This window comes from Lepidochelys kempii, chromosome 1 (assembly GCF_965140285.1).
Source record: "Lepidochelys kempii isolate rLepKem1 chromosome 1, rLepKem1.hap1, whole genome shotgun sequence".
In the NCBI taxonomy this organism is placed as follows: domain Eukaryota; kingdom Metazoa; phylum Chordata; order Testudines; family Cheloniidae; genus Lepidochelys; species Lepidochelys kempii.
The window spans coordinates 212,506,095-212,622,174 of NC_136380.1; the positions used below are offsets into that span (position 1 = coordinate 212,506,095).

The window sequence follows — 116,080 nt, forward strand, 5'->3', positions numbered from 1 at the left end:
AGGAAAGACTCCTTGCTGTCCGGTTGGCTCGCTGAAGTCTTTAAGCAGAATGGCCAAGATTGGAGTGGGTTGGTCAGAGGTCACAAATGCATGGGCAAATGGCAGTAAGACTATATATATTTTTATCTTTCAGATATTCATGTGTTTGTTTCTGAACCACTATCAGCAATTTCTATGAAGTTATAGTCTTAAAATATAAGATCGTCCACAGAGGGGGATTGTGGGCTGGGAGCAGGCTGATGAGCCACTCCCCTGCCTTCCCCTTTGCTAACACAGGAAGGCCCCTGTCTTTAAACACTGCTCTCTCCTGCTTCTCCAGGAGTGGGTACCTTCCACACATCTCTGCCAGTACAACTCAATTGTAACTTGCAGCACCCTTTGCTATTCCAGTTCCATCTTCACCTGTGTCCGGAGGAGAGACGCTGCAGCAGCTTGGTGCATGCATGTGACACTCTGACTCTGGGAGATGAGAGACTGCCAGGCTAACTCACTATCCCTGCCAGGTTTTCTCAGTACAATGGCAAAATTCAATGCTGTAGGGTCGGCAGATTTCCCCAGCCATTGTGCAGCTTTCTACTGTCAAATTTTTATAAAAGAAACCAGGAGCAGTCCCTGGGGCTCTGCCAGACACAATCCCACTCATCAGGCTGTGAGGAGAGGAGATCCCAGGCACTTTATGGTATGTCCTGATGCCTGGCCAGGTGCACCTCCACGAGCTGGCTGCCTGGAGACTATGACAAAGCCAGAGGCAGCACGTTTCGCAGTTCCTGCCCTGTTCCCTGTTCTGGGAGACATCTCAGAGACAACTGGGAGACATCAACTATGTTGGGTTTGCCAGGCTTATTTAAGCAGATGGTTCCCCTGCAGTGCTCCAGAGGCAGGTAAAATCCTGGGGCACCTGCCAATATACTAGTGAGAATTCTTCCTTGGCCTCAATTCTAGCAATTAGGCTTGTACATGTAAACAAAAATCCTTTCTAAAGCTGGGGGTCTCCATTGTGACCTGACCTGGCCTGTGTCCAGCTGGGGGCAGTTATATTGGGGAAGAAAGGGTTTGATTTAATTCCCTGGCAATCCCAGGGTCCCTGCCCAGCTCACCCTTCCCTCTGCATTGGAATCTCTGCGTTCTATGTCTGTCCCTCCCCTTTGGGGACAGATGCTTTCTCTCATACTCTTTTTTGAGCTGGTGTTTATTTTTTCCAGTTTTACGTAGAGGCAACATAATTTTAAGACTAACACAAGTAAATAGAAGGGGGGTGGCAGCCTCATGGCAGCAGCCCAATTCACAGAGACTGCCTCTCCCCCAGGCAGCAGTGCTCAGACAGGCCCTGTTTCCTCCCTGTCCCCATGGGGGGAGAACAGAGTAGCCACCCTTTTTTTCTCTTTATCTTAAAGTTTTAAAGCATGGGGAAGTGGGAAAGAAAGAAAACAATAAAGGCTTATCTTCTCGTAAAGTACCTGCAACTATCTGGTGTGTCATGCCCCATCAGCACTAGGGCTCTGTGAGCTGCCACCAAGCCTGAGTTCTTACCTCTCTGGGATGGCAAGGTCTGTGGCTTGGGCTGATGTTGAAGCTGGCTCTTTAAATCAAAAATCAGAGAAAGGGAGAAAGGTGTGTGCATGAGAGCAAGACAGAGACAGATACAGACAGAGAAGCGATAATTAAGTCCCAGGCAGACTGTGAAGAGCTACAAAAGGATCTCTCATTATGGGCAACAAAATGGCAGGTGAAATTCAATGTTGATAAATACTAAGTAATGCACATTGGAGAACATAATCCCAACTATACATATAAAATGAAGGGATCTAAATTACTTGTTGCCGCTCAAGAAAGAGATCGTGGAGTCATTGTGGATAGTTCTCTGAAAACATCCACTCAATGTGCAGCGGCAGTCAAAAAAGCAAACAGAATGTTGGGAATCATTAGGAAAGGGACAGATAATAGGACAGAAAATATTATATTGCCTCCATATAAATCCATAGTATGCCCACATCTTGAATGCAGATGTGCAGATGTGGTCACCCCATTTCAAAAAAGATATAGTGGAATTGGAAAAGGTTCAGAAAAGGGGTATGGAATGGCTTCTGTATGAGGAGCGATTAATAAGACTGGCACTTTTCAGCTTGGAAAAGAGATGACTAAGGGGGGGATATGACTGAGGTCTATAAAATCATGATTGGTGTGGAGAAAGTGAATAAGGAAGTGTTATTTACTCCTTGTCATAACACAAGAACTAGGGGTCACCAAATAAAATTAGTAGGCAGCAGATTTAAAACAAACAAATATTGTATTGCAAGTATTTCTTCACACAACGCAGTCAGTCTGTGGAACTCTTTGCCAGAGGATGTTGTGAAGGCCAAGACTATAACAGGGTTAAAAAAAGAAATAGATAAATGCGTAGAGGACAGATCATTAAAGTGGCTATTAGCCAGGATGGGCAGGGATGGTGTCCCTAGCCTCTATTTGCCAGAAGTTGGGAATGAGTGACAGGAAATGGATCACTTGATGATTACCTTTATCTTTTCATTCCCTCTGGGGCACCTAGCATTGGCCACTGTCAGAAGACAGGATACTGGGCTAGATGAACCTTTGGTCTGACCCAGTATCCATATCGTTCTTATGGTCTTAAGATGGGAACCGAGAAATACAAAGAGGGGGAATCTTGGGCTTGCACACAAAGGGCTGGGGCAGCTCAAAATATACCTCGTAAGGCCTCGTATACACTAAAGAGTTTTTGTCTGTGAGCTAGGAGTGTGAAAAACTCACGCCCTGAAATAGCTAACTGTCTAGATGGTAGTACTGCTGGAAAGGTCTGGGGGTTATATTGGATCACAAATTGAATACGAGTCAACAATGTGATGCAGTTGTGAAAATGGCTAATAGCATTCTGGGGTGTATTTACAGGAGTATTGTATGTAAGACACAAGAAGTAATTGTCATGCTCTGGTGAGGCCTCAACTGGAGTCTTGTGTCCATTTCTAGGCACCACACTTCTGAGGAAAGATTAGAAAACCTGGCCATGTCCTGTCTTAGAAAAGAAGCATGAGCAAGAATGTGCTAACTGCCTTCAAATGTGTAAAGGGCTGTTTTAAAGAGGATGGTGATCAGTTGTTCTCCATGTCCACTGAAGGTAGGCAAGTAGTAATGGGCTTAATCTGCAGCAAGGGAGATTTAAATTAGATGTTAGGATAAACTTTCTAACTATGAGGGGTAGTTTAAGATCTGGAACAGGCTTCCAAGGGAGGTTGTAGAATCCCCCACACTGGAGGTTTTAAGAATAGGCTGGACAAACACCTGTCAGGGATGGTCTAAGTATACTTGGCCCTGCCTCAGTGCAGGGGACTGGCCTAGTTGACCTACCGAGGTCCCTTACAGCCCTACATTTCTATGATAGCTATGCTACAAAAGCCCTGGTGTACATGCAGTTATATCAGCAAAAAGTGATTTTGCAGTATAGCTATATCAATACAGTAACCTATGATGCATTTGAACACCTGGAATAGACTTCCACTTCAACCGTTGGGCAAAAAAGTAGAACTGGTTGTGGATTCGTATACCCTAGGATACAGCATTGATAAGCCCATTACTGGAATACTGGCTCCAGTTCTATTATCCACTTTGAAAAGAATGTTGAAGAATTGGAAAGGACTCAGAAAAGACTTACAACAATAATTAGAGGTCTGGAAAGCCTGCCTTACAGTAAGAGCTATAAGAAGCTAACTGTTGAGTTAATCCAAGAGAAGGCCAAGAGGTGAGTTGATTGATTCACGGGGAAGAGATTTTTTGATCTTGCAGAAGGCATAACAAGATCCAGTGGTTGGAACCTGAAGCTAGACAAATTCAAGCTAGAACTAAGGCATACATTTTTAACTCTGAAGGTAACTTACCAATGGATTTGGTGAGTTTTCCATCACTTGGCGTTGTTAAATGAAGACTCGATGTCTTTCTAAAAGGTACATTCTAGCTCATCCAGAAGTTATGGGCTCGATGTAGAAACTATTGGGTGGGTTCTCTGGACTGTGTTATGCAGGAGCTCAGTCTAGATGATTATAATGGCTCCTTCTGGCCTTAAAAGTATAAGAAACCATTTCTAGGCCCTGTTGAAAAGGGGATTCATCATCTGGAAGTACTGAGGCCAGCAAATAGAACAAGGGAAGGAAGCTTGTGTCTGCTTGATCCTGGGGGCCAGTTCAGTCATTGAGCTAGTAAGATCAGACCCCAGATCTACCTCAATGTGTACCTCAGCTGATGAAGTGCCTAAAGGCCTTGTGGGAGCTGGGGAATAATCAGGTGTAGGAATCCTTTGTCCATGACTCCTCCTGCCCTTGGCCCAGAATGCCCCCAGCACTGGGCAAATCCTGCAGGGCATGTGCAGAGCTCTCATAGGGTACCTGGGTATTCCTCAAGAATTCTGAAGGCTGCTCTGCAGCCCCTTTGTGCCATGTAGCCAGCCCACAGATGCTGTAGAGCAGTGAAGGATTCCCCTGAGGGCTGGTCTCTGACTCTGCCCAGGCTTCCCGTTACACACAGTAAAGGCACCACACTCCCTTAGACCTGTTTTTTTCTGGATACCTTTCTCCATGCATAGAAGTGGTCCTGTGTGCTGTACAGGAAACCATAGATGCCAACTCCATGGGTGCTTTAGGGCTGGAGCACCCATGGGGAAAAAATGGTGGGTGCTGAACACACACCAGCAGCTAGCTCCCCCTTCCCTCCCAACGCCTCCTGCCCATCACAATCAGCTGTTCTGCAGCATGCAGAAGGCACTGGGGGGAGAGGGGGAGGGGGAGGAGCGGGGGCTGGGCAGCTTGGGGGAGGGAGCGGAATGTGGCGTGAGACAGGAAGAGGTGCGGTGAAGGTGGGGGCTTGGGGGGAGAGGTAGAGTGGGGGCAGGGCAGGAGCGGAGCAGGGGTGGGAAGAGGTGGAGCGGGAGTGGGAGCTTGGGATTAGGGTGAGGGTTAAGGTTAGGTACATGAGTTGACACCTCTGCAGGAAGCCTCAGAGTTTGACCTGGAAACCTTTGCTCCACAACATGAATCCCAAACCTTCAGGCCAGAACCTGAATCTCCAGCTTCTACCCCATAAAACACACACAGGGAGCTTTACTTTAAAATCAGAATCTTTTCCCAAAACCTGTAAACTTCATCCCACAATTGAACTATCACCAAAGCCTTGAACTTTCTCTACAAATTCAAACCCAGGTCTATATGCCCAACCTTCATCTGCAAAACTGAATTCTTCAAAGCCAAGAAGCACTGGAGCATACAGAATTGAAAGCAGATTGTATCACTCCCTAGCACCACCTTGCCCTGCCCAACTCCCCTAGCCTTTCTATACCTCTGTGCTTTTCCGTTTCCTCACTTGAAGAATGCAATATTCCACGTGCTCGGAATGGCCTGTTGCCACTGGATGTTGCTAGCCCAGTGCTTAGCCAGGGAGCACTGCAGTAAGGGGAGGGTGAGAGAAACTGATTCTGGGTGATTTCCTGAGCCCTTTTCTCTCCAGAGAAGACAGACAACCCCACCCAGACTTCTGGCTCCTGCTGGACCTGGTGGCTCTGAGAGCTAGTGGAGTACGTGTCCTGGGAGGGGATATTGTCAGTAACAAGGCAGTGTGGAGGGAGGCACTAAGGGAGGGAGGGAGCTGAGCAGCAGTACTTGCTGCAGCTGAAAGACAGATATAGCATGTGTTCCCCACAGGCCTGCACTTCCACAATGGCTGGTGTATGGGGTGGAAGGGAAGCCAGGCCTTCTCCACGTCCCCTTACTTCCCTATGTGCCCAGACACATCCCCCCGAGTTCACTCGGAGAGCACAGGCAGCAGTAGCATTTTGGCAGCCGCCTCCGGCCAAGGTGTGCTAAGGGGTAGACAATACTCCTGTGGCCTCCTTCTCCTTCCCAAACTCAACTCAGTGGATTCACACAGAGCAGCCATAACAGAACCAGTCTCCACTCCGTTCCTCAGTGTTCCCCACCTATACAATGGGGAGAATTATAATTACCAATGGTACCTTCACAGAGGCATTGTGAGGCTCAGTTCATTAATGTTAAGGCCTTAAAGTTCCTGAGCTGGAAGACGCTAAAGGAAGAACTTGGATACTACTGAGATGACTAATCTGTATAAATGCCTAGAAAGAGACAAACATGGAGAGAGAGGACATGAGAGAGCTATTACTGACTTAATTTTCCAATCAAGAACAAGTTTTAAAACAACCATAATGAAGACAGATTTTAAAATGTAAACTATTTATTTTTAAATAAATGTCTTAAAGCTGCCCAGTAATAAATGGCAAAGTCACCTGTGACTCTGAACAATGAAGGAAAATTAAAGAAAAAATCAAGGTAGAAAAAGGAAAATCACTAACATAAGGTCAGCATTTCAGCCACACAAGCTGAAGCTACAGTCTCCTCAAAGCCTAACCTTTAACCCCAAGTGCAACAGAACTGTGAGCAAAAGGCAGCACTGAGGATTTATGAAGAATAAGTTGACAACAAACTTGGCTGCCTTTTGCTCCTGAGATATACAATATAAGTGGTTACAGAGAAAGCAGGAGTTGTAACATACTTGGATGTTGGTCCAATATTTTATGAGATGTTTGTGTGTTTCACCAACCTAACCCCAGTGTAAACAATGCTATGTTGAGGGAAGGGCTTCTCCCATCAACATAGCTACCTCCTCTCGCAGAGGTGAATTAACTATGCCGATGGGAGAAGCTCTCCTGTCAGCATAGTAGCAGCTTCACTAAAGTGCTACAGCTTTATAAGTGTAGACCTGCAGCTTTATAAGTGTAGACTTGCCCTCACTCTCAGTCATAATTCAAAGTGACTGGGATATGAGAACTGCTATGTGCAGCTAAGAACTGTCTGAAGAACTGTAAAGAAATCATGCTGGCAAATGGCAAAGCTGAAGCTGGGGAGGTGTCAAGCAGGACTGTTCCACGTCCATCTTATTTAAAATCTTCATGAATAACTGGAAGAGGAAGTAAATGGCCTGGCTAATGAAATTCACAGACGATAACTTGGGAAGAGCAGTGAATACCAGACAGGACAGAGAATAAGAAAGAGACCTACAGAGAGCTGAGATTGGGACAGAAAATAACAGGATAAGAAAATAATGAGATAAGAAAATAACAAGAAAACACAGCTAACTTGTCTGGGCAAAAGAATCCAAAACATACTCAGTGGGAGGAGAACCCTAGGACAGAGAGATGCTTAAAAAGACCTTGAAAAGCTACAACATACAGCAAATTAAACATCTGTTTGTAGTGTAACAGGCAGTAAAAAGGCCCATACAGTTTTGGTATATGCAGAGGCATCACTTCAGGGGTCAGGGAAGTGATAGCCCTCTTCTGTGGCTCTGGTGCAAGCACACTTGGAGTATTTGAACTCCGAGCACCACATTTCAAGAACAACTATTGGCAAACTGGAGGCAATTCAGAGAAAAGCACCAGAAATGGTTAGAAGGCTAGGGACTCACCGACAAGGAAAGACTAGAGGTGTTAACAATGTATGTTTTGTGAAAGCAACATCTAAGGTAAAGGTGCACAATAGTATAGACATATCTGCAGGGTATTCACACCAAGGAAGAGAGAAATTATATTCGGTGGCAAAGGGGGTACAACTAGGAGTTTTGGGATGAAACTAAGGTAAAAAAACATTTAGAATGGACAGCAGCAAACTCTTGCTGACAGTGAAATGTATTAGGCCATTAGTCTTTCAAGTGTTGAAAGCTACATTGGTTGGCAGATGTAAACTAGACTGGAAAAGCTGCAAGGAGATGGCAGCAATGTTGGCGACTCCATAGGGGCATCTCCCCTCTGAGTCAACATTAAACCACTACTCCAATACACTAGTAGGGGGATCAGGCAGCTAGAATTGCAGTTTTTTGGATTAGATGTACAGCCAAAGTCTGGATTATTCAAGGTCATTATAGATCTCATCCTGTTTAAACCTTCCCTGTGGTTTCATCTGGCTCTGGATTTTTCTCCATGTCCTGTCCTAACCTGCTGTCTAGCACATTGTGTACCATCTGCTAGGCTCCATCTCAAAGATGGCAGCATTTCATTAGTGATTGAATGACTCTTATATGTATAGTCTGTAACATGCTTTGAGATGAAAGACTGGAGAAATATCAGTATGAAAATGCATACCACAGCTAAATGAAAAGAGAAGGGCAGGGGAGGGCAGCAGTGTCAGGCCAGACACTGTTGAGCTCACACAATGATCTCTGTTCTGTGACACAATGGCTGCAGATGAAGTGTCATCTTTTTATTGTGGAGTGCAAAAAGCTCTCTTGCCTGCTCGGCATGAGATACTGCCCCTATACTTGTATATGTCTCCAGCATGCTCTGGCTTTACTCCTATCAATGATTTTGTGCCTCCACTCCTGCTAGGATACTGTTTCCTCAGACGCAAGTCCCTTGGATCCTCCCCGCAGAAATAAAACACTTCCACCAGACAGAATGGCAAGACCACATTCTGTTTAATAATAACTCTATAAGGACTGTACATGCCATTTTGGCCTACATCGTCTCCTTTTTCAGTGGCTGCTGCCACACATAGGTATGGACGTGTGTAGTGCCATATAGTTTCCTATGTCTGTATGTATAGTTTATATCTATATCTCTATATATATATTTTTTCTCATAAGTCACATTATCAAAACATGCAAAGAATAACCAGCGAAAAAATTTCAGGCAAAGAAGTTTTGGACTGGGAAGACCGAAGGCAAATCAGTTTTGTTTTTGTTTATTTGGGGGTGGCAGGGGTAGGAGGGTTTCAATGACAGACCCCCTTCTCTTCCTGCTCTTTCTTTCCCCATGAAGAGCCATGGCCCTCCACAAAATGCATCCTTGAGGGATAAAAAGAATCTCTATTCAGTCCCGCACAAAATCACACACAGCTGGGGAAGAGGGTCTTTACATTGCCCAGCTACAACCCCTCCTTGTCCTGTCCCCTTATGCAATAGCAGTTTCATATGTTGAGAATACAAAATCTTAAGCCCCAAACCTTTGGTTGCTTTTAAACATGCTTCAAGATTCCACTCCCCATTCTCCCACCCACCAATAGACACCCACCCATACCACCCAGAGATCACTGTACCTCCCACTCCCCAGCCCTTACCCACCCAACCCCAAAAAGAGCTTTTTAAAAAAGTCCTGCTCATTGTAAAATGATTTTTGATGCTCATTCTGTAGTTTGGAGGATCCCAGGGACCCATTGGTGACTACCCCAATCATGGAAGACACCCACAAAACCAGAGAAGATAAACAGAAATCAACAAACAAAATACACCTGCAAAGCTGTTTCTGCTTTTCACACTGCTCATCTGTGCACCACACGGGAACTGGATGGAGGTGGAGTAGATGCCTGTGCTTGCCTGGAATGGACTGGGCACAGCATCTAGGTCAAGAACCTGAATGGGATTTATGACCTCTAGAAAGGGAGCAGGGCAACAAGGGAAAATGCTTCTACTGGTTTTCTATCCCTCCTGCAAAGGGCTTTGGGGTTCAGGTGAACCTGGACTGGATGCCTGTGTTATCCTGGAATTAACTGTCAATGCATGACTTTTCTCCTGGGTGGAGAAGAACTTTGCCTGACAGGATGGACACTAGTTGTACCCTTGGGAGGAGCAGAACCAAAACTAGATTTCTGAAGACACTGAGCATTGACTCAGTGCAAGGTGGAAATGGAGGCTGAATTCCCACCCACCCAGTGATAAGATAGCAACTCTCCCTTCTTAAGAGTACCACTTAGCCTAACCAGGAGCCCTTACCATCATTCTAGAACAGGCAGGTTCCTTGTTGACTGCCCTGAGGAGCAACATTCATGACTGAACAGATAACCTGTCAGTCCCTACATTTCCAGGAGAAATCCTATTGTCTGGGTGGAAATATTGTCCAAAACCGGGGCCTGGCCTGGTTACATTGCTTCCATTCGAATCCAGATCTGTCTGTGCTGGGGGAAATACAATACACAACCCCAGCTGGTCCATATTACTCTTGTACAGACCTGTTCATATCCATACAAGGGAAGGACAAAATGTCCAAAAAAGGTCTAACTGGTACACATCACACACACCTGTACATGTACTGTCTGTGCTAGGAAGAGCCAGATATATAACAAAAACCCAGATGGTCTCTATGCTCCAATGCAGATCCTGCCATATCTGTGCTGGTAACACAGTGACCATGTGGTCTGTATCACTTCCCAACAAACCTAGAGAGCTGTCTGTGCTGGCAGGGGCCTGTGATCTCCAGCAAGGGGCCAGACATTCTGCATAGTGAGAAACACTGTGCTGGGGAGAGAGGCAGAAAGATACTGATCTGGCACAGATGTCTGTCACTCTCCTACAGATCCAGCCCTATCCATCTCACCTGGGGAGCGACTGTGATATGAAAGAGGGCCCCAGCTGGCTCCATTCATAACAGACACTGCCTCTGCTGTGCTATCTAATGGGTGCACACCAAATCCATATTCTGCATATCGCTCTGTTTATCCTTCCCTTCCCTGAGTTAAGGCACAGCACATCCCTGTCAGACTTCCTCTTCTGTGCTCCAGCTAAACAGAGAATGTTAATTCCTCTCCACTTCTCTCCAGACAGCATTAAATATGCTGATTGCAGATCACTGGTGATTGCTGTATTTGGAAGGCTCTTTTGGTAACAGCAGTTTAAAATGACATTTCCCATTGTTTAGAAATGTCTGAAAATGAGGAAAATCCAAAGTGGGGTGAGATGGAGAAATTTTCCCTCATACCAGCTAGTGTGAGATAGTCTGAGCTGGCAGGAAGAAACAGTTCTAGGCTGTGAGAGAGCAAGAACCTTCTCCTTACATGGGAAGGCTGAGGTGATACCTTTCCAGATTATGCAGCTAAGCTTAATGCCAGCCTGCGCTACTCTCCAGAGTACTGAAGGGTGTTTACTTTTTACTTATCTTTTCCTCTGTCAGGACAATTAATCTGACATTTAAGTCAAATGGGACTGACTCTGGTGATTCAGGGCCTCACCCTGTTCCCATGAAAGGCAAAGTCCCAGCTAACTTCAGTTGGAGCAGAATTGGGCTCTTACTTGGGACAGTTGCTGGCTGGTGCCCACAGGAGGAGGAATATAGTATTCTGGCTGTTCAGGGGAGACAAGGAAAGAAGTAGGTAACTTCTTGAGTGTGGAGAAATCGCTCTCTTCCTCCTTGTCTTCCAGAGGGGAAAGCTAGATGGCCTATGCATAGGCTTGGAAGGATTAGATTTTTATTGGTAACGGTCAGTAAACGCTGATTTCACTGTACACACACACACAAAAACTAATGAAAAAATATTTCCATTGACAATAAATGAAATTTACAGCTAGGCAAGGTAAGAAAAATGCTGCTTGAGAACTTTGAGTTTGATCTAAAGATATTTACTTTGTATATTTTAACATGACATGTTGACAATTTGTGTTTTAACACTTATGAAGCTATATAACTTTTTGAATCTCAACATCTGTCATTAAATAATCATTGTCTGACCCACCCATAATTTCATGCAACTGTGAAAACTGAAATAGATAAAACTAGAAAAAATGCTTAAAAATAATATTGATATTATCCATCAAAATTATATATTAAAAATCTAATTCTGCCAAGCCTATTTATTCAGTACCAAGCTCTGTAACAGCACTTGAGCTACACCAGATTGGAAGAATCTCTTTCTTATTCTGTGATTAACCCCTCCCCCCAACACACACACCTTTTCAGATTTAGAAAATAGTTTCCTTTCCCCTGGCTGTCCTGCCGGCTCCACAGACAATTTCCATTTGCTGGACACAGTAAGGATGGTCCAGGCTTTAGCCACACATGTGGCCAGTCTATAAATCTCAGGGCCATTCCAACTCTCAAGTCACCTTGGAACTGGCATGAAAACAGGCATGTTCCCTGGCTGCAGAAGCTGTCTCACCCCAGGAGCCCACCACAGTCCCCAGTCCTTCTCACAGACTTGCTCCTGCCCTACAATCACAGGACAGGACTTATCAGTGGTGCTTACCTTTCCCTGTCCCAGCGTAGTCAAAGAAAAGGGGTGGAATTGGCAAGGGTGACTAGCCACTGCCTGAGATCTGTCAGTTCACATGGAAACTGAAGAGCTGCCAGATGGGAATGACTGTCAGTCACTACAAAGTAGGAACAGATTGGAACCAGTCACCTAGGAGTGGTAAGATCTGTGGCCTTTCCTTAACTCCCTGAGCCATTTCCCCAGACCGAAGGATGTATCAGAACTGATGCCCTACAGATGAATGGCCCCTTCCCCTTGTCTCATTCACCCAGCCAGTTCCCCCAGCCTGGAGCCAAATTGAAAATTGTGCTTTAGAGATGAAAGACCCTATATCTCACTTCATGATTCCCCTGAGCCAGGCACTGGAACTGGTGCCCTGGAGGTAAAGACTCCAAACCTGCAAACAACTTGTAGGTTTAACAACAGTAATGTGAACTGGACAGATGGTGACAGTAGAGGGCACAGGAGTGAGAAAGAGGTCTGTCTGTCTGAGAGCTGATTCAACTACTAGAGTCACCCATATTTAAAGAAACACTTCTCTGTTCAGCAAAGAACAGAAGTCATGGCTCCTACTAAAGACTTAATGGCTTTACGGCGGAAAGCAAACAAAGGCAGGGAGCCCTCTAGCTACACAGCTTCAAGCAATTTTAGAAATATTTCATGAGTGCAGCTCTGTTCACAAGTGACGACTCCAGATCAAACTTACTTGACAAATAAAAAGATATTTGTTTCTGTCAGCCCTGCAAACTCAGCCTGGGCTCTGAGAGTCAAGTTGGACTCTTTCCAGATCATCCCCTAGAATAAAGGATCTGCAATTCAAATTGTGCCCCCAATGACACCTGTGGCAACCCCATGGCCTTCAGGAGGTTTGCACAGGTGTGACTAATTAGAACATAGTAAACAATTCTGCAGATGCTGCACAAGAAGGAATAGGTTCCATTACCCTCTTTCTGAGCTAGGCTGGCTCTGCAGAGATAATTTGAATAAAAAGCAAGTCAAAATCTAGGGCCAAGATTTTCAAAAGGGACTAGTAACTTTGCATTCCTCTGTTTTTGGATACTTTCAGTAGACCTGATTTTCAGAAAGTGCCGAAAATCAGGGAGCCTTAAGGCATCTGAAATTGGGCCCCCAAAAACTGATGAATCCAGAACCATGTGTCACTTCTGAAAACCTTAGCAACGTGAGAAGATCTGATTCTGGATACAGGCAGGGTGCAGGCCTGTTGCATAAGGAAAGCCCATTTTTATACAGTCACTTTTTAAGGTAGAATAACATTTTGCAGGAGACTCAAAGTGACCTATCAGTTTGTTATTAATATTGTCCATTTGGGCCTCACTTAGGCAATAGTTGGAGGCCATGGGAATGCTGTGTCCAGTCAGGTTCCTGGCAACGAGAAAGGCATATGTGTTCTTGGATGGTGGGGACACCAGCGGAAAGTGCTGTTGTTTTTAAAAAAAGGTAAGATCTTTATTTGCAAAAAAGCAAGATCTTTATGAAAAATCTTATAGAATTTAATAACGTGAAAATAATACGTTTCTGTAGAAATTACTTTAAACACCTGTAGGATTTAATAGACAATGAGATCCCATCTATAAGCTTTTTGAAACTGTGCTATAGAATTCTGTAGCAGAAGTATAATTCTCCAGAGGTCAGAAAACTCTGTGGGAAGGTTTTCATTTGCTATTACATTCTGTGGGATTTTCATAAGGTACATTTCTTTTCTTTTTCTTTTTTAGTCTTTGTTTTCCATGTAATGTGTGTCCCTCTGTCACTTCTCTCCTATGGAGAAAATGCACCTCATACATTTGTCACACATCTTACCAAATGCACAACTTGTCTGCATTAAAAAAAATAGACCTAACCAAGATGACCCCCTTGTCCTGGTCCTGTGAATGACAAGGTGGGAGCAGGATACATTTGAAGATACACTGAAATATAATTACTGTAAACATCGGTTGGTCCTGGCTAGGACCTTGGAGGCAGAATGGTTGGGAAAAAATAAGAAGCAGGCTTATCAAACCTTCCCCCCGAAAGAAACACCCCAAAGAAACACACCTTCAGTTTTCCTGCCCATGCACTTTCCCAGTTTCTCTGTTCTTGCTAGTGAGATTTCCCCAATCCATGTAGCAGCCAAACCAAAGCAGTTCAGATAAACTCAGGATAATGAGTCCTCCCGGGATTTTGGGAGGTGCTTTAGCCAACCTTCTCAACCTTGGGAGGTTGGTACCAGAACGTGTAAACATATTTAAGTAGATATTGAAACCTCATCACCCATGAAAGGAGCAACCTCCCCTGGGAAAGACAGGGAAGCTCCAAAGAAATGGGGACAAAGAGGTGGTAACAAATGCTTTTGTCTCATATCCACCCCCAAGCGTCAGCCTCACATAATCCTCCCAAACACTCCTCCCAGTGGCGTTTCCATTAGAGGTGCAGTGGAGCGGGAAGACAGATCCTCTTGAAATGGAGCTTTGCCAGAGAGACTCAGAAGTTCTCTGTGGAGTTCCCTATAATCCCAATTGCTGGTAGGAAAGGTGTGTGAGCGGAAATACCATCTCCAAGGCTCCATAATTCACCCTCCTCTTGACTCCTGGACATGATCCACTTCTGTTTTCCTGTGGCTGTCTCAGCTCCTAGCCTCCTGGATAATATTCCTGCCACATTCTCCTCTCCTGATACATTCTCCTTCCCTGCTACATGGGTTGGGTTCCAAACCTGGATCAGGAGAGGAACATGCCTCACTCTCCCATCCTGCAAGCAGCAATATCAATTCTACCATCAGGGAGGAGAAGACAGAGAGGAGACAAACATCTGTATTGCAGTTGAAAAGAGTGGCTCTGGCTTGGAGCAAGTGGGGAAGAGATGCCTCCGGGGTAGTGCAGAAAGAGGGCAATCTCCAGCTTGGTTCATTTATCCAGTCCCCCACCCTTAACTCACCCTTTGGTGGGACTTCTTTGTTGGAGGGATGCAATTGCTCACACACTGCCCACATTTCAGTGAACACCCAACACTTCTACCATCCCCTGGTGGTCATGTTCTGCTATCTGAACATCTGAACAATGATTGCCCCCACACAATTTTTGTCTCCTGTTTATTCCCTAGCAAGAGCAGAGGGGAAACAATTGGTTAATACCTATTTAAAGTCCCTTCTCCTGTAGTATGTCTGCAGCAACAAGAAGGGGAATCACATGGAATCAAAACCCCATCAGTCCATGAATCATAAACTTTGTTAACAAAAATATAGAACCCGTACAAATGGGGAAAATTCCCCAAAACCCAGCCTTCCCCACCCCTGAAAGAGAGATGGGAGGAATGAGAAAAAAGAAAACAGTGCCAAGGAATATTTACATTGTCAAGAAAAAACAGAAAATGTAAAGCAGGAAAGAGAAATGAACAGGAGGGAGGAGAAAAGTTTCCCTCCCACCCCCTTTCCTCCATCCACATTTGGCACCACAGAAGGATCGGGGATACTGAGAATGGTATGGCAGTTATGGTCAGTGGTGGCCAGCCCATAGGCCATTCCCTTTGTTAACCACTGTGTTTAGAACCAGTACTCGGCAATATAAACCTGTAGAAAAAGAAACAGCAACAAAAATCCAATATAAACTGGAAAATGGTGATACTGTTTGTTCCTGCTGTTCCTGGCCTCCCTGCAGAGGAAAAGAGGGAAGGATTCAGGCAGCAGTACAGAGGTGGACAAACTCCCAAATCCTCCTGGAAAGTCAGCTTTATGTTACAATGTTTATATAGTAGAAAATGGCAGGTGACCCCCTCCCCGTGCATGTAGTGTCCAACACCACCTGGAAATATCCCCATGCCCACTCTCCCCCCACCCCCCGCCCCCTGGCCTGTTCTCCTGCAGCTCCCAGGCAGACAGACATGTCAGCGGGAGCAAAAGAAAAATGTTTCAAAGAGACCGAAGCACAGCTGTTGCTGTATGGATTGAGGTCTGTATCCACAGAGCCTCACCATCCGTACCAGAGCACAGCCCGTGTCCACAGAGCCACACCATCCGTACCAGCACACATCCTGTATCCACAGAGCCTCACCATCCGTACCAGAGCACAGCCCGTGTCCACAGAGCCACACCATCCGTACTAGAGCACAACCCTTGTCCACAGAGGTATGCCATCCTTACCAGAGCACATCCCGAATCCACAGAGCCACACCTTCCATACCACAGTACAGTCTGTATCCACAGAGCCTTGGTTCTGCATCAAAGAACTGTACAGTATTTATCCATATAGCTCATCCATCCTATTAGTGCAGTGGCTATATCCATACAGCCTTACCCTGTATATCAGCCACAATCCCTGTATCAGTGCAACCTATATCCGCACAGTCTTGTGCCCTGTTCAAAACAGACTCTGTATTCACATATCCCATGGATCAAAGCAGATTGTAGCCCCAAAACAACATCCATTCTGCCAAGATAGATCCTATCCATACAGCCACATCCTTGTATCAAGCCACTGTTTGTATCTTGGGAGCCACATCCCAGCATCTGAGCAGTCTGAATCCAGAGCCAAACCCTTGTATCAAAAAGATTTAAAGTCCAGAGTTCCCTGAGCCCCCAGCATGCTGTCCAGAGCAGTGGGGCCAGGGGATCAGCCCATGATGGTGGGCAAGGAGGGCTCCGCCCCTGTCAAACACCTCCAGTCCTTTACTTCCCTTTTGTTAAAAATTAAATGTCTGAATGAAAGATGTGTCCGCCTGGGAACCTGGGGAGAGGTTTTCCTGTCATTTCATTCCCCCCTCCCCTCCCATTTGGTAATGGTGAAAGATTCCTCACTGGCAGCATCAATTGTTTGCTTCCCCCTCCTCCTCATCAAAGGATTGCACCCCAGATGAGGTGACATCTGAGACCTTGCGGCTGAGTGCGGCATGTTCCAGCTCCTCCCGAGGTGACAGTGACTCCAGGTCCCGGCATACAGCATCGTCCTCCTCTGGAGATGTCTTCTTGTTTAGCAGCGGGGCCTTCTCCAGTAGTGGGTTCCCTTCCTCCTCTGTGTGCACCCCCATGTATGTGCTGGATTCAGCCCCACCACCACCCCCTGCAGCAGTCTGAGGGGGCCACATGTCAACGAGCCCTGGGTTCTGGAGCAAGGCCTGTGGTTGCTGCTGCTGCATCTGATGCTGCTGGATGAGGCTACTCTGAATCAATGTGCTCTCCTGCAGGTTGGACTGGGTCTCCTCAAAGTTCTGGCCTAGGTAGGAGCCAGTAGCCGGGGAAGCAATGAGGGATTGGTCACTGGTCTCCCAAGCATCAGAGGAGCCCAGGCAATACATGCCCTGAGAAACATAGGAGTGGGGCCAGCTGTCATACTGTGTCTGGGCCATGTGATCTGCAGAAAGAGAAGGGGGAGAGTGAAAGGGGAAAAGAAAGAGTGCAAAGGGAGGAATTGGAGAGAGAGAATGAGAAAGAGAGTGAGACAGAGCAACAGAAACAGGGAGAGACAGAGGGGGGAGATCAGAGAGAGGTGTCGGGGAGGTCAGGAAAAGAGAGGGAGGGCAAGATGGGAGCCATTGGAAATGGCAGACAGACAGATCTGCAGAACCTGGGTATACAGGTGATTGATTCCAGCAGATGCTGGCCTCCCCTGCTGTGCCCAGAGGCCTAGGAGAATGGGGTCTGGAGTTTGTCTGCTGGGCCCTGACTCTACGGGGAGCTCCACGAGTGGGGAATATTCCTCTCTCTGCCAGATCTCAGCTCAAGAGAAAGGGTAACAGTGACTCCCTCAGAGGATAAAGAAACTAGTAGGGATGGAAAGGAGCCTGGCAGCAAGGATGGGGGAGGGCAGGGACGTCCCAGGACCAGCAGGAAGGGGGTAGGGCTCACCCTGGTTCTCCATCAGCTCCTGGTAGTTCTCACTGTAGTTGCCTGCTGGGTTCTCCTGGTTGGAGTTGACACTCACATCCTCACCATCCATGGAGGACCAGGCCATGAGAGTGGCCTCAGAGATGGCGAACTGCTCCATCACCCCTACACCAGAGAGAGACAGGGAGAGGCAGTGGAGACATGAGGAGCTCCCCATGTACCCCCACCTCACTGACACCCCTGAAACACTGATCCTTCCTATTCCTGTCTCAATGATATCCCCTGCTCTGACCTGCCCCCCCTCATGCATATCCCCCAGCGAGTCCCTCCTGCCCCCATCTGAGCTGCACCTCCCCAGCCGATCTGTGTGCATTCCCCAGCAATTTTCTTCTCTGGATCTCTCAGGCTCCCCTTTCTCTCTCTCTGCTCTCAGACACCCCAGATCCCTGGTGTGGGGGAAGTCAGCACTACCTGCAAGGAATCGGGCCTCCTTCTCACCGTCGCTCAGGTCTGAGTAGGCATCAGCATCCTTGCGCACCGCCTCATGTGTGTGCTGTTGTTGCTGGCTGTTACCTTTGCCCCAGCCTTGCCACTCAATCATGTGAGCTACACGACCCTGTCCCATAGCCGTTGGCTTTGTGACGTGATCCTTCATGCTGCGGGATATCCCTAAGGGGCCAGACATCAGAAAACAAGGAGGGGCTATTACACAGCTCCACGGCTGTTTGTCACTCTATTCACCCTTCCCTGGAAAGGGGCTCCCCCCATCGTCCCCTGGACTCCTTCCCTTAGATGGTGCCCCCTCCCTCCCTTGCTGTGGGGCTCAAAAGGCCTATTAAGCAACTCCAGGAGTTGTAATTGCTCTGTATACCCCTCCCTGATATGGTTTGTCATCATTTCATGGATAGGGTCCCATTGGGGGTGCAGTAAGGAAAGGAGGAGAAACCCAGAAGTGAAAGACCCTGGAGAAAGAATTATTTTTTTTTTTGCCCAGCACAGAGTTCAGTGTTAGGGGAACAGTGGGTACAAGGGGAAAATCCCAGAACTGGATGAACTAGGAGACTGAAAAAGGGTCTCCTCCCAGGGCAGTCTTGAGGGAAAGTAGTTGAAGAGGTCTGAGCATGGGGGCACAGTGAGAAGAGCCTGAGGGGTATGAGACAAACTTGAAGTTTTAAGAGGCAACAACTGGGATAGGCTTGAGGCTAAGCAGTTGTGGATTAGAGAGGTCTTTAGTTGGGCAGAGCAGTGAGGAGAGGACAAGGATTAAGGGGCAGCAATAAGAATAACAGTGAGGAGAGGCCTCAGATTAGGGGGCAGCAGTTAGGAGATCAGCAAGTAGAAGAGGCCTCTGGTTACGGGGCAATGGTAAGGAGAAGTCTCAGGTTGAACAGAGAGTGGGAAGACACCAGGGAAACCCTGCTGCTGCCCCACAAACCCAGGTGTCTCCCCACTCTCTGTTCAACCTGAACAAATGGGGAGAGGCCCAAGGTCAAAGGGAGAGGAGCAGTGGCAAATAAACCCAAAACAATGGGGAGAGGCCCCAGGTCAAAGGGAGAGGAGCAGTGGCAAATAAACCCAGGTTTGAGGTTCTCACCAGAGAAAGACGACTTAGCCAGAGCCCCGATTCCATAAGCATTGGAGTTCCGCTTCAGCTTGGGGAGAATGGAGGTTGTGTCTTCCATGGAAAGCTGAAAAGAGAGAGAGCATGAAGGTGTGAAAGAGAGGGAAAGATGAAGGAAAAAGAAAACAAGAGAAGGAGAAGAAGGGGATGGAAATGAGAGATCAGTTGAAGAGTTCGGGAAGGATGGGAAGCAGAAGAAAATGACAAGAGAAGGAATACAAAGAGAAGGGGAAAAGGGGATGCAATATAATCTGCGACAAAGAATCTGCATGACTCCCTTTGCAGGGCTGCATGAGGTAAGAGCAGGGTTGAGGGGGAGGCCCCTCTCTGTGGGGATGTTGCCCTTCCTCCATCTCTCTTTTGATGACTGTGGTGAGTTTTTCTTTATGGTGACTGCTGGTTTGGGGTGCAAGGAGTAGGGGTTGAGGGTGAGGAGGTGTGACGTTATTGACATGAACTGTGACTGTATAGACCATTGTTGTAACCAAGGTCCTATAGTGGCACCAAATCTTGTACAAAGGAGGTCACATAAGGTGTCCATTAAAAGGTTATGATTTGCTGGTTATGATTTTGCTATCTGTATGAATGTATCATTTTTGTATTTCAAGTTATAAATATTGGATCTATACTGTCTGTATTTCAAACTTGTGCTATGATTCTGGGTGACACTCCAGACAATTTGGTGTCAGCACTGCCTAACTTGCTTGATGGCCCATTAAGGACCATCAGCTATACAACTGACCCATTGAGAGAAAGCAGATACACCTTGTAACTCAGCAAGGCATGCAGGGACATACCTATGGACAGAACTCTAAGGTTTTTCCATGCCATGGGCGGGGTGGCTTGTGGTTGGAACAAAGAAAGCACAAGTCACATGGCAAAAGGACTATAAAAGGCATCATCATCATCTCCATTTTGTCTTCAATCCTGCTTCTGACCTCTGGAAGAACTGTGCTTGAAACTGAAGCTCTGAACAAAGGACTGAATGACCCATCCCAGATGTGGATGTACTCCAGAGACTTGATTTGAGCCTGCAGTTTATTCCATCACTGCTACAAGCCTGAACCAAGAACTTTGCCATTATTGTATGTAATTGATTCCATTTAACTAATTTTAGCTCTCATCTATATTTCTTTCTTCTTATGGATAAACCTTTAGATTTTAGATTCTAAAGGATTGGCAACAGCATGATTTGTGGGTAAGATCTGACTTGTATATTGACCTGGGTTTGGGGCTTAGTCCTTTGGGATCGGGAGAATCTTTTTTCTTTTACTGGGGCATTGGTTTTCATAACCATTTGTCCCCATAACGAATGGCATTGGTGGTGATACTGGGAAACTGGAATGTCGAAGAGAATTGCTTATATGACTTATGGTTAGCCAGTGGGGTGATACCGAAGTCCTCTCTGTTTGGCTGGTTTGGTGTGCCTTAGATATGGAGAACCACCAGCCTGGGGCTGTGACTGCCCTGCTCTAAGCAATTTGTCCTGAATTGATACTCTCAGTTGTGTCCCGCCAGAGGCCGCGTCGTTACAGGAGGTGACAGCACAACAGGGCAGGAGGCAAGAAGAAGTAATAACAGGGGAAGAATATGCTTTTGGCCATTGTTTTCTCTCACATTTTAAATAATCTGTAATGAAAAAAACAAAATGAAGAAGCATGTGATGATTCGCTCTTTATTCTGTCCATTCACAGCTACAAAAAAAATACACAAACAAACAATAATAATGGCCTCATCCTTGTAACTCCCAGCCATTCCCCTCTCTATACTCAGCCTCAACTCTAGAGAGAGGGGGACACTAAACCACCACAGGAGAGAGGGGTTAATTGGTGTTTGTTTCTCCTAGGAGTGCATTCATCCCCTTCTTCCTTGAGAATGACAGGGTTTTGAACTCCACATGCTCCTCCACAAGGGCTAGTTTCTCCAGCTAAATCCATCAGGTTCCCTCATCTATTCCAGCCAAAATCATCAGACTTTGGGGTTGCTTATAAAATTGGGCACCTATGGGCTGATTTTCACAGGGGCTGAGCAACCACTGCTCCCACTCCCAACAATTACAGGTGAAGATATAGGTGAACAGCCCTTCTGAAAATCATAAGAGCATAAGAATGATACTGGGTCAGATTACTGGTCCATCTAGCACAGTATCCTGGCTCTGACAGTGGCTGATGCCATATGTTTCAGAGGGAATTAACAGAACAGGACAATCATCAAGTGATCCATCTGTCATCCACTTCCAGCATTTGACAGTCAGAGGCTTAGAGTTATAGTTTTTGCCTTCACAACATCCCCTGGCAATGAGTTCCACAGGTTGACTGTGCGTTGTGTGAAGAAGTACTTCATTTTTGTTTGTCTTAAGCCTGATGCCTATTAATTTCATTGGGTGATCCCTTGTTCTTGTGTTATGTGAAGGGGTAAATAATACTTCCTTATACACTTTCTCCACAGCATTCGTGATTTTATCATCTCTTCTCCAAGTTGAAAAGTTCCAGTTTTTTTAATCCCTTCTCATATGGAATCTGTTCCGTATCCCTGATATTTTTTGTTGCCCTTTTGTTTTCATTTCTAATACATCTAATAATCAGGCCCAGAGTGTTTCAAGCTGGGCAACCAAAAATGAAGGCACTCAAAATTAATGGCACTGTTTTGCTGGAAGGTGTTAATAGCTGCTATCAAGCAATTGTTTGATCTAGGGGCAATCACAGAACTTGCTAAGGCTGATGAGTGTGCCAGCTACCCTTCATTCAGGTTAAATGGAAGAAGCAATTAAGTGCCTTTATGGAATAAGATTTCTGGAGACAGTGGAAGCCACCGTCCAGGGCACTAAGCCACATGCAAGGCCAATCAGAAGCTAAGCAATATGGCCAAGGGATTTCCCTGGAGATTGATCTGGGCCACTGATTAGTTGGAGTTCTGTATGTGTCTGCATGTGTCAGAGGGAGAAAGCAACAAGAAAGCCAGAGAGCAGTTCTGAGTATGGCCATGAAAGGAAGCAGAGGGACAGAGCTCCTTGGGACAAAGGATTGGCTGAAAAGGCAGGCTTTGGAACTGTGAGCAAGGAAACTGCCTGTTGCTGTTTGTTTCTATTACAATCAGGGAAACAGGACTTTGTACATTCTTTGTAAATAAACAGGTTTGCACCAAAGAAATACCTGACTGTATCATCAATTTCTCCTTCTCACAGAAATAATCCAGCAAGGCCCCAAATATTGGATAACCGCTCAAGAAAGTGGTCAACAGGAATTTTTGAAACAATGGTCCTTGGAGTGTAAATAATTGTATACACAGGGAACGCATGCAGGTATTGTTTAGTGCAAGGATTTTATCAACAGGAATTTGGGATGGTTCCATTACTCACTAGTGACAAAGCCACAAATCATCCAAGTGCCAAAAAAACTTTTTCTTCCACCACACCACCATGGATTCTGTACATGTCACAGATTTTACAGGAATACTATGTTAGGAACATTTTAAAGAATTTTTACAAAATTTTATTGGAACTTTAATTAGTATATTTCTATACTTGTATCCAGTCGCCCGGGTTACCTACTGTACAGGGCTCAGATGAAGCCATGGAAACCCCAAATAACATCTTTATTAAATAGCATTTTGATATATGAACAAATAATGATTTTAAGATCTGATAATTCAGGCACTACCAGTCCTACTTGTTCACTGGAAGCTGGGAATTCCCTTTCAAGTGATATGAAGTTCCTATTTCTAGCTTAGCAGTGACATGAGATTTGAAATGTAAATCTGTCAGTGGCATGGGATTGAGTCTCATCTATCCTGGATCTCAGGCAGGTGCAGTTATGGGGATAAATTTATACTTGTAGGAAGGAAACAGCTCTGTGCCTGGCTGATTTTGGAAAATGGTGATTGAGTAAGTACAGAGTGCTGGAAGGAGTCCCAAGGGAGTGGGCACAATGAGGGCTGAAAGATAGGGAAGCACAAAAAAATGCGAGCCATCTGATACATGTATTTATCCCCTGGAGACCAGCTCCACGTACTATACATGGTGAGACACACAGAGTTATTGTTGGTACAGTTCTTCTGGGGCTTGTGGTAGAGATGAATCTTCATTAAGGACCTGAATGTGCAGAGGAGGTGGCCTGAAGAACAGGGATAAGGTCAAGGAAAGCATTTCACACATAGGGGTGGAGTGGAAAAGGGCAAAAATGGAAGTGGACAAAGGAGGGGAATATGATTTCAAGGCTGATTGTCACTGGTGGAATAGAGGGCAATGTGATAAGACTCAAGGCCTTTGACCATTATCTTTGAAAACTCATGGCGATCGGGGGAGGTCCCGGATGACTGGAAAAAGGCTAATTTAGTGCCCATCTTTAAAAAAGGGAAGAAGGAGGATCCGGGGAACTACAGGCCAGTCAGCCTCACCTCAGTCCCTGGAAAAATCATGGAGCAGGTCCTCAAGGAATCAATTCTGAAGCACTTAGAGGAGAGGAAAGTGATCAGGAACAGTCAGCATGGATCCACCAAGGGCAAGTCATGCCTGACTAATCTAATTGCCTTCTATGACGAGATAACTTGGCTCTGTGGATGAGGGGAAAGCAGTGGATGTGTTATTCCTTGACTTTAGCAAAGCTTTTGACATGGTCTCCCACAGTATTCTTGCCAGTAAGTTAAAGAAGTATGGGCTGGATGAATGGACTATAAGGTGGATAGAAAGCTGGCTAGATCGTCGGGCTCAACGGGTAGTGATCAATGGCTCCATGTCTAGTTGGCAGCTGGTATCAAGAGGAATGCCCCAAGGGTCGGTCCTGGGTCCGGTTTTGTTCAATATTTTCATTAATGATCTGGAGGATGGCATGGATTGCACCCTCATCGAGTTTTCAGATGACATTAAACTGGGAGGAGAGGTAGATATGCTGGAGGGTAGGGATAGGATACAGAGGTACCTAGACAAATTGGAGGATTGGGCCAGAAGAAATCTGATGAGGTTCAACAAGGACAAGTGCAGAGTCCTGCACTTAGGATGGAAGAATCCCATGCACTGCTACAGACGAGGGACTGAGTGGCTAGGCAGCAGTTCTGCAGAAAAGGACCTAGGGGTTACAGTGGACAAGAAGCTGGGTATGAGTCAGCAGTGTGCCCTTGTTGCCAAGAAGGCCAATGGCTTTTTGGGATGTATAAGTAGGGGCATTGCCAGCAGATCGAGGGACGTGATCGTTCCCCTCTATTTGACATTGGTGAGGCCTCTTCTGGAGTACTATGTCCAGTTTTGGGCCCCACACTACAAGAAGGATGTGAAAAAATTGGAAAACGTCCAGCGGAGGGCAACAAAAATGATTAGGGAACTGGAACACATGACTTATGAGGTTAGGCTGAGGGAACTGGGCTTGTTTAGTCTGCGGAAGAGAAGAATGAGGGGGGATTTGATAGCTGCTTTCAACTACCTGAAAGGGGGTTCCAAAGAGGATGGATCTAGACTGTTCTCAGTGGTGGCAGATGACAGAACGAGGAGTAATGGTCTCAAGTTGCAGTGGGGGAGGTTTAGGTTGGATATTAGGAAAAACGTTTTCACTAGGAGGGTGGTGAAACACTGGAATGCTTTACCTAGGGAGGTGGTGGATTTATTACAGCTGACCCACAAGAAAACATGTACTCTCTTTTTCATAAAAAAACCCCAAACCCAACTGTGGACAATCATATGAACAGACTTGTGAAGAGTAGAGAATAAAATTATGTGATGGATCTGCAAAGCAGGAAACGACAACTCCCATCAGCTCTCTCCACATTGTACATTCCCTTTCCCCTGGCTAGTGGCCATGTATGGGGAAAGGCCCTGAACCAGGAAGTGTCTGGGATCAGTTGACGAGGAGTAGAGGTTGTGGGAAGGGGAGCAGAAGCAGTGGCCACATGGCGGCAGCGGGGAGCTGGAGAGAAGCTAGAGGCAGGAACAGTTGCAGAGCTGTTTGTGGATTGGGCTGTGATTGCCTGGCATCACAGCTGGGTGCAGGGCTGTGCAGAGTTTATGGGGGAGCAGCAGCGGCTGGACAGGGAGCCAGTACAGAGGGGCCCCAGTGAGACACTAACTGAGCCTGTCCTGGAACCATGCAAACTCCTATTTGCATGAATAGAGACTGGGCTGGAGAGGACATCCTAGGCACTAGGCCTGAAGAGTCCTGACTCTCTATTGGACTGCCCCGTGGACCAAAACAGGAACCACTGTTGCTCCCTTTGAACTGTAACTGTTTAATCCTCTGTACCTAGGGTATCTGTAATCTTTCCCCTTCCTGCCAGCCCTAGGAAAATATCTTTTCCTTTAGCCATGTGTCTGAGCGGTTAGTGGGACCCATCAGGGTTAAGCCTACAAGGCCTAGTTGCTGAAGCACTTATAGTGCTTGCCTTGGAGTTGCAGTATACCTGGCACTAGGGTTGCCAGGTGTCCAGTTTTTGACTGGAACGCCCCGTCGAAAAGGGACTTTGGCAGCTCCGGTCACCACCACTGACCGGGCCATTAAAAGTCTGGTCGGTGGTGCAACAGGCTCCAGGGCTGTCCTTAGGCAATAGCAGCATATGTAGCTGCATAGGGCATCCGAAAATTTGGGGCATCCCTAGGTCTTAGTGTCCACCCTTCTGCCTCTTCCTATCCCTGTTCTGACCCTTTCTGCAGGTTCGCACCACAGCTGGCTGCTGCAGCCTGGTGAGTCTAGTACTTAAAAGCGAAAAAGCCTTCCAGCCTGCCAGACCTATTAGCACAACACTGAAACTGTTAAAGAGTCACTCAAGTGGTAATGAAGCCATTTAACAGGCATTTGCCAATATACTGTCAGTTTCTGAGTTTACTACAAAAACAGCTGTGCATTACTGTTTAAAATTTGCTTTAAAATATTTCATTAGTGTGTTGCTGAAGATTATAAAATCACATCTCTAAAAAATCCTTGCATAGATTTTTAGGTGCACAATCTGAGTATTCATCTTTAGCCTTAAATGCTCGGATCTTCAGACATATAGTTTTTTAAATAAATCCTTCAAAAGACCACCCTTATCTAAAATACATGTGTGAGCCCGGGCTGCCGTCGGTCATAGGGGCACCAGTTTAATAATACTGCATAGGACACCATAAATCCTAAGGATGGCCCTGGCAGGCTCCCTGCCTGCTCTGGCTCTGTGCGGCTCCGGGAAGCGGCCGGCATGAACCTGTGGCCCCTAGGTGCAGGGGCAATCAGGGAAGCTCTATGCACTGTCCCTGCCCTGAGCGCCACCTCCGCATCTCCCATTGGCCAGGAACTGCAACCAAAGGGATCTGCGGGGGTGGTGCCTGCTGGCATGGAGGTACCTGGCTGCCCCTGCACCAAGGAGCTGGGTTGGACATGCTGGCTGCTTATGGGAGCAGCGCGGAGCCAGGGCAGGCATCCCTGCCTTAGCCCCCCTGCGCCACTGCCCGGCTGGAGCCCACACACTGAACCCTCTGCCCCAGGTCAGAACCCCCTCCCACACCCTAACCCCCTCCCAGAGCCCACACCCCAAACTCCCTCCCCCTCCCTCAGGTTGGAACCCTGTCCCGTACCCTAACTCCCTCCCAGAGCCTGCATCCCAACCCCAGCCCTGAGCCCCCTCCCAGAGCCCACACCCCACGCCTCCTCCCACACCCCAAACCCCTACCCCAGCCCTGAGCCCACTTCCGCACTCAGAACCCCTCGGCTCCAGCCCAGAATCCCCTCCTGCACCCCAAGCCCATCATCTGCACCCTCAACTGGAGCCATCACCCCCTCCAGTACCCCAACCCTCTGCCCCAGCCCAGTGAAAGTGAGTGGTGGTGGGGGAAAGCGAGCAACAGAGGGAGGGGGGAATGGAGTGAGTGGGGGTGGGGACTTGGAGAAGGGGCGGAGCCTTGGGGAAAGGGCAGGGTAGGGGACAGGGCAAGAGTGTTTAGTTTTGTGCCATTAGAAAGTTGGCAACCCTACTGCACTGCTTGCACCTTTACGGTGTGGGTTACTCCATTTCTGAGCAGTCCCAATAATCACATGACATGAGCTCATATCTCATGAGCTGCCAGTGCTAGAAATACTTTTGGGGGAACCAGTACAAATGGCTTCAGCACCAGGAAACTTTCCTCTGCACTGATATTGCACTAGCGAGCAGAGAAAACAAACACAAATATGGTCATTGCAGGTTAAATATGACCTGCAAAAGGGGGAGAAGTGGGAGCAATGGCTTGTATCTTTTCTCTTTTCCTTACGGTGTATGGAAAAAGCTTTGCTTTTAATCTATGCCTTTGCCTGTTGTTTTTTCCCCTCCCTGTTGACAACAGTGGTCAGTGCTGGATACTCCAGAGAGAAGCATAAAACCCGAAACCTCATTGTATAATGCTGTCCTGTAAGGATACATTTCTTCCTAACCTCTGAAGGTGATATTATGCCCTGATCAAGAGTATTAATAGCCAGATATGCTACAGATATACCTCAATAATCCAGCCATACCCAGAAACCCCAGGAAAGCACCCGAAATAATCTAGCAGCCTCAGAGATCACACATAGGCACCCAAAGATGGCTAGAGATAGCTCAAGATCCAATGGCACCTACAGAGCCCACAGTTATCTCCACTAGCAAAACACCAGAGGACCTGGAGACAACCCAAATCCACCAACACACAGATACTCCCCAAAATATTACTGCAAGGTCTATCAACAGCCAGACACCCCATAAAGATGCCCAGAATTTCAGTGGCACTCCAGGTCCCCAGAGATATCTCCATAATTGTGTTCACTATTCATAGTGACAGAGTTAGACATATTCTGTTAATCCTGGGGTGCCATTCAGTGAAAACTTGAACATCCTCATCAGCTGTGCAAATGCTCCTTTGCTGCCTCTCATTAAAGGAGGAGGGCTTCAGGGTTTATACTCACATTAATACCATCCCAGGAGAAATCTGTCCGGGTTTGCTATGGAAGAAAGAGAACATGTTAATGTAACACATGGGTGTAGTGTGTGCGACCATGTATTTCTCTAGTGGCTGGTCCTAATGATTATAACAGCCTGCTACTTACTCACAGATAAAGGAGTTACTCCTTTAGCTCAAGTGGTATGGGCTTGTGCTTTTGGTTCTGAAGGTCCCCGTTTCATTCCCTCCTGATCACTGTGGTGTCTGTATGTATGCGGCCATGGTTTATGACATAAGGGAGTGGGAATATACAAAGAAACACAGAGGGAAAAAGAGAGAGAGACAGACAATATATAACCCTCTGATAGGAATCCCCTGCATTCACACTGCCTTCCTTCTCTGAACATTGTGCACTGGCAATGTCAGATATTTTCAAAGAGGATGAATTTGTCAGGTCCTTATTTCAGGGCAGTAACAAGTGCATAACCCTTTGTGGGAGCTGCACGGCCCTTGGACTCACTCAAAGAGGAACTAGAAAACTAGAATATTTCAGACGAAAATGGTTCTATAACAGGGTACAAAACCATTCACTCCTGAAGTGGTTAAATGCATCCACAGAAAACCAATCTTCCTTCTGCAAACCAGTTCCAAGTGTCCCCTTCTGCCACTATAGTGCTAGTTCATTGAGGATCTCCTTGAGTTACTTATCTCCTGTTCATGGTACAACTCCCTAAAACAGGAGCTTCTGGGAGTTACACTCCACAGTTGAAGAAATGCTGAATCAAGATGCAATTCTTATATATCGTTATTTTGTAATGTGTAAAATTGTATGTGCTTTGTAAATTAACATGGCATGGCTACTGAATAAAAAGATCCGTGATCTTTTTTGTTTAATGTGAAAGGTCTTGTGATTGCATGCACTGGACATTACAAAACAGAAAACTCATATGTGTTAAATTACAGAAGCTGCATCATTCAAAACATGAAATGAATCAGCACAGGAGATACTGCCCAATAATTTAAGAGCAGAGATTTAACTGTGAATACCCCCTAAAAAACGTAACGAGAGACTAAAATGCTCTTTGTGTGGAAGAAAAATCTAATAGGCCTAAACTAATAGGCCTAAAACTTTGGTCAAGCTAACTGTGTGTTTAAAGCATAAGAAGAGGGTGAGGAAAATTCTATTAAGACGCAGATAGCAACAGCTCAGCTTAAAAATGTAACCACAACCGCTAGAAGTTAGAAAAGACCGTTAACCACAAAGGAAGCACCTGTCAATAACAGGTAAAACTTGTTTTACTATATTCCAAATAAGGCAAAGCTACCATTGAAGCTTGCACTATATGCTAAATAAGGAAAATGCTGTTGAAGGAAATGTGCTTAACAGATTGTGGTTTTCAGCTATATAAGCTCCTGTATTTTCTGTTCATGTCAGAGCAGCTCCGGCTGACTCTCTCTGTATGCACATACTTAAATAAAGTGGGTCTCAGGCTTGGTTCTGATCCAAGCACAATGTGTGGTTAATTTTTCCACTACAATCTTGGTGCTAGAGTAACAGCCGTGTTAGTCTGTATTCGCAAAAAGAAAAGGAGGACTTGTGGCACCTTAGAGACTAACCAATTTATTAGAGCATAAGCTTTCGTGAGCTACAGCTCACTTCCTCAGATGCATATCGTGGAAACTGCAGCAGGCTTTATATATACACAGAGAATATGAAACAATACCTATTCCCACCCCACTGTCCTGCTGGTAATAGCTTAACTAAAGTGATTTCCAGCACAAATCCAGGTTTTCTCACCCTCCACCCCCCACACAAATTCACTCTCCTGCTGGTGATAGCCCATCCAAAGTGACAACTCTTTACACAATGTGCATGACAATCAAGCTGGGCTATTTCCTGCACAAATCCAGGTTCTCACATCCCCCCCACCCCCATACACACACAAACTCACTCTCCTGCTGGTAATAGCTCATCCAAACTGACCACTCTTCAAGTTAAAATCCAAGTTAAACCAGAACATCTGGGGGGGGGGGGGTAGGAAAAAACAAGAGGAAACAGGCTACCTTGCATAATGACTTAGCCACTCCAAGTCTCTATTTAAGCCTAAATTAATAGTATCCAATTTGCAAATGAATTCCAATTCAGCAGTTTCTCGCTGGAGTCTGGATTTGAAGTTTTTTTGTTTTAAGATAGCGACCTTCATGTCTGTGATCGCGTGACCAGAGAGATTGAAGTGTTCTCTAGCAAAGTGTGCGTTGTAAATGAACACTTCAATCTCTCTGGTCACGTGATCACAGACATGAAGGTCGCTATCTTAAAACAAAAAAACTTCAAATCCAGACTCCAGCGAGAAACTGCTGAATTGGAATTCATTTGCAAATTGGATACTATTAATTTAGGCTGGGGGATAGATCTGGATAGATAGATCTGGGTCCATGTGCCAGTGTGAAAGTGAAGGTTGGTAGACCGGTGTGAATGTGAGTCACAGGAAGACTCCCAGAGTGCCCTGCAAAGTCAGAGGTGTCTCTAAAGCAAGCCCTGTGACTCCATCTAGTGGGCATTGTGATAAATGCCCTGACCTCGGCAGTTTCTCTCTGCATGGCATGGCATGACCGGCGAGGGGCCTGTCTTGGTCTAGGAGTGTGTGATCCTATCCCTTCCGTCCTCGGACAGTCTGTTTCCGTACCCTCTTTCCTCCCCTGTCTCTAGCTCCTGCCCAGAAGGCGGCTTAACAAGCCACTGACTGGTCTGATCATCTCACCTGAAGCAACAGAGTATGTGGTGCCAGCCAATGCTCTTTGCTGAAGGCAGGCTGTAAGACAGTCGTGGAGACCCTAAACAAAACCTTCCCTGTGTGAGTGTGATGAGTGAATTGAGGTAAGTACTGGGGGCCGTGAAATCCAAAAAGGATTCCCCTCTCACCAGGTGAAGTACTGGGGACCAGAGGATCCAAGAGGATTCCCCTCTCGCTAGGTACAGATGGGGGCCGGTGAGTCAAAAAGGATCACCATCCAGCCAAAAGGCACACCGGCATGTACGCAAATTATAGCCCTTTCACTTGCAAGTTTTTAGAGAAATGGAATTGGTATACCATGGATGATCCGAAATTACAGTTTCCCCTAGAGGGAAGTTTCGACCTTGACAAGATTGTGCACCTCCGAGGCGCACTTCTTGCCAATAATGTCGGACAAGGTTAGTTTGATGCATATTTCGATTGGTATGGGAAAACAGAAAAATGGCGCCGTGAATCTCAAATGAGGAATCTGAAGGACTCCCAGGAGAAACTTAAAACACAATTAAAAGAGGCAAAGGAGAAATTAACTCTTTCCCAAACCCCAGCTGGCCAGCAAATACCCCTTTACCCTTCAAGGCCTCTTCAGAAAAACCCCTCGGCCCCATTCACTGATCTTATAGATTTATACTTAGAATGTAGACAGCTGACTGCCCCTACATCACCTAGACAGGCAAGTGCAGGTCCATCCACTCAGGGCAGAAGAAATGGAGAGGGCAGTGGACCCCACACACCTCCACCAGACTACAGTCTGGAGGCTGACTCCACTACCCAGGGACCCCTGCTCCAAGCAGTAACACCAATGTCAGCATCTACTTCACCCCCTTCCCCTGAGTTGCCCTCATATCCCACAGGGAGACCAACCACTACCCTAGCAGACTCGGTCCAATACAAAGACAAACTGCCGGAAAGTTCATCTGGACCGCCGGCAAGGAATACTAGACAACAGAAGTTACAATCCCAGGGGCCTCTCTCCCCGTCATGTAACAGTGTTCCCCTTGCACCAACTCCTAGGCCCAAGTGTTGATAATTCGGGTCACGCAATCCTGGTGACTATACACACCCCTTGGTCTCCCACAGATCTGTATAATTTGATTGAAAAATTTCCTAAAATAAGGGAAGACCCCATCAAATTTCAAGAAGAATTAAAAACAGTCATAAGCTGTTACAACCCTAACTGGGCAGATTTAAATCAAATCCTAAGAGGAGTCCTGTCCAGGGAAACATTAAATCACCTCCTACAAGAGGCCCAGTGGCCCAGCGATGACCAAGGCCATAATAGGAACTTAAACACAGACAGGAACAACCTGCTAGATGCAGTTCTCAAAATCTGCCCAAAAAGGCAGATTGGACTAAAATTAGTGCTTGTAAACAAAATAAAGGAGAAAACCCTGCTGATTATATGCAGCGCATTAAGCAGGTTTTCAAGAGATATTCTGGCATAAATAATGTAGAGGAAGATGCTAAACAAGACATAGTGGCCGCTTTTGTCCAAGGACTCAATCCACGATTGGGAGCCCAATTAAAAATTGGTACCATAGATTGGGAAGGAAAAAACCCAGATGAAATTCTAGCAGTTGCCCAGCATTACTACCGTCAGTTAGAAAAGAAAAAGGATGACATTGAAACTAAATTAATGACCCTCCAGATCCAGAATATACTGAAACCCCACAGCAACCGCCCGTTAAGGGGAAGAGGAGGGAGACCCAACAGAGGTCCCCACTGTCCCCCTACTCAGGGGCAAACCAATGATGCCTGTTACTGTTGCGGACAGGTGGGCCATTGGAAAAGTAATTGTCCCAATTGCTTTAACTGACCAATCGACCCTGCCCTTGCACTGCAATATTCTTCCACAGTTCCTTTGTGCCCTCAAAACCGTTAGGATAGCCAGGAGATGGGTAATTTCATTGCTCCGCTTGTCCCTTTAAACCAAACAGGACCATATGTAAACTGTATAATTAATGGCAGCCCTACCTCTTGCCTGCTAGATATCGGTGCCTTGTGGTCCACCCTCCGCACGGGCGACTTCCCTTCCCTTCCAGTAAGCTCCGAAATAGTAAATGCAGTAGGAGTGAGCAACACTCCTATTCCCCATCCCGTCTTCTCACCTCTGACTGTCTCTACCGGTCCTCTGTCTGAGCACCACGCTTTCCTCCTCAGCCCCTGCTCACCTGTTAACCTTTTGGGAAGAGACTTGCTGTGCAAATTAAATTGTACAATTTATTGTACCCCAGATGGTGTGTATTTGGATTGTTGGATCATATTAAAGAAGTTCTGTATTAAAATCACAAATGAGTTTGATTCCCCATAGTTTAAATTCCAGGGTATTACTAATTAAGAGGTCTCTTGGTTTTTGGTACTGTTTCTCTCCCTCTCTGTGTGAAACTTGCAAGCTGCTAATTGTGTTAGTACATTCTAAAACAGAGTTTGTTCTCAAAGCAATTCACACACAGAGAGAGACTCAAAGCAATACTCTGTAACAACAGAAACAGCACCCAGAGACTCCCCGCCCTTTTGTTGTATTAACAATTGTGATTAAAATAGAGATAGAGGATGTTTGTGGATGGATGCTTGGTGTGGATAATAACTGAATGATCAGGTAGGTGCCAGCCTAAGAATCCAGTGTCCATCGGCTGAAGAAGGCGTCAAGTCGAAATAACCAGAGGATCCCCGGAGGGCAGACTGGAATCCACCCAACAGCCTCAAGAATGGGAGAACCAAAGAACAAGATAATATCTGGCAGCACTGAGCCGTCAGGAATGTGCCGTCTGCTGATTGATTCAGCAATAACATGATGAAGCAATTCCCATAGACTGGCATAGGAAGAAATTCCTATAAAAATGGACTCTAGAAAGTGAGAACTTTGGGGTCTGATTCTGCAAACCAACTTCCAGGAGCATCAGATGAGCATCTGACAAGGCCCTGCTCCCTCCTCATGTCCAGGCCACCTGGCCAGTGGCTTGGCATGAGCAACTCTAAGGCTGGTAACTATGATAACAACTGTGCAGAACCTGTGTGTGTGTGTTTGTATGAATGAATGTGTGAATAAATATGAGATTGAATGGAATGTTATAGCTATAACTAACTGCTTACTATGATTCTTTCTGTATTCACAATAAATGTGGTATTTTGCCTTTTCCTCTTTAATAAGATCCTGCTGGTTTTTATTTTATTGGTATAACAGGATGTCCCTGACCCCCATCAAAATGAGGTCCTGGCAGTCCTGCAATTGGGTGCTCCAGAGGAGGAGACCGACCCCAGCCCTTCCTTGTTGCAACAGGAATTGCTGGCCAAGGTTCCTCCTTGTTTGTGGGCCGAGCATGCCAAACAGGTAGGGTGCATCAGGACTGCCCGACTGGTTCAAATTCGCCTAGATCCGACAAAACCCCTTCCTAGAGTTCAGCAATACCCTCTTTCAAGGGAGGCCAAAGAGGGAATCCGCCCAGTGATTACCTCCCTAATTTGGCAAGGAGTTATTATTCCTACAGTCAGTAAATGTAACACCCCCATTTTACCTGTAAGGAAACCTGGCAAGCAGACTTGGTGCTTTGTCCAGGATCTCCGGGCTGTCAATGCTGCTGTTCTCCCTACCTACCCAGTTGTCCAAAACCCTGCTATTATCCTCTCCTATATTCCTCCCTCTGCTGTTTATTTCACGGTTGTTGACCTCTGCTCGGCTTTCTTCTCTATCCCTGTCCACAGAGATAGTAAATATCTGTTTGCTTTCACCTACCAAGGGTGTCAGTACACTTGGACCAGGTTACCCCAGAGCTACACGGAATCGCCCACCTTGTTCTCGCAGATCCTCAAAAGGGATCTGGATGATATTGAATTCAAAATGGGGTCCACTCTAGTCCAGTACGTAGACGACCTGCTATTGGCATTGTCGTCTTTAGAGGCCTCTAAAACTGATTCCCTTACGCTATTGCAAGCTCTAGCGAGAAGGGTCATAAAGCCTCCAAGTCTAAACTGCAGCTCTGTCTGCCCAAAATCCACTATTTGGGACATGATATTTCAGCTGGAGAGAGATGCTTGTCCTCTGCGCAAATACAAGCCACCCTCCAGGTCCCTAAACCAACCACTAAGAAACAAATGTGCAGCTTCCTAGGTATGGCCGGGTATTGCCGACAGTGGATTCTTAGATATACAGCTATTGTTAGGCCCCTGCAAGAATTAACCCTTGACAAAGTCCCTGAACCCCTTCCGTGCACCCCAAAAGCTGAGGAAGCATTTACTAAGATTAAGGAGGCTCTTACCAGGTCCCCCGCCTTGGGCTTACCTGACTACCAGAAGCTTTTCACCCTCTACTGCCATAAGAAGGAGGGAATAGCCTTGGGGGTCCTTACTCAAACTCATGGTGACAAATGATGCCCCGTAGCATATTATAGCTCATCTTTGGACCCTGTAGCAGCTGGACTCCCTCCTTGTCTTCGGGCGGTAGCTGCAGCCACTTCCCTTGTGGAGGCTTCTGCTACTCTCGTTTTCGGTTCCCCCTTATGTGTTGCCGTCCCGCATGCTCTGACCACCCTACTTCTAAAAAGCAAAACCCAGCACCTCTCTAACTCCAGACTAAGTATGAAATGCTGCTTTTAAATGCCTCAAATGTAACTCTTACTCGCTGCCCTGTTCTTAACCCCACTTCCCTACTTCCCATGGCAGCTGAGGGAGAACCTCATGACTGTTTAGCCAAGACAGCAGAACTCTCCACCCCTAGAATTGATTTGAAGGATACCCCACTTCATAATCCTGATCTATTATTCTATGTAGACGGGTCCTGCCTCAGAAATTCTGCAGGCCTGCTCGTGGTTGGCTATGCTGTTTGTTCCTAACACAAGCCTGTTGAGGCCCACTCCCTTCCGGGAGCACACTCAGCCCAAGTCGCAGAGCTTGTCGCCCTTACCCATGCTTGTACTTTAGCCAAGGACAAGTCTGTTACCATCTACACCAGGGGTCAACAACCTTTGAGAAGTGGTGTCCCGAGTCTTCATTTATTCACTTTAATTTAAGGTTTTGTGTGCCAGTAATACATTTTAATGTTTTCTAGAAGGTCTCTCTCTATAAGTCTATATATTATATAACTAAACTATTGTTGTATGTAAAGTAAACAAGGTTTTCAAAATGTTTAAGAAGCTTCATTTAAAATTAAATTAAAATGCTGATCTTACGTCGCTGGCCTGCTCAGCCCGCTGCCAGCCTGGGGTTCCGTTCACCTAGGCCAGCAGCAGGCTGAGCGGGGCTGGCGGCCAGGACCCCAGACTGGCAGTGTGCTGAGTGGCTCAGCCCGCTGCTGGTTTGGGGTTCCGTCCGCTGGCTCCTGCCAGCCACAGCCCTGGGTGCTGACCCCACTCAGCCCGCTGCTGGTCTGGGATCCCGGCCCTGCCCACATAGAGTGGGTACCTTCCTTCTCCCTGATTCTAGCCGATTCTCTTCCTCTCTCTCTGCACTGAGCTGAGGGTGGGAGTGCACTGAGCACAGGGCTGGGAGTGAAGGAGCAGGCTGGGGGGTGGGGTGTAGGGTCTGGCCAGGAGCTAGAATGAGGGAGGGGACTCAGGGTTGGGGCAGGAGGTTTGGGGGTGGACTGCTTACTTGGGCAGCTCCCATTTGGTGGGAGGGGTGCAGATGGGAATGTGGGGGGTGCAGGAGTCAGAACACAGGGTGTGTGGGGGCTGGGTGTGTGTGAGGAGGGTGCAGGAGTCAGGGCAGAGGGCATGTGAGGAGGGTGCAGGAGTCAGGAAAGAGGTGTGGGGGGGCTGAGTATGTGTGGAGGGTGCTGGAGTCAGGGCTGAGTTCGTGGGGGGGTGTGGGCTGGGGTCATGGGGGTGCTCCCAGCCCCCTGCCCTGAGCAGCTCACGGCAGGGGGTTGGAGGGGATATGCCCTGATTCCACCCCCCTTCCCCAAGGTCTCGTCCCCTCCTCTTCTCTGCCTCCTCCCCAGAGCAGGAAGCACGCTAAGGCTCCGCTTCTCCCCCTCCCCCCTCCACAAGGGCCATCAGCTGATCGGAGGCAGGGAGGGAGAGGAGGAGGGGCAGGAACCCAGCATGCTGGGTGAAGAGGCGGGGGAGGGGGAAGCTTGCCTGCTCTGCAGCAGCAGCTGGCAGGACCAAGCTTCTTCACCCTGCCCCGGTGGGGGGGGAGCAGCGGCGGAGAAGAGCGAGCCGGGGCAGGAAGGAGTTTTAATGGCACGCTGCTGCCTGCCAGGGTCCTGGCCTGGGTTCGGCAGCGGGCTGAGCGAGGCCGGTGGCTGGGACTCGGCAGGCAGCAGTGTGCCATTAAAAATCGGCTTGCATGCCATCTTTGGCATGCGTGCCATAGGTTGACGTCCCCTGATCTACACAGACTCTCGATATGCCTTTGGGGTGGTTCATGATTATGGGCAACTATGGAAACACCAAGGATTTCTCACTTTGGGGGGGGAAGCGGGGGCAAAAATTAGTAATGGGCCCTTTGTTGGTGCCCTTCTCTCTGCCCTTCAACTCCCTTCTGCCATTGCCATTGTGAAATGTACTGCTCACCAAAAACCTTATGATGATGTTACCAGAGGAAATGTACTGGCAGATGCTACTGCCAGACAGGCAGCCCTTTTCGGGTCTCTGGCTCCACTTGATTTTATTTTCCTCAGTTCATAGTTCCCCCCCAGGCCTGCCTCTCTCCAAGATTTAGCTCTTATGCAAGATTCGTCCCCAGAACCAGAGAAGGACGGATGGAGGTGGGATGGATGTACTTTGCATCTGGATGCCTTGCTCCCCAGATGGCCGCTTGGTGGCGCCCAAGGCTGTGCTCCTCTATCTTGTCCGTGTGTCCCATGGATTGGCGCATGTGAGCAAAGGGGGGATGATCGCTTCAGTACTGCGTCATTGGTATGCCCCGAATTTCTCCATTATGGCACAGCAGTACTGCAATTCTTGTCCGACCTGCTGAGCCCACAATAGTGGCAGACCAGTTCAGAAAAAACCCGCTGCACACCCCACTCCATGGGGACCTTTTGTAAATATGCAAATCCATTTTATCAACATGCTGAAATGTTGTTCTTATGAATATGTTCTTGTTTGTGTCTGTGTGTATTCTGGTTGGATAGAGGCCTACCCTTGTGCCAAGGCTGATTCCCTCATCGTAGCAAAAAAATTGTTGAGGGATTTTATTCCTCGGTTTGGTCTACCTCTCTCTATTAACAGTGAATGAGGTACCCATTTCACAGGCCAAATCATGCAACAGATTTGCAAGGCTCTTAACATCACCCAATACTTTCATTGTGCTCATCACCCCCAGAGTGCAGGGGCGGTTGAGCGCAAAAATGGGGAACTAAAGAACAAAATCTCTAAGATCTGTGCCGAAACCAGCCTTAAATGGCTTGATGCCCTACCCCTTGCTCTCATGTATATGAGAAGCACACCTGCAAGCAAAAATGGCCTATCCCCATATGAAATCCTTATGGCCAGACCCATGCGTATGCTGGCATCCCCTCCCCCACTCCCTTGTCAGTTGGACTTGCAACTAAACGATGATACTGTTATAACATACTGTCAAACGCTAATTCATTGCATTAGGTCTATCCACTCACAGGTCCAAAGTGCCCTGGTGGAACCAGCTGACACACCGTGCCACCCCCTTCAGCCTGGAGATTGGGTTTATATTAAGGTATATCAAAGAAAGACTTCTTTGGAACCCTGTTGGAAGGGCCCCTACCAGATCCTATTGACCACCCATACAGCGGTCAAGTGTAAGGGACTCGTCAACTGGATACACACCTCCCACTGCAAGAAAATAAAGCCACCCTTGAACCCAGACGCTGAGGATTTCCAACCGCCAGACCCAGTTCCTGAAAGCAACGAGAGTGGCCGTGACGACAACCCCGCTTCAGGCCCCAAAAGGGAACCTAGGTATTACCTCAAGAAGAGACAGTGATACCTCTAGTGATTTGCCCTTATAGCCAGTTAAGGCTTCAGGCCTGCTGGTAAAGGGGACAACAGAGATCAAAGGTCAAAACAAAGCCTTTAGAAGTCCAGTGGAGAGCCTAGTACCCACTGGCACCCGACTGCCATGACTGACCCCGCGGTCAGAATAAAGGAATCAGCCATGATGCAAAAATGGCTGATGCCTTCTGTTTGGTTCGTATGTGGAACTATGTTCTTGCTACTATTGCTGAATTTTCATGATACTGTTATGTTCCTTTGGATGCACAAAGCCACCAGCAATTTACCAATAAACAACCCCTCCAAAGAACCGAATAAAGTGCCAGTAACCTCTCCCTTATATGATGCTAAACCACGGAGATTCCAAGAAAGGAAAAGGAACATCCGCTCTGCTGAAGCCAAGGTACAAGAATTTCTGACCACAAAAGACATTAAGAACTGGCCCTGGTGGAAAAGATGGAATGTTGTAAATTGGCAAGGAGGAACCTGTGGGTCCCATTCTTGGGAATGTGGTATTAATTGGGTATTGGGGTTTATTCCACAGGCTGCGCCCTGTGTTTTTGGACAAGTGCCTTCACCTTGCACTGCCCTCCCTAATTGGCTTCCAGACAATGAATATCAAAAATGCCTTGCTACCACAACCACCAAACCCACCATCCCTTCCTCCATTAACCTCACCACTGCCCCCACAACCTACCCAAATGTAGACGATACCATATATTCAAATGAAGCCCAATGGCCAAAACCTTCACATTTAAGTGATTTATGGAAATTTTGCTCAGAGAAATTATTTTTCAAGGTTCAGGACCGTTCATATAAGCGAATGATTGAGTGGAGAACAGATGGGGTGGTGGAAATAGAAATATATGATATCACCGCCACTGAGCCCCAAAAGTTGAAAATTGAAATTGATGGGGCCCATGGCGGGACAGATATGATGGCCATTCCCGGAGTTTGTAGCCTGATAAATCAAAAAGGCCCTTATTGTTATTTGGTTACCCAACTAGTAAATAATCAAACAAATACCCCAAAAGTTTGCTTCTCTGCTGAAAAAATTTCCTGTACTGAATATGTCCCAATAACTACTAATTTAAACTGCACTATATTGCAGTACACCCCGTCCTACGATATTGATGCTGAGGCCTCTCAAAAGTATATACAGGTGTTCAGCCATCAAATGTGGTATAATACTTCATCAAAAAGAGATGGGTTGCAGTTTCGATGGACTGTAATTAATGCTACATTAGGGACTGTAAAATTTACACTACCCTTATCTAGTTTTCAGATTACCTGTATATATCCTAATTGTTCAAAAGAAGCTGCCATTCGACTGGCACAGCAACGGACCTGGATTTCCGCTAGAAAAAGGAGGGACTTAGCCGGACACCTATGGGATGGGGCAAATAGCGTAGCTGCAGTCTGGAATATCTATAAAGGTCAGCAACATGAGGAAAAATTGGGACAGTTGGAAAAAGCCATGGGCCTTATTACTGGAGCACAGCTAGCCCAGGTTCAGGCCAGTGTTGGCGAATTACGTGTTATCTCCGCCCTTAGTTCAATGACTCAAAAGCTGTTAACAGAAATGGTACTGGGTATCACCAACGCTGGAAAGGTATTGCAGTGGGATCTGGCTTGTTTGGAGGTTCAGGATTTTCTGAATGACCAGCTTATGGCCATTCAAAGGGATCTTGAACATCAGGCATGGCCTACTGCCCTTACAAATACCTCAGGAGTTCCACCTAATCTGTGGCCGTGGAGACATACTTGGAGATTTTCTGCGTGGAACTGCAGATGTTCACAGTGCTCCTTCCAAGCCTACAGGCCAATCAAAGGGATATGGGCTCCCACCTACTGAATCCTGCTGGGTCCGTGGGGAGGATGCATGTGGGACTGGATAATTCATTTGGGAACTTAAACTACCTGGTCTGCCCAACCAATTCATAGTCAGTGCTCCTGGAGTAACACCCGACATTTGGCTAGGGGTTGGAAGCCAACGGACACTTTGGCCGTTAGAACCCCCTCAACTTCAGTGTGTACGTAAACTAAAATCAGGAGAGGTTGTTACCATTCGTGACAACATTTGTTGGGAGGGTATGGGACACAGAATTATCCTGACAGGACACTTACTTTTCCAAACTAATAATAGCTATGTGCATGTTGAGACCACCACCTTGAATGACGTACATTTTAATCTCACCACAGCCGCAGGCAATCATGTCATTTATTGGCCTGCGGATAACACTGTACAATTAGCCCTCAGGTTCCAGATACCCTTTAACTGGACTGCTTTAGTACCTGACCAATTCCAAAATTTGCTTTCAATTTTACCTAAGGTTCAGAAAATTTCCGAATTACAGGGACAAATTCACGTGCTCCAAAATATATATCAAGCTGAAAAAAATGCCTTTTATACTGCCTATAGAATGTCTACTTTTTGTACCAAAACTGATGTATTGTGTTTTGTAACTAAAGCTATTCGACAATCCCAACCACATCATATTATCGCCATGGGAATGTTGTTGCTTTTACTGCTGTTTAGCATAGGATTGTGTTATTGTTGTTATAAAAGATGTATTTACCATTGCCTGTCCAGCCCTAAACCTGACAGCCTCGGTGCAAGGAAGCAGGTGGCACTAATGATTGTAAATGAAATGTATGACACTGCTTGGGCAAAAGAACATGAGAACGAAAAGGAGGAAATTAACAGGCTGATGGCTATGGAAGTTTAGGCCCAATTAGTGGTGCCAAAAAAAAAAATGGCACCAAAGGGGGGAATGTGGAAGAAAAATCTAATGGGCCTAAACTAATAGGCCTAAAACTTTGGTCAAGTTAACTGTGTGTATAAAGCAAAATAAGAGGGTGAGGAAAATTCTATTAAGAGGCAGATAGCAACAGCTCAGCTTAAAAATGTAACCACAACCGCTTGAAGTTAGAAAAGACCGTTAACCACAAAGGAAGCACGTGTCAATAACAGGTAAAACTTGTTTTGCTTTTTTCCAAATAAGGCAAAGCTACCTTTGAAGCTTGCACTATATGCCAAATAAGGAAAATGCTGTTGAAGGAAATGTGCTTAACAGATTGTGGTTTTCAATCTGTGGTTATATAAACTCCTGTATTTTCTGTTCATGGCAGAGCAGCTCCGGCTGACTCTCTCTGTAGGCGCATACTTAAATAAAGCAGGTCTCAGGCTTGGTTCTGATCCAAACACAATGCGTGGTTAATTTTTCCACTGCATTTATTTCCCCACAACAGTGTAGATCTGTTCTATGCCAGGGCCTCCCATCTAAGCCAGCACTCAAGCAATTCAGACTGAAATGGTTTTCAGACTCACCCTGAGCTACTTTTAATGTTCTACTCTAGGAACTGAAAATCAAAGCTTTCACTTCTGAAAATTAACAAGGAGTCCAGTGGCACCTTAAAGACTAACAGATTTATTTGGGCATAAGATTTCATGGGTAAAAAACTCACTTCTTCTACCCACAAAAGCTTATGCCCAAATAAATCTGTTAGTCTTTAAGGTGCCACAGGACTCCTTGTTGTTTTTGTGGATACATACTAACACGGCTATCCCCTGATACTTCTGAAAATTGATGCCCCAAAGTCTTTAGTGCAAGTAAGACTTTTGTGCCTTTCCCAGCTGAGGTTGGTGACCCCAGACTCTTTATATGTATTCAGTGGGGTTGAGACTTTCTAGTCTTCTCCCCCTAAGCATAGGATGGGCACTCACCTCAGTGGAGGGTCGGTGGATGCTGCTGCCATGCAATGAGCTGGTGCTGTCCATATTGATCTGATCCACATCTTTCAATCCCTTCCAGTCCACTGCAATCACCTCATTCCCTGCGGGGACACAACATCCAGTCAGGATTCCTTGCTTCCATCACTTTAAACAGTGCTATAAGGGGTTTTACATGAGAGTTCAGCAAAGGAAGGAGTGTGTGTCATAGATTCATAAAGCTTAAAGCCGTAACAGGCCTTTAGATCATTTAGACTGACCTCTGTATAGAACAGACCATTCAGTTTCATCCACTGATCCCTGTATTGAGCCCAATAACCTGTGTTTGACTAAAGCATATCTTCTAGACAGGTATTCAGCACTGATATGGGATGGAGAATCCACCGCTGGTAGTTTATTCCAGTGGTTAATCACCCTCACTGTTACAATTTTGTGCCTTATTTCTAATTTGAGTTTGTCTGGCTTCAACTTCCAGTTCTTGTTCTGTCTTTCTCTAGATTAAAGAGCCCTTGAGTACCCAGCATTTTCTCCCACATGAAGGTTACTTATCCACCATAATCAAATCACCACTCAGTCTTCTTTTTGATAAGCTCTCTCACTGATAAATCTCTCACTGTAAGGCATTTTCTCCAGCTCTCAAATTTGTGGCTCTTCTCCACAGCCTTTCCAATTCTCCAACATCATTTTAAAAAATGTGGACACCAGAACTGGATATGGTATTCAAGTACTTATCTCAGCAATGCCATGTACAGAGGTAAAACCACCTCTCTACCAGGGTTGGCAATTTCCAGGGAAAAACTAGTTTAGGACAGGGTACATACTAGCTTAAACCTGGGTTAAACTGTGAAAAATAATGGCATCAGTGGCCAGCAAGTTCAGCAAGCACAGAACGAATCTTTTCAAACTTTGAATACATTCATTCAAAACTGAGGAATAGGTGCGGTCTATCCACTACCTCAAAGTTGGTCTTCTGCTACAGAATGCTGTATGGCCAAGTGGACCCGGACTAGTAGTTTGCAACTCTGCATGCTTCTGATTGCTTAATGCTTCAACTCTGCATTATTGTCATTTTCATATAATCAAATGTTTTTGACTTCTGTTTATATAATATTGAAAACTGAAATGAGTCATGACCTGTACAACTTCCTTGAGAAAATTCCGAACCAGAATGTATAGACAGTCAAATGTTCAGTATTATAATTATATATATTAGTATTACACTCACTGCAGGTTTACATTTTATTTGTACAACTCTAAATTAATCTACAAATCTACTGCTTTATGACACCACAACTTGAATATGGAACTAAAACAAAGTAGAATGTAGTGTGCATTAATGAAAACTTTTTTAAAATAGAAAATGCCTTAAACTGTGACTAACTAGTTTTTCCCATGATTTTACCAGGTAAAATGCACTTCTGGTAAATACCATGTCATCTCTGCTCCCTACTCCTACTCACTACTTCCCTGTTTATACATCCAAGAATTGCATTAGTCTTTTTTTCCCCCACAGCATTACTGAAAGTTCATGTTCAGTTGCTTGTCCACTGTGATCCCTAAATCCTTTTCAGAGTCTCTACTTTCGAGGATATGGTCCCCCATTCTGCAGGTGTGATCAGCATTCCTTGTTCCTAGATGTATAATTTTGCATTTGGCTGTATTAAAACACACATTGCTTGAATTGGCCCAGTCTACCAAGTGATCCAGATTATTCAGTATAACTGCCCTGCCCTCATCATTATTTACCACTCTGCTAATCATTGTATCATCTGCAAATTTTATCAGCAATGATTTTATATTTACTTCCAGATCATCAATGAAAATTTTGAAAAGTATTGGGCCTAGTACCTATGTCTGTGAAACCCCACTAAAAATACACACCAATTTGATGATGATTCCCCATTGACTACTACTTTTTGAGATCTGTCAGTTAGCCAGTTCTTAATCAATTTAACATGTGCTTTGTTGATATTGTATAGTGCTGATTTTTTAATCAAAATGTTGTGTGGTATTAAATCAAATGCCTTACAAAAGTCTAAGGGCTTGTCAACATGCAGAATAAAGCTAAGGTGTGAATTTAAAGTGCAATAGCTATTCCACACTAAGTTCCTGTGTGGACCTTCTTATTACACACTAAGAGTGTCTATTTATGGTTTAGGTTTATCCACTGCCAAAGTGGATCCAATTCCAAAGTGGATTAAGGTAAACCACACAAAGGCACTCTTAATGCAGAGTAAGTGTGTTCACACAGCAAACTATTGAGGAATAGCTATTCAGCAATACCTATTGTGCAATATATATTCTGGATTTTTCCCTGTATAGACAAGCCCTAAGTATATTACACCTATGCAGTTACGTTTATCAATGCAACTTGCAATCTCATCAAAAAATGAAATGAGGTTTGTTTGACAATACTTATTTTCCACCAAACCATGTTGACTGGCCTTAATTATATTCCTGTCCTTTAATTTATCAGTTAAATCCTATATCAGTTTTTCCCACTATTTTTCCCAACCTGCAGTTATTTGTGTCATCTTGCTTGCCCTCTTTGAATACAGGCATAACCAGCCTTCTGAAATTTTCCCCATATTCCAAACTGTATTAAAAATGAACATCAGTAGGCCAGAGATCTCATCAGCCAACTCTTTTAGGATTTTTGGCGGCAAGTTATCTGAGCCTGTTGATTTAAAAATGTTTAACATCCTCCTTAATTAATAATGGACTGGCAAGTACTTCATCATCCCCATGTGGTACAAGTCCATCATCTTGCTTCTTTTCAGGAAAGACAGGCAGGGCAGAAAAGGTGGGGGAGTTGCACTGTGTGTAAGGGAGCAGTATGACTGCTCAGAGCTCAAGTATGAAACTGCAGAAAAACCTGAGAGTCTCTGGATTAAGTTTAGAAGTGTGAGCAACAAGGGTGATGTCGTGGTGGGAGTCTGCTATAGACCACCAGACCAGGGGGATGAGCTGGATGAGGCTTTCTTCTGGCAACTCATGGAAGTTACTAGATCGCAGGCCCTGGTTCTCATGGGAGACTTCAATCACCCTGATATCTGCTGGGAGAGCAATATAACGGTGCACAGACAATCCAGGAAGTTTTTGGAAACTGTAGGGGACAATTTCCTGGTGCAAGTGCTGGAGGAACCAACGAGGGGCAGAACTCTTCTTGACCTGCTGCTCACAAACCGGGAAGAATTAGTAGGGGAAGCTAAAGTGGATGGGAACCTGGGAGGCAGTGACTATGAGATGGTCGAGTTCAGGATCCTGACACAGGGAAGAAAGAAGAGCAGCAGAATACGGACCCTGGACTTCAGAAAAGCAGACTTTGACTCCCTCAGAAAACTGATGGGAAAGATCCCCTGGGAAAATAACATGAGGGGGAAAGGAGTCCACAAGAGCTGGCTGTATTTTAAAGAATCCTTATTGAGGTTACAGGGACAAACCATCCAGATGTGTAAAAAGAATAGTAAATATGGCAGGCGACGAGCTTGGCTTAACGGTGAAATCCTTGCTGATCTTAAACACAAAAAAGAAGCTTACAAGAAGTGGAAGATTGGACAAATGACCAGGGAAGATAATAAAAATATTGCTTGGGCATGCAGGAGTGAAATCAGGAAGGCCAAATCACACCTGGAGTTGCAGCTAGCAAGAGATGTTAAGAGTAACAAGAAGGGTTTCTTCAGGTATGTTAGCAACAAGAAGAAAGTCAAGGAAAGTGTGGGCCCCTTACTGAATGAGGGAGGCAACCTAGTGACAGAGGATGTGGAAAAAGCTAATGTACTCAAGGCTTTTTTTGCCTCTGTCTTCACGAACAAGGTCAGCTCCCAGACTACTGCACTGGGCAGCACAGCATGGGGAGGAGGTGACCAGCCCTCAGTGGAAAAAGAAGTGGTTCAGGACTATTTAGAAAAGCTGGACGAGCACAAGTCCATGGGGCCGGATGCGCTGCATCCGAGAGTGCTAAAGGAGTTGGCGGATGTGATTGTAGAGCCATTGGCCATTATCTTTGAAAACTCATGGCGATCGGGGAAAGTCCCGGATGACTGGAAAAAGGCTAATGTAGTTCCCATCTTTAAAAAAGGGAAGAAGGAGGATTCTGGGAACTACAGGCCAGTCAGCCTCACCTCAGTCCCTGGAAAAATCATGGAGCAGGTTCTCAAGGAATCAATTCTGAAGCACTTAGAGGAGAGGAAAGTGATCAGGAACAGTCAGCATGGATTCACCAAGGGCAAGTCATGCCTGACTAATCTAATTGCTTTCTATGACGAGATAACTTGGCTCTGTGGATGAGGGGAAAGCAGTGGACGTGTTGTTCCTTGACTTTAGCAAAGCTTTTGATACGGTCTCCCACAGTATTCTTGCCAGCAAGTTAAAGAAGTATGGGCTGGATGAATGCATTATAAGGTGGATAGAAAGTTGGCTAGATTGTCGGGTTCAACGGGTAGCGATCAATGGCTCCATGTCTAGTTGGCAGCCAGTATCAAGTGGAGTGCCCCAAGGGTCAGTCCTGGGGCCGGTTTTGTTCAATATCTTCATAAATGATCTGGAGGATGGTGTGGATTGCACCCTCAGCAAGTTTGCAGATGACACTAAACTGGGAGGAGAGGTAGATACACTGGAGGGTAGGGATAGGATACAGAGGGCCTTAGACAAATTAGAGGATTGGGCCAAAAGAAATCTGATGAGGTTCAACAAGGACAAGTGCAGAGTCCTGCACTTAGGACGGAAGAATCCTATGTACTGCTACAGACTAGGGACCGAATGGCTCGGCATCAGTTCTGCAGAAAAGGACCTAGGGGTTACAGTGGACGAGAAGCTGGATAGGAGTTAACAGTGTGCCCTTGTTGCCAAGAAGGCCAATGGCATTTTGGGACGTATAAGTAGGAGCATTGCCAGCAGATTGAGGGATGTGATCGTTCCCCTCTATTTGACATTGGGGAGGCCTCATCTGGAGTACTGTGTCCAGTTTTGGGCCCCACACTACAAGAAGGATGTGGAAAAATTGGAAAATGTCCAGCGGAGGGCAACAAAAATGATTAGGGAACTGGAACACATGACTTATGAGTAAAGGCAAGGGAACTGGGATTGTTTAGTCTGCAGAAGAGAAGAATGAGGGGGGATTTGATAGCAGCTTTCCACTACCTGAAATGGGGTTCCAAAGAGGATGGATCTAGACTGTTCTCAGTGGTAGCAGATGATAGAACGAGGAATAATGGTCTCAAGTTGCAGTGGGGGAGGTTTAGGTTGGATATTAGGAAAAACGTTTCACTAGGAGGGTGGTGAAACACTGGAATGCATTACCTAGGGAGGTGGTGGAATCTCCTTCCTTAGAAGTTTTTAAGGTCAGGCTTGACAAAGCCCTGGCTGGGATGATTTAGTTGGGGATTGGTCCTGCTTTGAGCAGGGGGTTGGACTAGATGACCTCCTGAGGTCCCTTCCAACCCTGATATTCTATGATTCTATGAAATACAAAATAGAAATATTTATTGAACACTTCTGCCATTTCTGCATCTTTATTAACATTTTTACCATCTCTGCATAGTAATGGATTTATTTTTATGGTTTCTAGGAGTTTGTTGGTTCCTAATGTACTTTAAAAACTCTGTCTTGTTATTCTTAGCCCTGTCAGCCATGGATTTTTCCCTGATGTCTTTATCTTTCCTTACACATTTTCTCCACTTTATAGCTTCTAATTTATACTGATTACTTTCTAATTCCCCTTTTTTCCATTTGTAATATATTGTTCTTTTTTTTCTAAATGCTGCCATCAGTTCACCACTGAACCCACCTGGGCTTTTAGCCAAAGTTGTCCTCTTCCTTGATTGTGGAATCATGTCTTTTTGGCCAGCTAAAAAAACTCTTCTTAAAAGCTTCCAATTTACAGGCATATTTTTCTGCCTAAATTTTTCCTCACAATCAGTTTTGTTCATGAAGGCAGCAAATGTAATTATATATATCACAATCAAGAAAGATATATATACTGATTGGGACTGTCCTCTATTTTTCATAGGTTCATAGATTCTAAGGCTGGAAGGGACCATTGTGATAATTTAGTCTGACCTCCTGTGTTACACAGGCTATAGAACTTCCTATGATGAGGTGTGTAGCCCATACAGGTGCTGACAGGGTTAATGTGGGCCTAGGAGGCCAATAATGGTACCTGGCTGCACCTGGAAGGGGAGCCAGGCTTAACGGAGCCCACCTAGGCAGGAGCAGGCTGGTTAGTATAAAGGCAGGAAGTTGACAGCAGCAGAGGGCTGCAGAGAGGGAGTCTGCAGTCACTCTCTGGGAACAGAGAGGTGGTGAGGAGGAGGAAACCCAGGGGAGAGGATCAGTCCTAGGATCCTAGCCCTGAAAGAAGGGTCAACCCAGAGAAGTTGCGGGGAAGAAAGGCTGGGTAGGAAGAAGCCCAAGGAAACAGCATCATGGAATGGAACTGGCAGAACTTGGCTGCTGGCTCAAGGGTGGGAACCCACTGTAGAGGGAGAGCCTGGGTTCTCCAGTCAGCCACTGGGGGAAAGTGGCACAGGACCTGGAGATCTGGAATGGAAGACCATCTAAGACAGTGTATGGTGGGACTTTGTTACTTCAGAAGAGGAGGACTATATAGTGACCTGGACAGATGGCTGAGTCATGAAGATGGAGCATTCTGAATCACAAAGAGAGACGGGCCACAGTCTGAGCAACCAGCAAAAGGGGGTGCCAGACAGGGCGAGTGCTCATTCCCAGATGTACCCAAAAGGAGGTGCACCTGCAGTGAAAGAACTCCTTTACACTTCCCCAGAATAATTCCTAGAGCAGATCTTTTTAAAAAAATCCAATCCTGATTTAAAAACTGTCAGTGATGGAGATCCACCACAACCCTTAGTAAATTGTTCAATGGTTAATTACACTCACTAATTAAAAATTTACATCTTATTTCCAGTCTGAATTTGTCTAGCTTCAACTTCCAGCTATTGACTCTGCTTATACCTTCCTCTGCTTGATTGAGCTCCTTGCCTCTATCACTGTAAGGCAGGTTTTCTAATCCTTTAATCATTCTTGTGGCTCTTCTCTGAACCCTCTAAAATTTACCAACATTCTTTTTGAATTGTGGACACCAGAACTGTACACAGTATTCCAGCAGTGATTGCACCAGTGCCCATTTTGAATGTAATCAGGTCATGATCACTGGTCCCCATGGCAACCACCAACTTCCAGTCCAGTGAGTAATTCATCTTTATCCATCATAATGAGACCCAGAATAGTTACCTCATGTTGGGTGCAATACCTTTTGTGTTAGACAATTATCTATAACTTACAAAAGTACCCCCTGCTTGTTAGCACATTGATCCCTGTGCATTCGAGATACTGTGCCTCTGACTTATCAATATCTCTAAAACAGGTAAGGGTGTCTTTAATGTAGAGTGTCACTCCTCACCTTTTTCACCTACCCTGTCTTTCCTGAACGGGTTGTTGTTATGTTCATGGCATGCACACAGCAAAGTTAAATAGAAACATAAAATACTCTTGCCAGATGGTTGCAAAGTAACACTACTTTATTGCTTAACATTCAGAATGATAACACAAAAGAACCACATAACTGAAGAGACAAAGCAGGCTGCTCCCTAAGGCAGAGAGGCACAACTCATCCCAACTTACTGGCTCTTCGCAGTGTTGCCAACTCCACATACCATGAAGTCACCAGACAAACCCTGAAAAGTCACTAGATGTAGCTATTTAAGCACTCAAAAGGTGTAAAAAATGTCACTAAAAAAAAAATGTCCAGAGAATTCAACAGAGAATTATATATTAGGGCTGTCAAGCAATTAAAAAAATTAATTGTGATTAATCACGCTATTAAAAAAATAATAGAGTACCATTTATTTGCATATTTTTGGATGTTCTCTACTTTTTCAAATATATTGATTTCAGTTACAGCGCACAATACAAAGCATACAGTGTTCACTTTATGCTTATTATTATTGCAAATATTTGCACTGTAAAAAACAAAATAAATAGTATTTTTCAATTCACCTCATACAAGTACTGTAGTGCAATCTCTTTATCATGAAAATTGAATTTACCAATGTAGTATTATGTACAAAAAAAACTTCATTCAAAAATAAAACAATGTAAAACTTTAAAGCCTACAAGTCCATTCAGTCCTACTTCTTGTTCAGCCAGTTGCTCAGACAAACAAGTTTGTTTACATTTGCAGGAGATAATGCTGCCCGCTTCTTGTTTACAATGTCACCAGAAAGTGAGAACAGGCATGGCACTGTTGTAGCCGCGTCACAAAATATTTACACGTCAGATGCGCTAAAGATTCATATGTCCCTTCATGCTTCAACCACCATTCCAGGGGACATGCGTCCATGCTGATGACCGGTTCTGCTTGATAACAATTCAAAGCAGTGTGGACTGACACATGTTCATTTTCGTCATCTGAGTCAGATGCCACAAGCAGAAGGTTGATTTTCTTTTTTGGTGGTTCAGGTTCTGTAGTTTCTGCGTAAGAGTGTTGCTCTTTTAAGACTTCTGAAAGCATGCTCCATATCTCTCCCGCTGAGATTTTGGAAGGCACTTCAGATTCTTAAACCTTGGGTCGAGTGCTGTAGCTATCTTTAGAAATCTCATATTGGTACTTTCTTTGTGTTTTGTCACACCTGCAGTGAAAGTATTCTTAAAATGAACAACATGTGCTGGGTCATCATCTGAGACTGCTATAACACGAAATATATGGCATAATGAGGATAAAACAGAGCAGCAGACATACAATTCTCCCCCAAGGAGTTCAGTCACAAATTTAATTAACACATTATTTTTTTAATGAGAGTCATCAATACGAAAGCATGTCCTCTGGAATGGTGGCCAAAGCATGAAGGGGCATATGAATGTTTAGCATATCTGGCACGTAAATACCTTGCAGTGCCAACAAAAAAGTGCCATGCGAATGCCTGTTCTCACTTTCAGGTGACATTGTAAATAAGAAGCGGGCAGCATTATCTCCCATAAATGTAAACAAACTTGTTTCTCTTCATGATTGGCTGAAGAAGTAGGACTGAATAGACTTGGAGGCTCTAAAGTTTTACATTGTGTTGTTTTTGAGTGCAGTTATATAACAAAAAAATTTACATTTTTAAGTTGCACTTTCATGACAAAGAGATTGCACTAGTGTGCTTGTATGAGGTGAACTGAAAAATACTATTTATTTTGTTTATCATTTTTTACAGTGCAAATATTTGTAATAAAAATAATAATATAAATGTACACTTTGTATTCTGTGTTGTAATTGAAACCAATATATTTGAAAATGTAGGAAAACATCCAAAAATATTTAATAAATTTCAATTGGTATTCTATTGTTTAACAATGTGATTAATTAATCACTGTTAATTTTTGAGGTAATCACATGAATTAACTGCGATTAATCGACAGCCCTAATACACACACACACACACGTGCGCACAGGCAAGTATAGTAACAAAATCATTCAGAAGCAGCTCAATAGTGTTAATAAAATCATAGAATCATAGAATCATAGAATATCAGGGTTGGAAGGGACCCCAGAAGGTCATCTAGTCCAACCCCCTGCTCAAAGCAGGACCAATTCCCAGTTAAATCATCCCAGCCAGGGCTTTGTCAAGCCTGAACTTAAAAACCTCTAAGGAAGGAGATTCTACCACCTCCCTAGGTAACGCATTCCAGTGTTTCACCACCCTCTTAGTGAAAAAGTTTTTCCTAATATCCAATCTAAACCTCCCCCACTGCAACTTGAGACCATTACTCCTCGTTCTGTCATCTGCTACCATTGAGAACAGTCTAGAGCCATCCTCTTTGGAACCCCCTTTCAGGTAGTTGAAAGCAGCTATCAAATCCCCCCTCATTCTTCTCTTCTGCAGGCTAAACAATCCCAGCTCCCTCAGCCTCTCCTCATAAGTCATGTGTTCCAGACCCCTAATCATTTTTGTTGCCCTTCGCTGGACTCTCTCCAATTTATCCACATCCTTCTTGTAGTGTGGGGCCCAAAACTGGACACAGTACTCCAGATGAGGCCTCACCAATGTCGAATAGAGGGGAACGATCACGTCCCTCGATCTGCTCGCTATGCCCCTACTTATACATCCCAAAATGCCATTGGCCTTCTTGGCAACAAGGGCACACTGCTGACTCATATCCAGCTTCTCGTCCACTGTCACCCCTAGGTCCTTTTCCGCAGAACTGCTGCCTAGCCATTCGGTCCCTAGTCTGTAGCTGTGCATTGGGTTCTTCCGTCCTAAGTGCAGGACCCTGCACTTATCCTTATTGAACCTCATCAGATTTCTTTTGGCCCAATCCTCCAATTTGTCTAGGTCCTTCTGTATCCTATCCCTCCCCTCCAGCGTATCTACCACTCCTCCCAGTTTAGTATCATCCGCAAATTTGCTGAGAGAGTGCAATCCACACCATCCTCCAGATCATTTATGAAGATATTGAACAAAACTGGCCCCAGGACCGACCCTTGGGGCACTCCACTTGATACTGGCTGCCAACTAGATATGGAGCCATTGATCACTAGCCGTTGAGCCCGACAATCTAGCCAGCTTTCTACCCACCTTATAGTGCATTCATCCAGCCCATACTTCCTTAACTTGCTGACAAGAATACTGTGGGAGACCATGTCAAAAGCTTTGCTAAAGTCAAGAAACAATACATCCACTGCTTTCCCTTCATCCACAGAACCAGTAATCTCATCATAAAAGGCGATTAGATTAGTCAGGCATGACCTTCCCTTGGTGAATCCATGCTGGCTGTTCCTGATCACTTTCCTCTCCTCTAAGTGCTTCAGGATTGATTCTTTGAGGACCTGCTCCATGATTTTTCCAGGGACTGAAGTGAGGCTGACTGGCCTGTAGTTCCCAGGATCCTCCTTCTTCCCTTTTTTAAAGATTGGCACTACATTAGCCTTTTTCCAGTCATCCGAGACTTCCCCGGTTCGCCACGAGTTTTCAAAGATAATGGCCAATGGCTCTGCAATCACAGCCGCCAATTCCTTCAGCACTCTCGGATGCAACTCGTCCGGCCCCATGGACTTGTGCACGTCCAGCTTTTCTAAATAGTCCCTAACCACCTCTATCTCCACAGAGGGCTGGCCATCTCTTCCCCATTTTGTGATGCCCAGCGCAGCAGTCTGGGAGCTGACCTTGTTAGTGAAAACAGAGGCAAAAAAAGCATTGAGTACATTAGCTTTTTCCACATCCTCTGTCACTAGGTTGCCTCCCTCATTCAGTAAGGGGCCCACACATTCCTTGGCTTTCTTCTTGTTGCCAACATACCTGAAGAAACCCTTCTTGTTACTCTTGACATCTCTGGCTAGCTGCAGCTCCAGGTGCGATTTGGCCCTCCTGATATCATTCCTACATGCCCGAGCAATATTTTTATACTCTTCCCTGGTCATATGTCCAACCTTCCACTTCTTGTAAGCTTCTTTTTTATGTTTAAGATCCGCTAGGATTTCACCATTAAGCCAAGCTGGTCGCCTGCCATATTTACTATTCTTTCGACTCATCGGGATGGTTTGTCCCTGTAACCTCAACAGGGATTCCTTGAAATACAGCCAGCTCTCCTGGACTCCTTTCCCCTTCAAGTTAGTCCCCCAGGGGATCCTGGCCATCCGTTCCCTGAGGGAGTCGACGTCTGCTTTCCTGAAGTCCAGGGTCCGTATCCTGCTGCTTACCTTTCTTCCCTGCGTCAGGATCCTGAACTCAACCAACTCATGGTCACTGCCTCCCAGATTCCATTCCATGCTCTTCTTACTACATTCTGTTGCACACCAGAAGCAACTACAACAAACTACAACAGTACACTGTCATTATCAGGAGGGTGCCCTCTGCTCATTGAGAAGGAAATGGCAGCCCTCTGCTTATTGGGAAGGGCGCTTTGTACACTGCAGCTCTTGCCATTCTGGATTTGAGTCAACAGGTTAGTGAAAGGGAGAGCCCAGAGCCAGGGGGAAGAGGGCATTCGCCTCACCTGAGCTCGTTGCTGCAGGGAGCCAAGAAAGTAGATTTAAAAACAAAAATCTGCTAGCCAGCACCCTTCCCCACCCCTGAGTTTGATTTCTGAAAACAGGTGGGCAGCTAACCCCAGGCCAAGGCAGGAGAAGGAGTAAAGGGGAGCCGAAATCAAGCTAGCTCCACCTTTGATCCTGGAGTAAGGGCTTCATCCCTGGAGGCATGGTGCCCCTGCCCCATTGGGGCACATGGCCCTGTCTCATCCCACCCCATCTTCCATCTGTGCAGCTCTCCTCACTGGCTAACTTGCCTCTCCCACTCTGCCTACTTCATTAGCCATCTTTCTTTGCATCACAAAGAACATATCTGGATAAAACAAGCCCTGGCTAATGTGCAGCTCTCTCCGAAGTGTATCTGGCTTTAGCAAAGTATTTAATTAGCCTCCAGAAATTACTTTTCTTCACCTGCAGATTATAGTGATCTTAGCCCAAGAAGCCCTGGAGTGTGATTCCTTCCAAGGACATGCTCAGTTGAGACATAATGACATTGACTTGGTGTGCAAAAGAATGTAGTAAGAAGAACATGGAATGGATTTTATTAATAGTATTGAGCTGCTTCTGAATGATTTTGTGATTATATATATTGGTGACTTCTTTCTCTGAATGTCACTGTAATTTGCAGTGAAAGTCGCTAGATTTGTCACTGGTCAGTTTGACACTTATTTTTTCACTAGGGAAACCAAAAAGTCACTAAACCTAATGACAAAGTAGCTACACACTTCCCTACCGGGCCCCATAGCCCACAAGCAGGACCAGGAAAAACCCTGAGCATTTAAAGTGATAGCTTACAATTTCAATTCAGTTTTCAATGCACTACAGTTGTAACTAGGGTGACCAGGTGTCTGGTTTTCAACCAGAACACCCAGTAGAAAAGGGACCCTGGTGGTTCCGGTCAGCACCATGGACTGGGCACATACAAGTCTGGTCGGCAGTGCTGCGGCACTAAGGCAGGCTAGTCTCTACCTGTCCTGGCTCTGCGCTGCGCCCCGGAAGGGGCCAGGAGGTCTGGCTCCTAGGCAGGGGTGCTACCCAAGCACCAGCTGCGCACTCCCACTGGCTGGGAACCTGTGGACGAGAGCCTGCCACGCCTCCGATTAGGAGCCAGACCTGCTGGCCACTTCTGGGGCACACTGCGGAGCCAGGACAGGCAGAAAGCCTGCCTTAGCACCCCCCACTGAGTTGCTGACCAGGAGCCACCGGAGGTAAGTCTGTGCCCCAACCCCAAGCTCCAACCCCCTGCCCCAGCCCTGAGCCCCCCCAAACCCATGGCCCCCTCCTGCACCCCAGAGCCTGCAGCCCCAGATGGAGCCCTCACCCCCCTTCACCCCAACTCCTTGCCACAGCCCAGAGCTACCTCCCACACCCTGAACCCCGCTGCCACATCCCACAGCCTGGAGCCCCCTCCTGCATCCCAAACCCCTCATCTCTGGCCCTACCCCAGAGCCTGCACCCCCAGACAGAGCCCTCACCCCCTCAGGCACCTAACTCCCTGCCCCAGTCTGGAGCTCCCTCACGCACCCTGAACTCCTCATTTCTGGCCCCACCCTGGAGGCCGCACTCCCAATTAGAGCCTTCACCTCCTCACGCACCCCAACCCCCTGCCCCAGTCCAGTGAAAGTGAGTGAGGGTCGGGGAGAGCGAGCCACCAAGGGAGGAGGAATGTAGTCAGCGGGGGGCAGGGTCTTGGGGAAGGGCCAGTGCAGGGGGCGTGGCCTCGGGGAAGGGGCAACCCTAGTTGTAACTAGTGATTTTAATACTTTAATCATGTGAATTGTCCCAGCAGGTTTCAGCAATGCCAATTATATAAAATTTCTTCTAATCAATAAGAGTTTGCATTTCCTCTTGCCTGTTACCCAGACTCTTAGCACTGATGGGAGCCTGGGGTGGCTGGCTGTGACACATAGAGGAGTCTGAGGAAACTCCTCCAGGAGGAAATATGTGACAACGAAGGGAACCAGGGGGCACTCACTGGCTGACATTCACAGTAGAAAAAAATAATTCATTCCTTTTAGAAAGCTAAACTTTACTTAAGCTAAAACTAAAAGGAATCAAATGCCATCTGATGTAGAGCACATGTCATCCAGCAAACCACTGCTCTTCAGGTGGGAGGTAGAGACCCAGTAACTGTGCAGATATTCCATCTCACATTCAAAACATGCTTCCATCCAATAGCGTAATTGGGACCTGTTGTTTTAACAATGTCCCCAAACCATGTTATTGCCTTGGATAGAGTAGAGCAGAAGCAGGTTAGGGCACATGATTAAAAGACAAGTGAGGTTTCAGTATTGTATGATAACATGAACAGGCACATTAGAGCTTAGACACAGACACATTTCCAAAGAGAAGAGTCAGGACGAGAGTATGATGAGTATAAGGAGGATTCTCTCTTGAGGCAGTGGTCCTCACTGTCTGCTATAGACCACCGGACCAGGGGGATGAGGTGGATGAGGCTTTCTTCCGGCAGCTTGCGGAAGCTACTAGATCGCACGCCCTGGTTCTCATGGGTGACTTTAATTTTCCTGATATCTGCTGGGAGAGCAATACAGCGGTCCATAGACAATCCAGGAAGTTTTTGGAAAGCGTAGGGGACAATTTCCTGGTGCAAGTGCTAGAGGAGCCAACTAGGGGGGGGAGCTATTCTTGACCTGCTGCTCACAAACCGGGAAGAATTAGTAGGGGAAGCAAAAGTGGATGGGAATCTGGGAGGCAGTGACCATGAGTTGGTTGAGTTCAGGATCCTGACACAGGGAAGAAAGGTAAGCAGCAGGATACGGACCGGGGACTTCAGGCAAGCAGACTTCGACTCCCTCAGGGAACAGATGGGTAGGATCCCCTGGGGGACTAACATGAAGGGGAAAGGAGTCCAGGAGAGCTGGCTGTATTTCAAGGAATCCCTGTTGAGGTTACAGGGACAAACCATCCCGATGTGTCGAAAGAATAGTAAATATGGCAGGCGACCAGCTTGGCTTAACGGTGAAATCCTAGCGGATCTTAAACATAAAAAAGAAGCTTACAAGAAGTGGAAGGTTGGACATATGACTAGGGAAGAGTATAAAAATATTGCTCGGGCATGTAGGAATGAAATCAGGAGGGCCAAATCGCACCTGGAGCTGCAGCTAGCGAGAGACGTTAAGAGTAACAAGAAGGGTTTCTTCAGGTATGTTGGCAACAAGAAGAAAGCCAAGGAAAGTGTGGGCCCCTTACTGAATGAGGGAGGCAACCTAGTGACAGAGGATGTGGAAAAAGCTAATGTACTCAATGCTTTTTTTGCCTCTGTCTTCACTAACAAGGTCAGCTCCCAGACTGCTGCGCTGGGCATCACAACATGGGGAATAGATGGCCAGCCCTCTGTGGAGAAAGAGGTGGTTAGGGACTATATAGAAAAGCTGGACGTGCACAAGTCCATGGGGCCGGATGAGTTGCATCCGAGAGTGCTAAAGGAACTGGCGGCTGTGATTGCAGAGCCATTGGCCATTATCTTTGAAAACTTGTGGCAAACGGGGGAAGTCCCGGACGACTGGAAAAAGGCTAATGTAGTGCCAATCTTTAAAAAAGGGAAGAAGGAGGATCCTGGGAACTACAGGCCATTCAGCCTCACTTCAGTCCCCGGAAAAATCATGGAGCAGGTCCTCAAAGAATCAATCCTAAAGCACTTACACAAGAGGAAAGTGATCAGGAACAGTCAGCATGGATTCACCAAGGGAAGGTCATGCCTGACTAATCTAATCACCTTCTATGATGAGATTACTGGTTCTGTGGATGAAGGGAAAGCAGTGGATGTATTGTATCTTCACTTTAGCAAAGCTTTTGACATGGTCTCCCACAGTATTCTTGTCAGCAAGTTAAAGAAGTATGGGCTGGATGAATGCACTATAAGGTGGGTAGAAAGTTGGCTAGATTGTCTGGCTCAACGGGTAATGATCAATGGCTCCATGTCTAGTTGGCAGCCGGTGTCAAGTGGAGTGCCCCAGGGGTCGGTCCTGGGGCTGGTTTTGTTCAATATCTTCATAAATGATCTGGAGGATGGTGTGGATTGCACTCTCAGCAAATTTGCGGATGATACTAAACTGGGAGGAGTGGTAGATACGCTGGAGGGGAGGGATAGGATACAGAAGGACCTAGACAAATTGGAGGATTGGGCCAAAAGAAATCTGATGAGGTTCAATAAGGATAAGTGCAGGGTCCTGCACTTAGGACGGAAGAACCTAATGCACAGCTACAGACTAGGGACCGAATGGCTAGGCAGCAGTTCTGCGGAAAAGGACCTAGGGGTGACAGTGGACGAGAAGCTGGATATGAGTCAGCAGTGTGCCCTTGTTGCCAAGAAGGCCAATGGCATTTTGGGATGTATAAGTAGGGGCATAGCGAGCAGATCGAGGGACGTGATCGTTCCCCTCTATTCGACATTGGTGAGGCCTCATCTGGAGTACTGTGTCCAGTTTTGGGCCCCACACTACAAGAAGGATGTGGATAAATTGGAAGGAGTCCAGAGAAGGGCAACAAAAATGATTAGGGGTCTGGAACACATGACTTATGAGGAGAGGCTGAGGGAACTGGGATTGTTGAATCTGCAGAAGAGAAGAATGAGGGGGGATTTGATAGCTGCTTTCAACTACCTGAGAGGTGGATCCAGAGAGGATGGTTCTAGACTATTCTCAGTGGTGGAAGAGGACAGGACAAGGTTTAATGGTCTCAAGTTGCAGTGGGGGAGGTTTAGGTTGGATATTAGGAAAAACTTTTTCACTAGGAGGGTGGTGAAACACTGGAATGCGTTGCCTAGGGAGGTGGTGGAATCTCCTTCCTTAGAAGTTTTTAAGGTCAGGCTTGACAAAGCCCTGGCTGGGCTGATTTATTTGGGGATTAGTCCTGCTCTTGAGCAGGGGGTTGGACTAGATGACCTCCTGAGGTCCCTTCCAACCCTGATATTCTATGATTCTATGATTCCTCTCTGGCCCAGAATTTCTAACAGAACCTGGGAATTGCTTAGTGTTAACACAGGGTCTCCCTAAATCCTGGCCTGGCAACCACAGTTCATCGAAGGGTCTGCCGGCTACACTACATCTGTCAGTGCGCATATTGATTAAATAAAAACCTCAAAACAAAAAAACAAAAGCCACAGTTCCAAAGGAGACAAATCACAGAAACACAAAAACATTCAAACCCTCCACACCCCAGATTCCCTTCCCTCCCTCTACTCCTCTGGGTTATTTTCTAACAAGAATGCACCTCCCCAAGCAAACACAAACGTTTATTGCTGAGTTCTCCAACTGGGGGTTGGGACCCATCAGGGGGTCATGAAGTTATTACATGAGGGGTCACGAGCTGTCAGTCGCCACTGCCAAACCCCACTTTGCCTCCAGCATTTATAATAGTGTTAAATATAAAAAATGTGTTTTTAATTTATAAGGGGTTGTCACACTCAGAAGCTTGCTGTGTGAAAGGGGTCACCAATACAAAAGTTTGAGAACCACCGCTTTATCGCTATGTAAAGCCTGCCATATCATCCCAGGCCCCTTCCCAGCTTCCTCCCATTCTTTGCTTCTCCCATATCAATTGAAGCAAGTACTTTTATATAGCCCTGTGTGGGGTAGGGCAGCCACCTGTCCAGGATTTCCCAGGATCGTCCCTTTTTTGAGGTAGCTGCTCTGGGACATCTGCAAAAGGGTGCTCCAGACACTGCCAACTGGCTAGTTTTATGGAATCAGGCTCACCCCAAACGTCCCAGTTTTTTGAACCTCAGATGTGGTAAACCTAGTGTGGGGTGGAGCGGGAATAACATGGTAATGGGAGGTTGAGGACACTATTATTTAATTGGGGCAACAGAGCAGTCTGTTGGAAATCTCCCTATGAGTGGGGAAAGCTGCAGCTTACTACAGAGCAGATTGTGTCCATTAAAGTTGTTGCCATCTCTTGCAATTATATTTTAAGTCTCATGAATTTGGTGTTTTCCTTAAATCTTTAGCTCCTGGAGTCCTGAGAACACACAAGAATTTCAGCTTTCATTTAAAAAAAGGTTTTCTTTTCTCATAGTTGCAAAGAAGGGCTTGAAAATGTGAACCCGAAAGGCTCAAACACCCAAAGAATCAGAATAAATTTCTTATATATAAAACCTCATGGTTTTTTAATCCACTTGGGAGCCTAACTTATGCTTTATTTGACAATACTGTTATTAGGCTCTGGTTCTCTTTGAAGGTGGTACAGACTCTACCATGCTCAGAGGAAGCTCTAGGAGGCACAATGTCTCTCAGAGGTCAGTTGTGCAGCACAGGGGAAACATGCCTGTTGTAAAGTTTTTTGGATGCAACAGTGTGCTCCTTTTCAGTGGTTGCCCTGTTTTCTCCATTAGGGGGTACTATCAGGGAGCAGTTGCTGCATTCAAAAGAGTGCAATAACTGCAAACATGCATGGCACCTGCATAAGCGGGTAAGAGAGGGAAAGACTCCATGCACCTTCCTCCATTTGTACAATAGTCATGAACAATCTGGTCCTGTGATGGCAGCAGCTGTAAATGGGAAGGGGTGCAATCAGTCTAGGTAAAGCCTCTGCTCTCACTTCATCATGATGGCTTCAAATAGTCTCCTCTAAGGCTGAAACTTCCTATGTTTTGTCTCAGTCCAAAGGTTAATTTTAATTGTTTTTTTTTTGTTTTTGTTTTTTTAGGTTTGAGCTTAATTCATTTTCAGATCAGACATGCAGGAAACAAGCAAACTTTCTTCACTAGGAAAAAAATGACTTTGCATGCAGAAAAACGTAGAAGTGACTAAACCATAAGATGGTGAGTTGTCCTCCTCGGGGAGGATAATGGCACATTAAAATCTGCTTATATATAATAGTGAATAATTGAATTTCAATCAGAGTTGGGTTCCTACATACTTTCGGCTCCTTTAAAACTTGTTGCCTTAAAAACCACACAAGTTACAAGGAATTAAAATTTTGTTTCACAAACAATTTGTACAAAATATTAATGTTAGATTGCTAGGTATCTGCAAAAATTTTTGGAAATCCCAAAAAGAAAAGGAGTACTTGTGGCACCTTAGAGACTAATCAATTTATTTGAGCATGAGCTTTCGTGATCTACAGCTCACTTCATCGGATGCAATGAAGTGAGCTGTAGCTCACGAAAGCTTAAGCTCAAATAAATTGGTTAGTCTCTAAGGTGCCACAAGTACTCCTTTTCTTTTTGCGAATACAGACTAACACGGCTGTTACTCTGAAACCTAGAAATCCCAAAAGCTTCATGAATTTTAACATAATTATTTATCTGCAAATTCACACTAAAAAGTGCCTTATTTATCATTCATCATTCTCCTAATGAAATATTTCAGTCATGCAATCATGGAACAGAAACAATAATATGTGACCAATTGCAAACTAGAAATAGTGAATAGTCAAAGTGAAAAATTCATGAATGACCCACAAGCTGAAAATTATCTGTCCAAATTATTCAGTGAACACTTGGGAAAAATGAACACATTTGAAGGAAATCAGAAACAGTTTGTGAACATTTAACACACAGAAATTAAATGCAAAAAATAGGGGTTGCCAATTTTGGTTGGACATATTCTTGGAGGTTTCATTACATGACATAATCATAGATTATCTTTAATTCCTGGAGACTCCAGGACAATCCTGGAGGGTTGGCAACCCTAAAATCTGTATTAACAGTCAATGCTAGGGAGGAAGCGAAGGTAACTTTTGTATCTAAATATGATCAGGCCTGGGAGGTACCCCTCCTGTCCAAAGTCAGGAATAGTTTCAGATTTGCTTTTGTGAGAAACAGTCAAAACAGCATTAATTCATAGACAAAGAGCCAACTTCTGATCTCAATCATTGAACATAATGGGGTTGCACCAAGGTAAATGGGAGGTACATTTATCACATGATGTTGGATAAAGTGAATTTTCTATAAAAAGAAATTAGTGTTTGCCTTACAGTTGTGTTTTTCTAACTTCTTTCCCTTTCCCCCTCAGTCTTCACATTTCCTTCTATATTTTCAGGAATCTTTTCTTTCATCTTTTCCACCCTCAGTGTTAATTTTTTAAGTACGTGATCTTTAACTTTTCCCTCTAAAACATTCTTCTCCTTCAAAATGTTTTTCTTTTCTGATTTTACCTTTTTTCAGATGTTCCCTCTCTGCCCTCCTTACCCACCTTTATCCCAATCTCTACTAATGATTATCTCTCTAACCCATTGCTCCTTCCAGCACCGGTCTTCTATTCTCTCCCAGAGCACAGGTCTTGCTCAACCTACATATAAAGCTGATGAGAGCGTATTAAAGGGTGAATGGGTGACATAGCTAATTTGAGGGTGTCACCTTCCAAATGTGAGCAAGTTAATTGCCCTGTTAAAATGATGAGCAACCAGAAAATGAAAAGAAAATTGAGTTTTTTGTTTTTGTATAATGTATAAGGAAGGGCTGAAAGGGGTTGTCTTTTTGTTTTGGGGTTGTTTGTTTTTTGTTGTAGCTGTTGTTCTTTTTAGAGTCTTCTTGGGTTTTTTTTTATAGTAGTTTTTTACATTAGAAATTCCGATCTTCTCTTGGAACACCCTACAGATGACTGGCTAACTAGTAGGATGTAGCATCACAGGAAAGGAAAGGAAACCTGAGCAACTGAGATAGCAAAGTATTTTTAGTCAGAATGTTTATTTAAAGCTTTTTTTTGGAGGGAAGGGTGGGTTCTGTTTTTGTTTAACACAAATTTAACTCAAACATCTGCCAAACAGTTTGGTAAAAAGATCTCTTTGTTAACAATTTAACACTACCATCCCTTCAACAACTAAAGGGCAGGAAAGCTTCAATTCAAGTTCTCTGGTCCATCAGATCAGGAAAAGCCAAAGTGGTTATCCCTAGTATTTCTAAGGTAAAGATCAAAGAGATTTAAAAATAAATCAGACACCATAAAAAAGCAAAACATACAACAAAATAAAAATGGAGGTGGGGCATCACAAACACTTGTTTCCCTTTTCAACCCACTTTTAAAGTAAAAGTTAAAGTTCTCAAAGCAATGTGAACTCACCCACATTGTGAAAAATGTCATGGAACATCCAAGGGCTAGACTGAATGAATCTATCTCATTGTGTTCATTTTATATTACTGCCCATTTCTATTTCAGTGGCTCAGGCTGTCACATTCTGTCCCATATGTCCTGCATGTCTTTCAGTTCTCCCAGACACATACAGGGATTTTCTTCGTGGGTCATTTTTTTCTTTTTCGAGTGACTTTCTTCTATTTCTGTCTCTTTCTTGTACCTTTTGTATTTTGTAGGAAGAGTGTCTTGTTTTAAATTTCTCTTCTGTCATAATGTTTACAAGTCCATTCTCCTTGGGTTTCCAATGGGCCGTATGTTTTCTCAGTTCCTATTTCCAATCTGTAATCACTGATACTATATTTCATAAGTTTGCCTGTGTTTTGTTCATTTGACTATAATAAGGTCATCTGTACTGGGCCCGCTAACAATCTACTTTGTTGTAATCTTTCAACTGCTCATACAATAGGCCTGATGCTGTCTTTTTTCTTATTTGGTTTAGTGTGAAGTACAATTTTTAAATGTTGTTTTGTCTCTTGGTCCTGATTGTAAATGTCACTGGGAGCTGGAAGTGATGCTACTGTATACAGGTATGGAGTGTGTACCTATCACATTTTTAGGTGTTTTGTGATTAAAGCTGGTCAAATAATACAAGAAGTGATTTGTAAATAAACATAGTGATTTCCCTCCACTGCTACTGGTGGGGTCATATTATTAATTCTTTACAAATAATCTCCTGTTTCTAAAGTGTCCATCATTTCATCAGGGAACAAAAACACTATAATGTAATTTAGCTGACCAATCACACCCCCTGAATAATGAAGTTCATTCATTTCTCCTCATAAACTATTAGGCAAACAATAAATACAGTCATGGAAGTTCAGATCAGTCGTTGAGTGATTAATGAATAGAAAAAAGTTAAAAAGATAAGATACTCTTGCGGTGACCGAGGAAATGTATGTTGTTTTGACTGCAATGACACCAGAAACAGAATATTCTCTTTTAAAGAGTAACTAGTGGAGACAATCATCTCAGTGCGACGTTTCAGCCATTGTTGGAAACAATACTGTATTAAAAATGGGCCTGATTTTCCTCACTTATATTGGTAGAGCTGCATTTATTTCAGTGGTAATATTCCTGATCAAATATCAGGTCTGTAGCATTTATTTGCAGATCTTCAGATGCAGGTTTACTGGGTTTGGTCCCATATGTTATAATCTTTGGTAAGTACAGGGCCCTGGGTATTTCAAACATATATAAAGTAAAATTGATTGAATGACATTATCTATTCACTTATAATCCTGTACTTCTCTGAAGAGTGAGTGTAAAAATGGCACCTTTGTTCCCTGGTAGTTATTCACTCCTCTGCAGAGGATCAGCACAAGCACTATTTAGTGACTATTTAGGGATTTAGTGAAACTGAAGTAGTACATACACACTTTGTGCTTACCTTCCTAACAGAGATGAATTTCAAGCCCTGTGTCTATTTAGAGTCTTAATTCATGTCTTGAATGACAAAAATAAGTTTTAACAGCTCTTTTCCACATTTTAGCCCTGCAGAGATAGCACAGCTCTGAAAGTGCAAGCTAGGTACTTTTCCATTTTGGGCCTCATCAACAGAATTGTTTACCAAATGCCAATCAATGACCCCTGTGCAAACCCACTGAGGAAAAAAGAGACTGAACAGGAGTTACAGAGGCATCAAGTGAAGGCAATGAGGTTGCAGAGGAGTCAACACAGGCCTAATTTGGCCTGCATAACCTTGTTTACCTGTGATGATGTGGGAGGAGGAAAGAGCCCAGCTTGCCACTTAGCGCCTAGGCTGAGTCTGTTGGGCTGGTGGTTGGAGAGTATATCTGTGTAAACTGAATAGGACTTGTTGGAAAATATAATTAATTAACAGTAACAATACATTTCCATTCCAACAACAAAATTTACCATTTTCTGTTCACAGATTCTAGATTTTGTTCATAGATTCTAAGGCCAGAAGGGACCATTAGATCATTTAGCCTGACCTCCTGTATAACATTCAGCCTGGCAGCTGAATCAGGAGCATGCAATGGAAATATTGTGGGGGGGCTGATCTAGGTTTCTGCCCCCAGCACATCATTCTGTGTGCATTTGTGAGGAGGGGCCAGAGGAGGAAGTGGAGGCAAGAGTGGGATCCTCAGGGGCTGGAGAGGCCACTGCAGTGCCCAGGATCAGTCTGAGGATAGAGTGACCAGGTGTCTGGTTTTGGATCGGAACACCCGGTCAGAAAGGGATCCTGACAGCTCTGGTCAGCACTGCTGACTGGGCCATTGACTGTCCGGTTTGCGGTGGCATATCCGGCTCCTAGCCTTAGGGGTGGCCAGGGAGGGCCACGTGCTGCCCCGCCCGCTGCCTGCAAGGGCAGCTCCCTTTGGCTAGGTCAGGGCAGTGGAGGAACTAGCATGAGCGTGACTCGTGAGCGTTCAGCAGGCAGCTGTTGAGGGGTCGCATGGTGTGCACCTCTTCTGCTGCTGCTTGGTCCTCTTCTCACGCTCTTCATGTGGCTGGGCTCGAGCTCTGGCACGTGCCCTGCAGTGAACCGTGGTCTGTCGCCCCATCACCAGCACCCAGGAGTTTGAGGTATGTATATCCCCATCTCCAAATGCTGGGAATGGGGCTGCACCCCCATCCCCCTCACTGCATCTCTCCCCCGTCCCATGCTGTCCTTCACCCCACACCTTCCCATCCCAGCCCTGTACCCCTTATAGCGTTCTCCCACCCATCCTCTCCACCTTCCAGAGCCACCACCCCCATGTCCCTCACCCCCCACAGCCCTGCACCCCATTTACCTCCATACACTGCTGCACTCCCATTATGTCCCTATACACTCCTGTGCCCCCACATCCTCAAGCACCTGTAGCCTTCTGCCTCTCCCTGCATCCCCATCCACCCCACATACCCCTGACACCCATTCCTCTCTCCTTCACTGCTCCCTCTCATCCCCACCCTGCTCTCGTTCTTGCCCACTTTCCCTCCCCATCCTCTGTCCTCCACCGCCACCCATCTTTTCCCCCCCAGGACCACCCTCCTCCTTTCTGGCTGGGTGATTTAGGCAAAAGTGGAATGAGAATTGTGGCACTGGAAAAGTGTATGAAAAAGTGTCTCTGTGTAGGCAAGAGTGTGCATGCATACTTTGTATGTGTTTAAGAGACTGTGTGTCTTTGTGTAGGGAGGTGTGTGTATTGCCGCATGTGTGTATACCTATATGAATAAAATTAGCATCCTAACTCTTTGACTTTTATTAATTTTGCTGTCTTGCACACAAAAAAATTGATGATGTAAAATATGTGTGTATTCATTTCATAATAAGTTTTTAAACGAGAAGGGAACTCTAAAAGAAATGTATTATTTCTTAAAAAGTGAACGTCGTTGACTAGTAATTGAAGAAGAGCCAATGTATCATAGATTTCTCCCCACCTTTGTTTAGCTACATTATGAACTCTTTGTTGCAGACTCTCTCTTTTTATGTGTAAGTCCAGCACCTACCACCCTGGAGTCCTGATCCTAGTTGGGGTTTCTAAACACTAAACGACAATTGTAATATTAAATAATGTGGAAGTATACGCGTTGGTGCATGCTAGATGTGTACACATGAATACATATGTGTATCTGCATGTAGGTGTGGGAGTCAGTTTCTACAGATTTATTTATCTGGGTATCTGAACAGGTGTGCATTTCTGTGGTTGTGCTCTATGGATTTGTATTTGGGCTCAGGAGTGGGCCTTTAATGGACCCAGTGCAGTTGTGATAATGTGTGGTCCTAATTCCACACATAAAATTACAATAACTTTAGTGAACAAAAAAGATGGAACTGGTTACGAAAAATGGGAAGAGGGGAGGCAAAGAATCATGAAAACCTTTGTGAAATTTAATTTTTTTTAAAATTACCCTTTTTGACTATTTTGCTGCCAGCTCTAGCATCCTGTAACAAATAAAACCTGAACTTAGCATAGTACATCCATCAAAACTATAAATATGCCTGTTAGGACCTAGCAGTGAAAATGAGCACATGAGAGAGGACAGGGAAAAGCAAGCGATGGAGGGAGGGGAGAATGGAGTGAATGGAGGCGGGGCCTTGGGAAGGGGCGGGTCAGGGTCTCAGGGAAGGGGTGGGGCAGTGGGCAGGGCAAGAGTGTTTTCTGGAATTAGAAAGTTGGCAACCCTAGCTGAGGAGCAGGTAAGAAACACACTCCCCACTGCCAAGTCTCACTAGCTCCCATCACTCCCCTTGCAGAGCACCCACCCTGCTCCCCCTCCTATCTCTGAGACCCTGATCCCTCACCTCAACCTGCTGCCCTGATTCTACCCGCTGCCCATTCAGAGCACCTCCACTCCATCCACCCCCCCATTCAAAGCGAGTTTCTGCCACCTCTGCTGCATAACACCGGCTATAACACTTCTCCAAAATAAATTCTTCCAACCAGCTATAAAACTGAGCACATCTGATATTCTGTCACTAAGAAAGGTCAAACACAGTCAGAGCCCAAGAGCAGAGTGCAGACACACACTTTATTGGGAAGCAAAACACGTCTAGTGGACACAATTACTTTTTGAATTTAATCTTTTAATCTGGTGTTGATGAAAGGTGCCAGGGTGACAGTCTGAGACACTAAAGTCCTCCATTGGCCACAAGACAGATATTGGCTCAGCATAGACAGCAGCAGTGAGCTAATCATCATGCTGTCCCTGCGTCGGCTCGGATTAACCACTTGAACGTGTACCCACAGAATCAGGCGGTCTTAAATTTGGGCATCTAGCCCAAGCCGTGCCCTGGGCCAGTGTGGCCACACTGCTATTTTTAGTGTTAGCTTGAGCAGAGCTAGCGTGTTTCTGTTCATCAGTACTGAGAAGCACCATCCCAGCTGGAATGTAGACATACCCTTTGATGCAACTACAACTACAGACTTCAGCCTTCTCCACTTAAATTAGTAGAAGTTTTGCCATTTAATCTTTCCCCAGAAGCCATCTCGCCTCCCCATACCACCTCCTTCCCAGACATTCAGGCCACAATCTAGGTGTTACCTTCGACTCAGCCCTCTCTGTAGACTAGACCAGTCATCCAAGCTGTGTCTAAATCTTGCCACTACTTTCTACACAACATCGCTAATATCTGACCTTTTCTTTTCGTCCACACAGCTAAACTCTGGTTCAGGCCCCTATCATCTTCCATCTTGACTACTGCAACATTCTCCCATTCTGCCCCTTATCCATGGGAGGTATGACCCATAAACATCCACAAAGCCTCCTTTGTCCATGGTCCTCCTTCAAATTCACCTCTCATGTGATGCCTACAAAACTCTTGATAATGGCCCCGCAGTTAGTGTAACCACTGCTTACTATATTGAATATGACCATTCCCACTGTTACCTGTCTCCTCCCTTTCTTGGTCTGTTATATGCCAAGATCATAAGCACATGAGGACAGGGTCTATCTGTATGACATGTGTACATGGCCTAGAACAATGGTGCCTACTTTCCTGACTAGGGCTGCAATACAAACAATCAACAAACAATCATAATGATTACAGTAGGAGTGGAATCACACCCTAAGTGGCCCATTTGTGCCAGACGTGGAGATGGTCTTTGATGAAGATATCATTTCTTACATTCCACATCATGGTAAGCTGTGTCAAAAGCAAACAGATCTGGCATTTTCTAGAGGGTGCTAGGTTCCTGGTCCAAGTTCTGATGGATCATACAAAACTGCAGTAACTAAAACAGCTAGGCACCTAAACCAGTGACAGGCACCCTGATCCTTCCACTTGATGTGATTCAAGTTTGTGGTCACCTATGAGCCAGGGACAAGGAATGGGAAGGAGGATGCATTGTCACAAAAGGATGAGTACTACAAATTGGGTGAGGAGACTATGTCCATGATTCTCAAGCCCTCCAAGGTCATTTCTGGCACTCTATCCTTCAGGATAGGTTGTAGATCCTTGATGAAGCATTCTTACAACTACTATACCCACCTGCTGAAGTGAAGAAACAGATTGACAGAGCCAGAAGAGTACCCAGAAGTCACCTACTACAGGACAGGCCCAACAAAGAAAATAACAGAACGCCACTAGCCATCACCTTCAGCCCCCAACTAAAACCTCTCCAATGCATCATCAAGGCTCTACAACCTATCCTGAAGGACGACCCATCACTCTCACAGATCTTGGGAGACAGGCCAGTCCTTGCTTACAGACAGCCCCCCAACCTGAAGCAAATACTCACCAGCAACCACACACCACACAACAGAACCACTAACCCAGGAACCTATCCTTGCAACAAAGCCTGTTGCCAACTGTGTCCACATATCTATTCAGGGGACACCATCATAGGGCCTAATCACATCAGCCACACTATCAGAGGCTCGTTCACCTGCACATCTACCAATGTGATATATGCCATCATGTGCCAGCAATGCCCCTCTGCCATGTACATTGGTCAGACTGGACAGTCTCTACGTAAAAGAATAAATGGACACAAATCAGACGTCAAGAATTGTAACATTCAAAAACCAGTTGGAGAACACTTCAATCTCTTTGGTCACTCAATTACAGACCTAAAAGTGGCAATTCTTCAACAAAAAAACTTCAAAAACGGACTCTAACGAGAGACTGCTGAATTGGAATTAATTTGCAAACTGGATACAATTAACTTAGGCTTGAATAGAGACTGGGAGTGGATGGGTCATTACACAAAGTAAAACTATTTCCCCATGTTTATTTCCCCACCCCCCATCATTCCTCAGACATTCTTGTCAACTGCTGGAAATGGCCCACCTTGATTATCACTAGGGAAGGTTCCCTTCCCCCCCCCCCCCCCCCCCGCTGGTAATAGCTCACCTTAAGTGATCACTCTCCTTACAGTGTGTATGGTAACACCCATTGTTTCATGTTCTCTGTGTATATAAATCTCCCCACTGTATTTTCCACTGAATGCATCCGATGAAGTGAGCTGTAGCTCACGAAAGCTTGTGCTCAAATAAATTTGTTATTGTCTAAGGTGCCACAAGTACTCCTTTTCTTTTTGCGAATACAGACTAACACGACTGCTACTCTGAAACTTAACCAAGATAGTGTATTTTGTTCCATTGCAGGTGCCTCCTCCCTCTGGTCAGGAGACAGCCTGTTTATTTGTAAAAAGAAAAGGAGGACTTGTGGCACCTTAGAGACTAACCAATTTATTTGAGCATGAGCTTTCGTGAGCTACAGCTCACTTCATCAGATGCATGCTGTGGAAACTGCAGCAGACTTTATTTATACACAGAGAATATGAAAAAATACCTCCTCCCACCCCACTGTCCTGCTGGTAATAGCTTATCTAAAGTGATCATCAGGTGGGCTATTTCCAGCACAAATCCAGGTTTTCTCACCCTCCACCCCCCCACACAAATTCACTCTCCTGGTGGTGATAGCCCATCCAAAGTGACAACTCTTTACACAATGTGCATGATAATAAAGTTGGGCCATTTCCTGCACAAATCCAGGTTCTCTCACCCCCTCACCCCCCTCCCAAAAACCACACACACAAACTCACTATCCTGCTGGTAATAGCTCATCCAAAGTGACCATTCTCCCTACAATGTGCATAATTAAGATGGGCCATTTCCAGCACAAATCCAGGTTTTCTCACACACACCCCCACCCCCATACACATACATCCTGCTATTACCAGCAGGAGAGTGAGTTTGTGTGTGTATGGGGGTGGGGGGGATGTGAGAAAACCTGGATTTGTGCTGGAAATGGCCCATTATTTTATAAATAAAATCTGCTGCAGTTTCCACGGCATGCATCCGATGAAGTGAGCTGTAGCTCACGAAAGCTCATGCTCAAATAAATTGGTTAGTCTCTAAGGTGCCACAAGTACTCCTTTTCTTTTTGCGAATACAGACTAACACGGCTGTTACTCTGAAACCTGTTTATTTGTGAGCAACATCTTTCGTCTCCACTGCATGCCTGCAGGATAATGTCTGACTGAGGATCCCAATTTATCTCCTACTTCTGGTGAGAATTTCTATGCTGTCTGAGTGTCAATGCCCTAATCTCAGTGGCCTATCACCCAAGCACCAATGGGCAGGCAGAGCAGGTCAGTCAAGCCCTTGAGCTACATGGCTTCCTAAATCTATCACCAATATTACTGACTGTCCCTGATCCCTCATGCTGAGTTTGCTTATAGAAACCACCAAGCACACTCCCTTCTTTGCTCACTATGGTTTCTATCTTTGTGCTCATCCAGTAATCCCCTCTGAATCATCAATGCCCACTGCTACCAAACTCACAACTCACATCCAGCAAACTCTCCAAGAACTCCAGAGGCAATTAGAAGTCACCAGGGCAACTTACAAATGGCATGCTGACCTATCCCTCCAGTTGACACCTGGCTTTGGGGTAGAGAGCCAAGAAGAACATGTGCTTCAGCAGATTCTAGACTCTCATTGGGTCCAAGGGAAACTACAATATGTAATTGACTGGAATGGGTACATCCCAGACAAACATTCATGGGAATGTACAGAACACTTCCGTGCCCCAGCTCTCCTGCGTTCCTTTCACCATGCTTATCCTTAGAAACCAGACCCCAGGGCCTGGATGGTGCCCTCCAGAGGAGAGTATTGTCTAGAATCAGGACCTGCAGCAGACTTAATCTCCAAGCAGTTTCATCACAACAGCTGGCCTGCAGCATGTTGCCTGATTCACCATGCCACCTGATTGGCTGCAGGGGCAGCAGGCCGGCTCTTAAGACGGCAGCAGTAGCTCTCTGGCTGCTCAGTGCTCATGCTCACCAGTGTGCATGCTCCTGTGTTACCTTGTTTCTGCTGTCTCTGCCTTGCACCCAGCCTTGCCTCTGTATTGTCCTCTCCTTGAGTGCTACCCTGCTCGCTCCAGTTCCTGGCCTCCGGCTTGACCCTTGGCTCTGGTATCCAGTTCCTGACCTCTGGTTTGACCCTTGACTTTGGCTTCTGACTGCTGACTTCAGCTCTGATCCTTGTCCTTGGTTCTTGATGCCTGCTCCAACCACTAGACTAAATCACCCTCATCCTGGTTGGCTGAAAACAGTGTAAACAGGGTCTGAATGAGCTCTCCCCTGACATCTAGTGATGAACTGTGGAAGAACAGTTCAGGAGCTGACCTCATTTGCATCGGCACACCCACTCTGTCTCGGTGCTCAGCAGGATGGGATTGCTTGTCCAAATGATCACTTTTGGCTTGTGTTGGATCCCCAGTCTCCTTGTTATTGGGGCAGCAGTAATAAAGGGTTGTTATCCTTGGTATGTGCATCAAAGGCAGCAGAACTATGCTTGGCATACCCTGATTGAGGGACTTACCCTCGATGAAACAGCATTCACTAGGCAGGGGACATGGGTTCCAAACCCCCAGTGAGGGGAGAGAGGGTGGGGACAGGTAACTGTACCTGGTGGTGTGGGTACTGCTTAAGGGCTTTAGGTACCATTTGACCCTTTCTCTCTCCACTGTGTAATAAAAGAGATAATTTAGGATCAATTGAGAATCTTCTTACACACCACAGAGCTGAAATCATTGATATGTAGGTCTCAGCATTAGACCTGCTTTGGGACAGTATCTCTGATGCAAGGGACTACTCAGTGTGCACCAGCAGTAAGGATCCCCCACTAACAGCTGTGATCCCTACGAGCTGTGTTAAATGGTGGGAAGACATCCTGACAAGTGGCCAGCAAGGTGGCTGGCGATGAGGAGAGGTGAGCGAATGCCTGGACAGTGGAGTGAGCATGGTGTCTTCTTACACCCCTCTTCCACCTAGGGTGGGAGGTGAACTCTGCAGATGCACTCTGAACTCTGGGCCTGCACTGATCCAGGACAAGAACTGTGAGTGGGGTGCAGAGATGGGATGGGCATGTTAAAGGGACTTTTGGTTGCTTAACTTAAGAACCTGAGGGAAAAGGACACTGCCCAACCTACTTAGGCAGGGTAGGGTGGGTCTTTTGCTCATGGTTTATGTTTATGAACTCTGATTGCGGCATTTTCCCAAATTAATGCCCAGTTACTTCCCTCCTTTTATTAAAAGTTTCTTTGCTACACTCAGACTCTGTACTTGCGAGAAGGGAAGTATTGCCTCTTAAGAGGTGCCCAGTGAGTAGTATGTATTTGTTCCAGGTCACTGGGTGGGGGCTCTAACTGGTTTTGTGTTGTATTCATAGAATCATAGAATATCAGGGTTGGAAGGGACCTCAGGAGATCATCTAGTCCAACCCCCTGCTCAAAGCAGGACCAATCCCCAATTTTTGCCCCAGATCCCTAAATGGCCCGCTCAAGGATTGAACTCACAACCCTGGGTTTAGCAGGCCAATGCTCAAACCACTGAGCTATCCCTCCCCCCATTGTTGAAAAGGAACCCCTAGATACTGAACCCAGCCCTTGTTGCTGCCAACTCTGAATGGCAGAAGGGTTACAACTGCACAGATAACTTGAATGTTACCCCTAACTTGACTCATGTCCACACCCAAAAATCGTCGTGCTTTTAACTCAGGCTAGCTGGCCTATCATGGTGGTGAGCTGAATCTTGAGAGATGCTGATGCTCAAGCTAGTGATGCAGAAGAAATGCAACATCTTGAGATACAATTCATCAGTAGCTAATCCAGTCACTCCATTCTGCTAATCATATTAGTTTGTACAAACTTTCGAGCCACAAAGAGCTCTTCTTCAGAAGAACTCTGTGTGGCTCGAAAGCGTGTCTCTCTCACCAACAGAAGTGAGCCTAATAAAATATATTACCTCACCCGCCTTGTCTCTCTAATATCCTGGGACCAACATGGCTATGAATACATGGCATATAACTCCAGTGTTGTTTTGCAGTGTGGTCACTCTCACCCAAGCAAAGCTAGTGTGAGTTCATTCGTTAAGACTCCCCTTTATATTCATTACAGCTGAGGCCAGTCTACACTATGGGGACTATAGCAGCATAGATACAGCACTGCAGCTCTGCCAAGATAACCCCATAATGTAGATGCCACCTACAGTGATGGCAAGGGGTTTTTCCATTGCTGTAGGAACTCCACCTCTCTGAGTGATAGTAACAGAAGCATTCTTCTGTTGACCTAGCTGTGTCAGCATATTTATGTCACTCAGGGATGTGGATTTTTTACATCCCTAAGCATTGTAGCTATGTCAACTTAAATATTAAGTGTAGACTAGACCTGAGTCCTGTCTCTTCTCTATCATGGGGGGGCACTACATATCTTTCAGGAAATTATGGTCCTACTCAGAGGTGGGCAAAATGTTTCAACTGAAACTTTTTTCTGTGAAAATTATAGTTCAGGCCACACCAAAAAAATTCATGAATTCCTGTCAATTTCACTGAATTGTTTCAATAAAAAAATCAAAATGTTTTGTTTAGACATTTTTGAAACAAAACAATTCAAATTTTTATTCAAAATAAATGTGTGAAATTTTCTTCAATTTTATCAAAACATAATTAAAAAGTGTTATGCTAGAAAAAAGGGAAGAAGGAAGATCCTGGGAACTACAGGCCAGTCAGCCTCACCTCAGTCCCTGGAAAAATCATGGAGCAGGTCCTCAAAGAATCAATCCTGAAGCACTTGCATGAGAGGAAAGTGATCAGGAACAGCCAGCATGGATTCACCAAGGGAAGGTCATGCCTGACTAATCTAATCGCCTTTTATGATGAGATTACTGGTTCTGTGGATGAAGGGAAAGCAGTGGATGTATTGTTTCTTGACTTTAGCAAAGCTTTTGACACGGTCTCCCATAGTATTCTTGTCAGCAAGTTAAGGAAGTATGGGCTGGATGAATGCACCATAAGGTGGGTAGAAAGCTGGCTAAATTGTCGGGCTCAACGGGTAGTGATCAATGGCTCCATGTCTAGTTGGCAGCCGGTATCAAGTGGAGTGCCCCAGGGGTCGGTCCTGGGGCCGGTTTTATTCAATATCTTCATAAATGATCTGGAGGATGGTGTGGATTGCACTCTCAGCAAATTTGCGGATGATACTAAACTGGGAGGAGTGGTAGATACGCTGGAGGGGAGGGATAGGATACAGAAGGACCTAGACCAATTGGAAGATTGGGCCAAAAGGAATCTGATGAGGTTCAATAAGGATAAGTGCAGGGTCCTGCACTTAGGACGGAAGAACCCAATGCACAGCTACAGACTAGGGACCGAATGGCTAGGCAGCAGTTCTGCAGAAAAGGACCTAGGGGTGACAGTGGACGAGAAGCTGGATATGAGTCAGCAGTGTGCCCTTGTTGCCAAGAAGGCCAATGGCATTTTGGGATGTATAAGTAGGGGCATAGCGAGCAGATCGAGGGACGTGATCGTTCCCCTCTATTCGACATTGGTGAGGCCTCATCTGGAGTACTGTGTCCAGTTTTGGGCCCCACACTTCAAGAAGGATGTGGATAAATTGGAGAGAGTCCAGCGAAGGGCAACAAAAATGATTAGGGGACTGGAACACATGAGTTATGAGGAGAGGCTGAGGGAGCTGGGATTGTTTAGCCTGCAGAAGAGAAGAATGAGGGGGGATTTGATAGCTGCTTTCAACTACCTGAAAGGGGGTTCCAAAGAGGATGGCTCTAGACTGTTCTCAATGGTAGCAGATGACAGAACGAGGAGTAATGGTCTCAAGTTGCAGTGGGGGAGGTTTAGATTGGATATTAGGAAAAACTTTTTCACTAAGAGGGTGGTGAAACACTGGAATGCGTTACCTAGGGAGGTGGTAGAATCTCCTTCCTTAGAGGTTTTTAAGGTCAGGCTTGACAAAGCCCTGGCTGGGATGATTTAACTGGGAATTGGTCCTGCTTTGAGCAGGGGGTTGGATTAGATGACCTTCTGGGGTCCCTTCCAACCCTGAGATTCTATGATTCTATGAAATATAAATGAAACATTTCAATAATTTTGGAAATTTTTTAGTATTTTTTTTAATTTTGAAAATGAAATTTCTCGTATTCTTCCATTTCCTAAAAAAAAGAAAAATTAAAATCATCTTCAATTCAACCTGAAACCACACACACACTTTATTGTTAGGAATTGGCAGCAAATCAAAAAGTTCATTATTTGCCCAGCTCTAGTCCTGACTAGCAATATGCAGAACTGTCTTCCTTCCATCACTGTACATGGAACGGCTCAGAGATAACAGTAGCATGTCCTCATATAAGGTTGCAAGGTGTCTGTAGAGGGGTGAGCACCAGCTCCAGCCCTGAAGGGGTTGGAAAAGCCCTGCAGAGGGCTGGGGCTGGGGAAGGGAGCAAAATCCTGGCTGACTGGGGGAAGTGGCAGCAACTGAGGGCCACGCTCCAATCAGGGCCCAGCTGGCTCTAGAAAGGCTTTAAGCCAGAAGTTTCAGTAGAGACTCTCTGTAGCTTGCAGAGAGGGGGACCTGGCTGAGAAAGTACCTAGATTGGGAGCCGGGGAGCTTGGGCCTACAAAAGCCCCAGGCTGCAGACCTGGAAAGGCCTGTTAGGTACAGCGGTTGCAGGGGCAGCCACGGGTAGGCAGAGGCAGCAGGTCCAAACCCCCTTGCCTGTGATGAGTGGCTCATACTGCAGTCTGCCCCAGGGAGCAGGGGCTAGTTGGTGACTGGCAGTAGCTTAAGACTGAGGTGAGGTGGGGATAGTGGGTGGGGGTTCCCCTGGGAGGGGGAGACCCAGAACTGTGGGGGTACTGCCGGGGGCCTGAAGAGGGTGCTTCGGAGGCTGGAATGCTAATTCCCTGAGACGACCAGCAGGAGGCACCGCCGGTGAGTCTGTGTCCGGTTACAGTGTCATAAAATCCCATTTCATTTATATTCTTACTGAGCTGCTCAGTCATGAAGCTGCTCAATCACTCTCCCTAGGGAAAGGGAACGTGTCACTCTGTGTAATAACTGGAAAGAACCACTCAGCATGCTTCAGCCAGGATGGCACCTCACCTTCCACCCAGAAGAGACTGGTTATACACCTCAGTCAATGGGAGATTGCATTGCCATTAGTTTTTACAAAACACATCATGCAGAGTAATTAACTACTTCCAAGATCTTATTGAGAAATCTTTACCTTCAACAAGGAGAGTGATCCAACTGGCTCAAGAGAGATTGGCTTTAACATGACTGAACTGACTTCCTAGTGAACTGTCAGGAATCGGGGCCTGCCGCAGAGCCAATCTCTGGACACCCTAACCAGCACAGCTGGCCTGTTTGCTGCCTGATTGGCTACACTGCCAGCTTGGTGGGAAGAGCCATCGGACCAGCTGTTAAGCCCAGCAGCAGCAGCAGCAGTTTGGTGGCTGTTCAAAGCATTCACCCACAGCTGTGATAGCTCCTGCCTTCTTCCCAGCCCTGCTCTCACTGGGGCTTATTCCAGGTAACCCAGTTCTGATCCATGGTTCTGATTGGTGGCTCTGCTCTGACCTTGGGCTCCTGTTCCTGGTGACTGACTCCTACTCCAACCAGCAGGCCTGACCATCCACATCATGGTCTCTGACATGAAGAAGCTGGAAAACTGATCACCAACAAGTCTGCTTCACAGGAGCGGGAGTCTGGATGAACACAGGGAAATGCTCTGCCACATCTAATCAAGGCAACTAACTTCTTTCATTGTCTGTACTATAGATCCAGTACAGGGTTCCTTGTACAATGTGATTATGCAGCTGCATAATAACCTTTTTTTCTTGAAGTTGGTACATAACTGTGCTCCAGACTCCATGTTTTCATTTTAAAAAACTGAAATCTCTTGCAGCTGGCTGGCAACAGTCTGGGAGACACTCTGTGGTCCATGTGTGTTGTGTCCTACCATTACAACCAATCCATACAGCATCTGAGTCTGTTACAGCCCCTCCTATGGAACCTGGTACTTTAGCTTAAGTTGGCTTTCTGTTCTGGGTCCCTAATGTCAGCCACGATAGAAGCCGTCACACCGGCACAGCCACTGTCCATGAGGTACCAGATCAGTACAGATCTTCAGTTCCTAATGCTGTAAACGTGGCAGCTTTCACAGCCAATAAGTCAATTTAATCTTTTGTTCAAAGTTTAAAAACAATGTGCTAGTGTTACCAGACTAAGGGCTTTTCTACATAGCAAGTTAGTGTGCAGTAAGCTCGGGTGTGAATTTAAAGTGCACTAGCTACTCTGCACTAACTCCCTATTTGGGCATTCTTACTGAGCACTAAGGGTATATCTACACAGGGATAAAAGACCGCAGCTGGCTCAGGTCAGCTGACTTGGGCTAGGGGTCTTGGGCTGTGGGGCTAAAAATTGCTGTGTAGATGCCCGGGCTCTAGGCCCTTCTCCCTCACAGGAGTCCAGAGCTTGAATTCCAACCCAGGCCCAAACATCTACAAAACAATTTTTCAGCCTCAAAGCCTGAGTCCCATGAGCCAGCTGACCCAGGCCAGCCAAGGCTTTTTTATCCCTGTGTAGACATACCCTAAGTGTGCCATCAGGCAGTTTGACTTAGTACACTTCCAAAGAGCATTAAACTAATGTACACAAGGTTACTTTCCATGGTCAGTAAGCGTGTCCACATAGGCAGTTAGTGTAGAGGAGCTGCTGTGCACCAGCTCCTGTTGGCTTTTTCCCCATGTAGACAAGCCCTAATGCATTAAGATGGTCTGGAGAAAGATACTCTGATCATAGAATATCAGGGTTGGAAGGGACCTCAGGAGGTCATCTAGTCCAACGCCCCGCTCAAAGCAGGACCAATCCCCAACTAAATCAGGGCTTTGTCAAGCCTGACCTTAAAAACCTCTAAGGAAGGAGATTCCATCACCTCCCATTTCCCTAGCTACCCCATTCCAGTGCTTCACCACCCTCCTAGGGAACAAGTTTTTCCTAATATCCAACCTAAACCTCCCCCACTGCAACTTGAGACCATTACTCCTCGTTCTATCATCTGCTACCACTGAGAACAGTCTAGATCCATCCTCTTTGGAACCCCATTTCAGGTAGTTGAAAGCAGCTATCAAATCCTCCCTCATTCTTCTTTTCTGCAGACTGACTAATCCCAGTTCCCTCAGCATCTCCTCATAAATCATGTGCTCCAGACCCCTAATCATTTTTGTTACCCTTCGCTGAACTCTTTCCAATTTTTCCACATCCTTCTTGTAGTGTGGGGCCCAAAACTGGACACAGTACTCCAGATGAGGCTGCACCAATGTCGAATAGAGGGGAACGATCACGTCCCTCGATCTGCTGGCAATGCTCCTACTTATACAGCCCAAAATGCCGTTAGCCTTCTTGGCAACAAGGGCACACTGTTGACTCATATCCAGCTTCTCGTCCACTGTAACCCCTAGGTCCTTTTCTGCAGAACTGCTGCCTAGCCATTCGGTCCCTAGTCTGTAGCGGTGCATGGGATTCTTCCGTCCTAAGTGCAGGACTCTGCACTTGTCCTTGTTGAACCTCACCAGATTTCTTTTGGCCCAATCCTCTAATTTGTCTAGGTCCCTCTGTATCCTATCCCTACCTTCCAGTATATCTACAACTTCTCCTAGTTTAGTGTAATCTGCAAGCTTGCTGAGGGTGCAATCCACGCCATCCTCCAGATCATTAATGGAGATATTGAACAAAACCGGCTCTAGGACCGACCCTTGGGGCACTCTGCTTGATATCGGCTGCCAACTTGACATGGAGCCATTGATCACTACCCGTTGAGCCCGACAATCTAGCCTGCTTTTTATCCACCTTATAGTCCATTCATCCAGCCCATACTCCTTTAACTTGCTGACAAGAATACTGTGGGAGACCGAATCAAAAGCTTTGCTAAAGTCAAGGAATAGCATGTTCGCTGCTTTCCCCTCATTCGCAAAGCCAGTTATCTCATCATAGAAGGCAATTAGATTAGTCAGGTATGACTTGCCCTCGGTGAATCCATGCTGACTGTTCCTGATCACTTTCCTCTCCTCAAAGTGCTTCAGAATTGATTCCTTGAGGACCTGCTCCATGATTTTTCCAGGGACTGAGGTGAGGCTGACTGGTCTGTAGTTCCCCGGATCCTCCTTCTTCCCTTTTTTAAAGATAGGCACTACATTAGCCTTTTTCCAGTCATCCGGGACCTCGCCCAATCGCCATGAGTTTTCAAAGATAATGGCCAATGGCTCTACAATCACATCTGCCAACTCCTTTAGCACCCTCGGATGCAGCGCCGAAATTCAGATTCATTAAAAAGAGCAAGAGCTCCAACAGGACAATATTTTTGTTCTGTGTCTATACAGTGCCTAGCACAATAGGATCTTGGCCCATGACTGGGGCGCCTGGGCACTACCACAGTACACATAAATATTATCACCATTATGTCTACTTGGCTGCAGAGCCTGAAAGAGAGAGAGAGAGAGAGAGACTCTCTAAATGACCAAATAGTGGATGCCATTATATCTGCAAAATCTCTGACAAACAAACAGAAGTTGTCCTCAGTATAGTGGCTGATACCCTCACAGCACCAAGGAATTCAAAAAGCAGGGAAGAGAGGTAGCTTAGTTAGCTCAAAGAAAAGGAGTACTTGTGGCACCTTAGAGACTAACCAATTTATTTGAGCATGAGCTTTCGTGAGCTACAGCTCACTTCATCAGATGTTTACCGTGGAAACTGCAGCAGACTGATGAAGTGAGCTGTAGCTCACGAAAGCTCATGCTCAAATAAATTGGTTAGTCTCTAAGGTGCCACAAGTACTCCTTTTCTTTTTGCGAATACAGACTAACACGGCTGTTCCTCTGAAACCTGTCATTAGTTAGCTCAGAGGTACCTGGCTACTGAGGCAGATGGCCCACCAAGAGGATTTTCAAAGAAGGTCTTTCCTGAGAGTAATAAATTGGGGCAAGGGGATATAACTAGGAGTCGTGAAATGAAATTCAATAAAGGAATATTTCAGGCTGCATATCAGCAAATATTTGCTAATGGTGAGATCTAATAGACCGTGGAATATTCTCCACGAGGGAGATTGTAAACCTCCTAGGACAGGAACCAGGGTGGATAAAAATCAATGATTTAAAAAATAAAATCTGATTTTTTAAAAAATTTAAATTGGATTTTGATAAAATAGTTTTAGTGAAGACACACTGTAGCTCAAAGATATCTCATCATGGAACAGGGATTATAAATTCTAATTCTATAGTATGACACAATATATTCATGTAATGTTTAAGAAAAGGTTTGTAAATGAGTTCCAGTAGTTCATGGATTAGGGACCCAAATTTATGGGATTCCAGGGGCTTCTGTATAGATTATTTAGGTTAATCTTTCTATCTACGCAATGGGACTCAGTGCTCAGTCTAGAAGATACCATCAGAGATGCTGAGTTTTGCAGTTCTCAAACTGGATTTGTGTCTCCAGAGATAACATGCTTGTTGACAGCAAAAATGTTTTTAAATAAATAAATATCGAGGTGAGAAATAACAGACCTCAATCCTACTGTCCCTCTGCAAATTTGTGTACAAAGAGTCAATCCCTTACCTCTCTCTAAAAGTGCAAAGTTTCAAAAACAAAATCAGTGAATAGGAGATTGTTGGGGGGGGGGGGGAAATAAATCTGGACGGGGGAAGAAGCTTGGAGATAAATGTGAGAAGGGAGGGACAGGCAGTAGAAACAAAAGTGAAACTGTTTGAGCAGCATATTCCAGAAGTCTTGAGGTCTTTGAGTGTAGCCTTCATTGATTTGAGATCTACTATACCATTCTCTCACTAGAAGGGAAAACCTATAATGGCAGCAGGCCCTAAAAGAGACCCAGTTTGGGAATATTTTAATGAAATTCCTCTACCTGTGGGTAAGACAGGCATGTGTGCAAAATGCAAACAGTGCAACAAAGAAATGCAAGAATGAAACAACATCATGAGAAATGTTCCCTCTCAGGAGGAAGCTGTGTTGAAGATGATGAAAGGAACATGTCTGAACATGCAGGATCTTCAGGTTGGTAAACTTTTTTATTTCATATTTCTTTCTTAAGGACTGCCTGTGTTCCTTCTGGACTATTCTTGAATTCTCATGTTTGAGCAAAAAAATACAGTTATTCTATGGTAGGGGTTCCCAAACTTGGTTCTCGGCTTGTTCAGGGTAAGTCCCTGGCAGGTTGTGAGACTTTGTTTATCTGAGCGTCCACAGGTATGGCGTTCGCAGCTCCCAGTGGCCGCGATTTGCCGTTTCTGGCCAATGGGAGCTGCAGGAAGTGGTGGCCCAGCCCGCGCTGGTTCCCGCAGCTCCCATTGGCTGGGAACGGCAAACCACAGCCACTGGGAGCTCCGAGTGGCTGTACCTGCAGATGCTCAGGTAAACAAAGCATCTCGCAGCCTGCCAGGGGCTTACCCTGAACAAGCCTTGAACCAAGTTTGGGAACCCCTGCTCTATGGTACTATCATTTTAGATGCAGTTGTGATAAAAAAATAAATAGTTGTAATAGGCAGATCATCCTTTCACAATTTCACCTTTAAAGTAGTACTGAGTGTCAGTAAATGCAATGAGTAATACTAAATGAGCGGTATGGTAATAATAATTAAATAACTGCATTGATTTATTTTGTTTAGGAAAATCCATCCCCAACATATAGGATTCTGAAGACTATCCACCTTCAAGATCACTATTGTTTTCTATAGTTTCAGAGTTATCTGCCAATGATAGTGTTTCAGTCACATCATGTATGTCACATAGCCACAGTATATCACCTGTAGCAAAAAAAAAAAAAAAAAACAAATAAAAAATCTCCATCATCCAGAAACAACCATAAATTTGTGATAAGAACCAGCAGATTACAAAAAGAGGTAATTGATGAAAAAATTGCCTGGTTTGTTTATGCAACAAACTCTCCTTTCCGTACCATTGAGAACTCACACTTCATTAACATGGTTCAGTCATTAAGACCAGGATAGAGTCCACCCAAGAGAGCAGATGTTGCAGGCAAATTGCTGGATAAAGTGTATGAAAGAGAAACTGAACAGTGTGCAAAAGGTCTAGAGGGCAAAATTATTAACCTGAGTCTTGATGGATGGAGCAATGTCCACAATGATCCTGGTGTATGTGCTTGTGTGACAACAGAAGAAGGGAATGTCTTCCTTACAGAAATAATTGATACATCAGGAAATGCACACAAAGCAGAATACTTATAAGAAGTAGCAGTAAAAACTATAACAAACTGTGGGGGGAAAAAATTCAAATGTCTATTACGCAGCTTGGTCACAGACAATACACAGCTTGCAAATGTATCCAAGATGAGAAGAAATTATTTAGAAGAGAGTCCCAAGCTAATAACATATGGTTGCAGTGCTCATTTGATGCACCTCCTAGTCAAAGACTTCAGTGTTCCATAAATAAAGGCTAATGTTGTTGAAATTGCTAAATTCTTCTGTAACAACCACTTTGCAGCAGCTGCTCTGGAAAAAAACAGTGGGAGGAGCCAAGCTAACTCTCCCACAAGACGTGTGATGGAACTCAGCAGTGGACTGTTTTGAGCACTATATCAAGAACTGGCGTAATCTGACAGTTTGTGAACAAAATCATGAAAAAATAGATGGCACTGTCACAGCCAAAGTTCTCAACACTGGGCTTAAGAGAAATGTTGACCACATGCTGAATATCCTGAAGCCTATTTCTGTAGCCTTGAACAAAATGCAGGGAAATAGCTGTTTTATTGCTGATGCTGTTGGAATTTGGAAGGAACTGAGTGAGATCTTAAAAAGAGAAATATGCAATGACAGAGTTACATTACAAGCATTAAAAAAACAAATGGGACAAGCACTATCCCCAGCTCATTTTTCTTGCAAATATTCTCAATACTCGGTACCAGGGTCAAACCTTAACTGCTGAAGAAGAGGAGTTGGCTATGACATGGCCATCCAGCAATCATCCCTCCATAATGCCACCTATAATACCCTTCAGAGCTAAGGGTGAACCATTCAAGAAATATATGTTTGCTGATGATGTTTTAAAGAAAGTCACACCAGTGAACTGGTGGAAGCCATTTAAGCACTTGGATTCAGAGATTGTTGAAGTGATCATCTCACTTTTAACAGCAGTAGCTTCTTCTACCGGTGTAGAAAGAATATTTTCTTCCTTTGGACTAATTCATTCCAAACTGAGAAATCGTGGTTTTTCTTTTTCAAATTATGAACAAACAGGAAAATGAAGGTGAAGATAACTGAGTTAGCTGCAGAAGCCAATATTTTAAGTTTCTCATATTGACCTGGCTGACATAGTCTAATTTTTTTAAAAAAATTTCATTTAACTGTTTTAGTTAAAAACAATTTTAATAAAAACAAACCTGATTTTAAAAAACTTGAATGTTTAACTAAATAAAAAAAATCATGTTTGTTTTGTTATGTGATACAGCATGGTCAGAAGGCATCAGGATAGTGATATAGGAGAGAGATGTAAGTCCCAGGATGAGGAATCATAGAATCATAGAATATCAGGGTTGGAAGGGACCTCAGGAGGTCATCTAGTCCAACCCCCTGCTCAAAGCAGGACCAATCCCCAATTAAATCATCCCAGCCAGGGCTTTGTCAAGCCTGACCTTAAAAACTTCTAAGGAAGGAGATTCTACCACCTCCCTAGGTAACGCATTCCAGTGTTTCACCACCTTCTTAGTGAAAAAGTTTTTCCTAATATCCAACCTAAACCTCCCCCACTGCAACTTGAGACCATTACTCCTTGTTCTGTCCTCTTCTACCACTGAGAATAGTCTAGAACCACCTCTCAGGTAGTTGAAAGCAGCTATCAAATCCCCCCTCATTCTTCTCTTCTGCAGATTAAACAATCCCAGTTCCCTCAGCCTCTCCTCATAAGTCATGTGTTCCTGATCCCTAATCATTTTTGTTACCCTTCGCTGGTCTCTCTCCAGTTTATCCACATCCTTCTTGTAGTGTGGGGCCCAAAACTGGACACAGTACTCCAGGTGAGGCCTCACCAATGTCAAATAGAGGGGAACGATCACGTCCCTCAATCTGCTCGCTATGCCCCTACTTATACATCCCAAAATGCCATTGGCCTTCTTGGCAACAAGGGCACACTGCTGACTCATATCCAGCTTCTCGTCCACTGTCACCCCTAGGTCCTTTTCCGCAGAACTGCTGCCTAGCCATTCGGTCCCTAGTCTGTAGCTGTGCATTGGGTTCTTCCGTCCTAAGTGCAGGACCCTGCACTTATCCTTATTGAACCTCATCAGATTTCTTTTGGCCCAATCCTCCAATTTGTCTAGGTCCCTCTGTATCCTATCCCTGCCCTCCAGCGTATCTACCACTCCTCCTAGTTTAGTATCATCCACAAATTTGCTGAGAGTGCAATCCACACCATCCTCCAGATCATTTATGAAGATATTGAACAAAACCGGCCCCAGGACCGACCCCTGGGGCACTCCACTTGACACCGGCTGCCAACTAGACATGGAGCCATTGATCACTGCCCGTTGAGCCCGGCAATCTAGCCAACTTTCTACCCACCTTATAGTGCATTCATCCAGCCCATACTTCTTTAACTTGCTGACAAGAATACTGTGGGAGACCGTGTCAAAAGCTTTGCTAAAGTCAAGAAACAATACATCCACTGCTTTCCCTTCATCTACAGAACCAGTAATCTCATCATAGAAGGTGATTAGATTAGTCAGGCATGACCTTCCCTTGGTGAATCCATGCTGGGAGAAGCCTTATTCCCTGTAGAGGGAAGAAAGGTTTCTATAGATTAATTAAAAGCACCTGAAGCCAATTAGAGCACCTGAAGCTAGTCACCTGATAAAACCCCCCTGCTTCAATCAGCCAGGGAAAGGAGTTGGAGCAGAGTGCAGTTTGGAGGAGTTGGAGTAGAGGAGAGTTTGGAGAAGTGCTGTGGCTGGCTAGAAGATCAAGACCCTAGGTAAAGAGACACCCAGCTTGTGCAGAGAGAGAGAGAGAGCGAGAGAGAGAGCAGGAAGCCCGACAAGCTGAAGAGCAGGAAAGGGAAGTAGCACAGGGGAAGGAAGCACTAGTTCAAGTGGCTTACCACTATCCCGAGGGCCCCTGGGCTGGGACACGGAGTAGAGGGTGGACCCGGGTCCCTCCCTCTACTGTCCCACTAGTAACCCAGAGAAGGGTAGTGGAAATACCCTAGTTTAGGGGCAGGAAACTGTGCCCGAACCCCCCCACCCCCAAGAAGAGGAAGTGCGGGACCCATCATAATTGTACTGGCAATTTGCCACATGTGGTGTTAGGAGTGGGATCTGCACGCTGGGGACTTAAACCAAAGTTAACCAAAACCATCCTGTCCCCAAGATGGACAACGTGGTCAAGGCTCTAATACAAGCCACTGCGGCCCAGCAGGAGGCTACCCAAATCCAAGCAACCGCCCAACTGGAGGCGACTCGGGTGCAGCAGGAGATTAATCAGCTGTTGATGAATCAGGCTGCCCAGGACCGAGCTCTGCTACAGGAGCTGGCAAACCAGATGAAGGCCCTTATGGAGCAGAACCACAATTGTGACGGAACCCGGACTGTATGGGCCAGCCACTGCCTACAGAAAATGACATGGGAGGATGATGTAGAGGCATACTTCCTGGCATTTGAGAGAACAGCCCTGCGGGAGGCCTGGCCCTGAGATCAGTGGTCTGGTATCCTCTCCCTGTTCCTGTGTGGAGAGGCCCAGAAGGTCTACTACGATATGGCTGCAGAGACTGCGGAGGATTACCCCCAGCTGAAGGCAGAGACCCTGGCCAGAGTAACCACGGCGTTGCGAGCCCAGAGGTTTCATGAATGGCAGTGTACAGAGGACAAGACACCCCGATCGCAATTGTTTGACCTGATCCACCTGACCCGGAAATGGCTGCGCCCTGACGCCCTCAGCTCTGGGAAGATGATGGAGCTCCTGGTACTGGACCGGTATATGAGGGGGCCTTTGGGCTTGGGTTGGCCAGAATGACCCCTCTACCTATGATGAGTTGGTCTCCCTTGTGGAAAGACAGCTGGCAGCCTGTGAACTGTTCCAGACCCCAGGGGGTGAAACACGGCAAACCAGGAAGACACCCAAACCCAAGGCCCTGGATTGTTGAAAACTACAGAAGAACCATAACTGGGTGGAAAGACACTGAGGAAGGGCCCGAGGCCAAGAAGGGACCTGGGGGTTTGGGAAGAGAGGGCTGGGGGGGCCAACCAAATAGCCCCAGGCAGAGGGCGGCAACTGGGATAAGGGGTCGGTGTTACGAGTGTGGGGAATTGGGGCATATAGCAGCACAATGCCCCAACATGGAAGAACCTATGCAGTGCAATCTGGGGGATCCTGGGGAACAATGTGACCCCTACCCGGCTGATTAGGCCACAATGACCTCACATGGGTATACAAGGTCAGTAAAGATGAATGGTATTGTGACCATAGCATTAGTAGATCCGGGAGTGCTGTCACGCTGGTCTTGGGGAAGTTGGTGGGGCAAGACCAACTAACCCGGGCTAAAACCACAGGGGTAAGGTGCGTTCATGGCACCGTAAATTTCTACCCCACAATCCCAGTACGGATTGAGATCCAGGGAAACACTACCAGGGTAACTGCAGGAGTGGTCCGTATGCTCCCCTACCCGGTCTTAATTGGTAGGGACTTCCCTGGGTTTGAGAGCTTACTCCCCACAGTAGAGCCAGGGGAGGGTAGCAACCCCTGGGCTGAGACGGAGGCACCTACAGATAGCCTCACCCCAATTTTTGCCGAATTTGCCCCAGAGCTATTTTCATCCCCCGGGAAACCCTGAAAGTCTAGGCGGGAAAAGAGGGCAGATAAAAGGCTAGGGACCAGGATTCTAGCAGAGAACCAGAAAGCCTCCCTTGTTGGTAAGCAAACCCGTTCAGGAGGCCAGGAGACAATTCAGGCCAGTGAGGACTCAGAGGCAGTTCCTAGCCTAAGTAGGGCAACCCAAGGGGCGGAGAAGAAATAGGTCCCATGGAGTTAGGTCAAATTGGTACCGCAAGTGAGAATTTCGGGCAGGACGAAGCCAATGACCCACTATATGCGAATATGAGCGAGGAGGTAGTGGAAGTAAATGGCATACCCGTGGAAGGAAAGACCAAAGGCCCAAGGCCGTATTATGTAATCAAACGTGATCTGTTGTACCTAATAGTGCAAATTCGAGGGGAAGTAGTAGAGCAGCTCTTAGTCCCACGGAAACACACAAGGGCAGTACTAGAGTTAGCTCACAGTCATTTATTTGGGGGACATTTAGGAGTAGACAAGACACTTGATAGAGTCCTAAGAAGATTTTATTGGCCAGGAATACATGCGGAGGTCCAGTGCTATTGTACCTCCTGCCCAGAATGCCAGTTGCATAGCCCCCGACCTCACTTGCAGGCCCCATTAGTACCTTTGCCTATTATTGAAGTCCCTTTCGAAAGGATAGCCATAGACCTTGTGGGCCCGCTGGAAAGATCAGCACGGGGCCACCGAAATGTATTAGTCATCCTTGACTACGCCACACGGTATCCAGAAGCCATTCCTTTAAGAAACCCCACATACAAGGCAATAGCAAAAGAACTACTTCAGATTTTTGCCAGAGTGGGCATCCCTAAGGTCCTGACTGAGCAAGGAACCCCTTTCATGTCAAAATTAATGAAGGACTTATGTACCCTGCTCTGCATCCATGCCATATGGACCTCAGTCTACCATCCACAGATGGACTGGTAGAGCGGTTTAACCGCACCCTTCATGGTATGATCCGGAAGGTGGTAGCACAGGACGGAAAAGACTGGGATACCCTTCTACCGTATCTAATGTTTGCAATACGGGAAGTCCCGGTTTCTCTCCCTTTGAGCTACTATACGGACATCACCCACGCGGAATATTAGATATCGCCAAGGAGGACTGGGAAGAACCCAACCCAGGAAAGAATGCCATTGAGCATGTGACACAGATGAAAGAGCGTATAGTTCGAGTAACCCCTGTAGTATAAGAACATTTGGAAAAAGCACAAGAGACCCAGCGGACATATAACTGCCGGGCGAACGTATGGAAATTTCAGCCGGGAGAACAGGTGATGGTGCTAGTGCCGACAGCAGAAAGCAAACTCCTGGACAGCTGGCATGAGCCGTATGAGATAGTGGAAGCCATTGGGGAAGTGGACTATAAGGTCAGACAACCAGACCTCCAAAGACCGGAGCAGATCTACCACGTAAACTTACTGAAGCCCTGGCCTGACCGAGGCACATGCCTGGTCATTCGGAGAGCTCCACCTCAGATGGACGACCCACAGGAGCAGGTGAAGATATCTCACGAGTTAGTCCCAGAACAACGAACAGAGGTCATTGATAAGATCCAACAGAACCAAGATGTGTTCTGTACACAGCCGGGCCATACAACACTGGTCCAACATCATATTGTCACCAGGCCCAGAATAAGGGTGATGATAAGACTACCAGATACCGGAAGCTAAAAGAGAGAAAATTAGGACAGAAGTGAAGATGATGTTGGAACTTGGGGTTATTGAAGAATCCCACAGCCAGTGGTCCAGCCCTATCGTCCTAGTACCCAAGCCTGACGGCACCCTGAGATTTTGCAACGACTTCCGGAAGTTGAATGAAGTATCCCAATTCGATGCCTATCCGATACCACGTGTCGATGAGCTAGTTGATCAGTTAGGCAAGGCTTGATACCTAACCACTCTGGACCTGACCAAAGGATATTGGCAAATTCCCCTGGCCAAGAACGCCAAGGAGAAGACTGCTTTCTCTACACCTGATGGCCTGTTCCAATACACTGTCCATCCTTTCGGACTCCATGAGGCCCCTGCAACATTCTAACGAGTTACGGATAAATTGCTGCGACCCCATGCCAGGTATGCCGCCACCTATTTAGACGATATAGTCATCCATAGCCCTGACTGGGAAATGCACCTAGGGAAAGTAGAAGCGGTACTAGACACCCTGTGGAAGGCCGGCCTCGCTGCCAACCCTCTCAAGTGCGTGATAGGACTAGCTTAGGCGAGATACCTCGGGTATGTAGTAGGGAGAGGCTTGGTAAAACCCCAATGGAACAAAGTGGAGGCAATACAAGATTGGCCTCGGCCAGTCCGTAAAAGACAGGTCAGAGCGTTTCTTGGGTTAGTAGGATACTATTGGAGATTCATCCCTCTTTTCGCCACAAGAGCAGGGCCATTGATGCACCTGATAAAGGCTCGGGGCCCCAAGATAGTAAAATGGTCTGATGCAGCAGAAGGAGCATTCACAGATTTAAGGACAGCCCTTTGCTGCCATCCAGTACTCATAGCCCCAGACTTCAAGAAAGAATTTGTCCTACAAACAGATGCCTTGGAAGTAGGGCTAGGAGCCGTCCTTTTGCAGATGGTAGGGGAGGATTCATAGATTCATAGATATTTAGGTCAGAAGGGACCATTATGATCATCTAGTCTGACCTCCTGCACAATGCAGGCCACAGAATTTCACCCACCACTCCTAAAAAAGACCTCACACCTATATCTGTGCTATTGAAGTCCTCAAATTGTAGTTTGAAGACCTCAAGGAGCAGAGAATCCTCCAGCAAGTGACCCGTGCCCCATGCTACAGAGGAAGGCGAAAAACCTCCAGGGCCTTCCAATCTGCCCTGGAGGAAAATTCCTTCCCGACCCCAAATATGGCTATCAGCTAAACCCTGAGCATATGGGCAAGATTCATCAGCCAGATACTACAGAAAATTCTTTCCCGGGTAACTTGGATCTTACCCCATCTAAAAACCCATCACAGTCCATTGGGCCTATTTACCATGAATATTTAATTACCAAAACCATGTTATCCCATCATACCATCTCCTCCATAAACTTATAGAGTTTAATCTTAAAGCAAGATAGATCTTTTGCCCCCACTGCTTCCCTCGGAAGGCTATTCCAAAACTTCACTCCTCTGATGGTTAGAAACCTTCGTCTAATTTCTAATCTAAATTTCCTAGTGGCCAGTTTATATCCATTTGTTCTTGTGTCCACATTGGTACTAAGTTTAAATAATTCCTCTCCCTCTCTGGTATTTATCCCTCTGATATATTTATAGAGAGCAATCATATCTCCCCTCAACCTTCTTTTAGTTAGGCTAAACAAGCCAAGCTCCCTGAGTCTCCTTTCATAAGACAAGTTTTCCATTCCTCGGATCATCCTAGTAGCCCTTCTCTGTACCTGTTCCAGTTTGAATTCATCCTTCTTAAACATGGGAGACCAGAACTGCACACAGTATTCCAGGTGAGGTCTCACCAGTGCCTTATATAACGGTACTAAAACCTCCTTATCCCTACTGGAAATACCTCTCCTGATGCATCCCAAGACGACATTAGCTTTTTTCACAGCCATATCACATTGGCAGCTCATAGTCATCCTATGATCAACCAATACTCCAAGGTCCTTTTCCTCCTCCGTTACTTCTAGTTGATGCGTCCCTAGCTTATAACTAAAATTCTTGTTATTAATCCCTAAATGCATAACCTTACACTTCTCACTATTAAATTTCATCCTATTCCTATTACTCCAGTTTACAAGGTCATCCAGATCCTCCTGTAGGGTATCCCTGTCCTTCTCTAAATTAGCAATACCTCCCAGCTTTGTATCATCTGCAAACTTTATTAGCACACTCCCACTTTTTGTGCCCAGGTCAGTAATAAAAAGATTAAATAAGATTGGTCCCAAAACTGATCCTTGAGGAACTCCACTGGTAACCTCCCTCCAACTTGACAGTTCACCTTTCAGTAGGACCCGTTGTAGTCTCCCCTTTAACCAATTCCCTATCCACCTTTCAATTTTCCTATTGATGCCCATCTTATCCAATTTAACTAATAATTCCCCATGTGGCACAGTATCAAACGCCTTACTAAAATCTAAGTAAATTAGATCCACTGCATTTCCTTTATCTAAAAAATCTGTTACTCTCTCAAAGAAGGAGATCAGGTTGGTTTGGCACGATCTACCTTTTGTAAAACCATGTTGTATTTTGTCCCATTTACCATTGACTTCAATGTCCTTAACTACCTTCTCCTTCAAAATTTTTTCCAAGACCTTGCATACTACAGATGTCAAACTAACAGGCCTATAATTACTTGGATCACTTTTTTTCCCTTTCTTAAAAATGGGAACTATGTTAGCAATTCTCCAATCATACGGTACAACCCCTGAGTTTACAGATTCATTAAAAATTCTTGCTAATGGGCTTGCAATTTCTTGTGCCAATTCTTTTAATATTCTTGGATGAAGATTATCTGGGCCCCCCGATTTAGTCCCATTAAGCTGTTTGAGTTTCGCTTCTACCTCAGATATGGTGATGTCTACCTCCATATCCTCATTCCCATTTATCATGCTACCATTATCCCTAAGATCCTCTTTAGTCTTATTAAAGACTGAGGCAAAGTATTTGTTTAGATATTGGGCCATCCCTAGATTATCCTTGACCTCCACTCCATCCTCAGTTTTTAGCGGTCCCACTTCTTCTTTCTTTGTTTTCTTCCTATTTATATGACTATAGAACCTTTTACTATTGGTTTTAATTCCCTTTGCAAGGTCCAACTCTACTTGACTTTTAGCCTGTCTCACTTTATCCCTACATATTCTGACCTCAATAAGGTAGCTTTCCTTACTGATCCCTCCCTTCTTCCACTCCCTATATGCTTTCTGCTTTTTCTTAATTACCTCTCTAAGATGCTTGCTCATCCAGCTTGGTCTACAACTCCTGCCTATGAATTTTTTCCCCTTTCTTGGGATGCAGGCTTCCGATAGCTTCTGCAGCTTTAATTTAAAATAATCCCAGGCCTCCTCTACCTTTAAACCCATAAATTCTTCAGTCCAATCCACTTCCCTAACTAATTTCCTTAATTTTTGAAAGTCAGCCCTTTTGAAATCAAAAACCCTAGTTGCAGATTTATTTTTGTTAATCCTTCCATTCAATTTGAACTGAATTAGCTCATGATCACTTGAGCCAAGATTATCCCCTACAACCATTTCCTCTATGAGATCCTCATTACTCACCAAGACCAAATCTAAAATGGCATCCCCTCTAGTCGGTTCAGCAACTACTTGTTGAAGGAGGAACACCCAATCCTGTACCTCAGCCAGAAGCTCCTCCCCAGGGAACGAAAGTATGCCGTTGTTGAAAACGAATGTCTGGTGATAAAATGGGCCATGGAAATGCTCCGCTACTACCTACTGGGGCAGCGATTTACCCTGATGGCAGACCACGCCCCGCTCCACTGGATGCACAGAAACAAGAAGAATGAAGAGTGACTAGATGGTTCCTATCTCTGCAACTCTTTCATTTCTGAGTACAGCATAGGGCTGGAAGCCAACACGGCAATGCAGATGGCTTGTCACAAAAGCATTGCCTCTCATCCCAAGTAGCCCAACCCCATGGTGTTGAGCTGGGGGGGAGGATATGTGATACAGCATGGCCAGAAGGCATCAGGATAGTAATATAGGAGAGATATGTAAGTCCCAGGATGAGGAGAAGCCTTATTCCCTGTAGAGGGAAGAAAGGTTTCGATAGATTAATTAAAAGCACCTGAAGCCAATTAGAGCACCTGAAGCTAGTCATCTGATACCCCCCCCCTGCTTCAATCAGCCAGGGAAAGGAGTTGGAGCAGAGTGCAGTTTGGAGGAGTTGGAGTAGAGGAGAGTTTGGAGAAGTGCCGTGGCTGGCTAGAAGACCAAGACCCTAGGTAAAGAGACACCCAGCTTGTGCAGAGAGAGAGGGCAGGAAGCCCCACAAGCTGAAGAGCAGGAGAGGGAAGTAGCACAGGGGAAGGAAGCACTAGTTCAAGTGGTTTACCACTATCCCTAGGGCTCCTGGGCTGGGACCCGGAGTAGAAGGCGGGCCCGGGTCCCTCCCTCTCCACTACCCTTCTCTGGGTTACTAGTGGGACAGTAAATACCCTAGTTCAGGAGCAGGAAACTGCACCCTGAACCCCCACCCTGAAGAAGAGGAAGCGTGGGACCCATCATAATCGTACCGGCAGTTTGCCACTGTTAAAATATTATATGTTTGCTGTTCGAAGAAAAAAAATCCAGAATACATAATGTTGTTGTTTTAGTTAAATAAAATAATTTAAATGTCTGTCTGGTGATGTTCTCCTCCTAATACAGCATGGCAAGAAAATCTTCCAAATACTAATGATGAATCTGTTGAATTGGAGATAGTTCACCTCCCAATGACTTCATAAATATCTGCTTCAGTTACCTTTGGTAAATAAAATAACCAAACAATCATTCATTTTCTGATATACCTGTAAAACTAATCTGAAAAGTTTTCAAAATAAGTCACTTTTAAAATGTATAGTGTGTACCTTCTAAAAATGAAACTTACATCTCTGGGTTGTGAAGAATATGTATTAAGGTTATAACAATCAACAAGAATGCACTTTAATGTAGAAATCCATGATTAAATTGAGTCTTCCTGACTAGTGATTTAACTCATGATTTAAATCAAATTGATTTAAATCAAATCCACCCTGACAGGAACTTTTTTTTTATTCAGGATTTGTACAGCACCTAGCACAAGGGGGCTCCTGATCCATGACTAAGGCTCTTGGGTGCTATGGTAATATAAATAAGAAATAATTAGGTGGGAGAAACCACTTGGATTGCTTAAAATTGGAATGGACAAAGCCCTGGAGCAATCCTAAGGAAAAATCCAGCAGTAGTGTATGAGGGACTAAATGTGATTTACTAGGTCTTTTCTATCACTAACTGCCATAATCCAAAATCCTGAGTTGAAAACTATTCCGATTCAGAGATACAACTAGTACAATATCATTGCTCCCTCTCTAGCCCCACAACCACTTGATCTGAGTGATGGAACATGTAGACCCCATATTAAATCAATTCTGCAAGAAACAGGGCAGCAAGATTCATAGATTCCAAGGCCAGAAGGGACCATTGGGATCATCTAGTCTGACCTCTGGTATAACATAGGTCATAGAACTTCCCTGAAAAAATTCCTAGAGGAGATCTTTTAGACAAACAATCTAATCCTGATTTAAAAATTCTAAGTCATGGAGAACCCACCATCACTCTTGTTAAATTGTTCCACTTGATAATTGCTCTCACTTTTAAAAATGTATACCTTTTTTCGAGTCTGAATATTTCTAGTTTCAACTTCCAACCACTGGATCATGTTATATCTTTCTATACTAGATTGAAGAGCCTATTATCAAATATTTATTCCGCATATATATACTTGTAGATGGTAATCAATCCATCCCTTAACCTTCCCTTTGATAAGCTAAATAGATTGAGCTCCTTGAGTCTGTCACTTGAAGGGATGTTGTCCAATCCTTTAATCATTCTCGTGGCTCTTCTCTGAACCCTCTACAATTTATCAACATTTTTCTTGAATTGTGGACACCAGAACTGGAGACAATAGTCCAGCAACAGTCACTTCAGTGCCAAGTACGGAGGAAATATAACATCTCTACTCCTACTTGAGATTCCCCTGTTTATGCACTCCAGGATTGCATTAGCTCTTTTGACCATAGAGTAGCATTGAGAATGTATGTTTAGCTGATTATCCAACAGGACCCCCAAATCCTTTTCAGAGTCAATGCTTCCCAAATTAGAGTCCTGAAACTATGGTTGACATATTTTGTTCCTCAATGTATACATTTATATTTAGCCATATCAAAATGCATATTGTTTGCTTGCAGGCAGCGTACCAAGTGAGCTAGTACCACTTCCGCAATTTTTGTGTCATCTGCAAACTTTTTCTGTGACAGTTTTCTATGTTTTCTTCCAGGTCATTGATAAAAATGTTAAATAGCGTAGAAGTGAGAACTGTTCCCAGTAGCGTAGAACTGAGAACTGTTCTTAGTGGGACCTCACTAGAAACACACACACACACACACACACTGAGTTCACATTTGAGTCCTAACAGTAAACCAGCTTTTAATCCATTTAATGTATGCCATGCTAATTTTATATAGTTCTAGTTTTTTTATCATGTCATGAACTAAGTTCACAACCATGTCTTGGAGCTCAGAGGCCTATACCTGTCTGACCTGGTATTTAAAGGCATTAATTTCCTACACTGGCCATCTTCACAGTCCTGAGGAAGCCTCATAATGGGAGCCTATAAGATTGGATAACACAGATTCTCCACTCCCAGCAGAATTCCTCCAGACAAACTTCCCCACTTTTCCCACCACTTCTGTGCAGTCTTTAGCTCCCTGACCCAGCACTCCAGAGAGATATGGTCACTGATGAGCCAGAGCTGGGAACAGTGGGCACAGGTGGTAGGCATCAGACACAATTACTAGGCAGATCTCTCTCTCTCACACACACGGTTCTACAGCTCCCAAAACACAGGTCTCTATCATATGAACTAAAGGCAAATTCCTTCAGCTAACTCTATTAGTAGATCTCTTATTTTCTTTGTGGGCCCAGCAACTATGGGACAATGCCCCTCATAAATATACAAAGCCAGTTTATTACAACAGGTCCAACAACACCTTGGGATATTATGGACCATATTTTTAAAAGTTATGGTATAGGTGCACTTGCACATGCAAGTTGCAATTAGTTATCATCAACAGGTGACCAGATGGACATTTAGTCACCTAAACAACCATGTCCACACATTGTTACCTGCAAATGCAGGTGACCAGTTACACAGACTTTTTGCAATGCAGAATTCAGGCCTCCAGTCATAAAAACATAGTCCTATGTTTAAAAAAAAAATGTGTGGGTAAAGATGAGCAGCTCAGTACAGTTCTAGCCAACTGGGAGTGGGTGTCACTGAAGATGTTTGTTATTTTCTGATGGGGGGGCAAAATGAGGGGGTGGAAGGGGATCAAATATGTTTAGTTCAGAGACCACACGGATATGGCAACATGGCAGGATAGATAAATAATGTCCTTGGCACAGTGCTCACTCAGCCTGGGGGGAAGAGGAGTAGGGAGGGCAGTGTTGTTGACTTGCTACAGGGAAAGGGTCCAGGTGCCATCATGTTGGGTAAGAAGTATCCTAGAAAGTGTTTGGTGTTCTCTGATGTTGTGAGGTATTAGAGAAGAGAGTACCTTCTTGGTGGATGTGGGGTAGAAACCTTTCTGTCATGGTGTACGCTTGTTACTCTGAGGGTACATTGGTGACACAGTGAGAAGATGTTCCCAGGAGTGTTCTCTTGATGTGTAGAGGGAGGGTGAGGTGCTCAGCAGCAGGGGAAAACTGGGTTTCTCGTCCTCTGATCAGGCACAGGTGTCACAGGATAGGAACACATCTTTTGAAAAGTCTTCCCTGGGTTTGCTTTTGGGGGAAGTGGTTCAATGACCCCCACAGCCCTAGTTGATTGGTTCTGGTCTCAGGGGGTTGTACAGGGTTTATGTAGTTTGGAAAGGTCTTGGGGTGGGAGATACTGGTGAGCTGGATGAGGTGGGTGTGTAACATATACCCCTTGGGGTGTGTTGTGTGAGAGTGTGGGCTGCAGAGGTAGATGTGTGGATAGTGTCCCCGGGGACCTGTGAGAAACAAGGTGCGTGAGGTCGTATCTGTTAATAGACCCCCTTCTGTTGGTGAAAGAGACCAGCGTTTGAGCTACACAGAGCTCTTCTTCAGGTCGTGTGAGGATGTGTTATTCTGAGGCATTGTGCCTAAGCGTGCGTTTAGTGGCGGGGGGGGGTCCCTTGGCAGGATGGGGGTTGTCACAGAGGCTGCGAAGTGGGTGCACAGCAAAAGGGGGTGCCTTGGTATGCCTCTTGTGCGGTGGGAGGGACTCTCTGGGTGTTGTTATTCTCCGATGAGGCGTGGGTAGCAGAGGGGCGGGGGGGGGGAAGATGTGCAGCTCTCACTGCAGTGATATGGATAGTCCGATCATAACAATAACCCCCCCCCCCCCAGTAGGAGGAGAAGGTGCGGCTGGCCCCTAATCCAGGTCTCCCGCCTCTCAGGAGCATACCCGCACCTCGGGATCCACTGAGCCGCACCGCGGGGGCTCGCCCCGCAGCAGGGAAAGCACGGCAAAGAACAGCAAAGAACAGGGAGCTGTAAAGCACCGTGCACACCCAATGGCGTTGAGAGACTGGGGGCAGGGATAGAGGGAGAGAAAGACCGGGGGAGAAAAGTCCTTACCTGTCCATCCCCCTTCAGCCACGGAAGGATCGCTACATGCAAAGGGAAGGGCAGCCGGAGAGCTGAACAGCAGCAGCTCCCTGGAGCCTCCTTCCCCCCACCCTCCCCGGCTTCTTACCTACAGTCCTGGATCCTATGCAGCCCATCAGTCTAGCAGGTCCCCGCGGAGGAGGCAGCAGCCGCAGCAGGGAGGAGGAGGGAAGTGGGCGAAGGTGTCGGAGGAGAGGGTGGGGTGGGGGAGCTCCAGTTATGGTGAATGTCCAGTGTGGCCCAGCCTGTGCCAGCGGAGGGGCATGGTCCGCAGTGAGCTCGCCTTACCCGCCCCGGACAGACAGCCCGGAGAAGAGGCAGGGAGGGAGGCAGGAGATGCTCCGGGCCAGGCTCTCCGACCAAGATGCTCTAACCAGCCACACCTCGCCTGCCACAGCGCTGCCTCCTCTCCCTCTGCGTCCCTGTCTCTTTCCCTCGCTCCTCTCTCCCCCCTCGCTCGCTCTTCCAGGCTTGGATGCTACAAGGATCTTCAGAGGAGGAGGCGCAGGAGGAGGGCTGAGATTGGGTAAACAGCTCAGGTCCTGAGCGCGGGGCTACCATTGGCTGAGCCCGCGCCGCGGCTGCAGGAGGCAGGGAAGAGGGAGCAAGGAGCCCGCACGATGCTGGACGCGCCGTCCGTACACACCCACCCGCTGGCAGCCGGGCTGGAGAGGCTGCCTGGCCCTGGGACCGGGGGAGGGCGGGAAGCAGGCGAGGAGGTGATAAGCGCTGGAAGGAGCAATTCGCGTTCCCAACAGAAGACAAAGGGAGCAATGGAGAGGGAGAGCTCCCAGGGACGGGGCCATTTTGAGGCTGTCAGAGAGGGACAGACGGACAGAGGCAGGGAGGGGAGCAGGGCAGCTGGCCGGAGAGGCCAAGACGTCACGCATCAGGAGTAAATGTGGAGCGAGCAGTTACACTGAGAACATCCTGACAAGCTCAGTTCACAAGGGGCTAAGAGGCGGTGGAGGAAGGGGAGAGAGGCAGAGGCCAGGGAAAGGAAAAGCAGGGGGAAAGGAAAAGAGAACAAGTGACACAGGGCGGGGCAAGTGGCCAGAGGTCAGAACCTGGACAATGCAGTCCCGTCCATACACACATAGTCACAAACAGCACACCAAGGGGAAGAGGGGGGCAGAGAAACGATCGCTGGGAGGGGGCCCAAGCTCCCGCACCGCCGGCCCCCTGCGGGAGGGAGGGAGATGCTCTTTGTCACACGCTTCCATCTGTCCAGAGCATCCCATCTCCAAAGCTCATTTGCTAATCTAGCTGCAGCACTGTGAGGGCTGGGCCCAGCCAACGCCGAGAGCTGCACCGCACAGCCGTGGTATGAATCACCAACGGGGGCAGGGAGAGAGGAGGAAAGAGATGAGGTGAGAAGGCAGCAAAATGTGTGTGTGTGTGGGGGGGGAACAGAACAGGTGAGAAGGTCAGGGGAGACAGTGAAGAGGAAGGAGGAGGGCTGGAGTGAAAACTGAGAAAGAAGTACAACCAGAGGAAAGGGATGGCCAAGGAGGAAGGAAAGAGGACGATCACTCGGGTGACTGAAGGAGGATGGAGACTGGAGAGAGAGAGAGAATCAGAGAGCAGGGACAGGCAAGTGGATGGCATGGCAGTTGTCAGAAAACTGTCTCAGTAACTATACTTCTAAACTGGATCCAATTAAAAGGAAAGACCCTCTGGTGGCCAGAGGTGGCAGCAGCAGCTGGATCCCATGGGGTGGGTCTGGCTCACTCACAGGTACTGGCTCTTAATTGAGCTACAGGTCCAGGAGCAGTTATTCCACGCAGAGAAAGGACAATCCCAAGTATCCCTGGCCCTGCACTGCACTGCCTCACACACTGTACAGCCCAAACATCCCCCTGATGCTCATGAACCAGGAGACCGCTTGCAACATTGGGCTTTTGCAGTGTGGTTTTACTCTAAAAAGAGACTAAAATATTGGTTGTTTTATGCTCACAGACCTGTCCCCTGTGTTATCCAGGGTCCTAGCTGCTGGTCTTGAGTTACAGCTTTACTATATTCTACATCTATTAGTTCAGCAGAGCCAATACTGCTCAGAGAAGGGAACCTCGTTCTTCTTATGCATCAAGAGAATTGTTTACCAAGTTCTTCTAATCAGTTACTACTGTATAGGCCTTTTGAAGACAAATGGAGCTGCACAGTAGTCACTGAGAAATGAATTTGGCCTGTAGAACCATTATTACCAATCACAGTGGGTTAGAGGGAAAGGTCCCAGCTTGACTCTCAGATCCCCCGCTGAGCCTGCAGGACTGGAGCACTCCCTCCTTCCCCAATCATTTTTTTTTTTTTAGATAGAATACATGTGAACCTGAACATGAAATCTGGCCTCCTTGAGGAGTTTCCTTGCATACTCCTTGAAACAGCATTTGTGCCTTACCTTAGTCATGGTAGAGGTGTTGCAGGCACAGCTAAGATTGAATTTCAGTTTTACACTCTCTTCTCTGAGTCCATTTCTTCTTTCAGACTTCTCATGCTCTCTAATCTCAAACTCTTTGTGGTTTATGTCTTCACACCTCAAATCTGACCCCTTTTCTCTCCCTGACTGGTGTCTTCTCTGGTTTTCTCTTCAAGTGATTTTAGAGCATGGGCTGATGAGGCCACTGAACCCCTTTGCTCCATCTTCTTATTCTCCATCCTTGCCTCCCTCAGTCTTAGTTTATCATCTCACCCAACCCAACTCATGGCCATATTCTTGTTCTCATCATAAGCAACTTTCTCTTTCCGCTTTCATATTCCATCTGCAGTATAACTTGTACCAGTCTCTCCTTGGTTATGACAAAGCCTCTACCCTTCAACCTTCAGAGGATTATTTTCCTGCCTCATCACTATCTCAAATGTCTTGATACTATCAGGCCTTTCCATCTTTATCTGTAATAATGATCTCTTATTTCCTTCACTTCCAACAGTTCCTTGTTTTGTTATATACAACCCTGTCTTGTCCACTTCCCTTAACCTAATTAACTTAATCACAGAATCCGTACTCTTCTCTTTACCTGTAGTTCTTCCTGATGGTCCATAACCAATTAATCTCTCACATACATAAATTTAAGTTTAAAAAATCATCTCTGTAGTCATGAAAAGTTCTGGAGATCTCATCATATTCTCAGGGTTTCTCAAACTGTGGATTGGGCCCTATAGGTGGCGCATGATGAGTCTTTAGGTACCTCATGATATGTAACTGATTAAAATTTTAAAATGTGGAAACTTTCCATTTTTCTAATAAATTGAAAGCTAACAGATAATTCAACAGGACTGAAAATGGTTTCCAATATCAAGCAAGGATTTACCAACAGTTATACGCATTGGCATCAGAAATACAACACTTAATCTAGCTGCATCTCAGACAGTAGCATGATAACTGCTAGTAAATACCGACTTAAAATGGCTACCACTATATCTCTTGTTTTCTGGAAGACAAAGGCCAACCATAATTGCATAATGACTTTGTAAAAGAAAGAGGGATCCCTGATTGTCAAACTGATAGTCAAACTAAATGCGGAATGTGGCCACATGAACACCATTAGGACTCTGCTAGGTTTATAACCACGACTTCTACTGCTACACTCCCAGCACCATATCTAATTTTCATTGTGTGCTTTTTCCTTCTGCTTTTTTCTCATCTGAAAATCCTACGACTTTCTAACCTGATAAATCTAGATTTGCCCTGTTTTGTTTTGTTCCAGAAGAAAAATAAACCAGGGAAATTAATATATAAGAACTTCAGTTAATATTATGTTAAGGACTATGAATTTAAATAAGCCCTCAACATTCAGGAAATACCAAAGTGAAGATTCAGCCAATAACCTTAAATCTTCACCCCTCTACAAATGCAATACAATTTTTTATTACATGATCATGTTATAGTTCTCAAATAATACATTATACCATAGTTTTTTCTACAGCTTTAGATACATTGGTGAGAGCTTTTTCATGTTTGAATATTTACATTAAATTTAGAACATTTTATATGATCAATTTTCTCAATCACAGAAGTTAGAGATGGAAAAAGCAAAATAGCTCATCAAATTCATCACACAACTAAAGCAGGATTAGAGAAATTTACAGACTGACAGATGTACTTTTTGCTTTGTAAACAAATACAATCAGAAAAGTTACTTGTTTTAGTAACTCACAAACTGGTTCTTAGTAAATTCATTTATAATGTAGTAACTTTGTGTATTTTAAAATATTTTTTGTATTATATCTTTTAAGCCGTATAGTTATTTGCATTCATCATACAACCTATCCTCAAACTTTCTTAATATTGTTAAAGTATTATTTGTAGGGCTTATTGAATATTTTTCTTCAAACCTGTTTTTCAACAAAAATTGGGGTTTTGATTAAAAAAATTTCACGAAAAGGAAGTGCTTTCTATGGAAAATTTCAAGTTTTCATCAAAAAATGTTCAATCAAAAATTTAAAAATTTTTTAAGTTGAACTCTGCAGATAATTTCACCATTTTTTTCTTCATTTTCATCAAACCTGTCTAAGAAAAAAAATACACTTTCTGACCAACTCGAAATATTTGCTTTAAGTATTGGAAATACTCTTTAAAACCACTCTGAAGCTGTTTTTTCACATAAGCATGTATACACAAAATGTATATTTGTACACAACTGATCTGAAAGTTATCCTGAAATTTCTTGACAAGTATAAGAGTGCTCAGATACTACCATGATGGGAGGATATAAATACATAAAGAGACAGGAATACAGATACTGTACATAGATTTATAGATAGATACTGCAGAGTGAAGGATTGATGGGGCCCAATTCTCCGTTCTACTGCAGCATGATAAAGGAAATGTATAGGGGGAAGAACTGTCCCTTGGGGAATATCCTCTGTGTTGGGGGGTTCCTTGCTTGATGTAGAACTCTATGTCACCCTCTTCCCAGACCATGATGTAGGAGGTGTGCTGGGTGTGTGAGAATCATAGAATATCAGGGTTGGAAGGGACCTCAGGAGGTCATCTAGTCCAACCCCCGCCTCAAAGCAGGACCAATCCCCAACTAGAATCATAGAATATCAGGGTTGGAAGGGACCCCAGAAGGTCATCTAGTCCAACCCCCTGCTCAAAGCAGGACCAATTCCCAGTTAAATCATCCCAGCCAGGGCTTTGTCAAGCCTGACCTTAAAAACCTCTAAGGAAGGAGATTCTACCACCTCCCTAGGTAACGCATTCCAGTGTTTCACCACCCTCCTAGTGAAAAAGTTTTTTCTAATATCCAACCTAAACCTCCCCCACTGCAACTTGAGACCATTACTCCTTGTTCTGTCATCAGCTACCACTGAGAACAGTCTAGATCCATCCTCTTTGGAACCCCCTTTTAGGTAGTTGAAAGCAGCTATCAAATCCCCCTCATTCTTCTCTTCCGCAGACTAAACAATCCCATTTCCCTCAGCCTCTCCTCATAACTCATGTGTTCCAGTCCCCTAATCATTTTTGTTGCCCTCCGCTGGACTCTTTCCAATTTTTCCACATCCTTCTTGTAGTGTGGGGCCCAAAACTGGACCCAGTACTCTAGATGAGGCCTCACCAATGTCGAATAGAGGGGAACGATCACGTCTCTTGATCTGCTGGCAATGCCCCTACGTATACATCCCAAAATGCCATTGGCCTTCTTGGCAACAAGGGCACACTGTTGACTCATATCCAGCTGGAGCATGCTGAATTCTGGCTATCCTTGTTGCCACTGCCCAAAGGGGGCTTTTGCAGCAGAGTGTGAATTAGAACAGCTTCAGGTCTGCTCTAATTTATATACCAGCAGGGTCAGGAATGCAGGAAATGAAAAGGTAGCATAAAGCCCCCTTGTCTCCTCCACTATTCCTGTACCTATCTGAGGAACACAGCAACAGGGAACTGGGCTCAGAAGCTGTAGTTAGATAGCATTATACTGCAGGTAAATACTGCAAACTGATAAAGTTTAAAAAAAACCAAAACAATCAGACATGTTTCACATGATGTACATTTTTCAAACCATTGTTGAATCATATCTATTAAACTGTATTCTTCCAAATGTTCCCTCAATCTATCCATAAATATCACGTCAAGATATTTTCCTAATATAGATGTTAGATGTACAGGGCTGTAATTTTTCAGCCTCCTTCCTAGAGCCTATCCTTGTAACAAACGGGGCTATAGTCACTGTTTCCCAGCAACCTGATACCTATATACATTTATGTAATTAATTCATTTATTTAAATGTATACCAATTATATCACAATAATTAAAGAGCTCCAGTCCTGTGCCCTCGGTGCCCTTAATGACCACTTAAAAATACAAATATAAACCCAGCAGCATGATCTCCCACTCTCAGCTAAAAATATCCAGCCAGAAAGATAATTTACAATGTCATTATAACACCCACCCAAATCCTTGGCTTGGATGCCAGCCTCTCACAGCCTTCACTAGAACCCCTGCCCAAAAGCCCACAAAAAGACTTGCTAAGAAATAATTAAAAGGAGTACTTGTGGCACCTTAGAGCCACAAGTACTCCTTTTCTTTTTAGAGTAGCAGCCGTGTTAGTCTGTATTCGCAAAAAGAAAAGGAAAGGAGTACTAGTGGCACCTTAGAGACGAACCAATTTATTTGAGCATAAGCTTTCGCGAGCTAAGTGAGCTGTAACTCACGAAAGCTTATGCTCAAATAAATTGGTTGGTCTCTCAGGTGCCACTAGTACTTCTTTCCTTTTCTTTTTGTGGATACAAACTAACACGGCTGCTACTCTGAAACTTAAGAAATAATTGTTCACCTCTTTGCTCCTTGATCTCCTCTGCATTACTACCGGCTCCTTTGTGCACTTTAATTTTATCTAAATTCTTATGGCCAGATCACCTCCTCCCATGGAAAAACCTACAGGAGGAAGGTCCCCTTGCAGAGTTTCCTGAGAGGCATATATTCAGGTTTGGGAGACTTACAGAGGGCTGGGAGTTGAGGCCTCCTAACCTCATGCAGGAAAAAGAGCCTCCAGATCTGTGGAGCTAGGAACTAATTCTTCAAGGACTGTTGCTCCTCTGTGCAGTTCTGGTGGCCTTCTGCCATTGACAGTATAGCTTCTTCAGTAAGTGTCTGAGTCCCCTATGATTGCTATAGCAGTCATGGAGGAGACACCACAGGAGTTAATGATACATCAAGCAGAATTAGCACCTGATAGGCATTCTGCAGTACCATCTCCTTTCAAGTCCACAGGAAAAACCTAATGCCTGTTCTCTACTCTTTCCTGTCTGGAGCTCCTTCTGTGCAGAGGTTACACAGAGAACCTTTTGTGAGGACCCAAGGAATAGAGGAAAGTATCCTTAATATAATATTGTACCTTCTTTCGCTTTGTAATGGGGATTCCCTCCCATGTTAAGTTCCCTCTGCTCAGGTAAGGAACAGGGTCTATTTTAGGCTTGCTCAACACATTTTCAGTAATCTCAGTCTCTTCCAATTTGACCTCATTGGAACCCACAAACCTATCTGCCACAGGATACGTTGTTAATTCTTGATTTCTCCCACATCCCATTAATAACACCACTGCTTCTCTCCCTTTTAGTCCTCTACTATTATACGTGAACTGCAAAGCATTACCTATAAATTTGTCCAAGTGTTTCCATTATAAGTGTGAGGAGGCAGATTTAATTATAGCATTTCCTCTCTTTTGAGTACTTCACTTGTCCAAGATACTATTTTCATTTGGACTATTTAAAGGATCTCCAGTTTTTATCTCAATACCTTTATCTATGTATACTTAATTTCCCATTTGTTCTGGTACCCTTTTCATTCCCTCTGTCTTCTTCATAATCCTCTGTAGCTGTATTGCAGTCTTGAGCTCCCTCTAATTTTTAGATCTCACTTTTTACTCACAATTAATATTAACAGTATATCTTTCACTCACACTGGCTTTAAAATTTGATGTTTAGTTTAATATAGTAATACACACTCCCTTTGAACCAGCTCTGTGACTTCTGTAATCTTTAGCTAATTGTTGCTTGCAGTATTTCTTTTCTAAGAAACATTGTCAATATTTCTCTCTTCATTTGATCAAACTGGCCATTTACTAGGGTGAGCATATGTCCCGTTTTGGCTGGGACAGTCCCTTTTTTAAGCCGTCCCAACTTTTTTTTCCAAAAGGAGGCATTTGTCCCGTTTACTCTTGCTGACTTGATCAGTTGACAAGAGGAAACAGGACAAATGTCCACTTTTGTCAAAAAAGTGGGGTGCAGTGCAGATGGTGCAGGCAGAAATGCCAGCCCCCCACAGGTTGGAGGCAGGGCTGGGGGGTGGGAGGGAAAGCAGGGTTCCAGCATGCAGGGCTCCCGCAGGGTTCCTGCGACCGGACAATAGCCTCCTGAGGGGGCCCTGCAGGGTCCCAGCGACCAGGCAACAGCTTGGCATGGGGTGGGGTGGGGGGATAGAGTTCCAGAAACCGGCAACAGCATGTTGGGGGAGCCCTCGGGAAAGCGTTTAGGGTTGTTCCATTTTCTCTTTGGGAAATATGGTCACCCTACTATTTACTTATATTTGAATCCAAAACATCTCCAATAGTTAAAATTTGGACCTTATTAAATGGAAATCACTATTTCCAAAACTATCCTTTATAGTCACTTTATTTACCATTTCTTCAACATTCACTAACATCTCTAGTTATCAGAGACAGTATAGGTGCAGTGGTTCCCAAACTTGTTCCGTTGCTTGTGCATGGAAAGCCCCTGGCTGCGGTTCGCTGCTCCAGGCCAATGGGAGCCACGATCGGCTGAATCTGCGGATGCAGGAGTTAAACAAACCGGCTCGGCCCGCCAGGGGCTTTCCCTTCACAAGTGGCAGAACAACTTTGGGAACCACTGGTCTAGTGCATAAGGCAATGAGATCAGTTTTTTACTTGATTCTGCCATAGACGTCTCATGTAATCTTAGGCAAATCCCCTAGACTAAAATTTTCAAAACTAGCCACTAATTTGGGGTACTTCAATTTTTGGGTGTCCAATTTCGGGCACTTTGGGCCTGATTATGAGAGATGTTGATCATTCACAGCTCCTATTTATTTTAGCTGGAGTTCTGAGTTCTCATAAGTCCTGAAAATCAGGCCCTAGGTGTCCCAAATTGGGCACCCAAAAATGGAAGCACCCAAAATTAATGGACAATAATGAAAATACGGTCTTAATCTTTCTATGGTTCAGCTGCCCACCTACATGATAGGGATAATGATACTTGCCATTTTTGTAAAACCCTTTGAGGTCTACAGATGATCACTAAGAATTATTATTATTAACTTTTATTTAGTTTCAAGTGCTTTTTTGCCATTCCTGTGACTGTACCCAATTTTAACTTTTTGTAACTATTAGTAAACAGTTTTGTCAGAGATGACAAGCATGAAAATTATTATTTTTTTATTTATTATAGTTGAGAACTAATGGTTTACTAATGCCACAAAACCTCACAGCTCAGTAATATTGGATGGGAACGCTAAAGCACCATTATTTGCCCTTTAACTGGGAGACTCCTTCTGCCTCAACTATGTTGTGACGGGTTGGACCCCCCCTTCCGGGGTGCCACTTGATGCGCTGGGATCCCACTGAGCCCGCCCGTTCCACCAGCCTGGGCTCCCTCACCCTGTTCCTCTGTGCCAGGCCCTCAAGCCTTCTCCAGCACACACACACTGGTAGGGACACACTCAGCTGCAAATGGACACAGTGACACTGGGATCAGCTCTGTGTGGAAGGATTCAGCTTGGGGATTGCCCAGCACTGAAGTGAACACCTCATTTGGGATGCAAATCCAAAATTATATTGTCTTTCGCTATATAGAGATTTATGTAGCGTAAGCTCATAAATTCGCCTCTTCTCTCAAAGTGGAGGAAGGTATAACTGGGGGAGGCGCAAAGAGCTGTGCATAATTTGCACAAACTGGGTTTTAGAAAACAAAACAAGTTTAACAACTACAAAAGGTAAATTTTAAGTGACTATAAGAGATAGCAAACAGAACAAAGCAGATTGCCGAGCAAATAAAACAAAACGCGCAATTCCTCATTAGCACTACAAAAAGTGATTTTCCCTCTGTTGATATTCACCCCTTCTTGTCCACTGTTGGGAATGGGCCACATCCACCTTAACTGAATTGGCCTTATTAGCACAGACCCGCCACTTGGTAAGGCAACTCCCATCTTTTCATATGCTGTGTAATTATATATGCTTACTGTATTTTTCACTCCACGCATCTGATGAAGTGGGTTATAGCCCACGAAAGCTTATGCCCAAATAAATTTGTTTAGTTTCTAAGGTGCCACAAGGATGCCTCATTGTTTTTGCTGATACAGACTAACACAGCTACCCCTCTGAAACCTGTCAACCTTTCCAATGATACCTCATATGACTCATCTTGCATAAAACATATGTTAGTTATGCCATATTCATATTATAAAAATATTTTTATGAAGAATATGAGGTGCAGCATCACATACATGTCCTAAGAAAAGGATACCACCCTGAAAACATGAGTGCTTTGTTTTTCTTATTCTCAGTCGCATAGTCTCGAAGTTTATAGAGCTTTCTGGTTAGAGGAATGCATTGCTGAGAGGTCCCCTTAGCTATAATACTGACCTGATAACATTTTGCTCCTTGCAATATCTGATCCATAATGCAATGAAAAAACACCGTGGCACTAGTCATACCATAGGGTAACCAGTTATAGTGGAATAATATTTTCAATAAACTAAGGCCAAAGAATTGTTTAGGTTTCAGTATCCAGAGCCAATTTTGATGAAATTCTTCCCTCCTGCCATCACTGAATTACAGATCCAGAGTCTTAGGAACGGGACATTATACTACCTCAAAGCAAGGATGTCACTTTATAACCCCAGCAAATTTTCCACTACTGTAGATGCAAGGCCTACTCGCTATGAGTCTGAGAGAAGATTGTGCAGTCAAGGCCTGATCCAACTCCCACTGAAGTCTATGCAAAGACTTCCATGGACTTCAATGGCAGTTGGATAAGTCCCTCATTTTCTAGTTCCTTGGCTTCTGAATCCCAGTATCTCTCAGTGGACATAGCACTGGTCTAATTTTATAGAGTTTAGGAATGGGCTTTCTCTGAAACATACAGGTTTGATTCATTTCCTTTAACCAAACCCATTTCCAATTTAAATATGGAGTATATTTCACATACAACTGTCAGGCTCAAGCTATCTGGTTAACTGTTCACAACTCTTAACATAGCTTCTCACCCTAACTTCAGCTCAACAGAGCAGAACCTTTGTTATTTGATATTGAGAGTGTTACAGTTTCCACCTCATCCTGATGTTTCACTTCCATTAACTTTCCCACAGTTTTTCTAGTTATTGTGTTTTCAGAACAACATTGCTGTGTTATACCTTAGTTTTTCAAAAATAACACTATAGCTCTTCCAGAATCTATGTCCATTCTGATCTTCACCCTCTGCCACAGAGGATTGCCGGATATGATTAGTGCTGTATTTGTTACACAGAGTCTTATATCAATATTGTCATTTCAACAGTTCCCATTTCAAGATTTTGGGTGTATGGAGGATTAGCAGAAAGTAATCCACCATCTGGAACTATGGTTAGATAGGTTGTCTATTAACATTTCTGAAATACATTTGTAACATACTGGCCTAGTTTGTGTGATCATACCTCTTTCTAGTGGCTGGCTGGCAGTGACTATAACATCCAGCTACTTAGCTACAGCTAACAGATGTCTTGTGTTAGCACAAGTGGTGAGAGTTTGTGCATTTGGTGCTGAACACCTAGAGTTCATTCCCCAAAAATGACCACAGTGTTTGTCTGCCTTTTGTCTTTTTGTTTGTTTGTCTCACATTTTGTCTTTTGTATTCATACATTCCCACTTTGGATACTGCCAACACTGGAATTCTTTAAATCTGCATCTCTCTGCAATAAATGTCTGATCCTCAGACAGGAAACAAACAGAAGCTAGTTTTACTAAGTGTTCACTTTTGAGGCTTTGCACATGACAACCTGTTGTTCCCTATGAATGGAATTGTTAAAAGTGATCTGCCAATAAAAAAAAAGAATAAAAAAGCTTTTTTTATTTTATTCTTTTTTTTTTCTTCTCTCTGATGTATAAAAAAGTAGAACATTTTCTTCCTAAATAATTTGTTTTTCAGATTGTTTTTTATTTTAGGAATATCAAGGCTTGTTTTCCTTCCTGTGGTGCTCTATACCTCGGGGGGGGGGGGAATACCCAGCACCCCCATGTTCATCTTTATAAAATGATTGTGTGGTATCCAGTATAAAGTTTGTCATGTTGGGTGTCTTCGGAAGCCTCATGATGCACTGAGCATGGTTATTACAGTGATTTATAATGATGTTACAGGTTATAATTTCATGTATATAGTTATGAGGCTGAAAATGTATCCTCATGGCTTAAAACAAGCCCAGACAAAAACTCTCCAGAAGCAGAGGGGCAATTCACACCTCATCAGGGTGTGGATGGGACAAACCCAGCCCAGCCTCACAGGAACAAAGGTCACTGGCTTAGGCAGCAACAAAAGAATCTGTTAGACTCTGGAGGGAGTCACTCCCCTTCCTTTGGTCAGTTTGGAACTGCGATGAGGTAATGCTCACCTGACTCTGAAGGGGGGGCGGCAAAGCCAAGAGGGAAGAAAGGACATGATAAAAGGGAGACACATTTGCCATGCTCTCTCTCTGTCTTCCACCTACATCTACAGACACCACACCAAGCGACTGAAGCGCTGATCAAAGGGTTTCAGAGTAATAGCCGTGCTAGTCTGTATTCGCACAAAGAAAAGGAGTACTTGTGGCACCTTAGAGACTAACCAATTTATTTGAGCATAAGCTTTCGTGAGCTACAGCTCACTTCATCGGATCAAAGGGGAGAGCCTGGCTGAAGAGCAACCAGCCAGCCAACCTATTCGACATTGGTGAGGCCTCATCTGGAGTATTGTGTCCAGTTTTGGGCCCCACACTTCAAGAAGGATGTGGATAAATTGGAGAGAGTCCAGCGAAGGGCAACAAAAATGATTAGGGGACTGGAACACATGAGTTATGAGGAGAGGCTGAGGGAGCTGGGATTGTTTAGCCTGCAGAAGAGAAGAATGAGGGGGGATTTGATAGCTGCTTTCAACTACCTGAAAGGGGGTTCCAAAGAGGATGGCTCTAGACTGTTCTCAATGGTAGCAGATGACAGAACGAGGAGTAATGGTCTCAAGTTGCAGTGGGGGAGGTTTAGATTGGATATTAGGAAAAACGTTTTCACTAGGAGGGTGGTGAAACACTGGAATGCGTTACCTAGGGAGGTGGTAGAATCTCCTTCCTTAGAGGTTTTTAAGGTCAGGCTTGACAAAGCCCTGGCTGGGATGATTTAACTGGGAATTGGTCCTGCTTTGAGCAGGGGGTTGGACTAGATGACCTTCTGGGGTCCCTTCCAACCCTGATATTCTATGATTCTATGATTCTATGGTGAGAAGCATCTACGTTTGTAAGGGCATTGAAAGTGTTAAGATCAGCTTAGAATGAGTTCTGCTTTTATTTCATTTGACCAAATCTGACTTGTTATGCTTTGATTTATAATCTATCTTTCATAATTAATAAATTTGTTTGTTTATTCTACCTGAAGCACTGTGTTTGGTTTGAAGTGTGTCAGAGACTCCCCTTGGGATAACAAGCCTGGTACATATCAATTTCTTTGTTAAATTGATGAACTCATAATAAGCTTCCAGTGTCCAGTGGGCATAACTGGACACTGCAAGATGGAGGTTCCTAGGATTGTGTCTGGGACCGGAAATATTGGCTAGTGTCATTAGGTTGCAAGTAACTGGGAGCAGCTTACATGCCAGAGGCTGTGCGTGAACAGCCCAGGAGTGGGGGTTCTCACAGCAGAGCAAGGTAAGGCTGGCTCCCAGAGTCGAGGATTGGAGTGATCTAGTAGATCACCGCTCCAGATAACACCAGAGGGGAATGTCACACTTCCTTTGTTGGAGAACTCATTGGAGTCATCAGAGATGAGGACTGGAAGCTTCTTCAGTCCTTAATTGAAGGATTTCTCAGACATTTGAGTTAAATGAATGTTAATAAAACCATATCAAAATGATTAAAATAAAGTCCAAATAAAAATTGATTCAATTTTTTTCCTTTTATTTTCTTTCAGAGATTTATCGAGTCCTCTTCCTCATCTAAAATACATGTGTCATAAATATAAAGGGAAGGGTAAACCCCTTTAAAATCCCTCCTGGCCAGAGGAAAAATCCTCTCACCTGTAAAGGGTTAAGAAGCTAAAGGTAACCTCGCTGGCACCTGACCAAAATGACCAATGAGGAGACAAGATACTTTCAAAAGCTGGGAGGAGGGAGAGAAACAAAGCGTCTGTGTCTGTCTGCTGCTTTTGCCAGGGACAGAACAGGAATGGAGTCTTAGAACTTTTAGTAAGTAATCTAGCTAGGTATGTGTTAGATTATGATTTCTTTAAATGGCTGAGAAAAGAACTGTGCTGAATAGAATGACTATCCCTGTCTGTGTGTCTTTTTTGTAACTTAAAGTTTTGCCTAGAGGGATTCTCTATGTTTTGAATCTAATTACCCTGTAAAGTATCTACCATCCTGATTTTACAGAGGTGATTTCTTTACTTCTATTAAAAGTCTTCTTGTAAGAAAACTGAATGCTTTTTCATTGTTCTAAGAGACAAGGGTTTGGGTCTGTGGTCACTTATGCAAATTGGTGAGGATTTTTACCAAACCTTCCCCAGGAAGTGGGGTGCAAGGGTTGGGAGGATTTGGGGGGGAAAGATGTGTCCAAACTACATTTCCCAGTAAACCTAGTTAAAGTTTGGTGGTGGCAGTGGAAATTCCAAGGGCAAAAGCTAAAATTAATTTGTACCTTGGGGAAGTTTTAACCTAAGCTGGTAAAAGTAAGCTTAGGAGGTTTTCATGCAGGTCCCCACATCTGTACCCTAGAGTTCAGAGTGGGGGAGGAAACTTGACAGCATGCAATTTCATCTTTATTGTCAAATTGTTATATTTGAGTAACAATATTAAGGAGACCAGAAGTGAATTTGAAATATAGCAATGGAGGTTAATTAAAGAGATTAAGTGAGTTTCGGTAAAACTGCTCAAATCTAAAGAGCGAATTCCAGTTCCCGGCTTCTCAGGCGAAGAAACTCTGCCCACCCAAAAGGGGAATAGGCATAGAAGGGAGTTGCAGTGGGAGTTGTTTGCTTCTGGAGTTACTCACATCTGGCAGAGGGATGGCATCCAGGTTTGTTTCCAGATTACAAAACCACAGGCTTTAAAATCACTTAGGTGGCAGGTGTGACTCAGACTCACAGCTTTATCATTCCTGTGAACTCTGCTCTGTCATTTCCAGGTTTCCTATACCCACCTGCTAAACACTTCTCAATTTCTTATCAGCTTTAGTTGTGACAAGTTACTACAAAAAGATCTAAGTGCCTGCTTTCATTCCTCCCATTCCTGATCTATTTGACGCTGCCAGATAAAGTACATTTCTGTTCAGTCAGAGAGGAATATGCCTCATGATGGTGAGAGAATTGAAAGTACTAGAGGTGTGTGAAGTGAAACCGAACAGGACCAGGCTTCTGCAGTGAAATTATACTGCAAGAGTGTATTATACTAGTAGCTGATAGACTGGCTGTCAGAGGTGTAATTCATAAAATCGTGTGTAAAAAAACTGAAAATGGCTGATGTGACAAAGCTCTGTCCTTGTCTCTTTAGGTCCCGCATTTCCTGGTGGATTTTGCTAGCCTCAGAGGCTCACTGTGACCCTCCACGTAACCCTTCTCTCTCTAGAGACAAGGGTCACAGTCTACTGAGCCATTTTCATCATAAGCCAGCAAGGGAGGTGAGGAGAAGCTATCCTCCCTTGCACAGTCTCTGTTGTCTCCCAGTCTCAGTGATTAATCAGGGAGCCCAGGCCCACCCTCTACTCCAGGCACTAGCCCAGGGACCCTAATAATGTCAGTTATGGTAGCTGACCTTTTAGAAACATGACACATACCACTCCCTGGGCTACTTCCCCACAGCAGCCCCCACTTCCTCAAACTCCACTTCACCCTTACCTCAGGGCCTCCTTCCTTGTGCCTGATATGGCATGTACTGCTCAATCTCTCCAACAGCACAACTTCCTCCCATAGCTCCTAACATCCACACCCACCTGACTAACTGGGAGGCTTTTAACTAGTTTCAGCCAGCCCCTGATTGGCTTCAGGTGTCCCAATCAACCTAGCGGTCTCCCTGCCTTCTGGAAAGTTCTTAATTGGCCCCAGGTGTCTTAACTGACCTGGAGCAGCTGCCATTTATCCTGGTACCAGGGATTTGTTTAGCCTGGAGCTAATATATGTATCTCCCACTACTTTTCTATAGCCAGCTGGCCTTGACCCATCACCCTGAGAACTTAAAAATTGGACAGTAACTGACCGAGAATCCCAGTGATGATGGAACTTGAAGATATTGTAAACAAAAGATCTCTCAACCATGCTTGGAGCTGTTTCCATCACGTCACAGGAACTCAACAGCCCATTCTAGGCTTCCAAGTGATGTTTCAGGTTATCGTTTGTACTGGGTGTTTGGTGTACGTGGTTGGGGAGAGTTGTGCAGGTGGCAAGTAAGGAGTGTGTGCTTTGGTGTGAGGCAAAATGTGTGTTTGAGGTTATTGCGTGCACAGGCTGTGTTGTTGTGTGGTTGGTTTTGAAGAACTGTGGCAGTTGATCAAAGTAATCCACCATCTGTGTAGTCTCCTTCATACAACTAATGAATCTGTTGCATGGAAATTGGCTGGAGAGTAAGTGTGCTGATTGATTGAATTACATCTTATGCCACACAATGATCATAGAATCATAGAATATCAGGGTTGGAAGGGACCCCAGAAGGTCATCTAGTCCAACCCCCTGCTCCATGTAGAGAGACAAGGTGAGTGAGACATGTTGATGTAGAGAGACAAGGTGAGTGAGATAATATCTTTGATTGGACCAACTTCTGTTGGTGAGAGAGAGAAGCTTTTGAACCACACAGAGCACTTCTTCAGTTCTGGGAAACTAACTCAAAGGCCAAGTCTACACTACAGACCCATATTGGTATAACTACGTCACTCAGGGGTGTGAAAAATCCACACCAGTGAGACGTAGTTATACCGACCTAACCCCCCATGTAGACAGTGCTATGTCGACGGGACAGCTTCTCTCACCGACATAGCTACTGCCTCTTGGGGAAGTGGATTAACTACGCCAATGGGAGAATGTCTCCCATCGTCATAGTAGCGTCTTCACTAAAGC

The 116,080-nt window shown here is 45.2% G+C and overlaps 1 protein-coding gene across 6 annotated transcripts; it reads right to left on the minus strand.

Moving 5' to 3' along the window:
- Nucleotides 1-9,126: 9,126 nt before the first annotated feature.
- FAM131B (family with sequence similarity 131 member B) lies at nt 9,127-99,355 on the minus strand. Of its 6 annotated transcripts, none has more exons than XR_012155017.2 (8): nt 98,896-99,351; nt 42,734-42,843; nt 28,330-28,365; nt 19,433-19,526; nt 18,310-18,507; nt 17,860-18,003; nt 16,313-17,365; nt 9,127-15,670 (listed from the first exon to the last, which is right to left on the minus strand). XR_012155017.2 is itself a non-coding variant. In XM_073312476.2 (7 exons), the coding sequence occupies exons 1-7, from the start codon at nt 98,921-98,923 to the stop codon at nt 16,821-16,823; spliced, it is 1,128 nt and encodes a 375-aa protein (XP_073168577.1). In that variant the 5' UTR covers nt 98,924-99,355; the 3' UTR covers nt 15,868-16,820. The 6 variants fall into 6 exon arrangements, 4 of the variants coding, with proteins under 4 accessions (XP_073168577.1, XP_073168554.1, XP_073168598.1 ...); XR_012155016.2 differs by having other exon boundaries at nt 16,159-17,365; XM_073312476.2 differs by lacking the exon at nt 9,127-15,670 and having other exon boundaries at nt 15,868-17,365; nt 18,337-18,507; nt 98,896-99,355.
- Between the last annotated feature and the right edge of the window lie 16,725 nt (nt 99,356-116,080).

Coding starts and splice junctions, on each gene's coding strand:
- FAM131B (XM_073312453.2), bottom strand. CDS start 98,923: ATGGGCTGCATAGGATCCAGGACTGTAG. Junction 42,844..98,895: donor CATAGGATCCAGGACTGTAG/GTAAGAAGCCGG, acceptor GTGTCCCCGCAG/GGAATGAGGTGATTGCAGTG. Junction 28,366..42,733: donor TCCACCGACCCTCCACTGAG/GTGAGTGCCCAT, acceptor TTTCTTCCATAG/CAAACCCGGACAGATTTCTC.